Genomic DNA, 140606 nt, shown 5'->3' on the forward strand with positions numbered 1-140606 from the left:
CCCCCCAAAAAAATGCGCTATTTGAAAGTGTGTAATTCTGTAGCTTCTCATGCATTTACAGTGTTGTGATGATGAGCACTACATGATTGCAGAACATTTTCATCACCCCCAAACAACCCCCATGCCAATGAGGGGTTCGTATCTAAGTGCAGTGTGCTAGCACAGACAGTTTTTTGCATTCAGAGTACGGAGACACTTGTTCAGAATGTGATTCAGTCATCTCAATAGAACACTTACTTAGCAAGCCCACCTCTGCTCTTTATTAGCCCTCAGTTACTGAAGTGTAACTACTTGTTTCTAACATATCCAAAGTCATGATGTAGTACTTGATTGTAAAGTGATCAGCCACATGATCCAGAATATGCTATATTTCATAAAAATGGAAACAAATTGTCTTTAAATGCCCATAGAAAACTCAGGGAGCACTGAGACTATATGTCAGGATCACAGATTGAGAAACTATTACAAATAATTCTTCAGGTTTTGTATGTGTTTCTTAATAAGAATGAGGAACATAGGCATTTTAAATCTGATACTTTTTTTTGTTTTTTGTTTTGTTTCATTTTGTTTCTGTCAGTCGTGGGGCTTGAACTCTGGGCTTGGGCACTATCCTTCAGCTCTTCAGCTCAAGGTGAGCAGTCTATTGCTTGAGCTACAGCGCCACTTCCTAAATCTGATATATTTTTAATGTAATTTTTTTTGTTGTTGTTAGTTTTTGGGCTTGAACTCAGTCTGGGCATTGAGCTTTTTTGCTCAAGGCTAGCACTTTGAGCACTTTTTGTTGTTGTTGGTGGTGGTGGGGTTTGAACCTGAGCTGTTTTGTTTTTTGTTTTGGGGTTGTTTTTGTTTTTGTCAGTTGTGGGGCTTGAACTTTGGGCCTGGGCACTATCCTGAGTTCTTCAGCTCAAGACGAGCACTCTGCCATTTGAGCCACAGTGCCACTTCTGGTTTTCTGGTGGTTATTTGGAGATAAGAGTCTCACAGGTCTGGGGATGTGGCTAAGTGGGTAGAGTGCTTGCTTAGCATGCATGAAGCCCTGGGTTGGATTCCTCGGTACCACATGATGCAGAGAAACAGCCAGAAGTGGCACTGTGGCTCTAGTGGTAGAATACTAGCCTTGAGCAAAGGAAGCTCAGGGACAGTGCCCAAGCCCTGAGGTTAAGCCCCATGACTGCGGAAAAAGAAAAAGAAAAAAAAAAAAGAAGTCTTATGGACTTTCCTGCCCGGGCTGGCTTTGAACTGTGATCTTCAGATCTCAGCCTCCTCAGTAGCTAGGATTGCAGGCATGAGCCACTGGCACATGGCTTTGGGAAAGTTTTATTGTATCCATTTTGGTAAAAATAAATTCTTGCTTACATTTTTCCCCCTCTGGGAATATGAAAAATAATTCCCTTTTGAAAATTTCAATTGAAAATAAAATGGAATAATTTCTTACTTAGCCACTTGTGTTTTTTTTTCTTCCATACTTAATATAAATGAGGAAAGTCAAGATTTGTACTTTGTCTTTTATATATGAACTGAACTAGTAGATAACCAATAGTAGATGATGACAAAATAATTAATCTATATTAACTAATAAATGAAAAATAAATGAACCTGGCACTAATGGCTCACACTAGCCTATCTACTCAGATCTAGATAATTGAGGTTGAAGCCAGCCCAGACAGAGAAGTCATGAGATTTTGCTTCAAAATAACCAGCAGAAAGCCAAGCTAGAGATGTGGCTCAAGCAGTGAGTACAAAGCCCTTAGTTCAAACCTTAGTACCTGCAGTGCAAGAAGGGAGAGAAGAAAGAGTTACTGTTTAAGTGCATACAGTTTCAACACTAAAGTCCAGGGTAGCACACACAAAGTACTTACAACCATAAGAAGACAACCAAACCACAAGGAAGTGATTTCTTTAAAAACTAAATAAAAGGTGTTATGTTGTGTGGAACATGTGGAAAGGGTACCTGTGGTGGTGATATTGACTTAATAATCATTCAGTTAGTTATACATTGCAATATTGGAGATGAATTACCACAATAGTACTCCTATTCCTAAGTGTTTCTTTCTAAATGAAGTAAATTGGATTTTTTTTTTTGGGGGGGGGGGTCCGGTCGTGGGGCCTGAACTCTGGGCCTGGGCGCTGTCCCTCAGCTCTTCAGCTCAAGGCTAGCCCTCTACTACTTGAGCCACAGCGTCACTTCGGCTTTTTTTTAAAAAATTTTTTCTGCTTATGTGGTGCTGAGGAATCGAACCCAGGGCCTCATGCATGCAAGGCAAGTGCTCTACCACTGAGCCACCTTCCCAGCCCATAAATTGGATTTTTTTTAAAATTGTTTTTGCTCGTCCTGTGGCATGAAATAAAGGCTAGCCTGAGCTTTTATGCTCAAAGCTAGCACTCTACCACTTAAGCCACAGCTTCATTTCTAGTTTTTGTTTGTTTGTTTTTTGTTTTTGTAGTTTTTTAGGAGATAAGAGTCTCACGAGCTTTCCTCCTCGTGCTGGCTTTGAACCACAATCCTCAGATCTCAACCTCCTGAATAGCTAGGGTTATAGGTGTGAGTCACAGGTGCTCAACTTTTTTATACTTTTTAATAGTATGGAGGACCCCAAAGAGCTTTTATTTATGTGTGTTCCAACTAGCACATTTACCGTATTAAAAGTTAAAATAAAAATAAGGGTGGATATGGTCAAAGTACTTCATGTGCATATGGAACTAGAACAGTGAAACCTTTTCAAATTGTTTTAAGAAGAGGGGATGAAGGAGTGATAGAGGTGGAGTGGATCAGAGGAGTTGAGATGGATCAGAATACATTGTTTATATATATAGAAATGTCACAAACTGGGCTGGGAATGTAGCTTAGTGGTAGAGTGCTTGTCTAGCATGCATGAAGCCCTGGGTTTGATTGCTCAGTACCACATAAACAGAAAGCCAGAAGTGGCTCTGTAGCTCAAGTGATAGAGTGCTAGCCTTGAGCAAAAGAAGCTCAGGAACAGTGATGAGGTCCTGAGTTCAAGCCCCAGGACTGGCCAAAAAAAAGAAAGAAATGTCACAAACTTCCCTTGTACAGCTAATATGATAATGAGAAAGCTAATACCATAGGGCTGGGAAGGTGGCTCAGTGGTAGAGCACTTGCCTTGCATGCATGAGGCCCTGGGTTCGATTCCTCAGCACCACATAAGCAGAAAAAGCTGGAAGTGGCGCTGTGGCTCAAGTGGTAGAGCGTTAGCCTTGAGCTGAAGAGCTGAGGGACAGTGCCCAGGCCCACAGTTCAGGCCCACGTCCAGCAAAAAAAAATAATAATAATACCATAAACCCATTATGTTTACAAAAAATATAAAATTTAAGAAAGTAACATTGTTTTATGTGTGAGTTTTTATAATTTTGTTTTTGTCTGTATTATGAGGGTCTCACAATGAAGCCCAAGCTGGACTCAACATCCCCGTGCCTCAGTATCCCCAAATATACCTTTCTTGTGAGTTTCCTTAATATCTGGCTTCATAGTCTACTGCTAAATTCTCACCTTCTCTGTAGAATCTCTGATGTGTTGGGTTGAAATGTATGAACAAAACCCAACCTCCCAGCTTGTACAGTGGGAAAGAGAAGAGTATTTTCATAGCCTTTTCTGATAATCGTGGGGTTTTTCAATACTTAACCTACAAGTAGTAGTATTTTTTTGATCATGGGGCTTGAACGTTGGGCCTGGTGCTGTCCCTCAGCTCTTCACCTCAAGGCTAGTGCTCTATCACTTGAGCCACAGTGCCACTTCGGCTTTTTCTGTTTATGTGGTGCTGAGGAATCGAACCCAGGGCCTCATGCATGCGAGGCAAGCACTCTATCACTGAAGCCACCTATCCAGCCCAAGTAGTATTTTTAAAGTAGCATTTTAACATATTTTTAAAGGTCAGTAGGTGGAATCTGAAGCTGGATCGGAGTTTCCCTTACTTTGTTCCATGAAACCTCAATGGTATACAGCAGAAGTATTTATGCATATTTCCCATTTTGTCACAGAGAATATTTAAAAAGCTCATCAAGGACATTTTCTAGTAAAATGGGCTGAGTTTTTGTTTTGTTTAAAAGTGTGTGAAGCAGGGCTGGGAAGGTGGCTCAGTGGTAGAGCACTTGCCTTGCATGCATGAGGCCCTGGGTTCGATTCCTCAGCACCACATAAGCAAAAAGAAAAAAGCCGGAAGTGACGCTGTGGCTCAAGTGGTAGAGCGCTAGCCTTGAGCTGAAGAGCTGAGGGACAGTGCCCAGGCCCAGAGTTCAGGCCCCATGACCGGACCCCCCCGCCCAAAAAAAAAAGTGTGTGAAGCAGCAAAGAACACAAAGACTACCAATACACTTTGAAACTACTGCCTTGCTTTGCGCTAAGGCATGTGGGTTCTCTGTTGCCGCCTTTTGTGCCTTTGTTATACTTTGTATACAAGTGTCTTACAGCAGAGAAGGTGTAAGTAATGTCTTAGTGGTATGGTGGGATAACTTGGGTTTTTCCTGCTGGAATATTCTCAGGAATCCTTAGGGGTCCATGGACTGCATTTTTGAGAACCATAAACTAGAGAATTTTATATATCTATAATGGCTATATTCTGCACTCATTTTAAGTGTATTCTGAGAAAAACATGGGGGGAAAAATCTGTGTTTTTAAGGAATTGGCACATATGTCTTTCCCTGGCTTGTCAGGCATTAAGAACTTGGTATTTTATGGCACTTCCCTTAGGATGTCATCAGTTATATATAATGTTTAGGACTATAGTGTTAGGGTGCTATAGTGAATGACAGTATGTTTCCAAATACTACTTTTCACATCTAAGAAATGTATTAGGTTCCTTTTCTCTTTGGATTGCTGTAACCGAAGACATTTTTCTCACAAGTGTTTGTTGCCATAAATATGGGTAAAGAAATAAGATTGAGGGTATATAGAAACAGATGTTGATAGTATTATAGGGTAAGCAACTTGATTAAATACATGCAGCATTCCTAAAGTATAATCAAATACTCCACTAGTGAGTGTGGGCCAACGTAAAAATTCAAGGAGGCCCTGAATTCAACCCAGTCCTACAAAAAGAAAAGGAAGGAAGGAAGGAAGGAAGAAAGGACAGAGAAAAGACAGGCTGGCATCCTGGATGCCAAAAAAAAGAATTCATGGCAGCTTAAAGTTACAAATGGAAGTAAAATTATCTTTCAAGAAGGAAGGCACTACAGGCATCTCACTGTAATGACAAAGAAAGGTTTAAAACCTGTCCTCCCAAAGTTCCTGTGTTGGAAACAATCCCCAAATGTTTATTTGGATGATATTTGGAAATTGGGCCTTGGGGAGGTAACTAAGTTTAGATGACATGGAAGGTTGGGGCTCTAGTTTGGGATTAGTGGTATTAGGCAAAAGGATTCCAAAGTGTATGCACTCCTGATTCCTTACCATGTATGTTATGCAGCAAGAAGATACAACAGATGCTGCATCATACTCTTAGACTCCCAGGCTCTAGAACTCTAAGAAATAAATGTCTGGGTTTTGTTTGTTTGTGTTTGACTGGGACTGGGGGCTTGAACTCTGGGCCTGGGCACTGTCCCTCAGCTCTTCAGCTCAAGGCTAGCGTTCTACCACTTAAGCCACAGTCCACTTCCTGTTTTCTGTTGGTTAATTGGAGATGAGTTTAATGGACTTTCCTGCCCTGGTTGGCTTTGAACCGTGATTCTCAGATCTCAGCCTTCTGAGTAGCTGGGATTACAGGCGTGAGCCACTGGTGCCCGGTTAATGTCTGGTTTTTTGTTTTTTATTTTTGTTTTTGGGTTGCTTTTTTTTTTTTTTTTTTTATCGGTCGTGGGGCTTGAACTCTGGGCTTGGGCTCTGTCCCTGAACTCTTCACTCAAGGCGAGCGCTCTCCCGCTTGAGCCACAGTGCCAGTTCCGGTTTTCTAGTGGTTTATTGGAGATAAGCCTCTCACAGACTTTCCTGCCCAGGCTGGCTTTGAACAGTGATCCTCAGATCTCAGCCTCCTGAGTAGCTAGGATTACAGGCATGAGCCACCAGCGCCCAGCTGATGTCTGGTTTTTATACATCAAAAAAAGGGGGGGGGGTGCTGGGAAGGTGGCTCAGTGGTAGAGCGCTTGTATTGCATGCCTGAGGCCCTGGGTTCGATTCCTCAGCACCACATAAGCAAAAAGAAAAAAGCCGGAAGTGGCGCTATGGCTCAAGTGATAGAGCGCTAGCCTTGAGCAGAAGAGCTGAGGGACAGCGCCCAGGCCCAGAGTTCAGGCCCCACGACCGGGCCAAAAAAAAAAAGGGGGGGGTGGAGAAAGGCACAGTTGGTCATTCTTAGGTTACCAAAGATTGAGTTTACCACCAATACAATACATCTTCACTTCAAGAACTTCTTAAAGGATATACTTTAAAAAGGAGCAAAAGTACCAGGGAATGGGTTGGTTAAGTGAGAAGTAAAGATCACCAGAAAAATTGGTAAGCATAGGTAGATCTAGATAAACATGGTATGAAATAATTTGCACACATCATTTTCAGTAGTTCATTCTAGTTTGCTTTCAGATCTAAACACTGGGAATGAATGGAGCTTTTAAAGATAATCTAGGAGCATATATTCAGACTTCAAGGATAGGAAACAATTCCCAAAACAGTTTAAGTGTTGGTGATTAAAATATATAATGATATTAAAATATATAAAATATTAAAATTAATAACTTCTGTTTATCAAAAGACACTTCTGAGGGGCAGTACTAGGGATTGAACTCAGCACCTTAGGCTTGCTGTGCAGACACTCTACCACTTGAACCACATACCCAGTAAAAGACCCCGAGACTTGAATAAAAAAGCAATCCACAGAGGGACTAGGAAGTCAGTATATAAGTGACAAACACAGGGTTCAGGAGTTATTAAATATGGTAAGGGATGTGGCTTGGGTAGTAGAGAACCTATCGAGCAAGCATGAGACCCCGAGTCCAGACCCCAGAACCACCAAAAAAGAAAAAACTGCTATAGATTCAGATCTTAAATCCATGTGTTCTGCATGACATAGCTTCAGAATATGTAAAAACTGATAAAATTACAGAACTGTAAGTCTAACCTCATAGTAAAAGTTTCAGTCAGTTATTAGTAGGACAAGCAAAAAAAGTAGACACGGATTTGAATGCACATTGTCAAATTGGATTAATAGACGTTCTCAATGAAGAAGCACAAAACTATACTGATTAGGAAGCCCTAGAACCTAGAACAGATTTAAACCCCAGATCTGAAAACATAGACCAGAGGGTTCCTAGAAGTGAGGAGGAATGGGAATAGACTTGAAATGGGTCATTTAGAAGTCAGATTATTTACTGTTTATGGTGGAGATTGTTTTGAAAACTTGGACCTACAAGTGAATCCAGCTCTTAATTAGAAACAGAACTTAGATTTTAAAGGATTTTTTAAAGTTATTTTTGTAAATACTAGATTGAACTTTATAAATTTGCTGTTTTTACAGGTCAAGAATGGTTGGGTATTTGGTATTTTCATATGGTTCAGCCTAACAAAAGAAAGGGAATTGAGCTCTTCTGGGCTGATTTTGTTGGTGGTGGTGGTGGTGATGGTGGTCGTGATGGTGAACTCTGGACCTGGGTGCTGTCCTTGAGTTCTTCAGCTCAAAGCTAGCGCTCTACCACTTCAGCTACTGGCCACTTCCGGTTTTCTGAGTGGTTGTTGGAGATGAGAGTCTCATGGACTTTCCTGCTCAGCCTGGCTTGGAACTTCAATCCTCAGATCTCAGCCTCCTGAGTAGCTAAGATTACAGGTGTGAGCCACTGGCTCCCAGCTTTGGGCTGATTGTTTTTTATTCATCTTCCCGTAGAAAAACAAATGTTAGGCTAGAAATCAATGTCCTATCAAAGCATCTACTCCAGAATCTTCCTGAATGCATGCAGTATTTTACGTACCACAGATATCACAGGCTTTAGTAATGACACATTCTTAGGCTACAAGTAATGTTGAATTACTTCAATGAAACCATTGGTCTCTAATGATCCCTTACAAAACCAATTACTACCCTAGTGAGTTAGGTACTCAGAGTGTGGGCTCATCCATAGTTGGCATAGTTCTCACTAGGAAGCGGCTGGCCTAGACCTATGATCTCTGGCAACAGTAGCAAATGAGGGATTTTGAACTGAGAATGGGGATGTTTCCATAATTCAGAATAATTTTCTAAAAGTTTGCTAGTCCTACTAGGCAAAGGTGTAAATGAGATGCCTTGTTTCTAGTTGGTGTTTTACTACTGAATCACAATTTTTCAGAAAAATCTCATAGACACTAACAACATTAACTGTAGACAGAATTAATTTATTGTTTTCATGCTTTGAGTTTAATTTGCACATTTATAATAAAGTGATTTTTCCTAACTAGTGTAGTACAGATCTTATACCATTGCTCTTTGAGATTCATTTGTTGGTCTGGCAACTCTCAGAAACTGACCCAGGCATCCTTACTCATTGCCTGTCCAGAGAAGATTGCTAGCAAAGCTAATAGAACTCTCACATCCTTTCTGATAGATGCTTCTCTAACTTTGTTGCAACTCAAGTAGAAGTTGCTTTTATGCATTAATTGTGTCAGAGTAGTTATAGGAACGTTTAACATTTGAAAGTTCTAGCATTTGAAAAGTTGTTGGCTAAAAAGCATTGGGGGGTAGAGGAAGCCATGTGCCCAGAAGGTTCTTAATGTAGTGTCAGAGGTCAAGTGCTTCTTAACAGTCTTCCCCCAAATGACCACTAGGGTAAAGCAGCCCTTCCCTGACTTTGCCAGGAGTTAAATTAAACTCACTCAGGCCCATGGTAGTGTGCTTTTAAAAGGTGGCTCAGTGGTAGAGCCCTTGCCTTGCATGCTTGAGGCCCTGAATTAGATTCCTCAGCACCACATAAGCAGAAGAAAATAAAGCCGGAAGTGGCGCTGTGGCTCAAGTGGTAAAGCACTAGCCTTGAGCTGAAGAGCTGAGGGACAGCGCCCAGGCCCAGAGTTCAGTCCCCACGACTGGACCCCCCCCCCAAAAAAAAAAAAAAAACAACCACTCAACTTCAGAGACTTCAAGGCTCTTATTCTTACGTATTGTGCAAACCTAAAGTTTACAAAACACTTAATTTTTTTTTGTTGTTTTGGGTCTGGTCATGGGGCCTGAACTCTGGGCCTGGGCACTGTCCCTCAGCTCTTCAGCTCAAGGCTAGCACTCTACCACTTGAGCCAGAGTGCCACTTCTGGCTTTTTTCTTTTTGTTTATGTGGTGCTGAGGAATCGAACCCAGGGCCTCATGCATGCAAGGCAAGCGTTCTACCACTGAACCACCTTCCCAGCCCAAAACACTTAATTTTTTTTAAGTGAAAGTGATAAGTTGTTCTTACTGGGATCTAAGTTGTATTTGAAGTTTGTTTAAATAACATTCATGAGAGCTGGTGTTCAGTGGTATACACCTGTAATCTCTGTGTTCTGGAAGCTAAAGCAAAAGGATTGAGTTTGAGACCCGCTAGGCTATATAATAAGTTGGTCTTAAAAAAAAAAAAAGCTGGGCACTGGTGACTTACAGGTATAATGCTAGCTGCTCAGGAGGCTAAGATCTGAGGATCACAGTTAAAAGCCAATCTGGGAAGGAAAGCCCATGAGACTCTTATAAATAAAGTACTTTGAGGAAAAAAAAAAAAGTTGGGAGTAGAGCATGGCTCAAGTGATAGAACACTAACCTTGAGCAGAAAGAAGCTCAGACGCAGGCCCTTAGTTCAAGCCCTAGGACTGGCACCAAAAAAAAAAGAGAAAGAACTACATACTATAAAGTATGTTTATTTATTTATTTTTATTTATTTTTTTTTTTGTCGGTCATGGGGCTTGAACTCTGGGTCTAGGCGCTGTCCCTCAGCTCTTCAGCTCAAGGCGAGCGCTCTACCACTTGAGCTACAGCGCCACTTCCGGTTTTCTAGTGGTTTATTGGAGATAGGAGTCTCACGGTCTTTCCTGCCCGGGCTGGCTTTGAACCGCGATCCTCAGATCTCAGCCTCCTGAGTAGCTAAGATTACAGGCGTGAGCCACCAGCGCCCGGCTTGTTTATTTATTTTTACCTAACTTACACCATTCCCTAAAATATTTCAGTATCCAGTTGGGTTGAATCTAAAATTATCTCAATTATCTCATTTCTTTGCATGTAGTTTCTTTCATCTCATTTATTTCATAGGCTTTTAAGGACATATGTGGGTGCCTGGAGATTTAATTACTATTAGTACCATTTGGTAAAAAGAATATTTCTTGTTCATAAACTATCCAAGCTAATTTTTGCTTCTCTAATGAGGAGAGCAAATTGTTCTTCCCCTCAAATGAGTAAAATGTGCTCATGGAGTGGCATTGAGATGCTTAGGATACAAAATGACGGTCTGAGAACATTACTATTTTCCTTTCAGCTGCTAGAATATCTTGTTAGTTTCCAGTTGTCTTTCAGCCTGAAAGTGTTACATGGACTTTACTTTGATGAATTCAGGTTGAATGGAATCTCTTGCAACAAAGTGATAATCTTTCTCTTTGGAGGATACATAATTAGATGTACCTACTTCTTTGGTTCTTTTACTTTCTAAAAATTTGTGCTTTTTTTCCTTACTACCTCCCTGAAGCCTGACTTAACTACTCTAGTAAATACTGCAGCTTTTATCTCCATCTATCTCTATTTACCCACATACACTCTTACCCCTACTTACTCTGCTCTTATTTTTTCCTGTGGTGTTTATCATTTTTCTAAAATTTTTCTAAAAATTAAATTTAGTATTCTCACTGTGATGTCAGTGCCAAGCAGCCAGGGATCTTTGTTGTGTTCACTGCTGTATATCAAGTATTTACAAATAGTGCTTAATACATTGAATGAATCCTGTTTCCCATGTGATCAGAAAGTACTTTTAGAAGTTACTAGACTACTATATAGTCACTTATGTGCTGTAGAACAGAACTGTATATCAAACCACTAGGGAAAGTTCTTCTCTGACCCTGAAGTGTTTTCATTAGTCTACCTTGCTTGCCATCCATTCATTTAACTATTGACACAGCCATCTGAATAGCCATGTAGGTAGATTTGTGGTGGTCAACTGCTTTGTTACTGAGTTTCTCAGGTTCTTGGGAAAATTCCACAGGCTAAATTAGAAGGTTTTATGCTAATATGTACATTTAATTGAATAGTCAGATTCCCTAGAAGTGGTGAAGATGCAGCACTTAAGGATAGGATCGTGACAACCCAACCCTGTCAGCTTGAGTAACAGTCATCCAGTCCAGGGAAGTACTCCTGGTATTATTACCATTCTCTTCTAGAATGTCTGAAGCATTTGGTCTACCTACTTCCTTTGTGAGAACTTAGCTCAAAACACATATACCTGTTTGGGAGGTGAGAGATCATAACATACATATACTTGTTCGTAACAACTTTGTTTCATATATATATTAGAGAGCCAGGTGCAGTAGCTTAATTCCTGTAATACCAGCTGTGTAGGAATCATAGACTGATCACAGCTTGAGACAAGCCCATGCAAAAAGTGAGACCCTATCCAAAAATTAACTAAAGCCAAGTGTTTGGGAAATGGCTCAAGTGGTGGAGCACCACCTACCCAGCAAGTGCAGAGTCCTAAGTTCAAAGGGGCAGGGAGGCTGGAGATCTCCAGAAACTAGTATTGATATATTACACATCTACTGTTTTGTTTTTTGTACACTAGAGGCTCGCCCTAATACTACCAGAAGTAAATCTGTTTTGTTGCTCTATATTTTATTTTGTATATTTTGTTGTACTTGTGGCAACAAATCTATTAACATTTATTGTCAGTTCTGTAAAGTGTGTTGTGCTTTTTTTAATGCAAACAAGTGAATGAATAGGCTGCAGGGATTTAAAATATTTTTAATTGTAGAAGTGTGTCCAAATTTTATATAACTTTTTGAGAAGAGAGCAGAATACCAGAGGTAAATATGAAGTAGCAGACCCATAAGGCAAATCAATGTTTTGTTGCCCTGAAATATATTTCAATGGCTAGTAAGGGATAATTTAGAAAAGTAACTTATTTAATTTAAATGTAAACCTTATTATTAATAACTTTATTAATCTAAGGGTCTTTTCTTGGGTGGGTCCTCTATTACAGGATTTTTTTTTTTTTGTGGGTCCAGTTATGGGGCCTGAACTCTGGGCCTGGACACTGTTCCTCAGCTCTTCAGTTCAAGGCTAGCGCTCTACCACTTAAGCCACAGCGCCACTTCCGGCTTTTTTTCTTTTTGCTTATGTGGTGCTGGGGAATCAAACCCAGGGCCTCATGCATGCAAGGTGCAAGCGCTCTACCACTGAGCCACCTTCCCAGCCCTAGTACAGGATTTTTTTTTAATTTTATTTTATTTTATTTGTGAACATACTGTACAGAGGGGTTACAATTACATGGGCAGGATAATGCTTACATTTCTTACCAAGCATTGCACCCTCCTCCTTTGGTTTACCCTTCACATCCCTTCCCAGCCTCCCCCCTAATACAGGATTTTTATACCACAGGGCTGCAGTATGGATTCTAATTTAAAAGCCACTATAATCTCACCTCTGATTATGAATAGCAGTTACAATATCTTTGTAATACATTAAAGAATTGTAGCTGGGGGCTGGGAAGGTGTCTCAGTGGTAGAGCACTTGCCTTGCATTCATGAGGCCCTGAGTTTGATTCCTCAGCACCACATAAGCAAAAAAAAAAGCTGGAAGTGGCGCTGTGGCTCAAGTGGTAGAGCGCTAGCCTTGAGCTGAAGAGCTGAGGGACAGTGCCCAGGCCCAGGCCCATGACTGGACCCCAAAAAAAAAAAAAAAAGAATTGTAACTGTTCTGTAACAGGGGGAGAGAGAGAGTGTGTGTGTGTGTAAAACTAAGGTAGATATATACCAGTATTTTAAAATAGAACATTGGTTAATAAACCAGACAGTATTAAGACAAAAATCTGTGGAAAAAGAATAGGTCTTCTTAAAGTGCCAATTAGATTTGTTCTTACTAGACTTTATTTTTTAGAACTATTTTAAGTTTACAGGAGAATTGAACAAAAAATCTAGAGTTCTTACATACCTTCTCATCTGTCCCCCACAGTTTCCCTATTAACTGAATTTACCATATATACCCTGTGGGTTTGACAACATTATTCACCATTACACTTATCATACCAAGTAATTCTGCTCTAAATATCCCCTAGGCCACAACGCCATTTCTGGTTTTCTGAGTGATTTATTGCAGATAAGAATCTCAAGGACTTTCCTGCCAGGGCTGGCTTTGAACCGCACTCCCCAGATCTCAGCATCCTGAGTAGCTAGAATTACAGGTGTGAGCCACCGACACCCAGCCTAACTTTGCCCTTCTAGAATATAAATTATAAGTGGAATCACTCATTATGCAGCTTTTCACATTGCCTTTTTTCACTTAGCAACACACATTTAAGTTCTACTGGGCCTTTTTGTGGCCAAGTTTTGGCAATATAAATAAATCTACTGTAAACATTTCTGTACAGATTTTGGTGGAGACTTAAGTTTTCAAGTTGTTTGGGTAAATATCAAGGAGCTCAGATGCTAGATCATGTGGTAAGAGTATGTTTCATTTGTATAAAACTGCCTACTTGTCTTCTTAGTAGCTTTTGTTGTTCCATATCTTTGAAGTATCTGCTATTATCAGTGTTGGGGGTTTTAGACATTCTAGTAGGTAGGTAGTGTGGCTCATGGTTGTTTTAGAAGTGCCCTCATGATAAATGTTTAAGCTGCTTCTGGTTTTTGGTGTTTTTTGCCATTGGTGGGTTGTTTTTCTATGAGATGTCTATTCAGATCTTTTGCCTATTTTTTAATTGGGTTGTTTTCTTACTGAGTTTTAAGAATTGTATATTTTTAATGTCATCCCTATATCAGATTTTTGGGAAGATTTTCTCCCAGTCTGGCTAGTCTTTTTGTCCTCTTGAACAAACTAGATTTCCTTTGTATGAATGCATTTTCTATTAATCCTGGAGTTTGTAAGAACAGTAAAATAGAAAGAACAGTAACATAGAAATAAATTTCTTAAATATTTTCCAAGCCAGTTTGTACTTATTTGGCTACTCTTGCTTGTCTGATTGCTTCCTTTGCTGTATTATATATAAGTCAGTATTTAAATGTAGCTTTTAATATTTTAATAGAATCTCTGACAATACCCCCAATACTATGAAGTTCGAATAGTGTTAAGAAATTGATATTAAGAACATAAATTTAAAATAATGTGCTTCCACTCAACAGTATCCCTTTGCAGTATAGCTTACATAATACTGAGCTACAAAATAAATATCTCCTGAAAACCAGGACTAAACACTAACACAGCTGTCATATTTTGACCTGCCTTATTCCTAATGGCCAAGAGATCAACACTTTCTGCACTGGTGTGTGTATGTGTACACACATATACATACATATGTCTCTATATGCTGGTTCTGGGTCTTGAACTCAGGGCCTGGGTGCTAGCAGTCCCTGATCTATTTTGCTCAAGGCAAGCACTCTTACCATTTGAGCCACAGTTGTACTTTGGTGGTTAATTGAGATGAGAGTCTTAAAGTCTTTTCCTACCTGGAATAGCTTAGCACCTCCATCCTCAGATCTCAGCTTCCTGAGTAGATAGGATTATAGGCATGAACCACCAACCTGCCCACTTTCCACACTTTTTGATTATTTGATCATGCTTGCTACAGGGTAAAGATCACTATTAAATTTGTAAATTAAGCTTGCCTAACTTGCTAGTTTCAATCCCCATTAAGTGAGTGAGTGAATGAATGAATGAATGAATAGTAAGGTGGTGTTTTGTTTTGTTTTTGCACCAGTCCTGGGGCTTGAACTCAGGGCCTGGGTCTTCTCCCTGAGCTTTTTGCTCAAGGCTGGCATTCTACTACTTGAGCCACAGGCTCTATTTCTGGCTTTTTTTTTGGGGGGGGGGTAGTTTATTGGAAATTAAGTTGAACCATGATCCTCAAATCTCAGCCTCCTGAATAACTAGGATACAGATGTAAGCCACCGGCACATGGTGGTAAGTTTAAAAAACAATTTCAAACAGTATCACCAGTTTAAATTGTTGGGTTTGTGGGGTGATACCTGTAACAGGAGTATTAAATGCCTATCAGGAGAATTATTCTCATTTATTGGCCTGATTTGTAAAAATGTGGTTTTCAGGGAAATGATAAGGTAACAGTACATTTTATTTACATATGTGATTGTTTCAAACTTCAAATTTGGGTTGTAGGATAGCTGGGTGTTGGCTTTCATTCCTGGACTGATCTATTGACATACATAATCTATTTTCTTCCTCAGCTATTCTTACAGTAGAGTACATTGTTTTAGTCTTGTAATACTATAATCATGGCAAAATCAAGTTCCATAAAAGGCATTTGAGGCACAAATAGAGTGGAGGTGTCAAAAACCTATTTTATGTTCCCTTGTTCTTCTTTTGAACTTATTCTATTTTGTATATTAGAAAGTTCAAAATTTTTCATCCCAAAAACATTATAGAGTTTTTAAATACAGTAAGTAAACCATACAATGCAATATCAGTTTCAAAGCTAATTTTTTTTCTGGTGATGTTGTAGGTTGAACCCAAATCCTTATACATTAAGACTACATATACTTTGTCTATATGCATGCCAGTACTGTGGCCTAGACCCTGTTTCTGAGTATTTCCATTTAAGGCTAGTGCACTAACACACACAGCTCCACTTCCAACTTTATGGGGATTAATTGCCTGGGTTGGCTTCCACCTGCTATCCTAAGATCTCAGCTTCCTGAGTAGCTATGATTACAGGCATGACCCACTGGCACATGGTGTTATTTTTTAAATAGAGTCTCACATTTATGCCCAAGCTTGCCTGGACTTCCATTTTCCTTAGTGATGGTTCCTCGGTAGCTGGAATGATAGGCATGTGCCACCATACTCAGCTTTATTTGTTAAAGTGAGATCTCATAAGCTTCTTACCTGAACTGGCTTTGAACCACAAGTTTTCCTCCCAAGTAGCTAACAGTCTTCTTCACATTCCCACACAAGAAAAGACGCAAAACTACCAGAAGACATTCTATTAAGTAAATTACAAAAAATCTGTAGACAAGTTTACAGTGTGAGAATTGAGACAGAAATGGGTCTTGACATTTGTCCCCTCTTCAGGTTCATAAATGACTGCAAGGCCATAGTGAATATTGATTTGTATGTTTTATGTACATTTTATAATTAGATGAATTCACAAGATTAGAATCTGTGGTAGTGAGGACCAGTTGTATATCATATATCCAACTCCCTTCCTCTATAGGAAAACAGCATCTTTTAGAAGACCCATTACAGGGTTGGGGTTTTTTTCGGTCTTAGGGCTTGAACTCAGGGCTTGGGCACTGTCCCTGAACTTTTTTAAAGGCTAACACTCTACTACTTGAGCTACAGCTCCACTTATTTTTTGTTTTTTTGGTTTGGATTTTTTGTGTGTGTGCTTAATTAATTGGAGATAAGAATCTAATGTAGGGGCTGGGAAAGTGGCTCAGTGGTAGAGCGCTTGCCTTGCATGCATATGAGGCCCTGGGTTGGATTCCTCAGCACCACATAAACCGAAAAAGCCGGAAGTGGCGCTGTGGCTCAAGTGGTAGAGCGCTAGCCTTGAGCTGAAGAACTGAGGGACAGTGCCCAGGCCTAGAGTTCAAGCCCCATGACCAACAACAACAACAAAAAAGAACATTTGGTGGGGGAGAGGGGAGAAATGGGAAGGGATGGGAAGGAGAAACAAAGAGGAGGCAACAATGCTTGATAAGAAATGTTCTCGTTATCTTGCCCATGTAATTGTAACTCCTCTGTACACTATTCTCACAATAATAATAATAAAGAAGCTAATGGACTTTCCTGCCCAGGTTAGCTTTAATCTTTGATCCTCATAGCTTAGCCTCCTAAGTAGCTAGGATTACAAACATGAACCACTCACTCTCACCTGGCCAAGTATAATCTTTTTTTTAAAAAAATTATTGTTATTATAAAGGTGATGTACAGAGGGTGTAGAGAGGGTTTACATAAGTTATACAAGTGAGATAAGAGTACATTTCTTCTTATTTTTTTGGTGGGTCGTGGGGCTTGAACTCTGGGCATGGACACTGTCCTTGAGCTCCTCAGCTCAAGGTGAGCTCTCTACTGCTTGAGCCACAGCGCCACTTCCGGTTTTCTAGTGGTTTATTGGAGATAAGAGTCTCATGGACTTTCCTGCCCAGTTGGCTTTGAACCGAAATACTCAGATCTCAGCCTCCTGAGTAGCTAGGATTACAGGCGTGAGCCACCAGCACCCCACTAAGAGTTCCTTTCTTTGTGGACAGTGTTACTCTTTCCCTCGCTATCTCCTAGAATCTCCTCTTATTTTTTAAAAAAAAAAAGTTCTAACACTTGTCTTCATGATTATTTTAGTATTTGCTTACTTTTAATCTTTATTAATGTAAGTTTTTATATTTTTATTTTATTTTTTGGTCTGTCCCGGGGCCTGAACTCAGGGCCTGCATGCTGTCTCTCAGCTCCTCAGCTCAAGGCTAGTAGCGCTCTTGAGTCACAGCGCCACTTCCGGCTTTTTCTGCTTATGTGGTGTTGAGGAATTAAACCCAGGGCCTCATGCATGCAAGGCAAGTATTCTACCATTGACCCACCTTCCCAGCCCTGCAAGTTCTTGTAAAAGTTATGTAAAATCCACACATGAGAACTGAAAATGAACTTGCCTAGACTCAAAAGAATTGGTTAAGACCAGTATCCAAAATGCTTAACTCTCAGTTTCCCTGTGTTCTCTGCCTAAGATTTATGTAGCCCCTTGTTCTCAGAAGATTGTTTTAACCAAATTTGACAGTGACCAAAATTATTCCAAGATCTGTTTTACTGTCCTGCTCTCTAATTTTTACTTCTGACATCCTGAAGTGAACCACTAATGTGAAAGGGAATTGCAGGGGAATGGGAGCAGGGGGTAGGCGGGTTCCTTCAGGGGGACTGGGGGAGCTAGGCAGACTGCCCAAACACTTCTTCTGGAAGCCATCTGGCAAGTGACACTTTGAAATACAGGGCCAGAATTTTCATATCTTTTCGTTTTTCATGAGAAGCTAGAATATTAGGCATTGCTATGATATACTGGCACCTATGTCAAACTTCAAAATAAGAATTGTCTGTGGGCTGGCCAGTTTGTTTTAGTGGATTCCCCTTAATGCTTAAACTTCCTGTTCCTGGGCATCATTTTTTATTAAGAAAGAACCTAAACCAGTTCTAGGGCAGGTGAGTAAATGCTGCTGGGTTATATAGATCAGCCTGAAAACAACTAAACATATAGACAGGTCAGTCTAGCTGTTTGCTTTATGAATAATTTGCTTACATGTTTTTGACCCACATATTACCCATAATGCAAAGATCATATGTTTATTACAAGTTAGAATTGATTTGTGTTTTGAAGTTAAATGCAGAATTCTGCAGTCTCATATGTTAGCAGACGCCATCCTTATCTAATACATGCAAGACTCTGGCATAGCATTATCATATGCTGAAATGCATATTTATCTTGTTGTAAGGCAGTAGCCATTACTCAGCAGCTATAGCCCAAAAGTGTTACCCTCTCAGTACTCTCAAAAGTAGAATGTCTATCCAGAGCCTTAACTTAGTTTCCTAAAAAATAATGGGAGACATGGTTTTACAACATGGATTTTGGGGGTTGGACCTATGGTTCAAATGATAAAATATTTGCCTCACAAGCGTAAGACCCTTAGTTCAAACCCAGCCTCTATCAAAAAACAAATAAGAACTGATACACAACCAAGATATGGTAACAAAGGAGGAGGCTGCAATGCTCTATAATTGTAATTGTAACCCCTCTGTACAGTATGTTCACAAAAAAAAAAAAACAAAGCCAAGATATATGTCTAAAGTGTAATTTTATGTGATTGAGTAACTTCTTTTCCAGTAATACCAGAAAGTAGTCCATAGAATAAATAGCTAGGGAAACTCATTCATCCATACATTTTAAAAAGTGCAGAAATTATAAGTGTAGAATTCAATTAATATCCAGTAACCTGCCTCAGTAACCTCCCAAATGAAGAGGTGAAATATTTATCTGTACTACTGTTAATGAGCATTTGACTTTGTGTTTAGAAACTGTTATGGTCCGTGCTTTCGTGATCATTCCTGAACATTGTCTTGGAGGAATTAGTTCTCATCCCTGTTGACTGTATGTGGGAATGTAAAAACTGGGTTAGCTTTAATAGACACTACCATGTTTCCAACAGGTCTGAATCAATTCATACTTTACTAGCAGTGTGTGAGTTGCACTTCTACATCCTAACCACTGATGTTTAGTCCTAAATTGAATTTGATGTAAGATTACAGAGACTGTAGTCCTTTTCCTTTGTCTATTAGCTGTTTATATTTTGTATAGTTAGATCTTTTATACTTTGGCTTTAAGCTTTTTTCATAAGCTTACTTCTTTTTTTGGGGGGGGGGTTCTGGTTGTGGGACCTGAACTCTGGGCCTGGGCGCTGTCCCTCAGCTCTTCAGCTCAAGGCTAGCGCTCTACCACTTGAGCCATAGCGCCACTTCCGGCTTTTTTCTTTTTGCTTATGTGGTGCTGAGGAATCGAACCCAGGGCCTCATGCATGCAAGGCAAGCACTCTACCACTGAGCCACCTTCCCAGCCCTTCATAAGCTTACTTTTAAAAATAGAGTAACTTTTTCAGGTATGAACATTCTTTTTTTTTTTGCCGGTCATGGGGCTTGAACTCTGGGCCTGGGTGCTGTCCCTCAGCTCTTCAGCTCAAGCTAGCTTTACCACTTAAGCCACAGCGCCACTTCTGGTATTTTCTGCATATATGGTGCTGAGGAATCAAGTGTTTGCAAGGCAAACACTACCACTGAGCCACCTTCCCAGCCCAGTGTGTGAACATTCTTAATGAAAAGACTAGCTAGTTTTTCCCAGTGACTCCTTTGCAATAAACACGTTATTTTTCTTAAAAACAACTTCTGAGAGCTTTACCCCAAAAATGTGTCTTATATTAACTTAATAAACAAGAGGATACCTTGAGTAAAATATTCCTCCCAGGATATTTGATAAGAACAACAACAGAACTAATAATAAATAACAGTTAAAATAGCTTTGGAAGGGTTGGAGATTTAGCTCAGTGGAAGAGCACTTGTTGCCTGGCAAGTGCAAGGCCCTGAGTTCAGTCCTTAGTTCTAGTGGAGGTTGGTGGGGGGAGGAAGGAAACAGCTTTTGGAATCGATTTTTGCTTTTTTGGCTTTATGAATTCTGGTTGTTAATCAGAATCAGCTTTTAATTATTAAAACATTGCTAAAAATAGTAAGAGATAATTTAGAAGAAGAATGTGGCTTAAACCGAACTTGAAAATTTTTGGTCGGTCGTGGGGCTTGAACTCTGGGCTTGGGCTCTGTCCCTGCACTCTTCAGCTCAAGTCGAATGCTCTACCGCTTGAGCCACAGCGCCACTTCCAGTTTTCTAGTGGTTTTTATTGGAGATAAGAGTCTCCTGGACTTTCCTGCCCGAGCTGGCTTTGAACCACGATCCTCAATCTCAGCCTCTTGAGTAGCTAGGATTATAGGCGTTAACCACCGGTGCCCAGCTTTTGAAAATTTTTATCTGTGTAAGTATGGACAGTTTTTTCTTGGATATAGAATAATTTAAACTCAGGAGACTGAGATCTGAGGATCATGGTTCTAAGCCAGCCCAGGCAGGAAAGTCTATAAGATTCTTACCTCCTGTAAATCACCAAAAAGCTAGAAGTGGACATGTGGGTAAATGATAGCACTAGCACTAGCCTTAGGGCCCCAGGACCAGCACCTCTCAAAAAAAATTTTTTTTTCAAGTTAAAAAAGTATCACCTTACAGTTTTTTTTGTTTTTTTGTTTTTTGTTTTTGTCGGTCATGGGGCTTGAACTCTGGGCCTGGGCGTTGTCCCTTAGCTCTTCAGCTCAAGGCGAGCGCTCTACCACTTGAGCTACAGCGCCACTTCCAGTTTTCTGGTGGTTTTATTGGAGATAGGAGTCTCACGGTCTCTCCTGCCCGGGCTGGCTTTGAACCGAGATCCTCAGATCTCAGCCTCCTGAGTAGCTAGGATTACAGGCGTGAGCCACCAGCGCCCGGCTCACCTTACAGTTTTATAAATGTGCTTTGTAAAGTTTCAGTGGCATCAGATGGTACTGTAGGTGTGACAGTCCCAGGGAAAAAAGTAAACATTTTCCAGTCTATTTTGTAACTGAAGTGGCATCACAAAATAGATGTTCTTAATAAGAGCTGCAGGACAGTAAAAGTAAGGACCCCAGTGCCACCATGTGAAGAGGCGAATGCAGGCCCCACGACCAACCCAAAAAAAAAAAAAAATCCCAATCATTACATTTGCTTTGGAATCACTAAGAATCAAAAGATGATAAATGTAAACATCTCCTTCCTCTTTCTTGGTAGTGTGGGCAACCCAAAATAACTTACATTGCTGTGATTTTAGGTGTTTCACTAATTGTGAAAATGAAGTTGTTTTCTATTTGTTTTTCTGAAAACAAAGCCTAATTCTTCAAACTGTTCATGTAAGTGGTCAAATCACTTTTTAAAATTTTAAACAGTCGTGTTTCTTAAGCAGGGAACTCATTACCCTCACAGTACTTTGTCTGCTAAATTAGCAAATCAAAACTAAACAGCCATCACCAAAGTCCCCCACCACAACCTGCTTGTAGGATTTTAGCAGTTAGGAACTGCAGAGACAGATGCTTAGCCCGTGCCTGGTGAACAATTTGGCAGTAATAAAAACAAATGAGACCTACAGAGGGGGTGCTATGGGAACCTACTGATCAGACCTTAAGGAGAGTCATTATACCCTAAGTAGCAGGTCTATTGGGGGACTGTCTGTTCAGGATATTGGAAACCTGTGATGAGTTTACAGGGTTCATCTGTTCCCAAAGAGCAGATTTTATTGACAGCTTCTCTTTTGGTTACAATGTCCTTCTTGATGTCTGCTGTGTTACCTGTGTTTTAAATATTTTTTCTTTCTTTTAAGTGAATCATTTTATAGGTGGGAATAAAAAAATTGCTGATGACAAAATCTTGTAAAGGAGATCTAATCATTACTTAGGAATGTAGAGATTTATAATTAAATTTATTGAATTTTTCATTAAGGTCTCAAACCAAAACTGGCAAGCACAAGAAGGACATGCACATGGCAGGCGCTGATGTCTCATACCTGTAATCTTAGCTACTCAGGAGGCTGAGATCTGAGGGTCACACTTCTAAGTCAGCCCAGGCAGGAAAGTGTGTGAGACTTTTCTCTCTATTAAACTACCAAAAAAGCCAAAGTAGAGCTCTGGCAAATCTTATTAGAGTGCTGGCCTTGAATATAAAAAAAAATCAGGGACAGTACCCAAGCCCTGAGGGTAAGCCCCAGGACTGGCACACAAAGAAAAGTAAGTTTGTGGAATATATACAATTACCCTTCTGTTTCTTGGGTTTGGAAGCTGAAAATACTGGATACTTACTGCATATAGAACTTTATGCTTGAGATCTCACTTTTTAAGTGCTTTTCTCTGTGCTGTTGAAGTGAAGAAAGCCAAGTTGGCCTCCTAAAAATTAGATAGAAACAAGCATAAGGCTAAACATAGTACTAAATTATTTTGAAGGGCAATTTTCCTTCCCTCCCTCCCTCCCTCCCTCCCTCCCTCCCTCCCTCCCTCCCTCCCTCCCTCCCTTCCTCTCTTCCTCTCTTCCTCCCTCCCTCCCTTCCTTCTTTCCTTCTTTCCTTCCTTCCTTCCTTCCTTCCTTCCTTCCTTCCTTCCTTCCTTCCTTCCTTCCTTCCTTCCTTCCTTCCTTCCTTCCTTCCTTCCTTCCTTCCTTCCTTCCTTCCTTCCTTCCTTCCTTCTTCCTTCCGGTCCTGGGGCTTAATTAAACTCAGGGCCTGGGCTCTGTACCTGAGCCTCTCTGTGCTCAAGGCTAGCACTCTACCACTTGAGTCATAGCACCACTTCTGGCCTTTTCTGTTTAAGTGGTACTGAGGAATTGAACCCAGGGCTTCATGTATGCTAGGCAAGCACTCTACCATTAAGCCACTTTCCCAGCCCAATTTTATTTATTTCTTTAACTTTTTTCCTTTTTTTTTGTTTTTGTCGGTCATGGGGCTTGGACTCTGGGCCTGGGTGCTGCCCCTCAGTTCTTCAGCTCAAGGCTAGTGGTCTACCACTTGAACCACAGTACCACTTCCGGCTTTTTTCTGCTTATGTGGTGCTGAGGAATCAAACCCAGGGCCTCATGCATTCAAGGCAAGCACTCTACCACTGAGCCACCTTCCCAGCCCCCAATTTTATTTATTTCTTAATGTAGGTGGTGAATGTTCTTCCATGAACTTGTTCAAGTGACACTGATTATGAAGTATCAGTATTTGTCTTTCTTATTTCCCTTTGGTTAATGTTGGAAATTTATTGATTAGGTTGAATCCTGCCCTAAGGCTTTAGTGAAAAAGCTGTGATTTATAAAGTTACAGCATAATGAAAAAAGTGATAATGGAGAGCTTTGGGCAGACTGTGTAATTCATAATAGGCAATCTCCAAAGGTTGGCTTATTTTGTTGTTTTTATCAGAATAGTTACTTGTAAGAGTAGGATCCCTCGAACAACTCGGAGCAAATCTTGCTTCTGCTTTTGAAAATAAGCTCACATTTCTTCTTAAAGTCCAAACCATTCCTGTTTACTGTCCTCTTTAGTCAAGAAAAGGTGATAGTTAAATATGGTCTTACCTAGTTCCTTTCTACTTTTCCTTGAATACCATATTGGCTACCAAAGCACAGACCCATACCCTTCCTGCCACCTTGGAACCAGTTCAAGATTTGGAGAGAAGGGTTTGTTTGGGGGTGTTTCCCTTTTCTTATCTCTCAATGAGCAGATGTTAGGGTTGAATTTATTTTGACCCTTCCATTTAAATTGGAACTGAAGCAAGAGTTTAAAGTACATCAGAAGAAAGTACTGAACTTTAAACATGCGTGATCCGAGGAGGATGGTGCGTACTGCATTCTCAGCCATTCTAGAACTTTCTCAGAGGTGACATCATCTATAGGGAGACCTATAAGCTAACAGCCACTGCTTAAAAAGAAAATACTTTAAAACTATGTAAAGTTCTCTGGCATTTGAATTGTGTTTGTGTGTTTCACTGTACCAGTATTGCCTCTAGTATTCATGTTTTTGAAATTGGTGTCAGAATAAGATTAGAATTTTATTTGAAGACCTTAGAAGGGTGGGTATTTGCAAAGAAAAAGTATATCATTTGTGATTGATCTTCAAGGGAATTACAACATTGTAAGCTTTCTGTTGTTTTTGTCTTCTAAAGAATACAATTAAAGAGAGCTACAGATGGTTATTAGCTAAAAGCTATCTAGCTTCAATAAGAAGCAATTCTCTTCTTCATTGAGTATTGCTTATCTTTGCCCAGAGTGCCTTGGATAGATGGTAGGCTTGAACGACTTGTTTTTGACTGATCTTTTCCAGAGCCTGGCCCAACTAGAGAATCTGTGCAAACAGCTATATGAAACAACAGATACAACCACTCGACTTCAGGCAGAGAAAGCCTTGGTTGAATTCACCAACAGCCCGGATTGCCTGAGCAAGTGCCAGCTGCTCCTTGAGAGAGGAAGTGTACGTAAGATTTGACAAGTCCTGGAGAAAGGCCAAGGCTTAGGGGAAGTACTGTGTTTCTACACTTCAGGGATCAAACTGTACAGTCTTTTGATCCTTCTAGAAGTCACTGCTTTTACTATTTCACCTGTCAAGTTAGGAAGAAAGCCATGTGGTCCAATCAGGAAAATCTCTATACAATGTATGTCTGTCCTGGTAGTTTTTAAGCTTTCACCCAAGTTCAAAGTTTCACTCTCTGTTTTTAATTCTTAAGTGTCACCTCTGTCTGTTACAGAAGATAAAACTTCATGTAAATCACATTTCCTACCCAAAGTCTTTATCACTGTACAAATTCCCCCATCTTCTCTGCTTTTCCTACTCCACTTGCTATTCATTGCTTTAAAAGTCTAGGAGAAAATGACCTTGACAATGAAAATTATTGGTAGTTGAGGTTTTAGAATTCCTTACAGTTTAAAAATGGCATTGGAATAACCAAAGTTCTACTTCTAACAAAACGTAATTTAATGTAATTACTGTGTGGGGCAAGGTGCAGGTCTTAAAAGAACCTGTCAGTGCCATGAAAAGGCAAGGAGGGTCAGAATCCCACCTAGAAGTTAACAGGTAGTGCCAGCCTTCTTTCAAAAAGTCACAACAGAATTGAGTATCTCCTTTTTATGAATGTTCAGATGACTTTTTAGGCTTATCTACCTATATTACTTGTTTCACAGAAGAATTCAAGAAAAAGTACAGCTTACTATAATTATTACTGTGGTGAAGGTGAAAATAGAAATGATAATGAAGAATTGTGTCTTAAACAGCAATGTATACCCCTAAAGAATTCATACATAAAAATTTACTCTCCAGAGAATATCCTTTAGACTGATAGGAATTATGAAGAAGTAGAAGAGCTTAATTGGTTAAGAAAATAGAATTCTAAATTATTTTTTAGTTCTGTAGACAAGTTATAGTTGGTTAAAATTGCCCTTTGGTGGCTGGGAGATCTAAGTCTTTTTCCAACTATTTGAAGGCTACGAAGTCATGGGCAGACATTGAATAATAGTGTTTTGAGTTGAGTATTACGCACACGACCACTCCTCCCTCCCTCCTCCCCCCAGTTGTGGGGCCTGGGCACTGTCCCTCAGCTCTTCAGCTCAAGGCTAGTGCTCTACCACTTGAGCCACAGCACCACTTCGGGCTTTTTCTGCTTATGTGGTGCTGAGGAATCAAACACAGGGCCTCATGCATGAAAAGCAAGCACTCTACTACTGAGCCACCCTCCCAGCCCTACGTATTTCTTCTAGATCACTCAATAGATCAGCTCTTAGAGTTGATTCCTTCCTGCTTCTGGAGTGCACGTATAGGCTTGATTCCAAGTTTGTTTTATACCTGCTAGTATTCGGTAACATTAACATAAATGGATAGCCAATTGTCTTTAGGACTTTTAATTTTGTTGCTAATTATCCTTAACCTTTGATTAGATTATTTTCAGTGGTGCAAGTCTATTCCTGATATATAATTTATCTAATCCATGTAGGAATGTTTATGTGATTCCTTCTTATACATTATGGCCACATAGAACGTTATGGTGCTCTATGAAACTAAAAAGAATTTTTTTGAGACTTTTTAAAGTTTTTAAATCTACACTTGAGAATAAGATAATGTTGTTCCATTGCTCAGGATATTAATTTTCTTTTCCACAAATAATTGTTTTGAAATTTACTACAAAACTGTCATATATTTCCCAGATCTAGAGCTGATAACTGTGCCTTTGGAAAGATAAAATTTGGAGATTAACTGTGCAGCATAATGTGGTAATTCCTCTAATATTTCCTTTTTTCTTCCTTTCTAATACCATATTACAGGAATATTTTAAAGTGAAAGTTTTTGAGACATCATTGTTAGATGTGAGTGACAGACCTTGTGACTGACTGAGTCCTTTTTACCCTTTTCACAGTCATCTTACTCCCAGTTACTAGCAGCTACATGCCTTACCAAGCTTGTATCACGCACAAACAACCCCCTACCATTGGAACAGCGAATAGATATTCGTAAGTACAGAATCTTCTGTTCTATCTTGAAGAAATTATATTGTTTAGTGCTCTGGTAGTGTTAGTTAAGTGTATGTGGTAATGTATTTAAAATTGCTGAGCTTACAGACTATCTAATACATAGTTTTTTCCACAGTGTTGGACATAGAAATTTAGCCAGTTAGGGATGTACTTTAGATTCTCTGTTATAACAGTTTAAAATTCTGAACTTGAAAGTCTACCAATAATCTTAAATTTGGTATCCCATTTCTCAATAGCATATAGAAAATAATTTAAAGGGTTAAGAGGAGGTAGTTGACATTTGTCATTCTTTTGCTGATTATTATATTTAAATACATACACTCTTTATCTGCAGGGTTCTCCATCATGTGAACTATTTTTGTCTTTCAGGGAACTATGTGCTCAACTATCTTGCCACGCGGCCAAAGTTGGCTACTTTTGTGACACAAGCTCTTATTCAGTTATATGCCAGAATCACAAAACTAGGATGGTTTGATTGTCAGAAGGATGACTATGTCTTCAGAAATGCAATCACAGATGTCACAAGGTTTTTACAGGTATGCATGGTTGATATACTAGTAGTGGGAGAAGCAACATAAATTTGTACGGTGATTATCTTTTTTTTTAAGTTACATAAAATGGAATTATTTGTTATATTCTCTTCTGCATTTTTTAACCTTGCCCATTCTTTTGAAAATGTTTTCATACTATTCCAAGCTAAAATATCTTTTTGGATTTTAGTTTTCAATTTTTATTTTAGTACTGGAGATTGAACTCAGAGTCTTGCACTTAAAATACCTTAATTTAGGTGGTCATGCCTTAATATCTTAATAAATAATACCTTAATAATATAAAAATACCTTAATTTAGTAGCTCCCCTATAATCCTAGCTATTCAGGAGGCTGAGATCTGAGGATCAGGGTTCAAAGCCAGCCTGGGCAGGAACATCTGTGAGACTCTTATCTCCAAAAAACCTGAAGTTGAGCTGTGACTGAAGTGGTAAAATGTTTGCCTTGAGCAAAAAAAACTTAGGGACCGACTAGACACTGAGTTATAGCCCAAGGACCAGCCAGGAAAAAAATAACTTTAATTGACTGGTAACCTATAGATGAACGCTTTTTTTTTGGTCTGTTAAATGCTTCAATAAAAATCTTGTCAAACTTTGAATAATTGTATTTGTAGGGTAGAGTCCTAGCCTTGGAATTATTCAGTCATTTTTATTTTCTCAGGTCAATAGGCAAAAAAAAAAAAAAAAAATGGTATCTGGTTTGAGGTATGAATGAAACAGGACAAAAAAATTTTTTTGAGACAGGACAAGTTTTTATCTGTTAATTTACTACTTGTATTTATTTTTCAGTGAACTTCCTTATATCTTATGCATATTTTCCCCATAAATCTTGGCCTTTTCTTATTGTTGTGTGTAGTCTCTGTAAAATATACAACTGTATCTTGCAATTTATCTTTTAATGATAATAAAAAATACTATAAAAACACTTATAGAAACTTTCAGAATATGAAATTTTTACTTGTTGATGAGGTAAGCTTTAGCAGTCACTCTGTGGCAGTTGACTTTTGTGTCCTTCAAAACAGAAGGTAAAATTCGTTGCTGCCTTATCAAGGCAGTTTTATTAATGACACAGGAGTTTTTTTATAGGACTAGGTGTCTTCAAGTGTTGAAATAAGCACACATCAGTTCTTTCCTCTGTACATTTTTCCTTTCAGGACAGTGTTGAATACTGCATCATTGGCGTCACAATTTTATCTCAGCTGACCAATGAAATTAATCAAGTAAGTGCTACAGCCTTCCTCATTGAAGTAAGTGACATAATTTTTCTTAAGTCTTGGTGTTTCTGCTATGTGTGGGATGATCTTTTTTGGCAGTTGTGTGCTTTTGCGGTAAGTGATTGATGCCCTTTTGAAACTAGTTCCATTGAGTTTTCCTCTGTAAGTGCAACCCTCCTTCTCTTTGTCCTGGTCCTTTGGGAAATATTTACCCTCCCATCTCAGCTTTCCTTATTGGTGTTAATGTTCATTATAGAGATGAGAGTGGCTATAAGTGAAAATCATAATGAAATATTGTCTTGCTGATAAAAGAACAATTCCAAAACAATCATAAAAGTGGAACCAGCATCATTTCTGTACCCTTTCTGTTCCTATACACATTAATGTATATTAGTCATTTAAAAATCAGTTCCTATATACTACTAGTAAATATTTTGTTAGTAATCTTTTCAAAGTACATGAAACATTCTGCTAAATACCACCTAATTTTTTAAATAATCAGTACTGTGACACTGCACTGCAGAGGAAACACCAGTGGCATTTTGTTTTGGTGTAATTTTTGCTTGTGCTATTATATTTTCAATGATTTACTTTTATATCCATCTAAAATTCTATAATTATTGTGCAAGCCATTACTAGTTGTAACATCTCACCCTCAAGTTACCAGCATTAATAATATTTGCTTTAATGTTGCTATTGCTTATAATTATGCAAGCATTTTATTAACATAGTATTCTTTTAATGCAGTAGCTTACAGCTTATTAAAATCTGGAGTTCTTGCTGTATTCTCTGTTTATGCAATCTCCATTGTGATCAATCATTATCAAAATAATAGGTTGAACTTTTGAATTATCACAGGCTCCCTTATATAAGCACTTTACTTTTTCTTTTTTTGGTGGTCATGGGCTTGAACTCTGGGCCTGAACGCTGTCCCTCAGCTCAAGGCTAGCACTCTACCACTTGAGCCACTGCACCATGTCCATCCAGTTTTCTGAGTGGTTTATTGGAGATCAGAGTCTCATGGACTTTCCTGCCTGGGCTGGCTTGGAACCAGGATCCTCAGATATCAGCCTTCTGAGTGGCTAGTATTACAGGCAGGAGCCACTGGAGCCCGCTTTACTTTTATCACTGATTTTATTCTCACAATTATCCTGTGAGGTCAGTATTGTGGTTATCCCTTTTTCTGGATGAGGAAACTTAGATAGAATGGAATGAGTGGTAGCTAAATAATTTGCTTACAGCTTCACCATTAGTAAAACAGTGTCTGAATTCAAACACAGTCTTATTTCACAGCCTGTTCTCCTAGCATGAAACCACTAGTACTTGTGTAGTAGGAAAGAGTGCATTAACTAAGTACAGAAACTGTGAGCTTACTGTTCTCTTCTTGAAAGCTTGTCTCTCCCAAAATGCATGGATATTGATAGGAAAAGAAAACCTTTTCAGGATTTTATTTCTCTTTCTTGAGGAAGTGGTGAAAATGTCTGTCATACATAGTTATTGTATAAATTATTATCAGTATTATAATGATACCTAATATATAATCTTCATTATTTTTGGTTGTCAAATTCAAATCAGAAAGTATATTTCTACCACTGTTACTATTGAACTTAGAAACAAAATCAAGGAAGACTTGATTTGATCTCAAAAATCTTACTCAGGGCTGGGAAGGTGGCTCAGTGGTAGAGCGCTTGCCTTGCATGCATGGGGCCCTGGGTTCAATTCCTCAGCACCACATAAGCAAAAAGAAAAAAGCCGGAAGTGGTGCTGTGGCTCAAGTGGCAGAACACTAGCCTTGAGCTGAAGAGCTGAGGGACAGTGCCCAGGCCCCAAGTTCAGGCCCCATGACCGGACCCCCCCCCCAAAAAAAAAAAAATCTTGCTCATATTCTTTAATATGGAAAAAGTAAAATTAGCATTCCTTTGGATGAACTGATCATTAAATAGAAGACATGTAGTTTTCAGTGAATGGTTAAAAAATACACTGGATAATTTTGAAATTCTTGTTTTTAAAAAAAGCGTTTTACAAACTTTACAACTTGGCGGGGGGATAGTTGTGTAGGAGGGAGAAAAGGGATGGTAAGGGAAAAACAAAGGAGTAGGCAACAATGCTCCATAAGAAATGTACTCATTACCTTGCTCGTGTAACTGTAACCTCTCTCTACAGTATTTTTAAAATAAAAACATACAAATAAAGGGGGGGGAGGTTATTTTATTTATTTATGCCAGTCCTGGGCACTGTCCCTGAGCTGGTCAAGGCTAGCACTCTGGCTTTTTATGTTTGTTTATGTGGTACTGAGGAATTGAACCCACGGCTTCATGCATGCAAGGCCACATTCCCAACCCTTGAAATTCTTTTATTCCATTTCTTGGTGCCTACTATATGTTAAAAATAGATAGCATACTAATGACAAACAATTTCATCCTTAATCACAAAAATAAAAAAAAGACTCCATTAAAAGACAAAATAAGGAATGAATTAGATATTATAGACCATTTAAACTTATGTTCTTACTTCCACTGTGTATAGAGAATATGTTAAAATAGCTAAGAAAAAGAGAGTATTACAGACTGTTGTCATTTAACTGCCATGAACTTACATGGCTTACTATTTTGGAAAATCTATAACAACTTCATTCCTGAGTGGTTTGTTTACCAAAATCCAACCTTTGTAACTATGTCTGGTTTTGTGACTAAGTCACAATGTGACATAACAATAATTACTAGCAGTATCTTCTAGTAATTTAAATTTTACCTCCCTAAGTACAGAAAATTTTTTTTTTTTTTTTTTTTTTGTCGGTCGTGGGGCTTGAACTCTGGGCCTGGGCGCTGTCCCTCAGCTCTTCAGCTCAAGGCGAGTGCTCTACCACTTGAGCTATAGCGCCACTTCCGGTTTTCTGGTGGTTTATTGGAGATAGGAGTCTCACGGTCTTTCTTGCCCGGGCTGGCTTTGAACCGTGATCCTCAGATCTCAGCCTCCTGTGTAGCTAGGATTACAGGCGTGAGCCACCAGCGCCCGGCTCAGAAAAAAATTTAAATGTGAATCAAAAATATTCATCCCTCCTTTTGTTTGTCCTCTGTAAACTAGAGAAAACTGAGATCCTGGCCAGCTGGGAGCTGCATCTTCTTACTAGATATGATTTAGCAGTAAATTTAAGCTTTAAAAATATGCTTTGTATTTATCTCGCATTTATTGAAGTCTTTTCTGGTTTATTTGAAGACTACATGAAGAATTCTTGCCTTGCTGTCAATGCTTGTCTTGCTGTAACTTGGATTGGCCTCTTCTTTTTTATACAGGCAGACACCACCCATCCTCTAACCAAGCACAGAAAAATAGCCTCTTCTTTCCGTGATTCATCATTATTTGATATCTTCACACTTTCCTGCAATTTACTAAAACAGGTAGGATTGTATGTTGGATCATGATTCCCAGTTCCTTTTGAAGCCTGAAATGGTTAGGAATTCATTAGGGGTTATGCCGTGAACACTAATTAGTCATCCTTATTTCTAAAAATAAATATCTAAAAGTATAAAGTCAGCCAGGTTAACTATTGAGTTAGGAAAAGGATTGTGATTTCTTCACTTCAAAAATGTTCCTCCAGGTAAAGAACAGTAAATGAACACTCAGCTCATCCTCCTGTCTTAAGGAACCTAGTTTACCACAAAGTTAGAAATCTGCTGTCGTATTTTATAACCACATAAAATCTCTATTCAGAATGAAAGCATGTTAGCTTAATGGTATTTGGATTCTTAGCGTTTAGAAACAGGTTCAGAGTACTACATTGTTATACAAAACTAGGTTGACTCCTCTATTTCCTGCTGAGTTAAAAGTAGCAAATAAACAAGTAACATCTGTAAGAAAGTAGATTTTGAGTTTTTAACATCCATTTAGATTTAATAACCTGAAGGGGTAGACAGAATCACATCAGGAAATTGCCGGTTTTGAAGTAGACAGTTGTTTTCAGTTCATTTATTGATAGTATTGAAGCAGTCAACAAATACAATCTAAGAGTCCTATGCATTTATACCTATGTTTTAATGCTTTGTCCCTTTTGAAAGTTAAATGGGATTAGTCTGGCTTTCTGTGTACTTCTATGGGGGCTTTTTCGTTTTTCTTATTTTCTAACATTTCCCAATTTTAATTTCAGAAGCAAGTTTGCTCCCATTAATGATTCCCATCATTTATCCAATTATTTAGTTTTACTTCGGAATCTCTATATATGGTCTTTGGATTGGTCCAGGGTACCTAGCAAAGCTGTATCACCCCCTTGGGAGAATAGCTTTTGAGAAAACAAATCAAGTCCTCCTCACTGATGCTGTCAGAAATAGATGATGAGCAGTCACTGAGGCAGTCTCTGAGAACTGCCTGGTAGATTCTTGAAATGTACAGTCCAAGTTGATATAGGCTAGTTTTCAGCTGTAATCTGCAGATACATTGCAGGAGAATACATTCAATGATAATCAATTCTAGCTATAAAATTCTTTTATAATGTATTAAAAAGCTCAGGGACAGGGCTGGGAAGGTGGCTCAGTGGTAGAGTGCTTGCTTTGCATGCATGAGGCCCTGGGTTTGATTCCTCAGCACCACATAAGCAAAAAGAAAAAAAGCCCAAAGTGGTGCTGTTGCTCAAGTGGTAGAGTGCTAGCCTTGAGCTGAAGAGCTGAGGGACAGTGCCCAGGCCCAGAGTTCAGGCCCCACGACTGACAAAAAAAAAAAGCTCAAGGACAGCACCCACACCCTGAGTTCAAGCTCCATGACCAACAGAGAGAAAGAGAGAAAAAAGGAAAGGAAGGAAGAATTGTGTGCCCGTGCCTCATGCCTATAATCCTAACTACTTAAAAGGCTAAGATCTGGAGGATCATGATTTGAACCTGGGACAGACTAGTCTATGAAACTTATCTCCAAAACAACCAGCAGCAAAAAAGCAGGGCCAGAGCCTTAGCTCAAGTGGTAGAGTGCCAGCCTAGCAAACAGGCAGGAGGAGGCTCTGGGTGGGTTCAGATCCCTTAAGTGCCCCTCCTCAAATAAGGAGTAGGGTTGAACTTCCTTAGAAGTCCCTCCAGAGTTTCGTCTTAACCTTATACAAAAACTATACATACAATCTCCCACCAATTCTGGTTTTTTGTTTTTGCCTAATCAATTGTGGGGCTTGAACTCAGGGTGTGGGCACTCAAGGCTAGCATTTTACCAGTTTGAGCCACAGTGCCATGTCCGATTTTTCTGTGGGCTAATTGGAGATAAGTCTCACAGGCTTTGCTACCCAGGCTGGCTTTGAAGTGTGATCTTCAGATCTCAGCCTCATGAGTAGCTAGGATTACAGGTGTGAGCCACCAGCACCCAGCATCTTCCACCTTCTTAAACTCATATTGCTTTAGAATTCTCTATGGCCATTATGTCTATAACATGTAAAGAAATAAGTGTCAAAAGGATAAATTTGTTTTTCATAGTAAATGTGCGTTAATAGTAAAAAGGAGGATAGGTATATTCATCGTAATACTGAGGTTCTTTTTCAAAGGGTGACAAAAAACATTTTAATGTGCTAAAATGTAGCCCTCCTTTTCTGGCTTAACAGCCTGCTCGTGAATCTGGGAATAATCTGGGAAGAGAAGAACCAATTGTTTGGTATTTACTGTGGCAATTTTTCAGGCTTCAGGAAAGAATCTGAACTTGAATGACGAAAGTCAGCATGGCTTGCTCATGCAGCTGCTCAAACTTACCCACAATTGCCTGAACTTTGATTTCATCGGCACATCTACTGACGAGTCCTCCGATGACCTGTGTACAGTACAGATACCCACCAGCTGGAGATCAGGTAACAGAGAGCCTACAAACTTAAATCTGCCTGCTGCATGTCCATAAGAAGAACCCCGGTGATCACTTATTTACCTTGGGAGAGAGCTTAGAATTTTAATACCTGTCTTCCTAATTGGAGAGGTTGTTAGAGAAATCTTACAGATCCCCCAACCAGGGAGAACTCTTTAATTACTGAGTAATAAGTATATCTTGTTTCTTTGTATGAGTTGCACAAGAATCTGTTATCTATTTGTTTAGGATAGTATCTGTTCTTGAAAATCACAGCCCATAGAAGACACCCATGACTCACATCTGTGATTCTTGGCATTCCGGAGGCTAAGATCTGGATAATCATAGTTAAAAGATAGAGTTAGTTGGGCAGGAAAATTCACTAGGCTCCCATCTCTCAAGTAGGTAACAAAACATCTGGGGTGCAGGCATAGCAAGCCTAGTAAGTTGGAGCCCTGTGTTCATCTAGGCAACTTAAACCTTATGTCAAAACATATATATTGGAGATGTAGCTCAGAGAACACTGGCAAGGCCCTGGATTCAATCCTCAGTACTGGGAGAAAAAAAGTATGTATGTGTACGCATGCCTCTCTCTCTCTCTCTCTCTCTCTCTCTCTCTCTCTCTCTCTCTCTCTCTCTCTCTCTCTCTCTCTCTCTCTCTCTCTCTCTCTCTCTCTGTGTGTGTGTGTGTGTGTGTAAATAACTTGAACTTACGTTTATGTGTGTGTGTGTGTGTGTGTGTGTGTGTGTAAATAACTTGAACTTACGTTTATGTTCCTGTTCCAAATGACAGAAGTGTAAAATTAAAGTTCTGAATATCTGAAGGATGAATCTCTTTCTTAGAAAAGCTAAAATTAGCACTTTAAAAATTAAAAAAGGAGGGGCTGGGAATGTGGTTCAGTGGTAGAGTGCTTGCCTTGCATGCATGAGGCCCTGGGTTCAATTCCTCAGCACCACATAAGCAGAAAAAGCCAGAAGTGGCACTGTGGCTCAAGTGGTAGAGCAGTAGCCTTGAGCTGAAGAGCTGAGGGACAGCGCCCAGGCCCAGAGTTCAGGACCAACAACAACAACAAAAAAAGCTCAGGGACAGTGCCCAGGACCTGAGTTCAAGCCCCAGGACTAGCAAAAAAAAAAAAGTAGAAAAGGAAAACAAAATCCTCCACTAATTTATTGTTTTCCAAGGAAACAGACACAGATAAGCACAAAATGAAGTTTTCTAATGTAAAATGAAGGAAGAATGCTAGCAGCTCTCTAGACTGAAAAAACTTATTTTTGTTTGTTTTCCTAGCATTTTTAGATTCTTCAACTCTACAGCTGTTTTTCGACCTGTATCATTCCATCCCTCCTTCATTTTCACCTCTGGTAAGTCAGAACCACAGCTTCTGAAGTAAAGGTATTTCTAGAAAATAGCAATAGTGGATGAGCTTTATATGCACTTTGTTTTATAAATCATAGAAATAGCACATAGACATATACTTGAGGTTAGTCACCTGGCCAGTAAGGTTAAGTTTACAACCTAAAAGGTTGTAGCAATAAAGTCTTCATTCTTTTTCAGTGATTGCTTTCTGGGGATTTCTGCAGATGGCCCAGCTCTCCCATCTTTTGTCTCCAAATCACAGTGATTACTATAGGCTGAGGTGGGGGTTGCCTTATACTGTCTAACTGAACCACCCAGATTTTCCAGATTGAGGAAAATTTTTAAATTCTTTAGGCATATGATACAAAGAGCTAATGGACGATGTTAGGGGAAGGCTAAGTTGCATATTTACCCTGAATAATTGAAAGCAGTAATTAAACTCTAATCTCAAAATCATTCAGGTTCTAAAACCATTGTGGTCCAATATTAGATTGTTGGATTAAAATAACTGCCATACACAAAATATCTCCTCCCCTTCCAAGAAAAAAGATGCAGTGAAGTATTGGGGTATGCTACCTGATGTCCCTGCAGTGGGCTACATTTCCAAACTGGTTATTTCCAAACTAATACTTACCCTTGCTTTACCAAAAATGTGAATTCAGTGTTATATTTTTCTAGAAGGTCAACGCAGGAGAAAGATAACACAGTTAAGAGAGGTAATAAAAGGATTGTCTGCAAAGGTATTAGCAAAATTAAGAGACTCCAACCAATGGATGGTGAAGTGTACCTCTGTGGGGCTGGCAGGAATAGGGACCTTTAGGGAAAAGGGAAGGAAACCCTTGAGAGCTAAAGCCATGGACTAAGGGAGAGCCATAGAGCAAGAACTTCAGCCATCTGTAGAGAAACTGCAGACATATAGTCCAGCCAGAATAGGAGTGAGGAACCTCTTTCTTTCCTGTCCTCTGACCCAGTTATTAATAGAGAGCCACAGAGTTTTGCTATTGCTAATACTTAAGGTAATTTTCAGACTGAATCCAACCATAGGTGGTTGGCTATGATCTTTTTGGATCTGATGCTTTTTCTTTCATAAAACTGCTTAAATATAGCCTTATGAATATAGCGGGAGGAGACAAGGTCTGGTGGTGAAAATAGCTGTCCTTGTCTTAATAACTGTGTTTGTGGGTTGTGTCTGGCTTCCAGGTATTATCCTGCTTAGTACAGATCGCTTCAGTCAGAAGATCCCTGTTTAACAATGCTGAGAGGGCCAAGTTTCTCTCTCATCTTGTTGATGGTGTTAAACGAATACTAGAAAATCCACAGGTAAGATTTTGGAAACTTTGCATATGTGTCTTTATTAGCATATGAAAAGTTGTAGGAATCTGAAGGAAATCTGTCTAAAGGTCCACTTAGCAGAAACCCAGAAAACAGTTTTATCTTGTTCTTCAAAGACATATGTGTATCAGACAGCTATTGAGGATATTTGCCCAAAGCTTCAAAAATGCAGGGATAGTGGAAAAAGGTTGGTCAAGTTGGTACAGAAAAAATGAGTGGAATTGGTCACTTTTCCCCCAAGAAATTAAGACCTAAAGTTTGATCTTAGTTTTTAATTCACCTTTTATTAATAGATATTAATATTCTAAGTATATAGAGCTATCTTCATAGGAAGACAATGTTTCTCTTGTAAATATTTGTTCTATATTGATTGCCATTTTTGTTTCTTGTGTTTTTTTTTGGGGGGGGTCCCTAAACTTCAAACTATTACTGCTCTATAATAGAAAAAAAAATCATAAAAGCAATGTGTTTTTTTGTTTTGTTTTGGGGTCAGGTCATGGGGCATGGGCGCTGTCCCTCAGCTCTTCAACTCAAGGCTAGCACTCTGCCACTTAAGCCATAGCACCACTTCCGGCTTTTTTTTTCTGCTTATGTGGTGCTGAGAATCGAACCCAGGGCCTCATGCATGCAAGGCAAGCGCTCCACCACTGAGCCACCTTCCCAGCCCCAGCAATGTGTTTTTAAATATACTTAGTCCTCACCCAATCTAAAAATTTTATGTGGGCAAAGTATGATATCTGTAATCAGCTAGCTACTCTACCAAAATGGTAGAGTTTTTGACTTGTAAGCACAAGGCCCTGAATTTTCTTTTTAGTTTCTTTTTTATGCAGCAAATTATACCAAGTTCTACTGTGTGCCAGTATTATAGTGAACAAAATAAAATCTCATAAAGAAACCTAATAAAGTACATTGTTGTATAAGCAAGTCTATAATATGCATAAATTTATTATAGTAATCATGCTGTAAATATAGGAGCCATTTGTGTGTGACTAACTTTTAGTAAACTACAGGAATGTGTTTAGTGGTCAGTTTGACAGATGTGAAAACCAAACAGGCCAGTCTTAGCATCTTCAGTTAATCAGCTTTAGCAAGTTGTAAGATCCCCTCTGTTGCTCCTGTTGCACACACTGCCAAATGAGGCCAATCCATCTCATGGCAATTATTATGAACACATGAGATAATAATGTGATCATACCTTTTAAATAAAAGTAATTTTTGTTTTTTGTTTTGTTTTTGTTAGTCATGCTTGAACTCTTGGCCTGGGCACTATCCATGAGCTCTTCAGCTCAAGGCAAGCACTCTATCACTTGAGCCACAGCACCTCTTGTGGGTTTTGGGTTTTTTTGTTTGTTTTGTCAGTCATAGGGCTTGAACTCTGGGCCTGGGCACTGTCCCTCAGCTCTTCAGCTCAAGGCAAGGACTCTACCACTTGAACCATTGAGCCACTTAGGGTTTTCTGGTGTTTTATTGGAGATGAGTCTCAATGGATTTTCCTGCCTGGGTTGGCTTTGAACTGAGATCCTCAGGTCTCAGCCTCCTGAGTAGCTAGTATTATAGGCATGAGCCACTGGCACCCTGCTCTACATCTGCTTTTCTGGTGGTTAATTGGAGATAAAGAGTCTCATGGGCTTTCCTGCATGGGCTGGCTTTGAACCACAGTCCTCAAATCTCAGCCTCCTAAGTAGCTAAGATTACAGGTGTGAGCCACCAGCACCCGGCTTTTACTTTTTTTTTTTTTTTAACATTGTACAGATACATCATTCTGAATCATAACCTATAACTTAGAATTAAAAGATTCCTACCCTTCCCCCATGCCAGCCCTAATACATGTCATTCTTGAAATATAAGGGTGAATCACATTTTCCATTTTATTTTTCTCCTGTGTTGTTGCCAGAGTTTATCAGACCCAAACAATTACCATGAGTTTTGTAGATTACTGGCCCGACTGAAGAGTAACTACCAACTGGGAGAATTGGTTAAGGTAGAAAACTACCCTGAGGTCATCCGATTGATAGCCAACTTCACAGTGACCAGCCTACAGGTTTGTATTTGGTTGCTTTTGTCCTTGTTTTTAAACTTTAGAGTCTCTTCTCCTGCGTATTTATTTTAGCTTCATATGAACAGTCTTCCAGTTGACCCCCTTGGCAGAGATGATATGAAGTATAAGCTGTCCTGCAGAGCAATTACTGTTGTAGCTTATTCATATAAATTGATAAAAGGGCAAGGAACAGGTTGGGGATGTTGTAACTCAGTAGTAGAATGCTAGGCTAGTGTATGTAAGACCTTGAATACCTGGGATGGGGAATATAAGGAGTGTGGTTAGAGCAACATATGGGAATTATAATACTTAGATTCAAGGGTAAGGCCTGCTGCCAGTAGCCTACCCCTGCAATCAGGAGGTTGAGATCTGGAAGATTGCAGTTCCATTCTAGCCCTCGCAGGAAAGTTGGCATTGGGTCTCAAACAGTATTCTTTGCTTCAGAATTATCTGGATGCTTTTCTGGTTCATTAGGCCAAAGGTGGAACTTTGGCATCTGTATTTCTAACTAGAGTTCTTCAGACAGTTCACGTGTAAGCTAATAATCTGAAAACTGATGTACAGCTTTCTTTGTGAGGTTAAGACATCCAGCAGAGAGCTACCTTCTTATTTTCTGAAATAATGACCACTTCAAACTAGTTACCATATAAATAATGAATGAAGCCCCTGAGAGTTTTTTTAATTTTTTTTATTTTTGTCTTTCTCTTTCATGTCAATGCGTTGAGATTTTGTATATAGAAATGAACATTTTGCCTTCTGCTCTTTTTGTTGTCCTTAGCACTGGGAATTTGCTCCTAATAGCGTACACTATCTCCTGAGCCTGTGGCAGCGGCTTGCAGCTTCTGTGCCATACGTTAAGGCCACAGAGCCCCACATGTTAGAAACATATACTCCAGAAGTCACCAAAGCCTACATCACGTCCCGTTTGGAATCTGTACACATTATACTGAGGTAAAGAAATTTGGATATTTCCTTATCAGAAGCCTGGTGTCAAACATACTAGAGATAAGGTAACCAGCTGATGAGCTGGCAAGGTGGCTCACTGGTAGAGCGCTTGCCTTGCATGCTGAGGCCCTGGGTTCGATTCCTCAGCACCACATAAGCAAAAAGAAAAAAGCCCGAAGTGGCTCTGTAGCTCAAGTGGTAGAGCGCTAGCCTTGAGCTGAAGAGCTGAGGGCCAGCACCCAGGCCCAGAGTTCAGGCCCCACGACTGGACCCCCCCCCAAAAAAAAAAAAAAAAGAGATAGCCAGCTGACAAAAGAGGACTTGACATAATTCCCATCAGTAGTAATATTGTTTATGGCAAACCTTCTTTGTCAGTGTAGTAGAATATATGAGAGCCTTAAAAGTATGACAGAACAGTCTTTCTCTTTAACATTCTGTTCGTGTCCCCCATCCATAGTACAAAGCATACGCTTATATATGTTCTTTTCACTGATTTTCTTTTTTTTTTTTTTTTTTTTTTGTCGGTTGTGGGGCTTGAACTCTGGGCCTGGGCGCTGTCCCTCAGCTCTTCAGCTCAAGGCGAACGCTCTACCACTTGAGCTACAGCGCCACTTCTGGTTTTCTGGTGGTTTATTGGAGATAGGAGTCTCATGGTCTCTCCTGCCCGGGCTGGCTTTGAACCGTAATCCTCAGATCTCAGCCTCCTGAGTAGCTAGGATTACAGGCGTGAGCCACCGGCGCCCGGCTTTCACTGATTTTCTTTAAGCATGAGAAATATTTGAGGATAGTCAGAGGTGAGGAACCTCTGGCCTTCAAGTGCTCAAAATTATTTGGTAGGACAGTCTCCTTGTATGTTTCTCATCCGCTGCCCATAGCTATCTGCCCATATAGATAATATATTCTGTCTGTAACAATGTTATAAATACCCAAGTGAGCCAGGCGCTGGTGGCTCACGCCTGTAATCCTAGCTACGCAGGAGGCTAAAATCTGAGGATCACAGTTCAAAGCCAGCTTGGACAGGAAAGTCTGTGAAACTCTTATCTCTGATAAAGCACCAGAAAACCAGAAGTGGCTCTGTAGCTCAAGAGGTAGAGCACTCGCCTTGAGCTGAAGAGCTAAGGGACAGCGCTCAGGCCCAGAGTTCAGGCCCCACAACTGGCAGGAAAAAAAAGTACCAAGTGGCCCTTGTCAAGAAAATGAGGGTTCCTACCCTAAAGTTGATAAGAATTATGATGTGTAAGTTATGGCACTTAATGTGAACTCCTATAAGTAAATGAATAAATAAGGTTGTATAGTTACCAACTCCTAATTTCAGAACTTGCTAGAATATATAAGAATTTTAGGCAACAGATCATTGTGTTATGTTACATTAATGCAATTTCTATATATCTTAACAATTGACTGGACCAGAAACGTAGCTAAGAAATATCAAATTCTTGCAAAAGGGACCTATTTCCTTAGGGACCTTTCCTGTGTATTTTTTCATTGGCTGTTCTTAGGAGAATTTGTTTAGTCTCAGGGTCTGATTTTTTTTTTTTCCCTCGGTCCTGGTACCCGAACACTGGGCCTGGGTGCTGTCCCTCAGCTCTTCAGCTCAATGCTAGCTCTACCACTTGAGCCACAGCACCACTTCTGGCTTTTTCTGCTTATGTGGTGCTGAGGAATCGAACCCAGGGCCTCATGCATGCAAGGCAAGCACTGTACCACTGAGCCAACTTCCCAGCCCCCAGGGTCTGATTTTTTTTTAATTCATATTCTTAATTTACTCAAAGTCAATTGTAGTTAATTGTCTTTAGTCTTAACTGTTGATGATTTTAGTCATTTCAATATTTGTGAAGTTCACTAGATAATCTTGTCTAGTTCATGTGGCTTCCCAGAAACAGTGCTGGGGAATGAAGAAGTATATAGAAACTCTGTGATCAAGAAGTTGGGCAAGTTTCTCCACTTCCTTATTTGTACAATAACAATAAACAAATAATAGACATACCTCATGGTTCTTGCAAGGATTAAATGAATTCTGCCTGGCTTTATATGTGTTACATGGTAAGCATATATCAGGCAACTATTTATGTGCTACTGTTGCCACCATTGCCTACTGAAATAGAACAGTAGTGAACTTAGGGTGTTAAAAACTAAGAACCAGTAATTGAGACAAGGCTCAATATAGTCATAAATCCTCACCTGCAATTTTGAAATCCAACATGTGAAACTAAATTTTCCCATCCATTTGGTACCAAAATTCGCTTGACTAAACTTGGTCTTAAATCATTTACAGATTTAAAAAAAAATTCCTATTTAGACTGGGTACCAGAGGCTCATGCCTGTAATCCTAGCTACTTAGGAGGCTGAGGTCTGAGGATTACAATTCAAAGCCAGCCCAAGCAGGAAAACCCATGAGCCACTTTGCTCCAATTAACTACCAAAATGCTGAAAGCAGAGCTGTGGCTCAAGTGGTTGAGTGTTAGCCTTGAGCACAAAAGCTCAGGTTCAATGCCAAGGCCCTGAGTTCAAGCCCCAGGACTATAAAAAATAAAAATAAAAAATCCTACTTAATATGTGAGTTTATGATACTCATACATTTGCTTCAGGCTTACAAGGCTGGTCAGAAGCATCATACGCTTTCCTAAATATGAAAGTACCTGAGTTCCTAAAACCATCTGGCCACAGTAGAGTCACATGTAAAGGACTATGCACTTATTTGCTATACTTGGGTTATGGGAGTGGCCCAAGTGGTAGAGACTTCCTAACAATTATGAGGCTCTGAGTTCAAGCCCCAGTACAATTTACTGTAGCCAAAAATGCAAAGACATTTGTCTTCCAACTTATCCTTTCTTGGGAAAAACTAATAATTGGGATGTGGACCTCTACAATCGGAAATAGTGGCTCAACTAAGAAGAAAGAGCTGCTGTATCCAGGAAATTAGTAACCATTCTTTTAAGACGGCTGCCTTCCTTTTTCCCTTGGGAATAGAGATGGTTTGGAAGATCCCCTGGAAGATACAGGTCTGGTCCAACAGCAGTTGGACCAGCTGTCCACTATTGGGCGTTGTGAGTACGAGAAGACTTGTGCACTCCTTGTGCAGTTGTTTGACCAGTCAGCCCAGTCCTACCAGGAGTTACTGCAGAGCGCCAGTGCCAGCCCAATGGACATTGCAGTACAGGAAGGTGAGTGCAGTGTTTGGGAAGCTCCAGTCCTGCAAAGACATGCTGTAGGAACTTTTCACTGCTTGTTAATGCACACAAAGTATTTGTGAATGAGTCAGTACCACAGAGAATTAGGAAAGAGTAACTGAAGCATTTGTAGTGGGTGTTTTGCTACAGAAGTACTGCACTCTAAAAATAATGATTTTTGTCTGATAGAGGAACATTGATTATCTGATAAATTTCCCCCTCGCCATCACAGAGCAGAGGATAGCCTAACTCTGTAAGAGAAGTAAAACGCCATGGCCTTACCCGAGTGTTCTTGATTAAGGGAGCTCCTAGTTAGAAATGTCTTTGTGAGATCTTCCCTAGAGGGAACATGATGAGTCTTCCTCCTGCTATAGGACGGCTGACATGGCTGGTTTACATCATTGGAGCTGTGATTGGTGGCCGGGTTTCTTTTGCCAGCACTGATGAGCAAGATGCTATGGATGGTGAGCTTGTCTGTCGGTAAGTTTATTCCATGGAAGCCTTCCATTTCCACTTCACTTCTGACCACTGCCCATTCCCTGATGGGGCCCTGTTCGTGCTTTGCTCCCTATTTGCAGAATGTAGACTGAGGGTACTGAATGCCCATGGAAATAAAGTCCAACTTTAACCCTTTGAGGAGTACAGTAGGAATTCTGCCTGTGAGCCACACTGAAAAACATCTTAGCAGTAATTCACATAGAAATGGTGGGTAAAGCATTAGGAAGTTGTTGGGACATGTGCTTCTTTTGTAATGCCAATACAGTTCTAAAAAGTAGAGATATAGAACTTGTAGTCTCAGGTTTCTTTGCCATAAGTTCGCCCACCTATAGACTTGTAAGTTATTTTGTCTGTATAATTCTCCTTTTATTAAAAATCTTTAAATGAATGGTAAACTTAGTGAAAACATACAAATTGAAGAAAGGAAATATGCACCATAATTAGTGATTTCTAAAACTTTAAATAATAGAGAAATACAAAGTCATTGAACTCTGGGCCTCATGCTCATTTGGCATGTGCTATTTGAACCAATCCTCCACCACTAAAAGGTGATTTTTTTTTTAAGACCCTAATCATATGTTTCATTTTTATCTCAACACTTTCTTACCCTGTATTGAGGACCTCAAAGAGCATTTGAAGGGTTTTACTTAATTTATGAATTTCCTTTTTTTTATTTTTTATTTTATTTTTTATTGTAAAGATACTATACAGAGGGTTACAATTTCATGAGTGAGGTAATGAGTCCACTTCCTATTGAACATTGTTACCCCCTCCATTGTTTTCACCCTACCATCCCTTCCCTCCCTACCTTCCCCAAGGTTCTTTTTTTTTTTTTTTGATTGTGATTAAGTGATTACATAATTTCCCGAATTTCACAGTATTGTGGAATAATGATGCTCATTTAAAGTCACAAGTTCATTCTAACTTTCCTAGAGCAAATTGTCTATCACAGTCTATAACATATAACGGTGTTCACATGTTATACACCATACATGTGATTAGCAGTATGGGGATATTTAGTAGTGGTTCGACCAGATGAGTGGGAGTTCTTTGTTTCTTAAGTCCTGTTAGTCTTGTCGTATCACCTAACATTTTGGATTTAGCATCCACTTATCAGGGAGACCATGTACCGTTTGTCTCTTTGCTCTTGGCTTACCTCGCTCAACATGATTCCTTCTAGCTCCATCCATTTCCCTGCAAATGCCATTATTTTGTCATTTCTAATGGCTGCATAATAGTCCATTGTGTATAGATACCACAATTTTTGGATCCATTCATCTGTGGTGGGGCATCTGGGTTGTTTCCTTATCCTAGCTATTGTGAACAGTGCTGCAATAAACATGGAGGTACACGTGTCCTTGTATATTGGTTCCTGTTGTTCAGGGTAGATGCCTAGAAGTGGTATGACTGGGTCATAAGGGAGGTCAATACTTAACTTTCTAAGGATCCTCCAGACTGCTTTCCAAAGTGGTTGTATAAGTGTACATTCCCACCAGCAGTGTAATAGGGTTCCTCTTCACATCCCCTCCAGCATTTGTCGTTGGCTGATTTGTGGATGTGGAACATATGAATTTCCTTTAAAATGATACTAAGCCCATTATTGCTAACAATCCATTTTTGTGAATAATATCAATATTTTCCAAAAATTGAGAACAGGGCTGTTTTACAATTCAGAAATGTTCACAAATCTTTTTCATGTCTGACATGTAGAAGTTGGCTACTTTCTCCTATCTGCTTCTGCCTTGTCTGTGGTGACATCACACATTCTGTAGACTCTGGGAAAGCTAGCGCAACAATGCTTTAGTGTAGTGCAAAATGATCCATTGACCCTGCAGAGAGCCTCTACCCTTCAGGACACACAGAAGCCTGCTGTCTTAGAGTTTATTGGTTTCCAGACATCTTAATCCATAGTTCTTCCAGAAGTTCCTTTTGTCTCTTGTTACCATTTTGTTTATCACATGCCCCTTTGCCTTGGGTACCTTAATCCCAACTAAGATATCTGGCTGGCTGAAGACTTGTAGAGTTGAGCAAACATTTTAAAAGATTTAAATCTAAGACTTTCTGATTCTACATTTCAACATGATACTGTTGTTTGTCATAATATAAATTTAGTTTAGCCAGTGTCTTGTAGACTCACCATTATTGAGTCTAATATACTAATGATGTGTTACAAAATAGTTGCTGCCTGTTCTCGTACTATTAGAATGTAAAATGACTCTCAATAACATCATTCAATTCAGTACAGAGAAAGGAATGAAGTCTCAGGCAGTATATCTGCTGTTTGTCCTTGGACATATTCCCTGCCTGTGACATTCATTGTCCTTCATGTGTCTCTCTTCTTTTTTCATGGCTCTCTGAGAAAAAAGATTGAGAACCATTGGATTAGTGTAGCCTTCCTCATCTGCATAGATAAACTAGAGTGCAAGAAACTACTGCATGCAAGGTCTCACAGGAGTTTTAGGAAAAGATATCATTTATACCAGCATTTCCCCATGTTTTTAAGCTGATTATGAGTTTTGCTCCTATCTACAGCTTCAGTAAACAAACATCTGTTGTTCCTGTGGAGCAAAAATGGAAATGTTCACTCCCTCACCAGAGCTTACAGCCTGCAGAGAATGCCTGTCCCGTAGGGTGGGAGATGAGGATGAGAAGGAGGCATGTGTGACTATTTTGGGGTAGCTTGGATTGTCTAAAATGACCAGGATATCCTGCTGTTGAGACAGAATCATTGCTCCTCTTCCTCTAGGGTGCTCCAGCTAATGAACCTAACAGATTCTCGATTGGCTCAGGCGGGTAATGAGAAGCTTGAATTGGCCATGCTGAGTTTTTTTGAGCAGTTTCGTAAGATCTACATTGGGGACCAGGTGCAGAAATCCTCGAAGGTAACAGATTCGTAATTGGCTTCATTTAAGTTCTCACTTCTTAGATGTACAGTAACTGATTGAGGGAAACAGTGGATAACTGTTGAGAAACAGCCTCCACATTTTGGGTACTGGGATAGTCCAAATGTTTTTCCTACTCTATAGAATTCTAGGAGACTCATCAAAGAATTGAGTCCATTGCTGTAGTGCTCCATATGTTTAACAAATGGCCAGTCATCAAAACATCTGTTGCTCTTCCCCCAGAATTGGCAGCTCTTAGTCTCTCTACATGAATTAATATTCAGAACAGCAGGAGATTTTGGCAGTGATTTTGCAATTTCAAGACTGAAGGGAGCTGGGTGCCACTAGCTCATACCTACAGTCCTAACTACTGAGGTCTAATGAATGTGCTTCCAAACCAGCCCAGACATAAAAGCCCATGAGACTCTAATCTATAGTTAACAGTAAAACCTGGGAAGTGTGGCTGTTGCTTAAGTGGTAGAGCACCAGCTTTGAGCAAAAAAACCTGAGGGAAAAATCCCAGACCCTGAATTCACGCCCTAGTATCAGAACACACACCCCTTTAAAAAAAAAAAAATTGCAGACCAGTAAACTAGCTCAGCTTCTATCTGTTATTTAGTAGTATTTGAAGTTGGCCCACCACTTTAGCAAGTATTCTCCAGGATTGTCTATTTTTCCATGTCTTAACCAGACAGTCCGTGGATATGATTGTTCTAATCCATGTTTCTCCCTTTCTCTTCCTTTGACATTACACCAGCTGTACCGCCGACTCTCAGAAGTCCTGGGCTTGAATGATGAGACCATGGTTCTAAGCGTCTTCATAGGAAAAATGTAAGTGTTTTGGCTCACCCTCAGCAAGAGGCAGTTGCTGTCCTGTTGCAACTATAAAATGTTATTTTGGCATTGTGCTGCCACTGCCTTGGTATTCAAGCATTGATCGTTTGCGTCAGAAAATTGTGCATTTGAGTGTGTGACAAGCTGTGCTTAGAGATATGGCCCGGCCCCAGAGCATTCCAGGCTTGTACAGAATCTTGCAGCATCTCCTCTTTAGTCTCTGGAATCATGGGTAAAACCCCGTCATGGCATTCACCAAATGAAGCTCCTTCCCCAGTGATTGCTCAGCCTCTCACTTGATCGAGCACTGAGCTGCCTGGGGTGCCCAGAGTAGGCATTTGCTTTCTGGTGCTGATTTCCACTAGCTAAATCTGTTCCCCATGGGAGAGCCCACTTTCAGGTGGACTTACTCCTCTCAGGAAGCATCACACCCTGTGAGAATCTTCAAAATCTAGTTCTGTTGTTTGAAAGGTCTTCACAGTTGAAGCTCCTAATTGGCCCTATTTATGGTTTTTTGTTTTTCTTTTTAAGTTATGCCCCTTTGGTTACATTTTCCTCTTTTTAGGCGCTCAATTGATCAGAGCACACAGTAGAAGCCAAATATATTTTCCAGGGCTGTGTGCAAAGTGACAGTTTGCTTTCTCATAACTATACTCGCCCTAAGCCCTCACATCCATGAGCTGGTTAATAATTTAAAATGGAAAAAACAAAGGGGGTCTAAAGGACTCTGCCAGCCAAGAATCCATAAGCAAGGGCTACTAGAATTCTGCAGCTGACAGTGGATGGTGCAGGTGCAGAATTGCATACGTCTGCATGTTATCACTGCCGCAGAAATCTCTTACCCTTGCTGCAGAAATCAGCCCTGGAGTGCCCCAGAATTCCAAGGGCCTGGGTATGGGCCAGTGTAGCTTTGGAACCAAGTAGTGAAGATTATCTGAAGGATAATTTTTCTAGTCAACTAAATGTAAGTACAGAGATTTTATACCCACTTTTTGTTTTTTTTTGTGGTTGTGATGTCTGTGAATTGGTGATGCAGATGTGTGGTGACTTGATGGATGGCTTTTCTTCTCTCAGCCCTCAAAGAAACCAGACAAATCAAAAGTGTATCCTGCTCTTTTTTCTTGTTGTCCTCCAGCATCACCAACTTGAAGTACTGGGGCCGCTGTGAACCAATCACCTCCAAGACACTACAGCTTCTCAACGATCTTTCCATTGGATATCCTTTTTAACCTAGGTCCTATGCAGAAAACTGCAACATGCCCACCTAAGAAGTCATGACCTCTTGCTGTTGCTGCTTTGATTTAGCGCTAGTGTATACTTAGGTATGCTTACACAGAATCCAGAATTCCAGACCCACAAAATGAGCCAAAACACAACCTGTTTAGTTCTAAGGTGGCCTGGAAATATCCAGGAACCTCGCTCTCAGGTATGTCCAAGGTTTTATCATCCTTAATAAATACTAAGTCCCTCAACTAACTTGTAGAAACATCCCTATGCCAAGCTTTTACACTAACGTAAGCTATGCTACCTCTTGACTTGGACACTATTGGCTATAAAAAGTTTAAGTTATTCTAAGACAGCTTTTCACAGTCAGGCCAGAAAGAGCAGGAAATTTTGTAAAATGGTTTGAGTGACTTTGTTCATAACTAGTGCCATTCTGAATAGGATAGAATCTCATTCACAGTATAAAGTGGATGTTGAAGACAGGGTTTTAGGATTTAAATTCCCTCTTAGAACCCCTACCAAGAAAAGCTCTTCTAAGATATTCATAACTTCAAGGACAAACATCTGGGTGGTTTTATTTTCTTGCAGACAGGAGTTTGGTATGGGTATTCTCTTACTCAGCAGTTAAATACTGCCAAGAAAATACCTTTTTTTTTTCCTACTTGGCAGTTGTATATACTCAAGAGTTTTAAAAAAGATACTTAGGTTACTACCATTGTTTTCATTGGCTAGGTTCTGGTGGCTCATGCCTGTAATCCTACCTTCTCAGGAGACAGATCTGAGGATTATGGTTCAAAGCCAGCCCAAGCAGGAAAGTCCGTGAGACTCCAATAAACCACTCAGAAAACCAGAAGTGGTGCTTTGGTTCAAGTGGTATTGCCGCTAGCCTTGAGCTGAAGAGCTGAGGGACAATGCCAAGGCCCAGAGTTCAAGCCCCACCACCAGCCCCTGCCCCCCCCCCCCAAGAAATGTTTTTATGTGCCTTACAGATTTGTAGTTTGCTCTACACTTTCCTTGACCTTCTCCCTCTGTATTTACGTACAGTAGTGTAAGGAAGCTAGTGAAGCTTAGTGCGGTACAGTTCATGCTGAACAATCACACGGTGAGTGATTTTAGCCCTTCTTCCTGTCCACTCTAGCTACCCATACACATTTCCTTGACACATTTAAAAAAATGTTTATAATGAGGTCTTGGTTTTTGCTAAACCAAAGACTAGTCCCTGACTCCCTTCATACTTCCATATTATACTTCCTGCCATCAGAACTTTTCTTTGGCATCAGAATGAACTGAGCTATGATGAAGCCACCTACTACAGTTTATACTCCAGATAAATTTGTAGTGGGTAACAGTCACAATAATTTTTTAAATATTTAAAAAATACTCCTAGATCCTTAAGGCATGACCATGGAGCACTAGTTTAAAAAGGCTCAGTAATTCTAAAATTACTGGCTTGCATTCTGCCTCTAACCCATGTTTTTGCCTTTTTAACTTGTTTTCTTTTTTTCAATAGAGCGAGCACTTTTCATTTTTGGGTATTAACAATCAGTCCAACCTGACAGACATGCGGTGTCGGACTACCTTCTACACAGCACTTGGGCGTCTCCTCATGGTGGATTTAGGTACTGCAATAAATCCTAGAGGCTCATGTAGTAATCTGGCACTGTTCTAAATTTTTATTTGAAGACAGAAGACTAGATATGGGGGAAATCTCTGTTGTTTCAACAGTAACAAAACCATCTAAAATAACAGTCAGATTACACAAAGAACACATCATGCTGTCATGCGCTGTATAATTAGAAGAGAATAATAATATGCTCCCAAAGTTTTCATTTTGATATACAGTAGCTTTAAAATTCTCTTTACGATGGGTGCAGTGGCACATACCTATAATTCCAGCTACTTGGGAGGCTAAGACAGAAGGAATGTGAATTTGAGGCTAGCCTGGACAAGATTGGCTAGAACCTGTTTAAAATTTTAAAAGCCTGAAAAATTCTCTCTTCATTTATGAACTGAGATTCCTAAATGAGTCTTGTTGGCCAGAAATTTCTCCCATGCCACACTGAGGGCTAAAGCTACCTGAGGTAGTCTATAAAGGTTTTCTTATCCGGGTCTCTAGAACCTGTAAACCAGCATGATTTAATCACTGCTTCATTTATAGCACTGGTGGTGATGGTAGCAGGTATGGCTTAATTAATAATTCACACTCGATGGCCTTCCATTTTTGAGCTGTTTAAATTTCATTCTACTAAAATGATATTATGAAATTTAGGGTATCAAAGATAGTGTTAAGAAGAGTAAGTGTAAATAAAGCCTCCATAAGCATCTATTTCAAGTTTGACTCTCATCTAGTTCTCACACACACCAACATCTGTCCTTTTTTGGCTATCTGTTGTCCTCAGTGAAGGTAGAATAGACACATAGCACCCTTTTTATACATGTGAATCTCTGGTGACTGGCTCAGCCTTAGGAACTTAGGATATCCCTGCACTGGACAGTATATCTGTTCTTTCCTAGTCTAAGATGTCTGCGTCTGTATATACATTTTCTTAGATTACTACTAACACCTGTTGGGGTAATAAAGGGACCCTCAACTTATCTAGGTCCCGCTCAGCTTTCGTCCAGCCTGTTTCTCAAGTCTACACAGCTTGGACTTACTGGTATCAGGGTCACACCTGGGGTTGTTTCCCTTGCAGGGGAGGATGAAGATCAGTACGAGCAGTTCATGCTGCCACTCACAGCAGCGTTTGAGGCTGTGGCTCAGATGTTTAGCACTAACAGTTTCAACGAGCAAGAGGCAAAGGTGAGTCTGTCACCCACAAACTGACCAGCTTCCAGTAGAATTCAGCCTAGCAATAGCTAGTACTATCACAAATTGTGATTGTCCATAAACCACTGGGTAGCTTTGAACTCCATCTCTTGGGCTCTTGGGATTTTTATATTAAAGAACCAATAGAGATTTATAGGCACATTTTAAGTTAAAGTATATTCTTAAGTAACTTTCAGGAATTCTTTATGTATGTTCACAAACACATTAACTTAAAGTTACTTACAGTTTTCTTACTGTCTTTTTGTTGTTAAAGGACAAAATTCAGAAATTTATTTTGGGTACAAAAGACAAAGTATAAGAAATGTATTTTGCTCTTAGGGAACGTTTTGGGGGAATGGGTCATTTCTACAGTGACCTGCCTTTTTAATCACTACTATGTCTTTATGTCCCCTTTCCATTTCTGTTTCTGCTTTATTAGTGCTTTCATTGTTTTCCTAATCATTTCCTGCCACTGATTTGTCAATTTTGTTATCTTTTGCAAAACAAAAAAAAGTTGTTTTGTTTTAGTTACATTTGTATTATCTTTGTTTTTGTGTTTTCCATGAAGTTGCTGCTCTGTTGCTACTTCTACATCATAGCTTTTCCTCTCTCCCAGTATAATCTGTCTTGTAAGACTATTAGTCCTCTAACCATACAGGGTTCTTTGAAAATTGTGGTTTTAAAAAAAAATCAGGGGAGCCGGGCGCTGGTGGCTTATGCCTGTAATCCTAGCTACTCAGGAGGCTGAGATCTGAGGATCAAGGTTCAAAGCCAGCCCAGGCATGAAAGTCCATAAGACTCATCTGCAATAATCAGAAAACTGGAAGTGGCTCTGTGGCCCACGTGGTAGAATGGTAGCCTTGAGCTGAAGAGCTGAGGGACAGTGCCCAGGCCCAGAGTTCAAGCCCCATGACTGACAAAAAAAAAAAATGGGGTTGGGGCTGAGAAGGTGGCTCAGTGGTACAGTGCTTGACTTGCATGCATAAGGCCCTGGGTTCGACTCCTCAGCACCACATAAGCAGAAAAAGCCGGAAGTGGGGATGAGGCTCAAGTGGTTAGAGCGTTAGCCTTGAGCTGAAGAGCTGAGGGACAGTGCTCAGGCTGTCAGAGTTCAGACCCCACAACCAACCCCCCCCCCCAAAAAAAAAATTAGGTTGGAGGCATGGCTCATTTTGAAGAGCTCTAGAAATTATCAAGTACTGAACTTGAGTCCTGGTCTCAGACAAAAAGAGAAAAAATAAAATCATATAGGGGCATGTCTCAAATAATTGCATTCCTACCTAGTTTGTTTTTGTTTTGTTTTTGTTTTTTGTCGGTCATGGGGCCTTGAACTCTGGACCTGGGCGCTGTCCCTTAGCTCTTCAGCTCAAGGCCAGCACTCTACCACCTGGGCCACAGCACCATGCCCACCCTTTTCTGCTTGTGTGATGCTGAGGAATCGAACCCAGGGAGTCATGCATTCAAGGCAAACACTGTACCACTGAGCCACCTTCCTACCCCCTGCATTCCTATATAATAAGCAAAAGATCCTGAGTTCACACCAGAAATTCAGACTTTACCATCTGAACTATTTTAACTGTATAATTAATAATGTTGAGCATTTCAACATTGTCATGAAATAGAGCCTTTAATATGTAACCTTTTCATTATCACTTGGTTCTCTGTAATTTCTCATTTCAACTAAGATTTCTCTTTGAATTTTCCATGTGTAGAATTTTATGTTGTTTTAGTTCTTGGTGTCTGATTCTCAGAATTCTCATCTCTTGCTTCATACACACTTGCTCTCCTGACCTATAGATAGTTGTGGCAAAAAAAATAAAAAACCAGGATTATGTTAATTAATACTAGAATACCATGTCACCAAGGCTGACTGGTGGAACACCAAACGGCCAGGATATTGTAGGAAACATTGCCAGCTTTTATCTGACATTTGTCTTAGCCTCTTAGTTTTCCATCTTCATATCAGCAAAGTAGTCACAGTGACACTACTGATTGTAGGTCTGTTTCCTTTATACTTGTATTGTCAGATCTGAAATGGGCACCATTCAAAGAGGAGAGGATTATTATGAAACACCCCTAACTTAAACAATAGTATCAATGACTAACAGGGTGTCATAAATACCAGCTCTTTTCCCATCATATTAGTTTCACACAAAGTAAATAAAATTACCCAAAAGAACCATCTGGACCATGAACTGCCAGGGTCACCCACATCTTTCTCATGTCCCATGTAACAATTTTTTACATCAACCATGTGAAAAGTTGAGCTCATGATACCAACTGTTTACTTAAAGCAAACTTCACAGAAATCTGGAAGTTTTTTGACAACTCAGTCAAGATGCCCAGATGTTCTACTTTCTCAGGCTGCTAGACTCTAAAAGCAATCTTATTGCTGTAATTTAGGAACCCTCATGTAAAAGTTCTATTGAAAAAAAGGATTCAATTTAAGTCTGTCCTTTTAACTCAAGACCTTGCACTTGTAGGCAGGCAGTCTAACACTTGAGCTTTGTATCCAGCCCTTTTGGGTACAAAAGAGGGTTCTAATTTTGTAGAGCCTTCTTCAGACCAATGCCTCTCTAGCTTGTATCTTAGTTGTGTACTATCACATCTGTCTTTTTTTTTTTTTTTTTGCCGGTCATGGGGCCTGAACTCTGGGCCTGGGCGCTGTCCCTCAGCTTTTCAGCTCAAGGCTAGTGCTCTACCACTGGAGCCACAGTGCCACTTCCGGCTTTTTCTGTTTATGAGGTGCTGAGGAATCGAACCCAGGGCCTCATGCTTGCAAGGCATGCACTCTACCACTGAGCTATCTTCCCAGCCCTGTCTTTTTTTTTTTATTTAGGGTCCGGTCGTGGGGCCTGAACTCTGGGCCTGGGCGCTATCCCTCAGCTCTTCAGCTCAAGGCTAGCACTCTACCACTTGAGCCACAGCACCACTTCCGGCTTTTTTCTTTTTGCTTATGTGGTGCTGAGGAATCAAACCCAGGGCCTCAAGCATGCAAGGCAAGCCTCTACCACTGAGCCACCTTCCCAGCCTCTGTCTTTTTTTTTATTAAGATGAGGTGTCACTAACATCTTGCTGCAGCTGGCTTCAAACTACAATTCTCCTTATCATCACTTTCTGTAACTGAGATTATAGACGTGAACCACCACACCTGGCAAAAATGGAGTCTTAATCCTAGGCCCTCCTCCCACCAAGCAACATGACCTTAGGCACATTTTATGGCTGATCCATGCCTCGGTCACTTTAGTAAAGAGAGCAAGTTCTTGACAGCTCCAAGGTTCAACAATCTTTAGGGATTATCCCCCTTCTGCTTTTTCTTATCTAGGCCTTTCTATCAATCTTTTTGAATGAGCTATTTTGTTTTCCCACTTGTCACTTTACTATCTAAAAAAGTTATTCTGGGGCTGGAGGTGTAGCTCAGTAGGAGAACACTTCTAGTGTGCCTGGCTATGGGGCTGGTGGGGGTTGTGGGGGACACAACTTAGCACCATTTTTGCTATAATGAGCCACAAACCACACTGTTTTGTAGTATAAATTATCTGAAAGCTAAGGCCTGAGTATTTTGAATTTTAGAGTTGAATGATGCAGATTTCATAATATTTGGGGAACACAACCCAAGTCCACATAAAATTCATTTGTATTCCATATATTCCTTATATACATACTTTAATAGTATTTTTTATATATCCTTTCAGACATTTTGTGAGGTTCATTCTGTTTCACAGTGCTGAGGATCAGACCCAGGCCTTGTATATGGTGGTGCTAGGCAAGTTTTCCAACACTGCTGGCTCTCCAAGCAGTAATTCTGTACATGAAACAAGGGTTCATGATTTGGGGTTTTCCACTTGTTAGTGGCATGTTGGCACTTAAAATGTTTTGGATTTTGGTGAGACTTGGAGTGTACTTACAGTGCTTGCTTATCTAGCATGTATGAGGCCTGGGGTTCTTCCCCAATATTCCCCTGCCACAAATAAGTTATGGATTTTGGAGATTTCAGATTTTTCTGATGAGAGATGTTCAACCAGTATAACAAGCTTTCTAAAACCAATTTTCCAAGTGAAAAGATCCCATTCTAGCATGAAAGATTGATTCAGGATATTGGGGAGGAGTGTTTATTAAACTGAGATGAAGAAGGTGATACAGATATGTGAATTCCCATCAGATCAGCTTTGGTTTTTCTTCTCTTTTAACATATTTTTACATTCTACTACAGCGAACTCTAGTTGGCCTAGTGAGAGACCTGAGAGGGATAGCTTTCGCCTTCAATGCCAAGACCAGCTTCATGATGCTATTTGAATGGATGTATCCTAACTCAAACTAGGAGCATACTATATAAGCCTTAACTGGAGTGTGGCTGGGTGATGGAGTCACAGGGGTTGGGGTGGGTAAATGGTAAGGCAAAAAGAAATACCCAACAAGTATGCTGTGTGTCCTGTAAGCTCCATGACATGGTGATCTAATGACAGTGTTGCCTGGAATTGGGAGGTAAAAGAAGTGGCTTCCCAGTTTGTCTTTGGGGTCCAAGATAAATGTCTGGAACTCAGTGCCACTGGGGAACTGTTGCAATGTGAATTTTGCTACTTAAGACATTTCAATCTACTTTTTAAAAAAATTGCAGTTATTAGGATATCTTAACTGTAATGAAATTATAACCTTAAGCAGGTCATCTTAACTCAGTACCTCTTTCCAATCATATGTAAAGGAAATAGCTAGGGCTGGGAAGGTGGGTTAGTGATAGAGTGCTTGCTTTGCGTGCATGAGGCCCTGGGTTCAATTCTTCAGCACCACACGAGCAGAAAAAGCCAGAAGTGGCACTGTGGCGCAAGTGGTAGAGTGCTAGCCTTGAGCTGAAAGCTGAGGGACAGCGCCCAGGCCCAGAGTTCAGACCCCATGACCAACCAAAAAAGGGGGGTGGGGGGAATAACTAAGCCCTTATAGAAGTGGTAATGTGTACATAATATGAAGTGCATTGTGTTCTTCAGAAGAAATTCATTTCCTGTATAGATTCCAAGATTAGCAGGCAAGACACAGGAAAGGACAGAGCTGTAGTTTTGAGTATCTTTCTGGATTCAGAACTTCTTCCTTAGCTCCTCATTTACAGATATCCATCCTACATGCCAATTCTCCAGCGGGCAATAGAGCTCTGGTACCATGATCCCGCCTGTACCACACCTGTGCTCAAGCTGATGGCTGAATTAGTTCATAATAGGTAAGCAAGAAGATGTTCAGAGGGCACAGCTGTTCTTTATTTGAGAAAGGCTTGAAAGAATTTCCTTGATCTCATGCTAACATCCAATTTAGAGAGCTGTATGTCTATTTGTGTCTGTGTGTTTGGAAAAAGGATATCCCCAGCCATGTAAGCTGCCTGTAGGAAATAAGTCACCTTGTAAAATAACAAAAAAAAACCACACAAAAAATACTTAGATTAATTATACAAATAGAGGCCACTGGGGCACTGCCACATACATACATTTATAGTATTCCATCTTACTCCCTTTTTCCCTTCGGCAAATGGTTCTACTTTCATACACAAAATCTACTTTGGCCATATTCATCCTTGTTCACCCTCCTTTTTGCCCAACGCCTTGCCACTAGTACTCTTTAACAGAGTCTGTTTCTCTTTGCCCACCTCCCACTGGTCAACAGCTTTCATGGAGGTTTTTGGTGTATTTTAATGTATAGTTGAAATGTATTTGAAAATTATCCACTCTCTTTCTTGATCAGAATATCTATTCTTAATAAGAAGTAACTTTGGCAACCAAGGTTCTCATTTCTCTAACCACAGAATGTTAACCATTTGGTGGTAATGCCCTCTCCACATTTCAGAGTGGAAACAATTGAGAAAGAAGTGATATGCTTGAAAATACTTTTGTTTTTGTTTTTGCCAGTCCTGGGACTTGAACTCAGGGCCTGGTACTGTCCCGAGCTCCTTTTTTTTTTTTTTTTGCTCAAGGCTAGCACCCTACCACTTGAGCCACAGAGCCACTTCCAGCTTTTTTTGTTTATATAGTACTGAGGAATTAAACCCAGGGCTTCATGCATGCTAGGCAAGCACTCTACCACTAAGCCACTTTCCCAGCCCCTGAAAATACTTTTAAGAAAGTTGTTTGCTAGGTAGATTTCAACTGGACAAGTAAATGTTTACTCCTCTCCACCCTCGACTCCCCAGTTGTGGGACTTTAACTCAGGGCCTGATTTTCTTTGTGCTCAAGGCTAGTGCTCTATTACTTGAGTCACAGCCCACTTCTGGCCTATTCTGAGTAGTTTATTAGAGATGAGAGTCTCACAGACTTTCCTGCCCAGATTGGCTTTGAACTGTGATGCTCAGATCTTATTCTCCTGAATAGCTAGGATTACAGGCATGAGCCACAGGCAACTGGCTTAAGATTTACTTTGTTTTTAAAAAAAAGATCTCTGAAACGGGAGGCAAATGGAAAAGATAAGTACAGAAGATAATTTCAGGCAGTAATTAAGCGCTATAAAAATAATAAAACAAGGCAATAAAATAGAAAATAGAAGGGTCTCTTAGAGAAAATGATTTAAGTTGGGATCTGAATGAAAGATGTGCTTGTGACCCAGCAAAATAAGGGGTGTGGTAAATAGCACCACTGCAAGCATCTTCCTGGAAGCACATAAGGTGAGTTTGAATGCACATATGGCTAGAGCTTAGAGAGTAAGCAAAGTCTATGGTGGAGGAAGTCAAACTAGTAGGCACAGGACAGGCCATCCTGTGCCTTGCTTGGCACAACAGTAGTGAGAAACAGGCATTTTCCCTTCAGTGCCAGGTCATTTTACCAAGGGGCAAAGTAATCTGGGTTCCATTCCCACTACCTGCTGTGTTGACTCCTAATAAGGCAATATTGAAAACAGAGAGACTACAGGAAATCCATGAAATCAGGCACAGTTCAGAACAAGGTCAAGATGGATTTGATTGATGGTGGAGTCAAGAGGGGTCAATAAAGCTCAAGGCAGAACAGATAGAAGTGATGTTCTAGTCTTAGGGGGTGTGCAGAATGAACTGTGATTGCTAAAGCTTTGTTCATTCCTGCTGATTTCATCTTTTTAGGTTTCTCTGTAGCCTGGTAGCAATGCTCTTTCCCTCTCGCAGTTGCTAAGGAAGCCATCCAGGGAGGCATTTGAAGTTAGTGTTAGAGCCTGGTGTTGGTTACTCACACCTGTAATCCTAGCTACCCAGGAGGCTGAGATCTGAGGACTGCAGTTCAAAGCCATCCTGGGTAGAAAAGTCCATGAGACTCTTTTCTCCAGTTAACCACCAGAAAACTGGAAGTGGCACTGTGGCTTGTGGTAAAGCACTAGCTTTGACCAAGTTAGAGAAAGTGGGTTATGAGTTAGTACCAAAGAGACTGAAAGAAATGTGCACATGCACGTACACATACCAGTACTAAGGCTTTTTCACTGTAGACTGATGCCCTAACACTTGAGCAACTCTTCCACTTCTGGCTTTTTGGTGGTTTAATTGGAAATAAGAGTCTTTCAGACTTCCCTACCTAAGCTGGCTTCAAACCATAATCCTTGTATCTTAGCCTCCTAAGTAGCTACAATTACAGGTCTGTTGCCTTGGGGGTGTTGTTGTTGGCTGGTCTTTAAAAAAAAAAAATTCTATTATTTGAGCAGCAAAACTTGAATCCCATATGTTGGGCTTTAATATATAATAACACTATCATTGGCCAGGCACCTGTGGCTCATGCCTGTAATCCTACTTACTCAGGAGGCTGAGATCTGAGAATCACAGTTCAAAGCCAGCCCAGGCAGGAAAGTCCGTGAGACTCTTATCTCCAATAAACCACTAGAAAACCAGAAGTGGAGCTCAAGTGGTAGAGTGCTCACCTTGAGCTGAAGAGCTGAGGGACGGCTCCCAGGAGCCTCTACCCCACGACCGCCAAAAAAATAAAAATAAATAAACTGTCATTGGTTAATATTTTTGGCTTTTGTCTCATTAGGGTAGACAGTCTGCAGTCGTAGTATAGGGTCATCACCCAGGATACTCTTGAGATCCCAAAGTACCCCACTCTTCCAAAGAAAACACTTTTGGTCTTACAAAGCTTCCAGAATGAACTACAATTGGTAAAGCTGCTAAAATCCTTATGTATTTTCTGCTTAGATCTCAGCGGCTCCAGTTTGATGTCTCTTCCCCCAATGGCATCTTACTCTTCCGAGAAACCAGCAAGATGATAACGATGTACGGTAGGTGCTCATGAGGAGCATGCTCCATAATTGAATGCAGCAGTGTAGTCTCGGGCTGTCCTTGCAGTGGCCAGAACAGCATTCCTATGAGTGTTGTATTTCTCATACATGTATATTGATGCCAGCTGCCTCTGAGGGCCTGGTGGAGTCTTTGTGCCTTTGGAGTTGAGGTAGGGGGTTGAAATGGCAGAAAAACTGTCCATTGGTCAAGTATGGTGGTGGCACATACCTATAATCGTAGCACTCACAGCAAGCTCAATAGTTCAAGCCCAGACTTGTCTATTACAGTAAGACCTGCTCTCAAATTAAAAAAAAAAAAAGAGCTGGGTGCTGGTGGCTCATGCTTATAATCCTAGCTACTCAGTCAGCTGATATCTGAGGGTCATAGTTTGAAGGCAGCCCAGGCAAGAAAGTCTGATTTTTTTTTTTTTCTTTGTCACTCATGGGGCTTGAACACAGGGCCTGGCTGCTGTTCCTGAGCTTTTTTGCTCAAGCCCAAGCTCTACCACTTTGAGCCACAGACCCACTTCTGGTTTTCTTGGGGTTAATTTGAAATAGAAGGCTCACCAATTTTTCTGCCTGGCTTTGAACTGAGATCCTCAGATCTCAGCCTCCTGAGTAGCTGAAGATCACAGGTGTGCCAGGCTCTGTGAGACTCTTATCTCCAGTTAACCCCAAAAAGCTGGAAGTAGAGCTAGTGGTTGAAGTGATAATAATATACCAGCCTTGAGGGAACAAGATAAGAGACAGCACCCAGGCCCTGAGTTTAACCAAGTACTAGCATAAACAAAAAATAAATTAATAAAATGGTTGAGTATTGGGGGGGGGGGAGATGCGTGCGCACACTACTCCTGTAGCTTAAACTCCAAGCCTGGGCACTGTCCCTGAGCTTCTTTTGCTCATGGCTAGTTCTCTACTGCTTGAGCTACAGTTCCACTTCTAGCTTTTTGGTTACTAAATAGATAAGAGTCTCATGGACTTTTCTGCCAAGCCTAGCTTCGAGCCCTCCTGAGTAGCTGGGATAACAGGTGTGAGCCACCTGTATTTTTTTGTTTTTTTGAAAAGTTTTTTATATGTTTACTCAGGCAATCGCATCCTGACACTTGGAGAAGTGCCAAAGGATCAGGTCTATGCCCTAAAGTTGAAGGGCATATCCATCTGCTTCTCCATGCTGAAGGCTGCTCTCAGTGGGAGTTACGTCAATTTTGGAGTCTTCCGTCTCTATGGAGATGATGCCCTGGATAACGCTCTACAGACCTTCATCAAGCTGCTCCTCTCTATCCCCCACAGTGACCTACTGGTGAGCCCTAAGCCTTGATGGCAGCATTTCGCCCCTCATCGTATTTGTTCACCTGAGACTATGATTAAAGATTTTAAGAAACTACAACCTGGCCAGCACCAGTAGCTCACACCTTAGAGGCCTAGCTACTTAGGAGGTTGAGATCTGAGGTTCACAATTCAAAGCTAGCTTCAGGCAGACAAAAAATCCATTTATCTCCAGTTAACCAGCAAAAAGCTCAAAGTGGATTTGTATTTCAAGTGATAGCACATCAGCTGTGAACAAAAAAGCTGAGTGAGAGCATGAAGTCTAGAGTTCAAGCCCCAGTGCTGGTGCATGACTCGGGTGGTAGAGTGCCCACCTAAGCAAGCAAGCAAGCATGATAGTAAATGCAAGGCCTTGAGGTCAAATCACAGTACCACCACCAAATAAGAAGCTACAAGCTAACTTCTTTCTACTACAACTAAGTCATTTGTATTTGTAACTGAAAAGATTTTTTTTTTTGCACAGTGTTGGGGTTTGAACTCGGAGCCTCATACATGCTAGGCACGTGGTCTACCACTTAGGCCGTACCTCCAGCCCTAAAAGAAATATTATACTGTTTATGGCCTTCCTCTTCTGCTGAAGCATGAAATGGCTAGGCTGACTTTCTTCTTCTGCTACAGGATTACCCCAAGCTCAGCCAGTCTTACTATTCACTACTGGAAGTCCTGACTCAGGACCATATGAACTTTATTGCAAGCCTGGAACCTCATGTCATCATGTATATTCTCTCTTCCATTTCTGAAGGACTTACTGCACTTGGTAAGCACCTAGCTTTGTACCACTTACCAGTGTCCAGAAGGATTACTGTTTGGGAGAATTGACCCTAACAACAGGATACAATATTCATGGTATTCTCATCCAGCAAGTACTGATCCTCTCCTGAGTACCAAGTACTGAAGATGTGGAAACTAACACACATAATTCCTACCCTTACAGTTTACATCTGGACAATGAAACATACGAATATTAACCTTTTATATGCCCTGATGGGGTAAAAACAGTACCACAGGAACCCTCAGGAAAATTATCTAAACTGGTTTTAGGGAGGTGGCATCAGGGAAAACTTGTCATCAAAGTGTGAGTGTAAAAACTGGACCGTTGTTCCAGTAAGCAGCAGCATCTTACAGGTGCTTGCCTACAGCAAGGAAGAACCAGGAAATCCAGATGGATGGTGCACTCATGTAGGAGAGAAAGGAGTGAAGTAAAGCTGAAGAGAGAAGCAGGAGTGAGTGTGAAAATCAGGCAGGGGGACCTGATTTTTCACTGTGATAGGGTGTTGGAACTCTACCCCTGAGGGTGTGAAGTTATGGGAAGGTTTTATACACTGGCCACCTAAGTGTTCCCATAGCAGCCCATTTTGTTCTTTTCAACCATTTTCACTTAAAGCTGCCTTCCAGAAATTTTAATATGTGTTTAGTAAGTATGATTTGTATTAAGCTGAGCAAAACAAAAATAAGATTAAGTCAGCTGCAGAATATTTGGGATATGTTACAAATGCACACAGAATGAGTTTTAGATTATCATGAATTATCCATACCTCTGTGTTACTTCCATGACACCATATTTAACTTCTATCTGGGGCTCAGCCGTGTAAAGTAGAATGCAATCAGGGTATGGAACTTTGCTTCAGGAGGCTGTTTTTATCTTCTAGAAAAACTCAGTCCTTTGGCCTTGCCTCTTCAGCATTCAGTACAAGCATAAGTGAGACTGTCCACACCCTCACCCCTAAGATGCTTTGGAGACAATACAATACACACTCATCCTAACAAACAAACCCAGTCATATTAAACTGGGTTTGTCGGAATTCCCAGTAACTGAGAGCATAGGCTTATACCTCACAGACTCCTAGTCTCTAATCACACTCCTGTTTATAGCAGTGATCTTAGATGAATGTTCTCTCCAAACTGGTTTTCCTATTTGTCAAGTGAAAGACATACCTCCTGGAGTTTTCAGGAAGATAAATAAAGAGACAATATCTAGAAAGTATTTAGCACAGAATCTGGCACAAATCAAACACTTGCTGAGTGCAAATGACTTACTATTCTTTTATAAAGCAGAAGAGACACATCCAAAGCACATTGAGCTGACAATTTAAGTATTTATTTGTATTAATTATTACCACACTCTTAGTTTCAAAGTTAGAAATTGGCCTTGCTGTGTAGTGAGTATCAGGTTAGCAGGTAACATTTTGAGCAGTGGCTGGGCTATATCCCGAGGTAACTAACGCTGGGTTCTCAGCCAAGGACAATCCCTGTTCTCCCAAAGTGGCCATCAGCACCTCAATATACCTGCTTTCCTACCTGCCTCTTGCCTCCAGACACCATGGTATGCACAGGCTGCTGCTCCTGCCTGGACCACATTGTGACATACCTCTTCAAGCAGCTGTCACGCAGCACCAAGAAGAGGACGACACCCTTGAACCAGGAGAGTGACCGTTTTCTGCATATCATGCAGCAGCATCCAGAGATGATCCAACAGGTAAGGAAGCTGACATTAAGAGGCAACACTAGTGTAATGGGGATTTTGAGGGGTTTTTTTGTTTTCTTGTAGTACTGAAGACGGCCTTGCAAATGCTAGAAGTGCCCGTGCCCTACCACTGAGTTACATCCCCAGCCCTATGATGGGTTTTTATTTTTCTGAATAATTACATGTAAAAACCTTTTTTCTTTTTTTCAATAGCAAACACTGAATTCATAGCCTTGATTTTGCTAGATAAGCACTCTACAATTTGAACCATTCCTCCGTATATATTTTGTTTGTGTGTAATGAAATTTTTTAAGTAGTTTGCAGAAATATAGTTCTAAAATATATACTTTTTAATGGGTAGATTTATATTATCAGCCAGTCCTAAGGTAGCAGTGAAGTACTTCACAAGTTCACCACATTGACAAATGTCCAAAAACTGTTTGCCGAAGCCAGTGTGTGGAAGTGATAGTGCAGGGTGGCTTTGCCTCCTGTAATTTTGTCTGCTTCACCCCATCCCATTTGTAAATGTATCAAACTAAATGAAAGAATAATAAAGAAAATAGCCTAAAAGAAAAAACTTACCTTGAAATCAAAGACTAAAACAAAGCTTCTCAAAGTCTGTGACTTACTGCATGCAGAAAACCCTTCAGCTTGAGGTGCTCCTTCATTTGGTATCTGTTATCTCACTTCAACCACACACTGTTGATCACTGCCTCCTATTCTGTAATTTTTTTTTCAGATGCTGTCCACGGTGCTGAATATCATCATCTTTGAAGACTGTAGGAATCAATGGTCTATGTCCCGACCCCTACTTGGCTTAATACTACTTAATGAAAAGGTAAGAGAGCCAGCTCCCTGGTGTCAAGCCAGAGGCAACAATAGGCCCCCATGTGGCTGACACTTCCCAGACATTGTGAAGATGAAATACTTTGCAAATCAGGGAACAGGGTCCATTTACTGAGCAGTAGCATAAAGGCGACTTGTCATACAAGTGCTTGTCTGAATTAAGTATACATGCATACACTATTCCATCCCTCCTTGAAGAACATTCTTCCATTCATAAATAACAGGCTAATTCACCTTCCTCTGCCTTAACTTACCTACTCTTTCATTCTTTGTCCCACAGTATTTTTCAGACCTAAGGAACAGTATCGTTAACAGCCAGCCACCAGAGAAGCAGCAGGCCATGCATCTGTGTTTTGAAAATCTGATGGAGGGCATTGAGCGGAATCTTCTAACAAAAAACAGAGACAGGTAAGTGTGTGGGGTAGCCGGCTAAGAAATCCTGGCCACAGGTGATTTTTCAAATCATTGAAGCAGGTGTGCCCCTTAATCTTTGTGCTCCCCTATTTTGAGGCCACCTAAAGCAGTGCTTTGCGATGGAAAAGCAAACCATATGTGTAATTACAAATTCCTTAGTAGTCACAAGCAAAAATCATTTTAGTATTTTACATAGCACAGTTTATCTAAAATACTGTCAGTGTATAATTGATATTTAAAATGCAACTGTTTCACTAAAGGTTTTACTTTCTGCCCTCAGCTTGTAAGGGTTACTTCCTACCTTGATCGGTAAGATTCCTTTTGTGATGGTGTTAAGACCAACAGGGTCCTCAGAACCCCAGATCTGACGCATCTCTAGCCTGCTGGGAAAATGCCTGGTAGAATAGGGACAAAAGAAAGCCAGCTTTCTCTTAGAGTCTTAAGACTGAGATTAAGTGAAACAAGCTTACATTCCTATATTCTACTTCTCTACTACTTAAAAAAAAAAATTAGGCAAAGCCCTTTCACTTCTTCCTCCCCAACCCAAAATGAATTCTTTCTGCAGGTTCACCCAGAACCTGTCAGCATTCCGTCGAGAAGTCAACGACTCAATGAAGAATTCCACTTATGGCGTGAATAGCAATGACATGATGAGCTGACACCTCCTCGGACTCTACCTGTACAGAGCAGCATCCCTTTGGTCTGGCCCAGAGGGGCGAACAATTGCAAGGGGGATGGCCTGGCTAATCCTGGCTCCTTCCTCCAGGGATGTGGGGAAAATGGCAATGGTCAACTAGTTGCTTCCCCAGGGAATAGGGGTGTGTGTGCACTCACTAGGGGGCAGGGTGCTGCTGGTTCCTGGGGGCTGGGTGGGAAGGGTGGTGGGAGGAGGTAATTGAGACACCTGAGACTCCAGCTCCCTTCTCCTGGGGCCACCCAAGGGGGGAGAGCCCCCAGTGTCCTGCCACAACCTGCCTTGTATAAACATGTACATTTTTTCATAACATTTTGAACAGGTTTATATTGACTCAAGTTTAAAAACAAAGTGTGACTGAAAAAATTTTTACAGAGTCTAGTGCACCAATGCTGATGTGAGGGATTATGTATGGCGAGTGAAGAAAATGTGTATTCTGGTGGCCTGAAGCTTTACTGGACAAGGATGTGTGAAAGTGCAGAGATATATTTAGTGACACAGTGTAGACAGGCAAAAAGAAAAGTTCCAAATGTATATTTTTTCTTAATGCCCTTTCCTTGGCCCCCTCCAGCCCCCAAACAATCACTTCCTGTTTCTGTATTAACCCTTGTTATTAGGAACTCTAAGCCATGCCAGATCAGCTGTCCCTCCCTGATAACCGTGGAAGTTGCCCTAGGTCCCCTGGCCTCTTGCCGTGACAACTCCAGCTGAAAGTGTTTGGTATTCTTATCTCCATCCTTTCTCCCACTTACCTATCATCATCCTCAGACAAATGCCTCTTGTTGTTAAAAATTGGATTTTAATGTTTTAGGGGTCTTGGTCTCTATAGAAGACCAGAGAGAAGCATTGAGCCAGTTGCTCTTGTTGAGCAATTTGGATGAGTCCACCCACCAGAGGCCCAACTGCCTGTGGCCGTAACTGTGTCTTCCCTGGCCCTCGAGGCAGTGTGTATGGATGTGTGTGTGTGGATATTTATGTATGTACCCTGCACTCATGAATGTATGATCTGGAGGACGTTACCAAGGGGAGCAGTTCTTAATAACAAGGCCTATCTAGCATGAAGTATTTAACATTCTCCCTTGGAAAATATACATTTTTATAAAATGAAAACCATAAATGTTTTGAATATTAAAAAATTAACCTACAGAGGAAAATTAATGGAGAAAGCTATTTGCCTTGTACTTTTTCCACAACTGTTGCTGCTAGTTGTACACATCTCTAGTTCAGCTCTTGCCCGTGGAACACTCATCAATTAGGTTTTATTTTTTATTTCTCTCCCCTACCCCCAGAAACAAGCCTGTTAATTATTTTTTTCTCCTCTGGCGACTGTGTGGTGAATCCTTTCTTGCGTGATCTGGTTGCGGATAGACTTGTAAGGGTGTTTGCTGCATACAGTGTAAGCATTGTGACCGCCAATAAACTTCAATGGTTTCTACTGACTTGTTTTCAGCAATCATGCGTAGTATGTCCAGGGACGTGTATCATGTTAAACATAATGTTTGAAACATGCATTCTTAAAAGCCAGTGCATAACAAGGGCCCCTGAACCTTATAAAATTAATTTGCTTCTTATTGGATAGAGTCTGGCTCAACTTGTTTTAAATATAAGAAAGAGTACAACTGGTTCAGTTGATTTACAGATAGCATAATATATATTATCCTCAGCTAAAAAGGTCCTTACTTGTTTCCAGAAATAACATGGCCACCTGCAGACAAGTAATACTTGAAGAAAGCGTTTTTGTTAATGTTCTGATGTCTGCTCCTCTAATGTGGGCTAGGCTTCATAGCTTAGAACATGGCAAATTCAAGGGTAATTGAAGTATCCCCTTGATATTTAATAGGCCAAATAGTTAACAGGGACTCCTGTAATCCCTGTACTGTGTAGTGCTAAAATGCACTTAGCTACAGTAATATGTGCCTTACTACAGACTGATAGCTAGTGACCAGCCCAAGAGTGCCAGTCTAGTCTGCCTTACTTAAAAAGCACTTTTCTATGCTATTAAACATTCTGGGAACTGACAGGATTTTCTCAATCTTGAGCTGTTTCATAGGCTGAACGGCAGTTTGAATTGATCTCAGCCAAACTATGTCTAAACCTACCAAAGTACAAAATGCGAAAGTTTCACTGTGAAAAATAGTTCTGGCAGTGCTCCAGAATTTTAATTCGCAAATGAATAAAACTAAAAACTTTCTCAGAGGTACTTGAAGGTCCTCTCTGCTCCAGCCATCTTGAGGTGCCAGTCAACTGGGCACAACCTCAGAACTCCCCTTCTGCAAAAATTTCAGAAGCAAGAAACTAAACAGAGATGGTGGTCTCCTTGGTGCAACCTGACTGTCCAGTCATGGCAAGGTGCATGTTGCAGTTAAGGTATTCCAAAACTCATTGAACTTTATAAAATTTCTTATTTTTACTCCTCCCTAGGTTGGAATTTTAAAAGTGTCCCCTAGAAAAGCTTTTGATCAAAAAAACAATTACTAATTTCATGAACTATTCTAATAAATGTGAATAACAAAGCCAGATATCTTTGTTTCATCAGAAATCCTGGTGAGGGGGCTGGAGGGGTGGCTCAGGAGGTGGAATAACAGCCAATACAAAGCCCCAGTCTCAGACAAAAAGAATCCTGGTGGTCTTAAGCAGCCAAAACAAGTTTATTTAGGAGAGGCTAGGGTAGGGTATTTGCCAGGCACTGGGTTGAATCCAGTGATTACTGGACCTTACACTGAAACATCTAGAGTTTTTACTGCTGATTAAAATTTCACAAAAAAAATTATACAAAATGTGGGTAAAGTTTGAAATATAAAATTTTAAATGTTTAAAAAACATTTTTTCTCACTACAGTATAAATCAGTGGAAGAAAAGATCTGGCCCAGGGTGAAAATGTCAGGTTTTTAAGCTTCAAGAATTAAGCCGGGCGCCGGTGGCTCACGCCTGTAATCCTAGCTACTGAGGAGGCTGAGATCTGAGGATCACGGTTCAAAGCCAGACCAGGCAGGAAAGTCTGTGAAACTCTTATCTCCAATAAACCACCAGCAGTAGAGCACTCACCTTGAGCTGAAGAGCGCAGGGACAGCACCCAAGCCCAGAGTTCAAGCCCCACGACTAACAAAAAAACAACAGAAGTAATTAATTTGGGCAGAAATGTCATTTTAATGGCAAGTGGCAACCTAGAAATAACAGAGTGGGCATCAGTGCCATGGCTCATGACTGTAATCCTAGCTACTCAGGAGGCTTAGATCTGAACGTTGAGGTTCGAAGCCAGTCCTGGCAGGAAAATCCATGAAATGCTTACCTACCAGCAAAAAGCCAAAATTAAGTGCAAGAATATACAGAGGTATAGGAGTATTTCTCAAGTGATAGAATGCCTACCTAGCAAGCTTGATACATCCAAATGCTATCAAAACACAAGAATAAAGATGTGTTTAACAGCCATGATTTATTGGTTAAGTTGCTATAGTGTCTATAAGGGGTTTCTTCCCTTTGAATTGTCTTCTATATTAATGATTTATGGGTGACTTAGATAACGCTAAACGCTATCTGGACTGTGACGGATATGTCTCAGAAACTGGGTCAAAGCAGCATCTCACAAAAAGCAGAAAAAGGCTGTTTATTTCCACTGTTCTGTATAACAGGACAAACAATACAAACTGAAAACTTAGTGAACTCGAGGCCCTTTTATCCAAGCCCTAGTACCACCAAAATAAATAAAAAGTATGCCAGTAGTTCCCACCTTCAATCCCAGCTGCTCAGGAGGCTGAGATCCAGAGGATCAGAGTTAAGGCTAACTCAGGACAGAAAAATCAGCCTGACTCCATCTCCAAGTGGTAGTGTCAGCCTAGCTACCGTGAAACCCTGAATCCAAACCCACCACCAAAAGAAAAATAAGCAGTCACAGAGCATTTAGTATGCACCAGGATGTGAGTTCATCTCCAATGTTCCCCTTCTCCGCCAAAAGTTTTAAAAAGCTCAGTGACTGAGCAGTTGGTATACACTAGGCCTTGCTTTTATCGCCAGTTTTCCCTTTACCCACCAGAAGAAAAAGAAAAGCTGTAGAGAGTACTTATAAAAGTACACAGCATACTATTTATTGTTTCATAGCTGTGAGGACAATTAATTCATTTAAGTCCCACAGTATGTTCTAACTTGCCTCCTTACTAACTTAAGTACTGGGTCATAAGGCACGTCAGGCATCAAGTGTAAATACTACCTACTGCTACTAAAAGGTGGAGGAATGTAGTCTTGAAGTCACAAAACCCAAGGCACCGGTCGGGGCTATTCAGGAACTATTCAGGAGGCTGAGATCTGAGGGCCGCGGTTCAAAGCCTACCCAGGCAGGAAAGTCCACGAGCCTCCTGCGCTCGGCTCGCCCGCCTCTTTCCAGATCCTCCCTCCAGTGCCCCTCTTCTGGCCCCGGCCCCAGGGGTCTCAGGGCCCCTTCCTATCCAACAACAGGAATGCGGCGCCTCTGCAGAAGAGGGCGCCCTTGTCCCGGCTGCAGACACCATCACCGGGCCACGCCATGGGGGGCCACGCCATGGGGGTCGTCGTGCCCAGAAGACCGCAGCTCCCGCCCCGGAAATGGCTCCGCGTGGCCCACGTGCGTCTGAAGAAAGAGCCGTGCCTGCGCACCGAGGTCTGCCACAAGGTGTGATGCCGCCCCGCGCAGGCGCAGTCAGGGCGCGTTCCTGAGGCGCAGGCGTTCTCGAACCCCTGCTGTTGTCCGCTCGCTCATAGGCAATTTGAGGCTGTCCGCCCCGGGGCGGGCGGTGGCAGACGGAAAGGATGTTCCTGGAGGCCCCGGCGACGTCCCGCAGCGCTGCCGGTGGAGGGCGCGCTGGCCCGGGCACCGGCCGCGGGGCCGCGGAGAAGCGGCCTGGGCAAGTGGAGCGCTCGAGACCAGGACCCGGGCCTGACGCTTCCAGCAAGTCCCGGACGTTCCCTTGGCCGCGCAGCGCGGTGACCGACCTTTGCCTAACCCATCTGCCCAAGGGTCTGTGACCGCGGCCAGGGCTGTGGAGAGAAAATGGGCAGTGGCCGGCGGGGGGAGGAGGGGAGCACCGGGAGAGGCCGAGTAGGTCGGACTTTGCGACCCGCTGGATGTGGAGAGATGGTTTTCCTGGGAGCCCCGCGGTACGGAGCTGCAGGTGCCATTCAGGCCGCAGGCGCCGGGCAGGCCGCAGGCGCCGGGCAGGCCACGCGCTGGGCAGGCCGCAGGCGCCGGGCAGGCCACGCGCTGGGCAGGCCGCAGGCGCCGGGCAGGCCGCAGGCGCTGGGCAGGCCACGCGCCGGGCAGGCCGCGCGCTGGGCAGGCCGCAGGCGCTGGGCAGGCCACGCGCCGGGCAGGCCGCGCGCTGGGCAGGCCGCAGGCGCTGGGCAGGCCGCAGGCGCTGGGCAGGCCGCAGGCGCTGGGCAGGCTGCGCGCTGGGCAGGCCGCGCGCAGGGCAGGCCTGAGTACAAGAACCCTGATGCAAGAGAATTGTGTGCAGCTCGGGAAGGTGTCGACCTTCCTGCAGGAAAAAACTACCAGTCACACAAACTGGATATAGAGGAGGCAGTACCACATCCTTTTGCTAAAACGGCGTTTCCCAAATATCAAAACCAAAGACATGGAACTGAAAAAAAAAATACTTTTAGACTAAGCGCCTTTATGAATTTAGATGCAACAAGTCCTTGGGAAATATGAGCACATGTAATTCAACAATATCAAAAAGGAGTAACAAAAGCATGATCAAGGAGGATTACTGCTAGGAATGCAAGGGTGTTTTCGTATAAATAAATAAATAAATAAATTAGCTGGGCGCTGGCGCTGGCGGCTCCTGCTTGGATTATTGTTCAAAACCAGCCCGAGCAGAAAAGTTCCTGTGAGATTCTTTTTTTTGGGTCCCGTCGTGGGGCCTGAACCCTGGGCATGGGCGCTGTCCCTCAGCTCTTCAGCTCAAAGCCTAGCACTCTACCACTTGAGCCAGAGTGCCACTTCCGGCTTTTTTCTTTTTGCTTATGTGGTGCTGAGGAATCAAACCCAGTGCCTCAGGCATGCAAGGAAAGCGCTCTACCACTGAGCCACCTTCCCAGCCCCCCTGTGGGATTCTTTTTTTTTGGGGGGGGGGTCCGGTCGTTGGCCTGAACTCTGGGCCTGGGCACTGTCCCTCAGCTCTTCAGCTCAAGGCTAGCACTCTACCACTTGAGCCACAGCGCCACTTCTGGCTTTTTTCTTTTTGCTTATGTGGCGCTGAGGAATCGAACCGAGGGCCTCAGGCATGAAAGGCAAGCGCTCTACCACTGAGCCACCTTCCCAGCTCCCCCTGTGGGATTCTTATCTCCGGTTAACCACTCAAAAACTGGTAGTGGAGCTGTGGCTCAAAGTGGTAGAGCACCCACCTTGAGCAAAAAAAGGTCAGGGACAGTGTCCAGGCCCTAAGTTCAAGCCCCACGACCAACACACACACACACACACACACACAGAAAGTAAAATATAAACAGAAATAATAGATCATCTCAATATATAAAGAAAAAAATATTTTAAAAGTCGCTATCTAGTGGTGCCAGAGTATCTCACATATAATCCTAGCTACTCAGGAGGCAGAGATCTAAGGATTGCAGTTTGAAACTAGCCAGGGCAGGAAGGTCTGTGAAACTCTCATTTCCAATTAACCACTAAAAAGCTGAAAGTGGAGTTATGGCTCAGCTGATAAGAGTGATAACCCGGGGGGGGGGGGGGGGGGGGGACAGAGATGGGTGCCCAGCCCCAGGATCGGCACCAAAAAAACAGCACAGGAAGAATGGGCAAAAACTTTTTTTCTTTCAGTAGTGAGAAGATTACATCCAAGGTCTCATGCTTGTCATCAAATCCCAAACATTCTTACCCAGGCAATGGACATCAAACAAGCCTGTAGGTAGTACCAGTTACTCAAGAGGCTGAGAAAGGAGGATTATAATTTCAAGGCCAACAACATACTTACAAGTAAAAACTTGGATCTTTACTTTAAATCAAGAAAAAGGCAAAATGCCAGCAGAGTAGCCCCCCATCTATATTTCCAGTTCTGAGGCTGAGAAAGAGGATCAAGTGCTGGAAGAGGAAAGGGGCACAAAAGAAAAAGATGAGAAGTGAGACTCCAAAAAGGATGAAGTATTATTACTGTGTTTACTTACAGGTGTCATGATTTAGAGTGCAAACCAACTAATAAGCTACATTTTGCAAAATCATAGGATATAAGACCAATATATAAAAACCAATTGTATAAGTGTTTACCTAGCATATGCAAGACCCTGGGTTTAATCTGCACTGCTGGAGTGGGTGGGGATTATTTGTATATACTAGCAACAAACTGGTAGAAGATGAGAATCGGAGGGGGCTGGGAGAGTAGTGTAAATGGGGAAAGGGATTTGATCCAAGTACATTACAAGCATGTATATAAATATCTGAGTGAAACCCCTTTGTACAATGTTTCATGATTTCACAGAAGAAATTTTAAATACCATTTGCCATTGCACCCAAAACCACGAAACTCATGGGAATAAATTTAACAAGATGGTGCCAGAATTGTACTAAAATCTACAAAAAAGCCATGGAGAAGATCTAAACAGACTATAAGTTTATGGTTTAGACGATTCAAAACTGATGTCAGCTATCTCCGTATTGAACTTCACAGTTGACAAATAAAAATCTCAGAAGCTTTCTGTAGAAACCAATAAGCTGATTATAAATTTTATATGAAGAAACAAGGAATAAGGAGTAGCTAAAGGAATTTTTTGTGTAGTGCTATAACTTGAACCCAGTGCTTCTTGGACACTAGTTATACCCCCAACATTAAAATTGATTTTTCTCTTTTGGTTTTTTTGGTGTATGTTTGGTTTTGGTTTTTTGGTGTTTTGTGTGTTTGCCAGTCCTGAAGCTTGAATTCTGGGCCTAGGCACTATCCCTGAGCTTTTGTGCTTAAAGTTAGCACTTTACCATGTGTGTCACAGCTCCATTTTTGGCTTTTTGTGCTTAATTGGAGATAGGAGTCTCACGGACTTTCCTGCCCTGGCTGGTTTTGAACCTCAATCCTCAGATCTTGGTTTCGTGAGCAGCTAAGATTACAGGCGTGAGTCACCAGCACCCAGCTTCCTAAAATAGTTTTTTGTTTTTTGTTTTTGTCGGTCCTGGGGCTTGAACTCTGGGCCTGAGTGCTGTCTCTCAGCTCTTCAACTCAAGGCTAGTGCTCTATCACTTGAGACACAGCACCACTTCCAGCATTCTGGTGGTTTATTAGAGATCTTAGTTTCATGAATAGCTAGGATTACAGGCGTGAGCCACCAGCGCCCAGCTCCTAAAATAGTTTTTGAATTAAAAGCCAGAGTTAGAGCCAGGGATCAGTAGCTCACACCTGTAACCCTAGTTACTCAGGCTAAAATCTGAGGATCAGTTCACAGTCAGCCTGGGCAAGAAATTGCCAAAAAAATGGAGTTGTGGCTCAAGTGGTAGAGTTCTAGCCTTGAGCAGAAAAGCTTAGGGACAGCGCTCAGTCCCTGAGTTTAAGCTCCAGGACTGGCACAAATGAAAAAAAGCCAGCATTGAAGGATTCACACTACCTGATTTCAAGAAACTGAACTAAATACATGGCTCAGGTGGTATAGTGCCAGCTGAACCAGCTGAGAGCATGAGGCCCTGAATTCAGCCCTGGTCCCAGGACAAAAAAATTACTTTATACAGCTATAATAATCAAGATAGTAAAGTTATTTTTGTTTCTTGTTGTTTGCATGTTTCTTGTTGTTTGCCTAGGCACTGAGTGACCAATAATTTCTTTAAAAGATACTCAACATTACTTGTCATCAAGAGAAAACAAAAATCACAATGGAATGCCACTAAAAAATAAAATACATCCACTAGAATGGCTAAAATTCAGACTGACAATGCCTAATGTTGACAAAGATGCAGAACAATTAGAATTCTTGTACAAGAACTGCACAATAGAAGTCAATGCTTGCTGCTTCCTTATGAACACATCTCTAAGCTTTGGGGTGCTAAGGGCCTCGGTAAACTTGGCCCTCACAGTAATTCTCACTCCGTGGCTCTGGACCAGCAGCAGCAAGTTCACCTGGGAGCTTGTAAGAAATTTTAATTCTCTTGACCCCACCTTTTTCCAACTCAATGGGAAACAGCGGAAAGGCTGACAATTGTTTGTTAACAAATGCACAGGTGATTCTGCAGCACAGAGGAGGAAAGGACAGAAGAATGAACGAGGAGGATGTTCTTGAAGGCTGATTGGATACCTCCCCCTTCCCAGGCTTCTTAACAGCCTGGTAGGGCAGAGAGCTTTGGCTCCAATAAAGGTGATGAGGCTGCCGTGAACGGGAGGACACATGGCTTGACCGGCAGCGCGGTAAGACTGAGCGGGGGCTGAGAAGGCCAGGACCCAGGGGGGGAGTAGAACTGGGCCCAAAATGGACACACACCCAAGGGCAGACAGGCAGCCTCACCGCCAGTTTCAGGCCTGGGCTGTGGGAATCGTTCTCTCCGTAAGCTCTTCTGTCTGGGAGTGTTCGAGGCTTGCCTTTGAGCTGTTGTGAACAGTGGGACAGTTGATTCTTGTCTTCTGAGAGGTTTTAAATGTCCCTTGACCTTGGCAGGCCCCCCAAAGCCTTGCCACCTACTGCTTCTCTGCTGGCACCAGAATGAGTGCTGCTGAGCTCCAAGCAGGGGCCTAGGGCCTCACCTCAACGCAGGCCCCCTTCTTACAGCTGCCCGGCCACCCCATTGCTACCTGGGACCAAGTTAGGACAGCACCAGCAGCATGGCTGACAAGGAAACCAGGACCATGCTCTGGGGTGAGTGAGGGCCGAGGCTCTGCCCAGCTCAGCCTGCCACGTCCCACTGTCCCCGAGCTGAGACAAGATGGAGGTGCTGCTGCTGAGCTGGTCCTCCTGGGGTTGAGGGAAGCAAAGGAGCTTGTACGGCCTCCCCTGGGCCTTTTGTGCTCCCAGTGTCATTCCTCCCTTCCTGGGCAGGTGCTGAGCTAAATCAGGAGAAGCGGTCTTGCACCTTCAAGCCCCAGCTGGAGAAGAAAGAGAGCTGTAGGCTGGTGATCAGTACGGTGGGTGTTCCTCCAAGGATGGGAGGGAGGATGAGCAAGAGCAATGATGGGTCTCAACAAGTGACAGTGATGAGGTGCCCCTGTGCTTTTGATCCCTCTCAGATCTGCCTGAGTGAGAAAGCCAAAGAAGAGGTGAACCGGGTGGAGGTCCTGGCCCCAGCAAACATGGAGGACAGGAAGTTACAGCCCATCACTATTGCCTCGCTGAAGCCCTCTGTCCTGCCCATGGTGAGCCTCTTCCCTCAGCTGCCCAACCTTACCCCCAGAGTGGGCCTGCATGCAAAGGAAGGTACTGCCATGCTGCGCAGGTCCAGCCAGGTCAGACAACGTGAGAGAAGCAATAGCAGCCCTGTGCACAGCCTGCTCCTCTCCTCACTCATCCTTGCCGCATACCCCGGGCAAACCAAGGAGCTCTCCTTAACGGTAACGCTGTTAAGTTGTTCACTGCCAGTGACTGAGACACTGGTGACTTAGCTATCACTAATGTATCCAGAAGCTCTCATTTCTGCCAGTTTATCTTGGGCTTTCTGTGCAATTAACCATGGTTTGTGCATAATGATAGGGATTTTCTTTTCTTTTGGGGGGAAGGGGGGTCCGGTCGTGGGGCCTGAACTCTGGGCCTGGGCGCTGTCCCTCAGCTCTTCAGCTCAAGGCTAGCGCTCTACCACTTGAGCCATGGCACCACTTCCGGCTTTTTTTCTTTTTGCTTATGTGGTGCTGAGGAATCGAACCCAGGGCCTCATGCATGCAAGGCAAGTGTTCTACCACTGAGCCACCTTCCCAGTCCCCTTTTCTTTTTTTATTTAGTCAGTTGTGGAACTTGAACTCAGGACCTGGTACTGTCCCTGAGCTTTTTTGTTCAAGGTTAGCACTCTACCACTTTGAGCCACTTCCAGTTTTTGGGTAGTTAATTGAAGATAAGAGTCTCATGGAAATCCAGGTACTAGTGGCTCAACACCTGTAATCCTAGCTACTGTGATCTGAGGATCACAATTCAAAGCCAGCCTGGGCAGGAAAGTCCATGAGACTCATCTCCAAAAAAACCACCAGAAAACCGGAAGTGGTACTTTGGCTCAAGTGGTTGAGTGTTGGCCTTGAGCTGAATTGCTAAGGGACAGCACCCAGGCCGAGTTCAAGCCCCAGTACTGACAAAAAAAAAAAAAAAAGTCTCATGGACTTTCCTGCCTGGTCTGGCTTTGAACTGCAATCTTCATAGCTCAGCTCCCTGAGTAGCTAGGATTACAAACTTGAGCCAAGGGTGCCCTGCTCTTTTATATTTTTTTCTTCCTAACTTTTTAGATTGGTCTTATTATGTAACCCCAGGCCAGACTTCATTTTGAGATCTTCCTGCCTCAGCCTTCTGAGTGCTGGGATTACAGACTTGTGCCACCAAGTCTGCCTGCTTTTTCTGTGTATATAATTCTGTTGCACTGCTGCATGGACTAGGACCCCAATATCATACAGCTGCTCCTCAACTCATAACGGGTTTGTATTCAAATAGATGCATGATGCATTGGAAGTATCATAAATGGAGAATGCATTTACAAAGATATGATCTAGTTTGGATATACTGTGGCAACAGAGCCAACAGGATTTGCTGACATATCAGACATAGAATGTAAGGAAAAACTCCTGTGCCTGACTCTATAGAATAACAGCTTGTCCTGATTGAATAGAAAAACAACTATCTATTGGGACAGGATGGTGGATATAGATTATAATTTTCTTTTTTTTGGGGGGGGGTCCAGTTGTGGGGCCTGAACTCTGGGCGTAGGCGCTGTCCCTCAGCGCTTCAGCCCAAGGCTAGCACTCTACCACTTGAGCCACAGCACCACTTCCGGCTTTTTTTCTTTTTGCTTATGTGGTGCTGGGGAATCGAATTCAGGGCCTCATGCATGCAAGGCAAGTGCTCTACCAACTGAGCCACCTTCCCAGCCTGGATTATAATTTTCTAAAGATCTGTGTTAAATGTGGGATATCTAACAGCTACCCAGTTGATTATAGGACTGGAAATTCAAGTGAGAGGGTCATAAGAACCGGGGGAATATGTACGGATAGAAAAGGAAGTAGAAATGAAAAACTGAGTGCTGGTGTGTCACGCCAGTAATCCTAGCTACTCAGGAGGTTGAGATCTGAGAATGACAGTTTAAAAGTCCAAAAGAATCTTATTTCCAATTAACCACCAAAAGCCAGAAGTGGAGCTGTGACTCAAGTAGGAGAGCACTTGAAAAAGCTAAGGGACAGTGCCCAGGCACTGTAGAGAATGAGAGGCTCAGTTACCCAGTTTAGGATAGAGACCACCTCAGCAGGAGGGTGGAGGGTTGAGAACTGAGACTTACAGGACCCATGAACCTAGGCAGTAAGGGAGAGTCTGCTTGTGATAGCCCCTGTCAGGTGCCAAGATCTGAGTTACCCTGTCTTTCCCTGACCTTTCCCACTGCAGGTCACCATGTCAAGAGTAGAGCTTTCTCCTCCAGTCACTTTTCATCTTCGGGCTGGCTCAGGACCTGTGTTCCTCAGTGGGCAGGAGTGCTACGGTAAGTCAGAGCTTGGATATGGGCAAGGGGTGGGGGTGCAGTACTGAGCTCAGGGCATGACTCAAACACTTGAAGAATTCCTGATTTTTTTTTCTGGATAAACTCCCCAAAGGCAACATGATTGCCCCTGGCCTGCACTGGAAGGCCATAGGGAAGGATCAGGATCCAGTACTTCTTCAGCTCCCAGCAGTGTCCTCTGTGGGCTGCAGCCCTCACTTGTAACATAAGAAGCTGTCTTTTATTTTTTTAATTGGTCATGTGGTTTGAACTCTAGGCCTGGGCACTATCCCTGAGCTCCTCAGCTCAAAGCTATACCCCTTGAGCCATAGCACCACTTCTGGTTTTCTAGTGGTTTATTGGAGATAAGGGTCTCATGGACTTTTTCTTGCCTGGGATGGCTTTGAGCCTCCTGAGTAGCTAGGATTACAGGCATGAGTACTGGCACCCAGCCCAGAGTGTCTTTTTTGATATTATTATTGGTCATGGCATTGAACTGAGGTCCTGAGCACTGTCCCTAAGCTTTTGTGCTCAAGGCTAGTGCTCTACTACTTTGAGCCATACCTCCACTTCCACATTTCTGGTGGTTAATTTGAGATAAAAGTCCTATGGACTTTTCCTGCCTGGGCTGGCTTTGAACTGTGATCCTCAGATCTTTGCCTCCTGAATAGCTAGGATTACAGGTGTTAGCCATACGTGCCCAGTTTTCAGTCTTTATAGAAATAAATTGGGTATTCGAAAGAAGCTCAGAATACGCTAGATAGTATAAAGCCATAATTAGGGTCTTCTTCCTGCCTCCAAGCCCTTGGCATGTTTCACTTTCCTTAACTGCCTGTTTCAGGTTCTGCCTGTTTCTTGTCTTTTCCATCTTACGTTGTTATAAAATACCCAGCCTTGGGTATTTATTATAAAGAAAAGGATTTGTCAGCCTGATGGAACATGCCTATAATCCCAGCACTTGGAGGCTGAATGGAGGATCATGAGTTTGAGGCCAATGTGGATTACATAGTGAGACACTGTCTTTAAAAAAAAAAAATCATCCAGGCACCAGTGGCTCACCACACCTGCAATCCTAGCTACTCAGAAGACTTGATCTGAGGACCAAACAGACTAGGGAGGAAAGTCTGAGACTCTTACCTCCAATTAAACACCAAAAAACTGGGAAATGGAGCTGTGGTTCAAGCAGTAGAGTGCTAGCCTTGAGCAAAAGAAGCTCAGGGACAGTGCCCAGGGCCCTGAGTTCAAGCCCCAGGACTGGCAAAATAAATAAAGACCTAGTCCCTTAAGACAGAATTAGTGTATTCACGAGAGTGGATCCTCATGACCAATCGTCTAGGCCCCAGCTCTTGTAGTTGTCAGCAGGGCAGTATTGCCACGCTGGGGGTCAAGCTGGGGGCACATGAACCACGGCAGGGAGCAGGCACAGGCCGGCCTGCCGTGGTCATGCTCTTTCCTTCCCTACGTACCCACTTCCCAGTACATGTCTTCCCTCATACCCTTACCTTTCTGTTGCTTGCCTTGGGCTGGGGTCTTTCTCTATTCCCTGACTCACCCTGGCCCCTGTTTTGGGGTACAGAAAAATAGGTGTACATATTCAGCCCCAGGGTTCCCCCAAAACCACACATGGAGTGAAACGGGCCCTAAAGTAAGAAGCAGATATCACCTAGACCCCAAAACTCTGCCTTTCCTTCCCTACCTTGCATCCACCTCGCCCACAACTTCGCAGAGCTTTCAGACTTATCCTGGATTGACGAAGAAGGGGAGGAAGAAATTGAGGAAGAGGAGGAGGAAGACTTTGAGGACGAAGATGTAGATGTGTCTCTAGAGGACACCCCTGTCCGGCATGGGAAGAGGCTGGTACCCCACAAGCATATAAGCGTGACTAAGGTGGGAAAAAGAACAATGCGGCCTTCAGTGTGGTTGGGACCCTGTAGAGGCAGCTGGGAGGAACTGGGATCCCAGGTTTGGGGTGGAAGATGTCTCTGAGTCCTGCCAGCTGCTCTGCCAGGATGGCTTGGGCCTGGAGAGTCGGTTCTGGCCCTGCGTTTCAGCTGAACTCTCTAATAATGCTTGTCTTTGATTCCCAGAAAAAAAAGCTGGAAAAAGAAGAAGAGGCAGCAAGGTAACTCTGTCTATTCAATTTCCCTAGATTCTGTGCGTAAGATACGTAGTACTAGAAAGCACGATACCACTGGCATGTATACAGACTCACATCTGCACACACATGGACTGGGGTCAGCACAGCCATCTTGGAAAGCATGCACATGTTCTATTTTTGGACCTCGTTTCACTTAGGCAATCCTTCCAGAGAATGGGGGAGTATGGAGGAAATTGTATGAGCAAGGAAACTTACCATGGCTTTGTCCAAATACTAATGAAAAATGGAAGCCCTCTAAATGTCTACCACATCATAATTAACTAAAACATTGTATCTTTTCTCTGTGGCTGGGCAAAGGGAATGTCACACGATGCTTTTAAATTGCACAGCAGCCTGGAAAGTGTTGACAAGAGTTAAAAGGACAAGATGCATATAATTTTATTTTTATATACATTAAACATAATTTATAAGAACATTAATATTGGTAGGAAGTAAGGAAAATTATCAGTAACATCCTCATATTTGCTATGTTATATGCAATGTGGTTAAGATTTTACAAAGAAAAAAGTATTTTTGATAACTGAAAGAAAGCAGATGGAAAGCCGGGCGCTGATGGCTCACGCCTGTAATCCTAGCTACTCAGGAGGCTGAGATCTGAGGATCGCGGTTCAAAGCCAGCCCGGGCAGGAGAGACCGTGAGACTCCTATCTCCAATAAACCACCAGAAAACCGGAAGTGGCGCTGTAGCTCAAGTGGTAGAGCGCTCGCCTTGAGCTGAAGAGCTGAGGGACAGCGCCCAGGCCCAGAGTTCAAGCCCCACGACCAACAAAAAAAAAAAAAAAAAGAAAGCAGATGGAAGCCTAAAAAGAGAAAGACAAATGTTTAAAAAGGAGGAGAAGGGCTGGGCTGGGTGGTAGAGGGATATCGCTCAGTGGTAGGGCACTTGCCTAGCATTTCATGGTCCTGAATTCAATCTCTAGCACCCATCACAAAAATAATAATAATAAAATGAAGAGAGGCAGAGTGCCCTGAGGGAGAGGGTGGAGGGAGGAGCCCCATAGCTTCCAGGCTAGGTCCTTGGCCTCTCTGAACTGTCCAGGCCCAGTTCACTCCCTACGCAGATTAGGAGAGCCAAAGCGATGGCCTTCACTGATTCTTCTGTCTTGCCCACCTGCATCTCTGTTCCTTGCCAACTCCACACTATTCCAGGTCCACTTCAGGTCTAGACAAGAGCCCTGGGAAAAAGGTGAGTAGGAAGCCAGAAGGGTAGGCCTCAGGTGAGCGGGTATTGGGGGGCAGGGGGCAGTAGAGACTGAAGCTCCCTTGCCTCCACAGGCCAAAATCACAATGAAAATTAAGAAACTGGCAGTCAAGAAATGAGGAGCCTGCAATGGCCTTGGCTGTGACAGTGAGAGTCATGCTCTGGTATTCCCCACTGGCCCCTCCGCCTGAGTCAGACTATGACAGCACATGGTGGGGGCCACACAAGAATCCTACACCCTCCCCCGCCCCCAAAAATAACCCTCCAGTTCTAGGAGGTCTTAGAAGAGCCCAACAAGCAAGTGCAGGGCCACAATAAAGTTTACTTGGTCAGTACTGTTCTCTCCTTTCCTGGATGGACCATGTGCCCAGCAGAGGGCGCCTTTAAACTGGCACACCCATCTTCCTTCCTCTCCTCCTCTAAGCCCCTGACTTGGGCTGAGCCAGTCCCTCAAACCCTTTGACAGGACGACGGGACCCCTCTGTACCTCTTACCAGGAAGGACCTGGACCTAGAGGCCCCATGTCCAGAGCCTGCTCCCCTCTTGTGAGACACTTGTCAAAAGTGGGAACTCTTCCAGGCTTCTGTGAGGGTGCTGAGCCCTACATTCACTTGAACAGGGTCCATCCAGCTAAGTGATAATGGCTGGAGGGTAACTGCCTTCCTGGCCAGACCTGGAGTGATGGCCCTGTCTTCATCTCTTGTTGCATAATAGCATGGCTAATAGCAAGGAAACCTCTCCCCCATCCTGCCCCTCCCCCCCATGCTGGGGACTTAGCCTCTGCTAAGCTTCTCTGCATCTCCCCCATGGGCCTGGAGTGGACAAACAAGCAAACCAGTAGATTGTTCTCAATCAGTCCCCCAGCTTGGGAGGTGGATTCAACCCAGAGCCTTGGCAAGCATCCTACCACTTGGACCACATCTACAATTCTTGTTTTCATTTTGTCAGGGCTTCCCTAACTCTGCCTGAGCTAAACTCAAAACTTCCAATCCTCTTGCCCTCTACCTCGAGTATCTGGGATTATAGGTATACATCATCATGCCCAGCTGAGGTCAGAGATCTCTAGGCACCTTCATGGGATGGTCAGCAACCAGAATTTGGACTCCTTTTCAGCTCCTTGGTGTTCACTGAGCCTGGTTTTGGCCACAGCCGCACACCATAGGCAAAACCCAGCTCTTTGCATTCAAGTTGCCTATAATCTAGAGGAAGCATACAAGTATTTCAATGACTAGAAATGCTCTGAAGGAAGCAGCAGCGTTTAGTTAGGTCTAGAGAGGCCTTGGGAGCAAGGCTGCCCAGGGAACAGGGATTCCAGGCGGACCTGGCAGAAAGGTGTTCCTAGGAACAGGAAAGTGTGTGCAAAGTAAGTGCTGGCGGCTGGAGTGAGCATGCAAGTCTATGGAGAAGGAAGGTGGATGGGTGTCATAGCCCTGACAGGCACACTGCGAGCTGTCTATAGATTTGCTTCCTTAGTTCTCACAAATCCCATGAGGTGGGATTTATTAGTCCCACTTCTCAAATGAAGCACAGAGAGGTGACACCAATTTGCATCATCAAGGTCACACAGCAAGGGAGGAAGGAGCCAAGTAATCCTAGCCCCAGGACCCTTGCATTTGGCCACTCTCCTGTTTCACGGGAGAGATGGACGAGGGGCAGGCATTAGAATGATTTCCGTTAAGAGGAGCCCTGGGCACAGACTTCTTCCCAGCCTCCCAAGTCCCAGGCAAGGGCCTGGGTTCTGGATCCACACCAGAGGGCGCTCCTCAGACCCCTGTGGTCACTTGATCGTGGTTTGCTGGTAGGCAGTAGGCATCAGCTAGCAGATAGGAGTCAGTCCAGGTTGCTAGGGTGCCCTTTGCCCTTCTCATGCCCTAATCCTGCTGTGATTCAACAGGAAAGGGGCGCTGGGCTGAGGCAGGTGTGACAGTGGCAGTCGTGCAGCGGGGGGCTCCGTTTGCCACAGCTGGGCTGTGAGGAGGCTCGAGGCAGCCCCAGCTGGAGGGTGTTGAACTTGGCACTAGGGGGTGGATTAACTACAGCAGCGGCTGCTTCTCCCCTCATCACCCCTCACCCCACCCGCCAGGGATGGTCATGAGCCCTCCCTTCTCCCTCCTCTTGCCCCAAGCTCACTCTATTAGGAGAAAGTGCCAACGTTAGGCAAACTGAGGCTCAATCACATAGGTCCAGGCCCTCTTCTTCCATTGTGGCAATGTATCGTCGTTTTCAGTGAGTTCCTAGCTCTGTTGACATGAGAGTAGCCATTTCCTTTGTACAATCTGGGTGCCTGGGACCAGAGAAGTGAAGGGACTTGCGATAGGTCTCACAGCCTATGAGGCCCCAGTCTCTCCATGCTGCCTCTGGGCCCAGCCCTGGCTCTCCTTTGTGGGTAAAGGAGCCAGGAAGCCAGGCATGCAGGTGCAGAATGGGAGAGGTGAGGAACCAGAGATACCTATGCAGGAAGTTTACTGCCCCGTCACGCTGCCGAGTCCCCTGGCATCCACCTCTGCCATCTGTTACTATGGAAACCCAGGCTGGGGCTGAGTGTAGCCAGTGAAATCACCAGGTGTTCAGGCCCAGAGGTCTTGAGCAGCTCCCAATATCTCCCTAACAAATGAACCCCCAACACCCGCCTTCTATTGCCCAGATGACCCCTGCTATCGAACCCTAAGGTCTAAGCTATCCCTGAAGCATCTGTACCCTTTTATCTGTGACCTGGCTTGACCCTGGAACTGAGGTCAAGGGGAGGTGGCCTTTAATACTGCCTGGAAGCTAGTGGGGGTGTCCAAAGATTTCTTGGGGAGTCACGGTCAGACCTGGATGAGATCCGAGACACGGGGAGAAGCATGGAAGGAGCAGAATCTGAAGAATCAAGCTTGAAATGGTGAGAAGACTGTGGATGATGGAAATGGCCAGGAGGCCCAGCAGAGCTGAGAGGTAGGACCAGCCGGCTTGGAGAGGGGTGAGCACTGTTCTTGGAGCCTTCACCCAGCAGGAGCACTTACTGAGCAGTGTGGAGCTCAGCGGTAAGCCAGGTAAGGAGCTCGCTCTAAAACCCCTGGAAGCTTGACATTATTTGACTTTAAATCCCAAAATGCTGGACTCCCAGGGGTGACTTAGAACAGGGCTCACACCAGCACAGGCCAGGCATCCGGGACCCCTGCAGTGGCACTTAGAGTTTGGGCTGGGCCAGACTGAGCGTTCCCAGCTGGAGCTGGTCAGTGCTCCAAAGGTATCTGCTTGGCTTGTTTGTGTGGGGGAAGGTGGCAGACCACTTTGTGGATTGATGGAGCTCAGGAAGGTGAGAAGGAACCCAGGGGTGAGAATTTGACCATCACAGTCAGCTCTCTAGGAAAATAAGTCAACAGCCACAACATATAGGAACAGCCCTCAGTAGAGGGCTGAGCACCTTAAATGGGGTCTTACTCCAAGCGCCCCCCCCCCCGCACTCCCTTTCCACCCAATCACCATCCACCTTTGATCACCAGCTTCCAGGACCCTGGCTGTCACTGTGCCCCTCCAATGAAGCATTCTGGAGGGCATTGCCACAGTCCATGCAGAGAGAGCCCAATAAGATACAGAGCCAGCCATATGTCCAGACCACTGGCAAGCATGTCTTCTTTTTTGTCAAGGGGGTGGGCTGGGCCTTGAACTCAGGGCCTGGGTGCTAAGCTTGTATGCTCAAGGCTGGAGGTCTAACCACTGGGACCACAGCTCTACTTCCAGCTATTTGGGGAGTTCATTGGAAATAAGTGAAACAGACTTTCCTGCCCAGGCTGGCTTTGAACCATGATCCTCAGACCTCATGAGGATCATGTAATCCTACTTCCCGAGTAGCTAGGATTACAGGCGTGAACCCCTGGAGTGGGGGGGGGGGGTCTGCAGCGTGACTTGGGCCTCCCAAGGAAAGGTCCGTGAAGGTCCCCATTTCTCAGAGACCACAGGGGCCCAATGTGGTCTGCTAGGCTCTGTCTGTCTCAAGCCAACTTTGTGCCTCTCTTGGGATCCTCTCAAGAACTCTTCTCCCTCACCTCTCACCTCAACCTGTTGCACCCACTCTTTGCTGCCAGCCAGCCATAGCCCCTCCTCCCTGGTGGCCAGGCCCACCCCTGCCCCCCTGGAGGGAGGCTCCTCCTTTTAATTCTGCCCCAAGCCAGGACCTCTGCCCCCACCCCAGCTCAGTACCTGCTGGCTTACCCTGAGGGGAAGATGGGGCTCCAAACCTGAGGGGGAGCCACTGCCCCAAGACTGGAAGACAAGGGACCCCCTACTCCCACACACACACACTGAGCCTGGGCCAGCAGGTTCTGTGCTTGTGAGCGGGCTGGTCAAGAACAGAGCAGGAGGGCTCAGGGGCCAGCCTCCCGAGAGCTCCAGCGAGCTCCCGCGGCCCCCATCCCCTGTGCCTGGCAGCCCTGGCCCCGCTGCTGCTTCTTCGCAGCCTCACTGGCCAGGAAGGTGGCCACCTCACACCTCAGCTCCCAATTACGCCCCCGCCCTCCTCCCCTTTCCCCCCTCCTCCCCTCTCCCTGCTCCTCTCCCCCCTGAAAACCTGTGGCTCAGAGACCTTCGCTTCTCTGGGACTCTACCCCTGGGACCTGCCCACATCTGCTCCTGAGTTTGGGGGCAGAGGAGGGCAGCAGCCCTGCGAAGTCTGTCCAGCGATGGGAGCTACACGCCTGCTGCCTAACCTGACTCTGTAAGTGCCGCCGGGGACTGGAGCTCTTTTACCCTGTCCAGCCCCACCGCAGACCTGGCTCCCCTGGATTCCCATTTGGGTTGGCTGGGTGGGGCAGGGTAGGGGGCAGGAGTGCACTGGGCTGGCCACTGGCACCTACAGCTGGGTGCACCTTGTCTCTCTACACAGGTGCTTGCAGCTCTTGATTCTCTGCTGTCAAACTCAGGTAGGCACCCCTACCTAGTGTTTGCCCCCCCCCCCCACCTAAGAGGAGGGAAGGTAGTTCTGTCCCCCAGGGAAGTCCACGAAGGACTTAGGTTTGAAGGGCGAACTTAGGGAGCCTGTTGGGGGAGAGGATGTGGCAGACTTGGGGATCACTGAGCTCATCATCTCAGTACTCTGACAGCCCTTTTGGCCCCCCTGGGTCACTGTTGCCCTCTGTACCCCTCTGCCTTGGGCTCCAAGAGGACTGAGCGCTCAGACCCTCCAGATGTGGGGGTGGACGCTCCCAAAGCAGGGAGCAGCTGGAAGTGCGCAGAGGCCATGGCTGCGATGAGACTGGTACCTGAAAGGACAGGTTTTGGTACAAAACTATTTGCATGGCCCACTCCCTCCCCGGCCACTCCCCCTCACACAGGTGTCTGGGCATGGGCGACTCGGGCTTCCTGGGCACACAGTACCCGGCAGGGTGAGGTGACTGCTAACCTACAGAGCATTAGGTCAAGCCGGCAGAGATGCATTTGGGATGGGATTCAGGGTTTTCCTCTCAAGTGTGCCTTCTGCTTCTCCTCGTGCACACCTCCCGCTCCCCCAAGCCTCAGCCCCCCCATACAAGGCTGGCCTCCATCCCCTTTTTCTGTGTGATCCTCCATAAAAGTGCAGCTATTAAAATGCACTGGTCCAGAACCGCTCTGGGGAGCCATGCCTGGCTTTCCCAGGCTGCAGGATTGCTTCTCTTCCCATCCAGTGGGAAGGTAAATGCCTTAAAAAGGGGGGGGGGAGAGGGAAAGGGGCTGCCTTTGAAGCAGTGGGGGGGTGGGAGAGCGACAACACCCCCTTCTTTTCCTTCCCCCTTTTGCTCTAGCCCCGTTCCAGGCCTTTTGCTTCACACGTCCAGGGAGAGCAAGAAGAAAGCCCTCAGCCTGGCCCGGAGGGGGCTGGGGGTGGGCCCAACCTGTTCTGGAAGGGGAATTAGCACAATGGTGCGGCTGGCCGGGCGTTTATGGCCTGGATGAGGCCCCATTCAGGACTCAGGAAGGTGGCAAGGCTGTCCTTTCCCCTTGAAGTGCCCCCTCACCCCCTGGAGGGGGGGCCAGCAGGCTGAGCCACAGCCATGCTTGAGGGGCCGGCTGACAAGCAGCTGTCTCAGGCAGTGGAAGGGGAGGTCCCCCTGCAGCGGGAACATGAAAGGAACAGGCAAGGTCCCGCGGGGAGAGGGCCTTGTGGGCTGTGGGCTGTGGGGCGGGCGTGGGCTGCTTTTGTGAAAGGCTTGAAGGGGGACAAGGAGAGGAGGGGGCTTCTGGGGGCCCTTTCTGCCTCTGACCTGAAACAGACTGCCAGGAGGAGGCTGCCCGCCAAGAGGGGCGGATGGTCTGAACCTGGGCCAGGAGGCTCGGGCTGGGGCAAGCAGGACCCCATCCCTGGCAGAGAGGCCAGCGAGGGCCAAGCCAAGAGAGCTTTCATCCCAAACGCTGGTCCCAGGCCTTTCCAGGCGGGGATGGGGGATAGGGTGCGGGACAGAGATGCTGCTGTCCCAGCATCTCCCGGCCTTGGAGGTGCTGTCAAAGGAATGGACGGTGACATGTCGGAAGGGTCAGCCCTGTGCAGGTCAAACCTCCTGCCCCAGGGGGAGAGTGGCCCCTGACATGCTGAGCTACACCCAGCTCCATCCAGATGGCTGAGATCAGGCCTGGGGATCAAGATGGAATTAAGCCTTTGAGGTGGGGGCAGGAAAGGGCTGTCCCCACACAGGGCAGCAGGATCCAGATGGAGAAAAGTGAACTGAAGCTAGCTGCAGCAGCTGCTGGGGACTGTCACCCTTGCAGGCACCTTGCAGGACACAGAGGGCAGGAAGTAATGTTTCTCCACCGCTGGGTATTGCAGCCGGGGGGGGGGGGGGGCGCAGGGAACTTAGCCCGCTTTCCTATGTTGCCTGCACAGAAATGGCTCCTCCCCCAGCCCTGGCCAGCCCAAGGACAGCAGCTTCTTCAACTGGCCACAAGCCCTGCTCTTGGTGACATTGTGATGTTAGCAGACAGGGGACCCACCGAATAGCAACTCCCACGCTGTCTCCATCTCCCTTCGTGTTTAAGGGGTGATGGTGGAGACTGAATGCAGGGCCTCATGCTTGCTACCACTCAAGCAACATCCTAATCCAACAAACCATACTATCCTAGCATTGAGACTTGGAGATTTATAGATTGGGACTGGGAGGTGTATGTGGAAGAACCCCACACTGCACAGCCCATCCAAGAGAATACTGGAAAAGGTCCTGTTTCTCCAAGGGCCCTAGGCATCTGAAACAAGGTAGGGGAGGACTATAAAGAAATGTATACTGGCCAGGCAGCAGTTGCTCATGCCTGAAATCTTAGCTACTCAGGAGGCTGAGATCTGAGGATGGAGGTTTGAAGTCAACCCTGGCAAGAAAGTCTGTGAGACTCTTATCTCCAATTAACCACCAAAAAGCTGGAAGTGGAGTGTGATTTAAGTGGTAGAGCACTAGCCTTGAGCAAAAAAGTTCAGGGACAGCACCCAGGCTCTGAGTTCAAGCCCCAGGACCTGCACCAGATCGATAGATCGATAGATCGATAGATCGATCGATCGATCGATAGATAGATAGATAGATAGATAGATAGATAGATAGATAGATAGATAGATAGATAGATCGGTAGATAGATAGATCGGTAGATAGATAGATAGATAGATAGATAGGTAGATAGGTAGATAGGTAGATAGGTAGATAGGTAGATAGGTAGATAGGTAGATAGGTAGATAGATAGATAGATAGATAGATAGATAGATAGATAGATAGATAGATGATAGATAGATAGGTAGATAGGTAGATAGGTAGATAGGTAGGTAGATAGATAGATGATAGATAGGTAGATAGATAGGTAGATAGATAGATAGATAGATAGATAGATAGATAGACAGACAGACTATATATGGATCTATCTCTAGTGGCTCAAGCCTGTATGAAGCTAAGCCCTGAAGGTTCTAGATTTAGATCTGGATTTGAAGCCAGTCTGAAGCCAGCCTGATTCCAATTAATCAGCAAAATTCTGGACTGGAGGCATGGCTCAAAGCCTTGTCCTTGACAAGAAAGTCAAGTGAGAGTACAAGGTCTTGTATTCAAACCTCAGTAGCAGCACACACACAAAAAAAAGAAAGAAAGAAAAAGAAAGGGAGGAGGGAGAGGGAGAGAGAGAAAGAGAGATGCTTACAGGGGCTCTACTGGACATTAAAAATAGACACCTAAGAGATGCCAAAATGTCCTCTAGAGACCCTCCTTCAAAGCATCTAACAGACCATCTGCTCCCTGCACATGCACTGCCTTTCCCGGCCAGTGGGAAGGACCAAGGAGCGATGTGGTTATCCTGGCTAATGAGGCCAAGACCCCAGAGAAGAGCAAAGAAGTTTTGTCTAGTGAGTTGTGTGCACTGTGCACTGGCTCCAGGGGACATATGCCTAGGACGCCATGACCTTGAAGGTCCATGGCTCCCGACTTAGGACTGCAGCTCTGTGCTGTTATCACTGTGCTCTCAAAGCCTGGGCATGCCACGAGTTCCTTAGCTCCGGGTAGGCACACAGCCCACCCAGCAGCTTGGGAAAGACATGGCCATACCACATGTGGCTTCTACCTTTCACCCTCTACTCTGCAGGGCAGGTGGCCTGCCCACCACACTCCTCTCCTCATCCCTGTCCCCGACGGATCAGTGGTGGTGTCACCCAAAGCAAATTGACGCTATTTTTCCCTTGGTAACCGCAAAGGGGGAGAATCACCCGTCTCCTAATTTTAACCAGTACGTGAGAGACCAGGGTGCCATGACCGACCAGCTGAGCAGGCGGCAGATCCGTGAGTACCAGCTCTACAGTCGGACCAGCGGCAAGCATGTGCAGGTCACCGGTCGTCGCATCTCCGCCACTGCTGAGGACGGCAACAAGTTTGGTGAGACCTGGTCCTGGCTCCCGGGCCACCTGTACCATTGTGCTGGGCCTGTCCTCCTGGTCCATCCCCAGGTCCTGGGTAAGAGCTGAGGTGCAGTAGGAGAACAGGAAGAAGCCCATGGTAGAGCTCCCCACCCCCAAAGGGCCTACAGGCGGCGTACCTGACAGTCCCCACCCTCTGGCCTGAGTTTGCAGGCCAGTCTGGGCGCTGATGAACAGAGGTCTCTCTCCCCTCCCCGCCTTGTCCACAGCCAAGCTCATTGTGGAGACTGACACATTCGGCAGCCGCGTGCGCATCAAGGGGGCAGAGAGTGAGAAGTACATCTGTATGAACAAGAGGGGCAAGCTCATCGGGAAGGTGAGAACTGTGAGATAGGGTCTGGTGGGCTCCCAGCGGTGGGAGCAGGCAGGGCCCCAGTGGCACAGCGCACTCCCTCTGCCAAGCCCCACCCGCCTGGGGAAAGACCGAGCCCTACACTGTGACAGTCCCTCAGAACACCCAATCAATCACTCCCCTGCCTCTCTATTAAATGACACCCTGGGAAGGGACGAAGGGATCCATGAGAGTCCCTCGCTCTGGAATGGGGAGTATTTATTTCCCCTAGCAGCCATCAAGGTGAATTTTAGCACCTATAGGATATCACACGTAAGGTGGCAGCCACAGCCCATGTGGAGGGCTATGGACTGACAAGGGTTAAAAGTTAGGGTACCCATATAAGGCAGAAGCTCTCCCCAAGTTCAGCAAGGTCCACAGGCTCCAACTAGCAAAATGCACACTAAGAACCTACTTGTACTGGTACTGATGAAACCTTCCTTAGTGTTGGGCCTAATACTCTATGTGTGTATGTACATGTACATGGGTGCCTACAGGCCAATCGTGGAGCCTGAATTCAGAGCCTGAGCTTTTGTGCTTGTGGCTAGCACTCTTACCACTTGAACCACAGCTGCACTTCCAACTTTTTGGTGTTTAGCTGGAGATAAGACTCTCATGTAATTTCCTGCCCAGGCTGGCTTCAAATCATGATCTTGAGATCTCAGCTTCCTGAGTAGCTAGGATTATGGGCATGAGCCACCCTGCACCTGGTTCACTTTTGGGGTTTTGTAGGGTTGTTTTGGCTGCACTAGAGTTTGAACTCTAGGTGCTAGGAAAAACACTCATCACTTAAGCCACACCCCGGGACCCAGCAGTTTTGGTAAGAATTGTGTTTCTGTTGGAATCAGGCAATTCTGGCTGTGCTTAGTGAGCTCAGGCTTCTCTCTGTGAGAAGGGGCGTAGGGTCAAGTGAGCGGCTGTGTCTGACACCTCTTTCCTTTCATCAGAGACCATGGCCTCCACCTGGCAAGCAGGCCTCACTGGGCCTGCCTGACAGTTCTCAGGTGCCAAGTTCCCCCACCCCCAAGTGCTCAGCTGAGCAGATTATTACTTGATCTTTACCGGGCCGCTCAGTTTCTCCGTGGTTCAACCTTGCTTAGGGAACACAACTGCCAGGTGACTCCAGGCCAAGCCTGTGCATTTCCCCCACGTTGCCTAATAGATGCCCGCCTCACCTGGAGCTGCTTGGGCTCACTGACTCGGTGGTTCCATAAAACGGGCTCAAGGACAGCTACCGCCGATGGTGGGTGGACACTTCCCCTCCTCTCCTCCCTTCTGTAGCCCAGCGGGAAGAGCAAAGACTGCGTGTTCACCGAGATCGTGCTGGAGAACAACTACACGGCCTTCCAGAACGCCCGGCACGAGGGCTGGTTCATGGCCTTCACCAGGCAGGGCCGGCCCCGCCAGGCCTCCCGCAGCCGCCAGAACCAGCGAGAAGCGCACTTCATCAAGCGCCTCTACCAGGGCCAGCTGCCCTTCCCCAACCACGCCGAGAGGCAGAAGCAGTTCGAGTTTGTGGGCTCGGCCCCCACCCGCAGGACCAAGCGCACGCGGAGGCCCCAGCCCCTCACGTAGTCGGGGGTGCCGCAGCCTTCCCCCCCATCCTTCCCCATCCAGAGAGGGGGCTGGGTGGAGGGGGGGGAGGTAGACCCCAGGAAGCAGCGGAGCCCCGGCGGGGAAGGCCACGGCACTTCCGGCCCCCGGGGGCGGGCTCAGCACGCTGGCTCGGCCCGCCAGGCCTGGGGCACCTCCCCCGGCTCCAGGGCCAGCCTCTGCCTGACAAGTGGACAGGACAGTAGATTAGACCTAGCCCACTGGGACCTGGACCTGGCTGTCCTCCAATCGTGTTCCCCTGAACCCCCTTAGTCCGCCCCCAGATCCCTCCTGGCCTGACAGAGGGGCTTGTGGTTTAGCGTCCGTGCCTCCTCCTCCCCGGCCCCGGAATAAAACCATTTTCCAGCAAACGGGTGATCTGCAGCAGTGGGGCGGGCTGTTCACCTGGAGACGACCCCGGTAGTCCGGGGTCACCGCGGCCGGGGCGGCAGGTGCGGGGCGCGGGGGCCTCGGCGGCGGGGCGGCCCCGGGATGGCCCCTCCCTCCCTCCCTCCGCCGGCCCCGGTGTCCCGGCTCCCCAAGCGCGGCCCGTGCTACCTGTTGGGGCGAGGAAAACCCAACCCCTAGGCGCGGCCGGGGCGGCGGAGGGCCGAGCCCAGGCCTCGGGGTTCGGGCCAGGGGCGGCGGGCGGGCGGGCCGGCGGGACTGCGGCCCCAGGACGCCCGGAGACGCCGCTCGCGGAGCAAGGTCGGCGGGGCGGAGGGTGGGACGGCGGGAAGGGGGTGGGGGCGAGAACGCGTCCCCCCCACCCCGCCCTCGTCCTCCGGGACCCCCGCGGGGGGACCCAGGCGGGGCCCACACCTGAGCGCAAGCCTCAATTAGCGGCGGCGGGGGCGGGCAGGGCCCCGATTGTCCCCGGAGCGGAGCGCGGCGCGGCGCGGGGGCGGGGAGGCCCTGCCCCCACCCGGCTCCCGGGTGGGTGGGCTTTCCCAGAGGCCTCCAGGTGTGCCCACACCATAAAAGCCACCCTTCCCCTTCCAGCGCTGGCTTTTCATCTGGTCAAGGGGGGGGGGGGCCTTTCGGAGGGGGGCCGCCCCTCCCTCCTCTGGGCGCTCCCCCGCCTCAGTTTCCCTTCCCCTCCTTTCTAAGAAAATGCTGGGGGGCGGGGAGGATGGTGACCGAGAGAAGAAACAGGATGAAAGCCATCCCTTCTCCCCACTTCTCCCCAGAATGGGCTGAACGGAAAGAGGTGGGGGCGGCGGCGGCGGCCGGGGTGGGGGGGACCCCGCGGGCCGGGGCCGTTTGGAAGGTGGAAATCTTGCAGCCCAAGAGGGAGGTCCGCCCTCCAGCTCGTCATAATTACTTGCCCCCCCCCCCCAAGCGCTTAATCCCGGTGAGGAGCGCGGCAGTGTCGGGGTCGTTTTGTTTTTCTGGGGTGTGTGTGGGGCGGGTGGTCTGGGGCTGCAGCTGATAACTTGCCGGTTCAATGGGACTCTAAAACTGGGGTAACACCCAGCAATTACTTGAGGACAAAGGGTTGGGGCCCCCCAGGTGTGGAGGACTGGAGGTGGAGGGGGCGTGGAGGGGGGAGGGCCGTTGGGCAGGGGGGGACCCTGATCCCTCAGATTTCCGCAGGAATTTGAGACATTTCTTTGAGACTCTAGACTGCCTCTCCCCCCCCTCCCCACTCCTGCTCGAGTTAGAGACAGCTTCAAAGGTGGACGGGGGCCTTTGTCTGGCCTGGGCTTTCTTCTTGGCCTCCCTCCGGCCCCTCCCTCCCTCTTTGACCTCCCCAGCACAGTCAGGCCCCTGGGGGCCCGGGCTCCAGAAAGCCTTCACTGTTTCCTTTCTTGCTATTCGAGGTGAGGCCTGGCAGACAGAGACCGGGACCTGGAAAGGGCTAGCGAGGGCAGCGTTCCAGGCGAAGGCCGGCTCAGGAAGTGCCTGTACCCAACCTGCGGCCCTGCGCTTAGTGTCCGATTTCTCATCTGACTTTAGGTCCCTTGGCCAGGGGTGAAACCCCGTGGAGGCCCCCTACCCCAGGTAACTCTTCCCATCCTGGGAAAGTCTGCTGGGCTTGTCCCATCCGAGACGGTACAAAGAAGAAGCCAGAGCCAAGGATGGTGGCACATGACTGTAATATCACCTCTGGGGAGGCTGAGGCAGGAGAAATGAGAGTTGGAGAGGTCAGCTTGGGCTATATAGTGAAACTCGAGCTTAAAAAAAAGAAAAAGTAAACCAGAGGCCTAGGGCATGTGTTTGTGGTGGGAAGGATGGCCTACACCTGCCGTGAGCCCTGGTTGTTTTCAAGTGCTTAAAACTTCTAAGCAGGTGTGAGCATTGTAGGCCTTGCTACTGGGGCAAGGTGAATATCCCATCAAGAAGAGAGATTCAGGTGGAGGGAGGTGGCTGGCAGGCGCCTTGCTTGTTGAAGGTGACTGTAGAGCTGCTTAAGATTAGTCTGTATATTGATCTCCACCTTCTCCCTCCTGTCCCCGAACAGGGAGCCAGGGAAGAAGTCCACTCACTTTTTTTAAATGTCAGTCATGAGACTTGAACTCAGGGCCTGAGCACTGTCCCTGAGCTTTTGTGCTCAAGGCTAACTACCACTTTGCACCATAGCCCTACTTCCAGTTTTCCCGTAGTTAATTGGAGATAAGAGTCTCCCAGGCTTTCCTGCCCCTGCTGGCTTCAAACCACGATCCTCAGATCTCAGCCTCCTGAGTAACTAGGGTCACAGGCATGAGCCACCGGCACCCAGCCGCCACTCACTTCTTAAGCAATGAGAACCACTTCTCCGTATGTCACACTTCTCCACGATGTCCTTCAGATGCCAGTGGCCTCCCAGTTACCAAGCCAGAACTCAAACCCCACTCCCCAGCCTTGCCCTAGATCCTAAATGCTTGACTCTGAGGACCATCCCTTCTGTACTTCTCTCCCCCACCCCCGCCTGCAGGAGGTGTCCCCTGCAGGCTTCTGTCCTGGCTTTTCCACTGGAAACCATGCCTCAGGTCCTCCATGGTCTTCCCCCAGTGCTCTCCCTCACCATCTCCACACCACAGCCATCACTCTCGCACACAGCTGCTTGCTCTCCCAGCCCCTGCCACTCAATGCATAGCACACTTTCCTGCGATCTGCCTAGAGTCTTTGCCCACCCTCCAATGCCCTGCACCCCTCTGATGCCTCACATAGTTGCTCTCCCTCCTTCTTCTACAACCCTTCCCCTCTCCTGCCTTACCACACACCACATCTTGCCCAGGCCTGTCATGTCACTATGATTTTCTTTTTCTCTGTGTGTGGCAGTTGGTGGGGGGAGAGGGATCCTAGAGATTGAACCCAAGGCCTCAATCTTCCTAGGCAAGCATTCTGTCATGTGAGCTGTACCCCCACTGTTTTTGTTTTTATTCTGGTTTTGAGACAAGGCCTCTGCTCATTTCAAACTCTCAATGTTACTGCCTCTAACCTTCCCAAATTGCTGGGATTGCAGGTGTGCCTCACCACACCCAACTGCTAACATGGTTATTCAGGCCTTCCCGTTCAGTCGCTGTCCAGACCACTCCTGTACTACAGCTCTCCTTCCAGGCCCTGGAAAGCCAGAATGCTTGCCCACTGCCAGGCATTTTTAAAGTTCCCATAGACCACATTGTATTTGTATGCGTGCTCTCCCAGACCACAACCCTCGCCCCTGCTCCAGCCCCATCTCTACAGTGGCTGGGCCTTGCCATCATTCACATACCCTTGCATCCTAACCTGTATCAGTTTGTCCATCATGCATGTCACCAACAAGTCTCAAAGATAGCCATCCCCCATTGTGCCCAAGACAGTACAGCACGGAGGGGAAGTTTGTGTGGAAGGCAGACAGCAAGCTGGTCCTCAGGGTTCAGGCTGGGCAGGAAGCTAGCGTCCCAGGTGTGCTCAGGAAGGAGAGGTCTTTGGGAGTTACTCTATATATTCTATATAATATATAAATACATGTACATACATACTGTGCTGATCCTTCTGTTAACTAAAGAAGACGGAGCTCTCGGGGCAATTGAGATTTAATTGGAGAGATATGCCCATAAGCACTTAGTTCCTTCATCGGGCTTCTGGAAATCAGCCTTTGGTACATCCCAAAAGAGTGAAAGAGGAAATAAGTACTAGAAATAAAGAACTGAAACGTGCTGAGGTCCAGAGACATGGCGGCAACCCGAGGCGGTCTCACCCAGATCCCATACGTAGGACTGGAAGATTATTCCCACATGTCATGGCTGACCATGGGTATGTGAGTCCCATTCTGTCTAGGTTCTTATTGTCCACATGGCCTCCAAAGAAATGCGCTCTGCTCCTCTACCCAAGCCCAGTGGCTGCACAAAAGGGGAGACACAGAGGGAAAAGGGCATGAGAAAGCAGGCTTCCAGGCAGGAATGCGTGAGGTGTGCTCCGGGGAAAGTGAGCCACAGCTCCATTTGGCAGGAAGTGAAAGTTTGCATAAAGAGTTGGGTCACTTTAGGAAGTTTGGGACTGAACACTAATGGCTCAGTCCTGTAATCCTAACTACGCAGGGGGCTGAGATCTGAGGATCTTGGCAGACAAATTCGACTCCCATCTCCAGCAAAACACTGGAGGCAGAGGCATGACTCGAGCTGTAGAGTGGTAGCCTTGAGCAAAACAGTTAAGCAAGAGTGTGAGGCCCTGGGTTCAAGCCCCAATACCAGCACGCGTGTACACACACACACACTATGAATTCACGTGTGGATGCTGTGACACGGAGGAGAATGCACAGAGCTGTGAGAAGAGGAGCCCCAGACACGGTGGTGTGGTGGCAGCTCCCTGAGGGCCGAGGCTCAAGGGCCCGGGAGGCCGGAGTGCAGCAGTGTCTACAGGGAGGAGGGAAGGGTTTGTCCTGCGTCCTTCCCTTTCTTCCTCTGGCCTGAGTCTTTGTCATCTCTCCCTTGTCCCTGACTGTGTTTGGTTGTCCAGGCACCCTGGCACAACCTGTCTGGGGGTTAATATTTATACAGCGTGAGGGGTGCCCTTGGTACTACCCCTCCTCAGCAGGTCAGTGCGTGGGGCGGGGCCTGGGCACTGAAGTGAGACAGAGGCATAGACTATTTCACAGGCCTGGGGGCGGGGCAGGTACAAGGTCACCATCCGCTCAGGACATCTGGCACCAGTGACCTTGCTGGGGAAAGGAGTCAAGAAGTGGGGTGTCTGGGACCTGGCACCCCTGCCTGAGAGGAGAAGATGTCCCTGCCCTCTGTTGGGGATGCAAGGCCTGAGAATTCCTGAGCTTCTGAAGGTACATGGGTCCTGTCTGCTCTTTGCCTGGGTGGGGAGGAGATTTTACGCCCAGCAGAAGGAATAGGTGATCTCTAGATGAGTCTTCAGCCCAGCTGGCATTAAGGGAGTCTGGGGTCTTCTCAGGGGGAAGGGGTGGGAGGCAGAGCCGGTCCTCCATAGGATCATGACAGATGAGAGCAGACTGCAGACACTGACATTGGCAGGGGAGAGGAGGGTCTCTGGGTTTGGCCAACTTATACCACCAACATTCGCACCACACAGGACTCTGCCCAGCCGGGAATGACCTTGGCAGCAACCATACCTCATCAGGTCGACAGAGGGAGCTCTAACTCTGTGTCCTCTTGGGTCCACAGCTGGCTGGGCGTAAGACTGACTGTCTCTGGCCAAGGAGGCTGGCCATTGGAGAGACATTCCCCGGGACTGGGCATGGGGGTGGTGAGGTGGTGTCCTGCGTGATTAGAAAACAGCTGTCGTGCTCTGATCTTTCTCTGGGTCTAGGAGAGTGGCCAGGGGATTGGGACTAAATTGAGGCACCCCACTAGATGGTATAAGTAAGGAGCCCACAGTGCCAGGCCCCACCTACTGCCCTCAACACCCAAGCTACCCATCCCTAGTCTCTGCCTCCGTTACGCCACTGGGGCAGTCTGCACAGCCACATGCCCCTTCCAGACCTGCCATGCTAATGCTGTCTGCCCTCAAAGTATTGAGGTCACCTCTGGAGCCAATCCCGGAGCTTTAGGAGAAAGTAGGGGGCAGACATGATGGGGTGCAGCTGGGGGAGCCGCCCCAGCACTAAGATGCTTCTGCAGGTCCCCTCCCTCCACCCAAGGCTGAGGCCCTAGGAGCTTCAGCTTCCTCCTCCTTCCCCCTCCCACCTCGCCTAGACAGGCTGGGCTGCCGGCAGGTTGTCTTGGCAACGGGAGGCGGAGAGGAGATGCGCCGAGGGATGGAGGTGTATGTCACCGCCGAGGCTGCGGTGCTCCTGCCCCACGCCCCAGGCCCTTAAAGGTACCGGGAACCCTCCCCTCCACCTCCCCTCCTCTCCGCCCTTCTCCTGGTCCCCCCCCCTACACACCTCTGTCCTACATCACAAGCCGGAGGCAATCGGAGGAGACTCCCCTCCCAGCCCTGCTTCCCACCCGGGGCTCAGACCCACCTTATTCCAGGCCCCTGTTCACAGCTGTCCTTCCTTTGGCACCCTCTCCTTCTAGCCCTGCTTCTGGGAACCCCTGTACCGGAAGACGTCTCTTGGGGTGGGGTCCGGGGTGGGGGTGGGGGAGCAGTAAAAGCCAGGGGAATGTCAGGAATCCTAACGGGCTGAGTGGCGGAGCCCAGAGCTCCCCGGGTGGAGCCCAGAGCTCCCCGGGAGGGCTGGGAGAGAGGGCTTGGGGACTGGGGTGGGGTTGGGATCGCTCCACGTCTCTCAGACCCTGATTTGGAAAAATAAGGGTGGGGTGGAAAGGCTCTAAAGCCTTGGGCTAGCCCAGGCCAAGCTGGCTGTGGGGATGGAGGTAGCTCCTCCCCCAAGGCCGGGCCCCCTCCGGCAGTTAAAGGTATACCCCTCCCTCCATGGCCCTGTAGATGGGATGTTTCTCCCTCTCCCCCCACCCCCCGGCTTTCTCCATACCTTCCACCCAACCCTCGCAGGACCCCACCCCACTGGGCAGCCAAGCCTAGACCCTTTCCCCATCCCAGCCACCTGCCATCATTCTTTCCCCTGTCTGGAACCACTCCCCTGGTTACCACTAAGATACACCCCTCCCTTCTCTCCCAGAGGAAGATCCTGGGGTACATTCCCACCTGACCCCCATCAGACCCTTCCCCATATGGTTTTTCCCTTTGGGTATCCAGAGCCCCCTCCTCGGATTCTAGATTTCCTAACAGCCGGCTGATAGGATCAGCTGACCGGCTGTGGGCAGCAGTTACCAGGGCAACGGCAAGGCTGCTAGGTAGGCAAGTCTGCAGCGGACGTGAAGGCCGAGAGGAAGCTGGCCAGCACCTGTGTGTGTGTGGGGGGGCTCTAGCTCCCCTCCCAGGGGCCATCCCAGAGTCCTAAGGTGGTTGAGGTTCTGCCAGATCTGGAGGAAGGCATGCCTCTGTGGATTCTGTGGAATTCTGTGGAATTGGGAACTGGCCCGCCTCTCGGGAAGCTCCCTTTGCACAAAGCTGCCCTCCCCAAAAGACGTGGGGTCCTCCGCGCGCTCTCGGGGTGGTGCCTTATGGCGGATTCCAGGGGATCCCATGCTTTCTTGCATCTATTTGCCTCTCCTAGGGGCGGGTTTAATCTTTTGCTGATCAAATGTGGTACCTCTGTCTTCATACCTGCCCTGAGAAGTGGGGTTCCCCCACCACCCCCCAAAGACTTTTGTGGTGGTTTCTGCAAGAGGATAGGGGGGCCGGGGAGGGGAGGGGAGGCATAGGTTCCTGGAGAGCCGTCGTCTCCCCTTCCTCCCGTGACTTGAAGGCGAGTGCGCTGCAGACAGAGCTGGGTGTGGGAAAGGGGAAAAGGACAGCGCCGCGGATTCTGCTTCGTCATGATGCCGGTTAATGCCTCCCTTGTCTGTAATGGATTGAGCTGCCGGCTGCAGTGGACTGTGGAACCACAGCCCATCCAAACACACACACACACACACACACACTCACACCCTGGGCCCAGCCGGCCACTATCAGCTCACCGGAGGTGGGGAGGGCGAGGAGGGCGTGGGGGAGCCTGCGGCCCGCCCACCCACCAGACACCGGCTCCCCAGCACCCGGGACCCAAGCAGCAGGGGCTCGTGGAGCAGCAGGGTGGGGGTGAAAGGGGGTGGGGGCCCAAGAGGGGAGATCAGACCGCTCCGTGCGACCAGCTCCCCTCCTTCGCCAGCTCCCACCCCACCCACCCCAAGCCGGCTTTCTTCCTGTTATTTGTGCTTCGGGAAAGCTCGGCTGGGTGCCTGGAAGAGGAGCCTCTTACCTAGGCTCCTGAGAAACCGCCGCCGGTGGACGGGGCCTGTACCTCTTGGGGGGCTCGGAGCAGCTGGCCACACTGTCAGGGAAGAGGTAGGTGACAGGGTGTCCCACCTCTTTCCCCCCCTCTCCCGGAGCGGAGTGCCTTTTGAGCTACAGCCCCTACCAGGGTTCCAGGCTTTGGTCGGGAGCAGGTTGCTGACAGCTCTGGTGTCTTGTTCAGAGGGGAGCTGGGCCTGGGGTGGGGGGCAGGCCTGGGACTAGCTGGGTTTGGTCTGATCAAACCTCTTTCTGATTTGCGGAAGAAAGGCTGGGGTGTTCCAAGTCCATGGAAGTCACGCTGCCATCCCCAGCACCCCAGGACCCAAGCACCGTGGGGAACGGGCAGGGGAGCTGTTTGCTCCGTACTGAACCATGGAAGAGGAGCTTGCAGGGGGCGAGGGGGGTTCCCCTTTCCAGGGTGGGAGCGATCCTCTTGGGGTCCAGTGCTATTGGTGTGGAGTCTGCTCTGGGCCCCTCCTAGCTGTGGCTCGAGGCTGGGGTAGAAGCCTAGGGAGGAATGTGGGGTGTCTGGGTGCGGCCGCAGGCAAAGCCTGCCTGTCCCCACCCTGGCGGCTGGTGTTTGGGAAGGTCTGGACAGTGAACTTCATCCCCTCTCCCTCCCCTCCCCCCTCCCCCGTGCCCCGGCGGCGTTTCCCTCCCAGGAGACAGGTTGCCTGGTTGTGAGAGCCAGGGGAACAGAGAAAGGAAGGCACGGGAGTCCTGGGGATGGAGGAGCCCCCAAGGGCAGGGCCGCGGTGGGACTGTTGGTCTACATGTGCACAGCCCGGGCAGGGTGCCAGCACGTGGCGTGGGGGCTGTGCGCGTGGAGAAGTATGCACCAAGGGGAGGATCGGTGGGTGGGTACAAGTGGGTGTCCTCAGCACCATGTGTCATCCTGTGGGGGCCCTGCTGCGAGAGTGGGAGTGTGAACTGGCAAGCCGGCTGTGGAGTCCCCGTGTGCACCCGTGTGCAACTGTGTATGGTACGGGTTCTTCTGCGTGTGTCGCCTTGGGGTCTGTCTCAGCACTACTGGGCTTGCTGTGGACAGACCCCAGCCGGGTCTCCAGCATTCGTTCAGAGACCATGTAGAAGAGAACAGAGAGACTGCCAGGGTTGATCTGAAAGCCAAATTTAGGGGGCCAGGCCTCCTGCCTCCCCCAGCTTGTTTGTTCAGCACAAACCTAAGGGCCTAGAAGCGGCATTCTCTGCAGGCACGCACCTAGAGACAGGGTCTGCAAACCCAGCAAGGGAAACCTCAAGAAGAAAAAATGAATGAGGAGCTGCACGTTTGTGGGGTCGTGGGGAGAAAGAGGCTCGGTGGAAAGGCACAACCTAAAACAGACAGACTCTGTACACAGCGCCCCATTGCTCGGGGTGACAGGCCTTGTAGAGTGTCCGTATTAGAGAAAGCCTGGTGCTAGCAGGCAGAATAAGAATAGACATGATTGCACTGCTGGGTACTGGTGGCTCATGTCTGTAATCTTAGCCACACAGGAGATGTGAGGATTAAAGTTCAAAGCCAGCCAGGGCAGGAAAGTCCATGGGGTTCTTGTCTCCGATTAAACCCCCCCCCCCACACACACAAGCCAGAAGTGGAGCTATGTCTCAAGTGATAGAGCACTACTAGCCTTGAGCCTGGGCAGTGCCCAGGCCCTGAGTCCAAGACTGGCATGTGCACATGCACACACACACACAACATTGCATAAGGGAGAAGGGTGAAAGAAGAGAGCGGTAACAGGGCTGTGCCGGCCTGAGAAAGGCCGGGGAGTTCCTCTTGGCCTAAGCAAGGGATGTGTGTCTGGTGAGCCAAGGGTCTGTCCCACCCCGCCCTGCCCCACACACAGAGCCGCTCTGTGGTTGGCCTGGTCCTTGCCCTGTTGGTCTGCCCCGCAGCCCTCTCCTCCCCTCCCTGGGATGCTGTTTTGGGAACTGGTGACCTAGCTGGATCCTGCTTTTATTTCTGGCATTGAGTTGTTGCCATAGCAATTTTGGAGGTGGGGCTGGGAGGGGGAGAGGGTGAAAGGGAAAGAGAGATGGGGGAGGAGTGGGGGGGGGAGCAGGAGAGGGAGGGCCAAGGCAGTCCTGAATGACACCAAATCCTAGAGGGGCAGAGTGCCCCCTACCTGGCACAGCCCACTTGGACAGCCTCCAGCCTGGCCTGACGCAGCCTGGACGACAGAGCCAGCCCCTCCTCCACCCCCCCCCCCCCAGCCCCCGCTTCCCAGCTCCCACTCCACAGGTGAGGACTGATCCCAGTGATCTTTGGACACAGCATCCCATGCCTTTGGCCTGAGTGGGGTGTCTGGGTAGCAACCCCAACTTGGCTGCACCCTTCTAGCAAGTTCATTTCTCAGCCTCTTTTGTCCTTCCAAGTGAGCACAGGTTGGTTGGGGTGAAGTGCACAGCCCAGGTTATGGCTGGCTCAGGATGGCGTCGAGTGCCAGAGGCTGCAGGCTCCCTGGTGCTTGCTTTGTTTCTGCAAGTCCAGGGCACGCGGTCTGGGCTCCGTCCCCTGCCTGGACTGGGTGGCTGCACCCACGGAGGTCCCATGGGCTCCTCTTATCGCCTGCATCCCTGGAGCTGCGGGGCTCGGTTGCCTTGGCGATGAGGGTGGGTGGTGTGAGGTGGGGCTGGGCTGGTGGCTCAGATAAGCCCAGACTCGCTGCTGGGGGTGGGTGGGGCTGAGATGGAAGGATGGGAAACTTGCTGGTGGCTGACCCAAGCCAAGAGAGCTGCTCAGGCCTTCCTTCCGCCACCTGGGCTGCCTTCCTCCTGGGGGGGGGGGGGCTTCCCCTGGGCTCACTCTCTCCCTCCCTGCCTTCCTGCTGCAGCCTGCCCTTTTGGTCTCTGTCCACAGAGCTGCTGGGACCTCCTAGACTGCACAAATGTAGGAAAGGGTATAACATAGATAGGAAAAGGGGCAGACTATCTCCTGGAGAGAGAAATAAAGTATGGAGAGATGAAGTAGGCAGATTGCCTGGAGGGTATGATCATTTAAGCCCCTACCCCTTTTGCTTTAATAGTTAATTTTCAGATAGGGGCTCCAGATTTTTGTGATCCTCTTACCTATGCTTCCTGTGTCGCTGGGATTATAGGCATGACCACAACACTCAGCTGGTTTGGTGAGATGTAGTCTCAACTAGCTTCTTGTCTCCTATCTCTGCCTTCCGGATAGCAGAAAATACTGGAGAGAGCCAGGCTCTAAGAACTTTTTATTTCTTAAGGGGCTCCAAATGAAAAATGCAAATGTCCCAAGAAGAAGGTTGTGTTTCTACTCTCAGGCCTCCAGGGAAATAACTGTCTCACACCCAGGCTGAGCTGTAGGACCCTCAAGAAGCAAGGGAGAGCCCCAGAAGCTATAGAGCAAAGCCTGGCAGTAGGGGGCAGTATAGCTCAGGAGGACAGGGGCAAATGGACAGATGGGCTCAGGGACCTGCTCTGCGCGAGGTGGGATCTTGGCTAGAGGTGAGACTCAGATCAGTGTCCTTGACCAGAGATTTGACGTGTCGTGGTCTGAGGAAATAGTTGATTCTCCGGACAGGGAGAACACTCTGAAGGGCAGCACAGAGCCAGCTGTGACATGGGGGTCTACACGCACCAACTGTGAACGTGACCCCTCACTTCCCAGCACGCACTCGGCCCATAGCCACGGACCAAGTCTGCACCCCACGCTAGGTGCTCTGGCTGGAGCTGCAGGGCCACCCTGGGCAGCTATGTCTGGAAGTCTACAGCCAGCAGTGTCTGGACGCCATGCTGTGCCTCGGTCACACCTGTCTCTCTGGGAAATGGAAGCTTCTGAGCTGCTCCCTCTAAATGTCCTTCTGACCCAATGTGTTGCCCTTTCCTCTCCTTTCTAGAAGCATGTGGTTGGTTCCAAAGCCAAGCCCCCACTTGGTACTTCTTGGCAGAGAACAGCTCAGACCAGTTCTCCTTGCTGACACCTTGCTCTTCCCAGCCTCTCTCCCTTCCTGCGTCTCTGCCCTGAGTGAGCGCCTATGCCCTATGAACGTGGGCTGGGCCCTGCCTCTGCCCTTCCCACCAGGAGGCCACGGGACCTCCAAAGAGGAGCAAAGCTCTTCTCCCAGTTCCTCTCCTCACAGCCTCCCCAGGGCTCCATGCTGTTCCAGTTTCTGGGTCCTCCTTCCTTCCCATTCTCAAATATCACACTTACTGTGTACAGGGCCCTTTGCTGAAGACACAAGTGCCCCAGTGTTGGCCTCCTGTGTGTGTGTGTGTGTGTGTGTGTGTGTGTGTGTGTGTGTGTGTGTGTGTGTGTGTATTGGTACTAGTGCTTAGCTTTTTCGCTTGGGCTGGTGCTCTACCACTTGAACCACAATTCTAATGCCACCTTTTTAGTGGCTCATTGGAGATAGTCTCATGGACTTTCCTGCCCAGGCTGGCTTTAAATTAGGATCCACAGATCTCAGGAGATCCTCAGATCTTCAGATCCCAGATTCTCAGAACTCCTGAGTAGCCAGGATTACAGGTGTGAGCCACGTCTTTTCTGACTCTTTCTGATCATGCCATCTCTGCTATTCTTTCTTCCGGTACCTGGATGTTGGTTGTTTTGCTGTTGGTGGAAGTGTGTTTTATTTTTGTTGTTTATTGTCATACCCAGGACTCTGCCACTTAACCTACAGTCTTAGCTCTCTAGGATGCTGGTTGATCATTTTACTTCCCCCCTCTAGTTTGTGTGTGTGTGTGTGTGTGTGTGTGTGTGTGTGTGTGTGTGTGTGTGTGTGTGTGTGTGTGTGTGTGTGTGTGTGTGTATGTGTGTGTGTGTGTGTGTGTGTTCAGAGTCCCCCTCTAAGCGAATGGTTCCCAAATGCAAATCCCTATTTCCAGCTCCTTTCCTGGGGACAGTTCTTCCTGCTGGTCAGCCTAGCAAAAGTAAACTCATTCCTTCCTCCCCCTCCTCCTCATGCTCCTTCTCCTCCCTCTTTCTTCTCTTCCCTCCTCTCACCAGCCCTGCCCTAGGATCCAGTCCTGCTTTGTACAGGCTGCCTCTAGGATCTCTCCGATTAGCTGCTTCCTGGGCTTGGCGCATGCCCAAGGCTGGCCCTTCACAGTCCCATGCCTGAATGCTGTCTCATCTCTCCCAGCTTGCAGGCTGTGGGCCACCTCTGCCTGCCCAACCCAGCTCCCAGGCTGCTAGGGGGTTCATTTGGCCCAAGCGTGTCCTGGATCCCAGCCCTTTAATGCTTAAAACGAGTCCTCCCCTCCTCACACACGTCTTGCTCTGAGAACCTCTTCATTCCCCGGCTGGGACCTCTCCAGCCCTTGGACTCCCCTTCACCCCCTGCAGCCTTATCTGGCACAAGCACCTCTATGCTGGCACAGCAGTTATCTGTGGGCAGCATGCCTTCTTCTTGGAGGGGCCGCCTCTCACTCTCCACTCACCTTTCTGCTCCCTGTGACACTCTTCACAGGATTAGGCTGTGCTCCTACAGAATCCATGCTAGAAAGTGTGCATGCACTGGATAGAGCAATATGTGATTGGGTGAGTGGATGGATGGAGGGCTAGATGAGTAGATAGGCAGGTGGATGGGTAGATGGAAGGATGGATGGAGGGTGGATGGATAGGTGAGTGGGTGGATGGTTGGGTAGATGGGAAGATGGATGAGAGGATGGATGGACAGATAGGAGGATGAATGGATGATGGGTGGATAGGATAGATGGATGAACAGGTAGAAGGATGAATGATAGATGGGAGGACAGACGAGTGGGTGGACAGATGAGTAGATAGGAAGATGGATGGATGGATGGATGAGCAGATGGACAGAATAAAAAGCATTTCCAAGTGAGCACCAAGGAAGTTTGAGAGGCATTGAACCTCTAGATTGGAATCTTCCCATGCAAGGGTGTGTGTGATAGTTGGAGCCTTGTCTTAGAGATGCCTTGGTTCTAGAACTCCAAAGGGACTTGAAAAATCTGGAAGGTCCTGGACTCTCCCCATACATGTGGTTGAGCTTTGGTCAGTCCTAGAGAATCTCACCATGCTGGAGAGCGCCATCCTCAGCTCCTCAGCCTTGGCCAGCTTCAGTGTTCTCATCTTTAAAATGGGCTTACCCTTGCAGGATCACACCAAATCATGCTTTCTGGTGTTTGTCCAAGTACCTAACAGACTGTGTGTCTAGTGAGGGTTCTCGAGGTACTATGGCTGCTGGCTCTAGAAGTCCACAGTGAGCCCCTCCCATGCCTCAGCCTATGATGAAGTGCTTGCTTACATACCCCTTGCTTTGAATCTCCAGAGTAGAGACTAGCCGTGGAGGGGCAGGGGCTTTGAGGACCCTGGAAGGATGAATGGCCTGGGAACAGAGGGGTGGGGAGGGGGAGTGAACTCTGTGCTGCCGGTGGAGAATTTGGTGATTGGGTGAGCCGCAGACTGGCTGATACTACAAATAGATAAAGCTGGACAAGATGGCCCATGCCTGTTCCCCAGCTATGGAGGGAAGCATCCATAGGACTGCTGTGCCGCCTGACCCAGGAAGAAAAAGCCAGACCCTAGCTCAAAATTAAAGCAACAAGTGCTGGAGGCGTTGATTCCATGTCAGAGAGCCTGCCTAGCGAGGGCAACGTTCTGGGGCCAAACCCCAGTGTCATACCTGTTTTTTTAAGTATAGATAAAAAGATTGAGAAGCTGGGCATCCCAGCTACGAAGGAGATTGAGATCTGAGGATCACAGTTCTGCCTGGCCTAGGCAGAAAAATCCATGAAATGCTTATCTTTCACCAAAAAGCTGGAAGTGCAACTATGGCCCAAGTGGTAGAGCATTAGCCTTGAGTGAAAAAGCTGAGGAACAGCGCCCAGGCCCTGAGTTCAAGCTCCAGGATTAGCACCAAAAAAAAAAGAAAAAAGAAAAAAACAGACTGGGAGACCAGTGGTCTTTTATGTATAACTCTGTTGCTAGGAATGAACTCTAGAAAAGCCTCCCAGTCCCTGGGAGGTAGGAATATTGCAGCGAACCTTCTTCATGGAATACATGGCGCTTTATACACTTCTCATGCTGCAGCTTAGCTAGTGGTCTCCAGCAGCCCTGTGAAGCCGGGACAGTACTACTCTCCTGCGATTTTTCTTTTTAAGGTTTCTTTAATATCAACCTCGAGGCTTAATTATCATTGCACAATTCAGCTCTCAGCCTCTGGAGCATAGCTAGGATGACAGGCCTGAGCCACCAGCACCAGGGACTTTGTGGCTTCTTGCTGGGGGGGGGGGGCAGATGGCAGCCCCTGCTTCTCTTGGGTGCAGAGAGGAGGGAGAGGGAGCGGCCGAGGGAGCCGCCCAGGAAGACCTGGCCCTTCCACTGTCTACTGTGCAGACAGAGCTCACGTCCCCACTTACAAAGCGCGCAGGGCTGGCCAGGCGGGGCGGTGGGCCTTGGGGGGCATTCTCAATACCACCAGGCCGGAGACTTTGTGGGGTGCAGGGACATAGCCCAGGCCTGCCTGGGGGTGCTTTGCCGAGTGGCTGCCATTGGGAGCAGCTGGTCCAGGGCGCTGGCCCCATACCCAGAGGGACACGTCCCCGTCCCTCTGTCCCTCTGTCCCTCTGTCCCTCTGCTCCCCGTGTGTCGTGCGTCCACGGCTCCGGTATGACTCAGTCCCTCCGAGTGTGCCAAGCCTTCCCAGGGCGGAGAAGGAAGAAGCGGGCCCGGTGGATGGAGGGGAGGGGGGGCGGCCGGGGCGCAGAGCCCGGGAGGGGACCTGACTGCGGGGACCCCGCCCCGGGCGGGGCAGAGGTGGCACCGGCTGGGGATGCGGAGGCCACAGCCCGGGCAGGCCGGCTGACCCCTGCCGTCATTTCCTCCGGAGAACAATGGCTCGCCAACGCAGCGCGCGGGGCCGCGTGCGGGGCGCGCGCTCCCCGGGGCTGAGCGCACGGCCCGCCGCGCGGGGAGCCCCCCGCCCCCGAGCCTGACGCCCCTTCCGCCCCGCAGAGCCCCCCTCCGCCCTAGCCGCGCATCCGCCGAGGGATGAGGACCCTACGGCGCGGTGGGACGCCTGCATCGTGGGAGCCGGGCCGCGCCTGACGCCTGTCCTCACCCCGCGCGTACCGGCCTCGGCCTCCGCATGGAGCGGCTGCAGAAGGTGCGGTGCCCCGGGCGCCCCGCGGGCCGGGTGCGGGGTCGGGGTGGACCGCGGGCCGCTGGGGTCAGCCCGGGAGTGCGACGGCGCCACCTGGTGGCCTCCTCCACGCACCGCACCGGGCCCTCCCCCGCCTAGGGCAGACCCACCCCCCCCCCCCCCCCCCCGCCTAGGGCAGCCCCCCCCCCCCCGCCTCCCTCCCCGCCCTCGCAACCACGCACACGCCCACCCGGCCCCCCTTCTCGCTCTCCCCAGCAACCTCTTACCTCCCCCGGGAGCGTCAGCTCCTCCCGAGACTCCAGTGTGCCCGGCTCTCCCTCCAGCATCGTGGTGAGTACCCCGGTAGGCCACCCACTCCTCATTTGGGGCGGAGGGAGGGCCCGGACCCCAGCTCCCCCCACCCCCGCCAGAGCACCCCCACGCTCCTATGGTGATCCTGGCAGGTGGGCAGAAGCTGGAGGTCCCTCCAAGCTTCCCGCCGCCCCCTTCGCTGTCATGTCTGGTTGTACACGAGGTGCCGGGCAAAGGACTGTCATTTCTCAGGTGACACCCCAAATGTTTAGGCTGAACACAGCTGGAGTTAGTAACTTGTGAACGCCTAGAATGACTGCTTTCTTGGTAAGAAAGTAAGTTTCAACCGGTGAGGCCAGTGTGCCAAGCGAGGCCTTCCCAGGACCTGTTCCATCTGTGCCCATTTTCCCTTAGGCCAAGATGGACAACCAGGTGCTGGGCTACAAGGACTTGGCTGCCATCCCCAAAGACAAGGCCATTCTGGACATCGAGCGGCCCGACCTCATGATCTACGAGCCCCACTTCACCTACTCCCTTCTGGAACACGTGGAGCTGCCCAGAAGCCGGGAGGTGGGCGTATTTCCAGTTCCAGGAGTGAGGGTTGGGCCTGGGGGAGGCTGGTGAATGGAATCTCTCTGGGTTAGTCTCCCTGGAGGTGCAGTCAACTCCATGTGGGAGAGAGAGAGAGGGGGGAGTGGACAGCAAGACTCAAGGCTGGGGTATGGCTGGGAAGTAGAAAGCAAGGGCAGCCCTAGTTCAATAGCAACAGCATGAAGTGTGTGTGTGGGAGGGGTTCCCCTGTAGGAAAAGGATGGAGTGTGCAGAGAGATCTCAGAAATGCTCAACTTAAAAAGTGCTGGTGTGTGGTTGCCTCGGTTTCCCCTCCTATCCATTCACCCCCATACATTGTCAGAGTACATGGTGCAGTGTCTGAGCGGGTATTGAAGTAAGAGGTGGGGTGCAGCCTGGCTGCGGAGCGGTAGGTACCTAGATTGGAGTCTATGCTTTATCCCTGGCTGCTTGTGGCCTTGTTCCTGAGCTTCATTGTCAGGCTCGCGGCACAGGGTCATGGCTGGCCCTCAGTGTGCTGGGCACACTGCCCCAAGATCCTATGCTTCTTTATGCTCCATACAGAAAGAGTTAGGATCTTGTCAGGAGCATGCTGGGGATAGGAAGGACAGAAGGCTGGGCTGAGAATTGGCAAGGCCCTGAGAGAGAAGGGTGGCTAGGGAAGTGTGTGGAGTTGGGGGGGGTTAATCCTGTGACTGACCACTCTCCTCTCCATTCACAGCGCTCGCTGTCCCCTAAATCCACATCCCCCCCACCCTCCCCAGAGGTGAGTGTGCTCCAACACTGAGACTTCCTCAACCCTGTAGGGATGGGGTCCCAGATCTCCCTGTGTCCAGAAAGGGCTCTGCAGAGTCCAGAGCACAGCAGAATAAGCAGATCCTGCCCCGTCACTGGCCGGCTCTGTCTGATTCAGGGCCTTGCTTAAGCCTTTGTCTCTGGACAGGCACCATGAGCGGGCTGAGGCCTTGGGAGTCTTTGCCCTGGGCTCAGAGGTGTTGGCGTAAGGTGGGAGCCCTCGGATGGTAGGAGTGAAGAGTGTGCCTGTGGGCTGTTCGGAGCTGTGGGGGCAGGGGACGTAGGAGAAACATGCTTCTGCTCTGCAGGTGTGGGCAGACAGCCGGACCCCTGGAATCATCTCCCAGGTGTCAACCCCGAGAACCACAGGAACCCCCAGGACCAGTCTGCCCCATTTCCACCATCCCGGTAGGTTTGGTTGTCGGCCTGACTCCACCTATTCCCTGTGACTTCACATCTCCTTCAGCACCCCGATTCTCTTACTCTCCATCTCTCCCATTCCCTGAGGGACCAGCGCACCATTGCACTCCAGAATGCTAGGACCCCAGTGCCAGTGTGCCCATCACTGTCTTCCCCAGTGCTTTGAAGCACAGTGCCAGGGCCTCCAGTTCTGTCTTGCCTCTTGACCCACCCCACTTGGCCCATCCTCTTCTCTTCCCAGCGTCCCCTGCCATCAGTATATGCTCCTTCTCATCTGCCTTTATTTCCCCTCCCAGAGACTACCCGCCCAGACTCCAACATCTACAAGAAGCCACCCATCTATAAGCAGAGAGGTAAGGGCTCCGCCAGCTTCCCAGGGCTCCTGTCTTGTACCTGCCGGCGGGGCTGCCTGGCAGGGAGACAGATGGATACCTGTGTGTGACAGCACGGAATGTTGGCCTTGTGCTCTTTGCTGCGTGTTGCTTTTTATATCTGTGATTTCACAGGCGTGAGGGGACCAGTGATAGAGCTGGGGACCCTGGGTGGTCCAGGTTAGCCCGAGGCAAGGGGGGGGTGCTGTGTGAGGACTGACTCTCACCTCTGTCTTCAGAGTCCATGGGCGGCAGCCCGCAAAGCAAGCACCTCATCGAGGACCTCATCATCGAGTCGTCCAAGTTCCCCGCAGCACAGCCCCCGGATCCCAACCAGCCGGCCAAGATCGAAACCGACTACTGGCCATGTCCCCCTTCGCTGGCTGTAGTGGGTAGGGAAACTGGGGAGGGGGGAGGCAAGGGCCCCCTCCCCACTGCTCCTTCTCCACCCCACTCCACAGCCCAGGGTTCCTCTTAGGGTTTGGTGGTGTTGTTGTTTTCACCTTCATCAGCACCCAGGCTTGTTGCTCTACCTCCTGCCATGATGCTCTGGAGGCCTGCCTGCCAGTTACTCCTTGCCTTGTTCATGGATCTGGTCAGCAGACACTTCTCAGATCTCCAGAGGAAAATAAATAAGAGAAGGTCTCAGTCCCCAGTGAATTTAAGTCATGTGTATGTGTTTCCTACCAGCTTCATAGGAAGGCTAGGAAATGTTACTCTTATGAATTAATCAATTGTTGGTGCCAAGGATTGAACCTAGGGACTCACATGTGCCAAGGATACAATCTGCCACTGCGTTTCACTCCCAAACCCCTACTTTATTTATTCATTCGTTTGTTTGCTTACCAGTTCTAGGACTTGAACTCAGAGCCTGGTGTGTTTGGCTTTTTTGCTTAGGGCTGGCACTCTATCACTTGAGCCATACCTCCATTTTTAGCTTTTTGCTAGTTAACTTCAGATAAGAGTCTCTTGGAGCAAGGCACCAGTGGCTCAAACCTGTAACCCTAACTACTCAGCAGGCTGAAATCTGAGGCTCACAGTTTGAAGCTAGCCCAGGCAGGAAAGTTTGTGAGACTCTTTTTAAAAAACAAGTTTTAATGTTTAGGGGCTGGGAAGGTGGCTCAGTGGTAGAATGCTTGCCTTGCATGCATGAGGCCCTGGGTTCGATTCCTCAGCACCACAAAAGCAGAGAAAGCAAGAAGTGGGGCTGAGGCTCAAGTAGTAGAGCGCTAGTCTACAGCTGAAGAGCTGAGGGACAGTGCCCAGGCCCAGAGTTCAGGCCCCATGACCGACAAAAAAAAAAAAAAAAAAAAAGTTTTAATGTTTATTGTAAAGGTGATGTACAGAGGGGTTAAAGTTACGTAAGTCAGGTATTGAGTACATTTCTTTGTGAACAGTGGTTTGTGAGACTCTTACCTCCATTGAAAATCTAGAAGTGAAGCTGTGAGTCAAATGGTAGAGCTAGAGCTCCAGCCTTGAGCAGAAAAAGCTAATGGACAGTGTCCAGACCCTGAGGTCAAGCCCTAGTTACCAACACACACCGAGTCTCACCACAGCCTATTTAATAGCTAGGATTATAGGCATGAACCACAAGCAGGTTTTTGTTGTGTTTTTTTTTTTAATAATTTGTTCTGCTGGGCATAATGGTTCACCCCTGAAGTCCCAGATACATGGGAGGCTGAGGCATGAGGATCACCAGTCCAGGAGGTGCAAGTTGGCCTTTGCAACAGATCTGTTTAGACTCCGTGATAACAGGATTGCCCAGCAGAGCTCCCAGGGACAGTGAAGAGAGACAGCAAAACCTCATCTCCAAAACAATGTTTTCAATTGAAAATAAAAAGAAATAGGGTTGTGCTTGAGGTCCAGCCCCGCACCTGCAAAGAGCGATGATTGGCTGAGCTGCCTCTCTTGCCTATGTCTCCTAGAGACCGAATGGAGGAAGCGGAAAGCATCTCGCAAGGGGGCAGAAGAAGAGGAGGAGGAGGAAGATGATGACTCAGAAGAGGAGATTAAGGCGATCAGGGAGCGTCAGAAGGAAGAACTCAGTAAGGTAGCATCTCAGAACCCCAGCCTGGTATCTTTGGGGACCAATGTTCTAGTCCTGTGGCTAGTCTAAACTGTGCATGTCAAAAAAAAAATCTGAATCAGAACAGGGAAGAATTTCCTCTCCTCCCTCAGGAATCTGAGAGACTGCTTCCCAAGGGCCACTTGGCTTCTGGCCTGCTTTGATAGCGACACCACTTGATATTAGGATTTAAAGCCCAGGGAAGGGTGGGCCAGGTCTTGGAAGAAGGGGAGTGTGGGTTACTGGTCCAGGGGAGGGGAGAGAGGTTGGGAAGCGTGGGAAGGCCGTAGCTGGTGACGTGGTGCAGGGTTCTACAGTGAAAGCTGAGGAGCTCCATGGGCCCCAGGGCTTGGGAATCCACCTGGAAGCGCCATCTCTAGTCCTGAAGTCTAGCAACGCTGGGCAGTTTGTAGCTGACAGTCCAGTACCTAGGCTTTGGCCTTATCCTCCTTTCTCCTATCTCAGGTTACTTCCAACTTGGGAAAGATGATCTTAAAAGAAGAGATGGAGAAGTCATTGCCCATCCGGAGGAAAACCCGCTCCCTGCCTGACAGAACACCCTTCCACACCTGTGAGTACCCTGGAGAGGGCTGGGGACCTGGGGGACTGCATGCCCCCCCTTAGGGTGGGAATGCCAGCCCCTGGCAGCAGTGGATGGAAGGAGAGACCAGCATAAGTAGGGCTGGCAGAGTTAGATGTTGTTTTTGGTTTGCTTGTTTGCTTGCTTGCTTTTTTTTGTACTCAGGACCCGGGTACTGTCCCTTAGCTTTTTTTCTGCACAAAATGAGTGCTCCTACCACTTGAGCCACAGCAATACTTCCAGCTTTTTGGTGTTTAATTAGAGAGAAGAGTCTCACAGACTTTCCCACCCAGGCTGGCTTTGTACCATGATCCTCAGATCTCAGCCTCCAGAATAGCTAAGCTAACAGGTATGAGGCACCCACACCTGACTTGGGTTGGCAGGTTTTTTACATTTAACTGGTAGTTATGGAGGGTCTGCCAGGTGCCAGGCACTGGGGACATTCCCAGTGAAGACTGCATCCTCATTGGTGTCCTCTGGTAGCTTGTAGTCAGCAGAGGAGACTGACATGGGACCTGGGGTTTGGAGCAGTGTGGCAGGCGTGGGTACAGAGAGCACAGTGGGTGTCTGGAAAGAACAGCAACAAAGCCTGAGGTTAAACTGAGTCTCAGAGGAAGATAAAGCCAACTGAAGGAATGGAAGCGAAGGCCATGGCAGATGACCAGAACAGCATGGGGGCAAAGGCAGGGAGCATGAAACACCGAATGGCCAGAGGACAGCTGGAGACAGAATAAGAGAGCATCCCCCAGTGAGGCCGAGATGAATACAGTGGGCCAGCCCTTTGAGTCTGTTCACAGTTTCAACAGATTTCCTTGTTCAGTTTCAGACATGAAAATAAACTACCTCAGCCATATTCATTCCCATTTACCCTCTTCTTCAGTCCTCCCTGCTCCCAGGACCGGCCCTCCCAGCTGAGCCAGTTTTACTCTCATGTCTCTTCTCCTTTTCCTTTTCCTTCTCCTTCTCCTCCTTCTCCTTCTCCTTCTTCTCCTTCTCCTTTTCTTCCCCCACCCCCCTCTCTGCCCGTCCTGAGGCTTGAACTCTGGGCCTGGGTGCTGTCCCTGAGTTCCTTTTGCTAAAAAAAAAAACAAAAAACAAAAAACCCTTTGAGTAAAAGGCCACTTTTGGCCTTTTCTGTGATTTAATTGTAGATAGGAGTCTCACAGACTTTCCTGTCTGGGTTGGCTTCAATCCTCAGTCCTCAGAGCTCAGACTCCTGAGTAGCTAGGATTATAGGTGTGAGCCACTGGGCTCATTCTTTTCTTTTCTTTTCTTTTCTCTTTTTCTTCCTTTTTTTTTTTTTTTGTTGTTGTTGTTGGTTGTGGGGCTTGAACTCTGGGCCTGGGCTCTGTCCCTCAGCTCTTCAGCTCAAGGTGAGCGCTCTACCACTTGAGCCACAGTGCCACTTCTGGTTTTCTGGTGGTTTATTGGAGATAAGAGTCTCACGGTCTTTCCTGCCCAGGGCTGGCTTTGAACTGAATCTCAGCCTCCTGAGTAGCTAGGATTACAGGCCTGAGCCACCAGAACCAGGCTTCATTCTTTTCTTTTTTTAGTGTGTATTAATTGGACAAAGAGATTTCACTGTTTCAGATATGCATGTACATGTTTTGCTTAGAACACCCCTCTATTGCTTTCTCTTCCCCTTCCCTTCCCTTCAATCTCCTATTGATCAACAGCTTCCATTGAGTTTCCCACTGTGTTTCTTTATGCCATCTTCATACATAGTTGCACTATATTTCTTTTTTCTTTTCTTTTTTTTTTTTTGTCAGTCCTGGGGCTTGGACACAGGACCTGGGCACTGTCCCTAAGTTGTTGTTGTTGTTGTTGTTGTTCATTTGTTTTTTGCTCAAGATAGCACTCTACTGCTTGAGCCACAGCACCACTTCTGCTTTTTCTGTTTATGTGGTACTGAGGAATTGAATCCAGGACTTCATCATGCTAGGCAAGAACTCTACCATTGAGCCACATTCCCAGCCCATGCACTATATTGCAAAGTTATTCTCGCTCCATATTTCTTTTTTCCCTCTCTCCTTCTCCTTCTCCCCCTACATAGTCCCATAGTTAGAATCACCTCTCTCTCTCTCTCTCTCTCTCTCTCTCTCTCTCTCTCTCTCTATGTATGTATGTATATATCTATTTATCTATGAGATGATATATATCAGGAGACTAAGGTGGGATGATCTTTTTTTTGTACATTTTTTATTGTAAAAATGCTGTACAGAGGGGTTACAGTTACATGAGCAAGGTAATGAGTACATTTCCAACTGAGCATTGTTGCCTCCTCCTTTGTTTTCCCCCTACCATCCCTTCCCTCCCACCTCCACAACTACCCTTCCCCCCCTACCTGCCCATCCCCCCTACTCCCGCAGCCACCGAAGTTGTAAAGTTCATTTTCAGCATAGTGTTTTGTACATTTCATTATTACAATGAGTCAACCTGTATCCTTATTTAAGCATTTTGGTTTTTTTCCCTTCCCCTCCCTGAATTAGACAAATGTATATACAAGATGCAGGGCACCAACATCAAATACAGTAAAAGCAGGGGTTATACCATGGGGGAGGAACATACAAAGCAACAACAACAAAAAAAACACATGGTACATTATAAATACGTTAGAAACAATAGCAAGAAAGAAAAAAGATATTTGTGTCCCTATCTTGGGGTTCATTTTGCTTAACACTATCTTATATGGTCATATGTACATAGCTTTTGGCCTTTTCTGCTTGTCCTACACATATACTAGTTATTACAAATAAGGGAAACCATGAGGCACTCTGCACAATCAGTGAGATTTCTCTAGTAACAAACTATAGAAATAATCCCTGAAAGTATAGTTTTAGCAGGATGATCTTGAATTTAAGGACAACTACTTACTAGCCCAAACAGAGAGTTCAGGGATAATTTGAAGTCTGGTATTGTGATATATTCAGTGTTACTCCTTTTATTTAGAATTGATCTTGCCATTCAGGATCTTTTATGAATTTTCTATTGGTCAATGGTTGGACTTGAACTCAGGAACTGGGTGCTGTCCTTTGAACTCCAGGCTAGCACTCTACTACTTTGAGCCACAGCTCCACTTCTAGTTTTCTGGTGGTTAATTGGAGAAAGAGTCTCACAGATTTTCCTGCCTAGGATGGCTTCAAACCTTGATCCTCAGATCTAGCCCCCTGAGTACCTAGGATTACAGGTGTGAGCCACTGACACCAGGCTCATTATGAAATTTTTTGATTGATTTTTCTATTCCTATCAAGAATAACAGGACTTTGTGTATTTCATCAAATCTATAGATTGCTTTTGGTAGTCTAGATATATTGATTCTACAAATCCATGAACATGTGAATATCTCCATCTTCTGGTGTCTTCTTTAGTTTCTTTCTTCCAAGGTTTTATAGTTTTTATTGTAGAGACCTTTACTTCCTTAGTTAATAACTCAAGTGTTTGATTGTTTTTAGGCAGTTATGAATGGAATTATTTTCCTGACTTCTTTGACTAGTCATTGTTGGAATATAGAAAAACTATTGATTTTTTGAGTGTTGATTTTATATCCTGCTATATTTCCAAAAGTGTTATCAGATCTATAAGTTTTTTGGTGGAGTCTGTAGAGTCTGTTAAATATAGGATCAGATGATCTGCAAATTGTGACAATTTGAATTCCTTTCATTTCTCCTGCCTTAATTGCTTTAGCAGGATTTCTATTATCATATTGCATAAAAGTAGGGCAGGTGTTTTTGTATTCATTCTTTTTTTGTTTTTTCAATCAGGGGGCTTGAACTCTGGGCCTGAGCACTGTCCATTATCTCCTCAGGTCAAGGCTAGCACTCTGCCACTTGAGACACAGCGCCACTTCCAGTTTTCTGGTGGTTTATTGGAGATAAAGAGTTTCACAGACTTTCCTGCCCAAGCTGGCTTTGAACTGTGATCCTCAGATCTCAGCCTCCTAAGTAGCTAGAATTATAAGTGTGAGCCACCAGCACGTGGCTTGTGTTCATTCTTGACTTTAGAGAAAATACTTTGTTCTACTCAATATGATGTTGACTATAGATTTAGCACATAAAGACTATTAAATGCAGGCACAGTTCTTCTAGCCCTAGTTTCTTTAGAGGTTTCACCATTAAAAAATGTTGAATTTATTTATTTATTTATTTATTTATATTTTATTTTATTTAGCCGTGGGGCCTGAAATCTGGGCCTGGGCACTATCCCTCAGCTCTTCAGCTCAAGGCTAGTGCTCTACCACTTGAGCCACAGCACCACATCCAGCCTTTTCTGCTTATATGGTGCTGAGGAATGGAACCCAGGGCCTCATGCATGCAAGACAAGCACTCTACCACTGAGCCACCTTCCCAGCTCTTATTTATTTATTTATTTATTTTTATTTTTTTGCGATCATGGGGCTTGACTCTAGAGGGGCCTGGGCGCTGTCCCTCAGCTCTTCAGCTCAAGGCAAGCTCTCTACCACTTGAGCCACAGTGCTACTTCTGGTTTTCTGATGGCTTATTGGAAATAAGATTCTCACGGACTTTCTTGCCCGGGCTGGCTTTGAACCACAATCCTCAGATCTTGGCTTCCTGAGTATCAAGGATTATAGACGTGAGCCACCAGCACCCAGCAAATGTTGCATGTTTTGTCAAAGGTGTTTTTCTGTATCAGTTGACATGATCATGTGATTTTTGTTCTTGGTCCTGTTTATTTGATGTATTATATTTATTGATTTACATATAGTGAACCATCCTTGCATTCTTGGATTAAACCAACTTCATCATGGTGTATAATTTTTTTAATGTATTTTAATTCAGTTTATAAGAATTTTATTGAAAATTTTTGTGTGTATTCATCAAAGAGATTGATCTTGAATTCTCTCTTTTTTCTGTGTGTATGTATCTGATTTTGGAATGAGTGGGATACTTGTGTTTAGTAGTGTTCTTTACCTTTCTGTTTCATGGAAGAGTTTGAGGACTATTGGTTTCAGTTATTCTCTAAAGGTCTGAGAATTACTGCTTCAATTTCATCACTTGTTATAGATTTGTTTAAGTGATTTATCCTGTTCAATTTTGGTAAGTCAAATATATCTAGAAATTTATCCATTTCTTCTAGATTTTCAGTTTGAGTATAGGGTTTTCAATGTATTCCTTCATGATTCTTTGGATTTGTTATGATACTCCCTTTTTCATCTCTTAATTTTAGCCATTTGGGTCTTTTCTTTAGTCAAGTTGACTAGGGGTTTACCAATCTTATTTTTTTCTTTTTTGTCAGTTGTGGGGCTTGAACTCTGTGCCTGGGCACTGTCCCTCAGCTCTTCAGCTCAAGGCAAGCGTTCTACCACTTGAGCTACAGCACCACTTCCAGTCTTATTTTTTTCATAGAACCAATTTGTTTCTTTGTATAGTTGTTTTTGTTTATTTATTTATTTTTTGGTTGGTCGTGGGGCTTGAACTCTGGGCCTGGGCTCTGTCCCTCAGCTTTCAGCTCAAGGCTAGCACTCTACCACTTGAACCACAGTGCCACTTCCGGTTTTCTGATGGTTAATTGGAGATAAGAGTCTCACAGACTTTCCTTGCCCAGGCTGGCTTTGAACCATGATCCTCAGATCTCAGCCTCCCAAGTAGCTAGGATTACAGGCGTGGGCTACCAGTGCCTGGCCTGGTATAGTTTTTCTTTTAAGTTTCCATTTTATTAACTTTTTTCTCTGATCTTTACTGTTGCTTCCTATTGTTAATTTTGAGTTTAACTTGCTCCTGTTTTTCTAGAAGTTTAAGGTGCAACACTTAGACTATTTGAATGCTCTCTTTTTACTTTTCTTTTTGTGGAGGTGGTAATGGTAATAGGGTTGCACTTGCTAGACAAGCAATGAACTCCTTGAGCCCCCTGCCGTCTTCTTGTAAAGACACCAGGGTTCAATCATGGGGCTGCTGCCATGATGACCTTACCTAATCTGAATCACCTCCAAAGGCCTCACCACCTGGATTACATTTCCATCTTCTTAATACCTCATGATGGGGTTAAATTTGAACAGTGGAAAACTTAGGGGGAGTAAAATAATATTCCAGCAATAGCACTGTGTAATGTCTAACCACTTCCATGGATCTAGAGAAAAGGAAATGGGGCTGAGAAATATCTAAGAGATTGATCAAATCCATTGGATTGAATCCAGTGGCAGATTGGATGTGGGGATGTGGGTGAAACATGTTGGAACTTGATTTTGGGGTGCTGGAGAATGACATCCTGGAACTGAGATAACAAAAAAGGCAAGTTTCCCTGGAAAGGGGCAGAGGTTGAGTTTGAATGTCCTACCTAAGTTATGAGAGTGGGAGCTGAGTTTGGCTGAGCTAGGCACTGGAGTCTCTACTTATACATAATGGTCATGTGGAGAAGAAAATGAGACTAGATATAGGAAGGAAGGGCAGGGCACCTAGGTGTCCCTGGAGAACACGTCTAATAAAGATGTAGCAGGAGGATTGTTAGAGTGGGAAGTGTTGGTGTGTGGAAGGAGACGGACCCTTTGAATGTGTGTGGTTAGCTTGAAGGACCTTCTTACTGTTCAAGGTCTCCATCAAGAGCAGGCCAGGTTAGAAGCTGTGGCTCTCTACTGAGAAAACGTAATATGGTTTGGTAAAATTAGTAGAAGTTTAGACTAGTTACTGATGGGAAGTGGCACAAGGCCTTACCTTTGTAGCGATGTTAATCTACAAGGCTTGAGTTCTGCCAAATCCTTCGGGCTAGATGGGAGAACTTGGGCTGATCCAGGATTCGTGTTTGGTAAGGGAGGAGCTGAGGGACTGAGTGCCAGACTGGCTAGTGGAGGCGCTGGTGAAGTTGTTCGTGCACCCCTCCACTGGTGGAAGCTGAGAAGGCTCTGACAGAAAATGAGGACGATGCAGAGATAAGAAACAAGAGATCTGTACTAGGCGTGGTGGTGTATGACTGTAACCCCTGCATTCTGGGTCGGGGGAGAGGGGACTGAAGCAAAGGATCTCAAGTTTGAAGCCAGCCTGGGGCCAAGTAGTGAATTCCAGATCAACATGGGCTAATAACCCGATGCTGTTTCAAAAACCAAACAGAACAGAACAATAACAACAAACAACAAAATAAAGAACCTGGTGGTCTCTACAGGACTAAAGAGCCAGATAGTGGTAGTGGGCCTGAGTAGGCAAAGCAGTTCTGGCCAGGATGTGGTACTTGGAAAGGGTTGTCTGCTATGGACCGCAAAGAAAAGCTGCTTGTTGGCTTGATTGTGTGGCTGAGCCACACCAAGAGGACCCAACTGACAGGTCCTGAGTGGGTGAGAAGAGTTGCAAAAGCAGTTTTTTAGAATGCAGAGCCAATTATTGAGGCCTGGAGAATGAAGCTGATAGATTTGTGCCTTGAGGCATGGGTTCAGCTCTGAGTTCCACGAGATTCTTCCAGCTCTTCTATTTATCCAGAAATGAGCTCTACGACTTCTATTATTTATTTAGCCAGTCCTGTGGCTTTGAACTCAGGGCCTGGGCACTGTCCTTGAGCTGCTTTTGCTCAAAGCTAGCACTCTACCACTTGAGCCACAGCACCACTTCCGGCCTTTTCTGTGTATGTGGTACTGAGGAATCAAACCCAGGGCTCCATGCCTGCTAGGCAAGCACTCTACCACTGAGTCACATTCCCAGCTCCAAGATTTCCATTTTTGCCTTAGAATTTCACATGTGTATGTCAGTGTCACTTGGAATCAAACCCAGGGCTTCATGCCTGCTAGGCAAGCAGTCTACCACTGAGCCACATTCCCAGCCCCAAGATTTCCATTTTTACCTTAGAATTTCACATGTGTATGTCAGTGTCACTTGTGACACCCCTGGAGTTATACGTTATACTGTCACATGACTGTACAGGTGACAGTGACAATCTAATCACCATTTCACGACATTGAATCTCAGCTCCAGCTGTAGATTTTAGTACTCAGGCCTTTGGCCCAATTGTGTACTTACTTGGTACAATTCTAGTTAGAGAGAGGAGGAAAAGTATTGTAGACACTGCAGAAGCCCCTGCCCGGCTCCTTTCAGTCTCTCCCCTTTCCTGCCATGTTCTGGGTGGGAAAACCAGTCTTCTTGGGAAGGACTGTCTGGGCCAAGGGACTGAGTCCAGGCCCTCTTGCTGTCTTCCAGCTTTGCACCCAGGAACGTCGAAGTCATCTTCTCTTCCCTCCTATGGCAGGACCACCCTGAGCCGGGTAAGGCCTCCTGACAGAGGACCGGGAGACCGGGGCCAGCTTCCGAATGGCCAAGTGCTTGAGTATCCGGGGGGGTGCTGGGAGGCAAAAGGGACCCCTTAAGAATATCCCAACGTCTCTCTTCATGGCCTTTCCTAGCTACAGTCCACAGACTTCAGCCCATCCGGGAGTGAGGCAGGAAGCCCAGGTGAGTAGCCTGGCGGCTTGTTTCCAAGGCTCCTTGGACAGCCTGTGTGTTGGGGGAGGGGGCATGTGTGGAGTCCCCCCTGGCCCTGGAGCTGCCTCTGAACAATGGCTCTCTCTCTGCAGGCCTGCAGGTGAGTGCCCCCTGGAGGGGAGCAGGCGGAGGAGCATCATCGGAGGCCAGGGGCAGTGTGGGGACAGGGGGAGGGGTGTGTGTGGGGCCACAGAGTTGCCTGGTGGTGAAGCCGCAAGAAGCCGGGGTAAGACTGGGAAGGTCCCCCACCCCGCTCTGGCTCACTTCGGCTTTGGTCTCCCCAGAACGGAGAGGGCCAGAGGGGGAGGATGGACCGGGGGAACTCCCTGCCCTGTGTGCTGGAGCAGAAGGTGAGGGCAGGGGACCTGGCTGCCACGGTGGGGGCGGGCAGCGGGGGCGGGGCCGAGGCAGGCAAGCAGAACGCGCGAGCTCATTTGCTAGGGGTCCTCCTGGAGACGGTGAGGTGGGGTGGGTGGCATCACGGAGAAGCTGGGGAAATGGATGGCAATGAATGGCATGAACCCCGATGCCTCCTCCGCAGGTCGACGTGGGGGGGGGCTTGGGCATGGATTGAAGGGTTGGCATGGACAGAAGACTCTCAAGAGCCTAAGAGCCCCTCCCCCTTCCTCCCCAGATCTATCCCTATGAAATGCTGGTGGTGACCAACAAGGGACGAACCAAGTTGCCCCCAGGGGTGGATAGGATGAGGCTTGAGGTATGCAGGGCAGGCGCTCCGTCTGCCTAATACAAGGTTATGCTTGGGGTTCTTTCTGTCTGCTCTGCCTGGAGCTCCCCTCTGCCCGCTTCGGGAGGACCTGGGTCTTGGTGCCATCAGAGATGAGCCTCAAGTCTCACCTGCCTATGCCCCCCTCCCCCGCCCCGGCCCCATAGAGACACCTGTCTGCTGAGGACTTCTCCAGGGTCTTCGCCATGTCTCCAGAAGAGTTCAGCAAGCTGGCCCTGTGGAAGCGGAACGAGCTCAAGAAGAAGGCCGCGCTCTTCTGACTGTCCCCACCACCCTCTTGATGACAGTCCCTCCTGTCGCTCCGGGGATCTGGGCATCCTCTTCCCCAGGGGGCTGGGAGCGGTGGGCGGTAGGAGCAGTGAGAAGTAGGGCAGAGCTCCCTGCTGAGGGAGAAGGGGAGCCAAGACCCCTGGAACCCCCCCACAATGGCCAGGGGCTCCCTCCTCTCCTCCCAGGTCCCCACTGCCTCACTCAACCCAGCCTGGACTCCGACACACACCGAGTTAATGTCTGCCCCCTCTCCCTGCCTGTACTCCTCCACGTGACGAGGGTGAGGGGCACGAAGGGGACACTTCGTGGTCAGGCTGTCAGCTGTCCTGTACACAGGTGGACCGGCTGTGGGACCCTGTGTCTCCCTGCCATGTGGACCCCCCCTCCACTCCTTTCCGGAAGCCCCTGTACCTGAGCTTCCTGTTCCTCTGACTGGCAGGGGCGGGTTCCAGCTGGGCCTCCATTAGGAGGCCATCCTCCCTCCAGCTTGCCCTGTCCTCTACTTGTGACCCCAAGCTTCAACGCCACCCTTGCTCTACCTCCAGGGCTCCCCCAAAAGCCTTGGCTAAGAGTGAAGATGCTGCCTATACAATGTCTAGCTACCACCAGCCTCCTGCCAAAGCCGGCTAGGATGCCTCCGTCTAGCGCCTGCCCAGGGACCACAGAGCCCAAGCCACGAGCCTCCCTTGGATGGGGTGAAGAGGCCAGGCTTGGGACATCTCTGAGAGGCCTGGCTCCCAGGGCTCCACCTTTTCCCATGCACCCCCCCCCCCATCTAAGCTGTCTACAGAATGTAATTTATTGGGGCACCCCCCCCTGCAGCTTTCCTCGCCCAATCCTAACCTACCTACTCACTCCCAGCTCTCCTCTTCACATACGTATGTTTATATAATTATATATATATTTTTTGCCCAGCTCTGGGTTTTGCTCCTGCCCAGACCTTGGCATTCCCTTTCCACTGTGTGTGTGAGATCATGTTGAGAGGACTCTGCTTGGAATTAAAAGGTTGCATTGGGTCCCTAAATCAATTTGGTTTTCTTTTAGTGGTTTTTTATTTTTTGGGGGGTGGGGTGGGGTGGAGTGGGGATAGTACTGGGAGGCTGTGGGATGCAGATATGATTGGGGGCTCAAAGACTATGAGGGGAGCTGATGGGCAGGGGGAACACACTGGTTATTACCTGATTAGAACAGGCTGAGTGGGTGCATGAAGAGGTGTGTCACTGACGGACCAGTGAGCTGGTGTGATGTCCAAGACAGGACCCTAGCACAGGAGCTGAGGTCAGACCAAGGCTCCAGGGGATCTTCCTGTCATTTTGCTAAAATGAGTACAAGGTGTATAATAATCATTCAAACTTGAGCAAGTATTTTAGAAGAGTTCTGTTGCATATTTTAAATTATGTAAGAGTTCTTTATCATTACAACAAATCTGTGAGTCACACGGAACTTTAGCCCATCCCCCCCCCTCATTCTTTCTCTCTCTCCCTGCTCCTCCCTAGTCCTGGGACTTGAACTCTGGGCCTGGGCACTGTTCCTAAGCATTTGTGCTCAAGGCTAGCACTCTACCATTTGAGCCACAGATGTACTTCCCACTCTTTTGAGGTTAATTGGAGATAAGAGGCTCAGAGACTTTCTTGCCTTGGTTGGCTTCTTAAACCGTGATCCTCAATCTCAGCCTCTTGAATAGTAGCTAGGATTATAGGACTAGTGCCCATTAACCCCCCCCCCCTCGCACTCTCTCTCCTCTCTCTCTCAAGACAGGACCATGGGATTCTGGACTACTGTTGGACTTCTGGATTCTTCTGTCTCAGCCTCCTAAGTGCTGGGATTACAGGCATGCACCACCATATCCTGTAGGACAGGTCATTTTCATCCTTTCAACAAATGAGAAAATTGTGTAACAGAGATAATTCACATACGACTCATAAGCTGGGACTGGAGACCAACCCTCCAGGTTGCTGATTTTGTTGTTGTTGCTAGAGGTTGAACTCAATACATTGATCATGTTGGGCAAATGCTCTAACATCGAACTCTCTAGACCTTTCCCAATGTGTAGAGCTGGTTTTTGAAGGGAAGCAGGACAGGACAGGCAAGGAGGAGCAAAACTGGGCTTTACTTATTACCATGCTAGGCACTAGGGACACAGCAATGACCTGGCCAGGGAGACCCCTGTCTTATCAAAGCTCCGGGCTGACAGGGGAAATGTCAGCATTGCGAGCTCCAGTGGATACTGTGTAATTTGATCATTTGATACCAAGTCCCAGAGGATTTTAAGTTCCTGGGAATTTAGAGCTACTCAAGGCAGGACTCTAGGTCCTTAAACCAAAACCTTAGGAAATATCCCCCAGGCTCCTCAGACAAAACCTGCTATATTCCCTCCAATTATTTACAAACTTTTTTTTTTTAAAGCAAAGCTTTGTTTTTTTAAAAGTTAGATCTTGGGCTAGGAATGTAGTTTAGTGGTAGAGTGCTTGCCTAGCATGCATGAAGCCCTGGGTTCCATTCCTCAGTACCACACAAACAGATAAAGTCACAAGTGGTGCTGTGGCTCAAGTGATTAAGAGTGCTAGCCGTGAGCAAAAGAAGCTCAGGGTCAGTGTCCAGGCCCTGAGTTCAAGCCCCAGACTGTCAAAAACTGAAAACAAATCTATTACTGTTTTTTAGATTGAATTGTGTAGTTAATTATGTAATCAGTGTGGAACAAAGAAACTGATGTATAAAAAAGATTCTTCCAAGCCAAGCACTCCTAGCTCATGTCTGTAATCCATCCTAGCTGAGATCTGAGGATCCCAGTGTAAAGCCAGCCCAGGTAGGAAAGTCTGTGAGATTCTTTTATCTCCAACTAATCCATCAAAAAGCCAGAAGTGGAGCTGTGGCTCAAGTGGTAGAGTGCCAGCCTTGAGTGAAGAGCTAAAGGAGTGTCCAGACCCTGAGTTCAAGCCACACAGTACAGGCACAAAATAAAAAAGGAAGGAAGGAAGGAAGGAAGGAAGGAAGGAAGGGAGGGAGGAAGGAAAAAGCAAGGCAGTGCTAGGGTCCTCTCCTTGTCTGTGGGCTTAGCACCTTTGCATTTGAAAGAGCCAGCTGTCAGTGACCTTCATTCTCCCTGGAGTGACAGAATAAGCTTTCTGCAAAGGTCATCCCCAAATGAACTAACAGTGGCAGCAAAATCCAATACATCAGAAAAGACACTAACAGGTTGAGAACATAGTTCAAATGGTTAGAACATCTGAGCAGAAAGTAGCTAAGGCCTGAATTCAAATCCCACTATATTTTTTTTAAAGGAAATCACCAACACTTTTTTTTGTCATAACATATACAGTGTGAATATTAATCTGTTTTGGTTTTGCCCTGATACCTGGGTGTGAACTACGGGTTTTCTTGCTCATGGCTGGCACTCTACCACTTAAGCCATGCCTCCAATCTGGCATTTTACTGGCTAATTGGATACCTTGCTGCTCCAGCTGGCTTCAAACTATTATTTGGATGGATGTTTCCTGAGTAGTAGCTAGCACTACTACTTTTCAGTTGATTTTTTGTTTGTTTTGAGGCAAGGTCTCTATCGCGTAGGCTGGCCTTGAATTAGTAATCTTCCTGCATTTGCCTCAAAAGCACTGGGACTAGAGTCATGCACCATCACTCCCAGCTCTTTGGCTTGTGTGTGTGTGTGTGTGTGTGTGTGTGTGTGTGTGTGTGTGTGTGTGTGTGTGTGTGTGTGTGTATTATTATTATTGGCAGTACTGGGTTTTGTGCTTGTTAGGCAGCACTTTCTCAACCACTTGAGCCACATCTCCGTTCCAGTCAATAAACACTAATGCATTGTGTCTCATTTCCCCTAGGCAGCCTGGGACCCTAACCACAACTCTCTAGACCAGGCCCCTTATTAACATTTAAAAAGTCAAATCAAAAGTCATGAACTCGTAGTGCACACCCATGATTCCCTGGAGTTACCTGAAACACTGGGAAGGAGAAAAGCAGGAAGTAGACCTAAGGACCTGAAGAGTGTGAGGCTGGATTGGAACTCAGGTCTCTTGCCTACCTTTCAAAGGCTTTGTCTCTACGGTGCTTACACACACACACACACACACACACACACACACACACACACACACACACACACACACACACACACACACACACACACACACACACACACGCTTCCGAGCTGCACCTTGCACAGAGACCAGAGTTCTGTTTGGGTTTTGTCATCGTTGTTAAATAGGCTAGAAAGGTACGAGGGACCCCTAGAGCAGGCTGGGCAACCGAAACACAATGAAGCCGAACACATTGCTGATTGTTTTCTAGTAGTCACTTAGAAAAACGAAGCAACAAGTGAAATTAATTTTACAAATACGCTCATATGCTCAGTCTTTCTAGTGTCTTATATTTCAGCATGACACAATAGGATCCATGACCAGGGAGGGAACTGCTGGCATCTTTCCCCAGCAGGTGCGGCAGGCGGCGGGGGAGGGGGTACCCTGGACCCTGGGCCTCAGTGAGGAGCCCCTTGCAAGCCCTCCGTGGCCCGGGGGAGCAGAGACTTAAGAATCCACACCTTTAATTCAAAAGAAATTCTTAGTCCTCACTGAAGACCGATCGGGGTGTCCGCCCGCTCCCCCAGCACCCCGCGCTCCGCGGCTCCCGCAGGCGCCTCGGGGACAAGTGTCTGTGCGGTCTGGGGGTGCGTGGCCCAGCGACCCTCGCCCACCGGCCGGGGGGCGGGGCTCCGGCTCCGGCCCCGCCCGCAAGCCCCGCCCCTTCCAAGGCTCCGCCCCCACCGGGTCGCCTCCTCCGCCGGCCCAGCGTCGCCACCGCCGCCGCCGCCGCCGCCGCCGCCGCCCGGAGTCGGGCCAGGATCCGAGCCCGGCCGCCATCATGCTGAGCCGGCTCGGGGCGCTGCTGCAGGAGGCCGTGGGGGCGGTGAGCCCGGGGTTGGCCGGGCCGGAAGGGCGGGCGCGGGGGCCGAGGGCGGGCGGGCGCACACCCCTCGGGCGGGGACCCTTCCCGGGCCCGGGCGCCGCTTCCGGGCCTCCGGTCGCCAGGTCGCGCTCCTCCCGCCCCGCGCGCCCCGCTGGGATCGCGGGTCCCCGGGGCGCGCCTCACCCCGGATCCTCCTCGGACCGCCCCACTTCCTCGCTCCCGCTTCCGCTTCCACACCGCTTCCTGTTTATGTTTCCTGCGCCCCGGAGCCTCCGCGGGCTCCCTGACTCTTCTCCCCCCGAGCGATCCCCGACCTCAGCCGTCGCAGCCGGTCCCCCGCGAGCCCCCGCGGGCGCTCCGGCCCGCCCTCCTCCCTGGTGCCCCGCTCGCGTCACTCCTCTCCGCCGAGCTCCGGGGCGACTCCACCAGGCCCCGCCCCGCGGGGTCCGGAAAGCATCTCCCTCCGCACAAACCAAACTGACCTTGAGTTCGGGAGAGGCCAGCCCGCCCCACGGCCCGGTGTGCGGGACACGATTGACTTTCACGTGGTCAGTGTGTGTTTGGGCCGTGGTAGGGGTGGGGGAGGCCATGCGGGCAGGCCCAGCAGCCCACTGTGGTTCGCCCCATTCGGCATGATCACAGTGCAGTCTAGACGGGAACAGACCCCTCTCTTTAAAGCAGCCTCTGGAAGAATCCGGCTGTAAGGTTATTTTGTCTGAGTTTTAAATCCACCCTCTAATTGATGAGTTTAGCTTATCAGTTGTCTCTGGAGAAAGGACCTTGGTTTCACTCCTTTCCTCTTCAACACCTCCTCCCCCCACCCCCCCAATCAAGGCTCTTAATGATATCAGCCTCTGCCTTAGGCAAACTTGTGAAGGAAGAGAAATACTCTGCTTGACCAGCCCTGAGCTGGGAAAGGAGTGGAGAGGCTTAGGCATCCCATGGAGGTGAGGTTCTCAAATCAGCTTTCCTTCCTTCCTCCTTACCCCCATCAAAACATGTAGAATGTGTTTTGATCATCTAATATATTCATACCTCTGGGGACCACTTCACTTACTTGGAGGGTAGAGAGATGGACAGCACCCATGTAATGCCCTAAGCCTAGGGACTAATTTCTTATGCTTCCAATGCAGGAAGCTCAGGCATCCATGGCCCGAGGAGATGTTGAGAGTGCAAATGCTTTTAAGCCAAGGTTTTCCACTCTCCATGGCAGAGTATAGAAGATGTTCTAGAAGTTTGACTGGCTGTGTGTGACTTCTTCCGGACTGGAATCCCCCTTTTCAGCTCCCCTCCCTTGTCTGGGGTCTAGATCTTTCTCCAGATCTTTCTCCACTCGCACCAGTTGCATGTGACTCAAGAAGAGGGATCCTTTTACTTGGTGCAGGGGGCTCATACCTATAATCTACTAAGAAGACTGAGATTTGAGGACCTAGGTTCAAAGCCAGCTTGGGCAGACAAATCCTTATCTCCAACTAATAAGCAAAAAGCCAGAAGTAGAGGTGTGGCTCACATGGTGGAGCACCAGCCTTGAGAGAAAAAAATCTAAAAAGTCCTCAGTTTAAATCCCAGCACTAGTGCACGTGTGTGTGCACGCATACAGAGAGAGAGAGAGAGAAAGAGAGAGAGAGAGAGAGGAAGAAGAAGCTGCAGCTGCAGCTTGCCTTCTCTGTCCAGACAGAGTAGAAATCTTTATGGCTATTTCTTTTTTTATCCTGTTGTTGGTTATGGGGCTTGAACTCAGGGCTTGGGCACTGTCCCTGATTTTTTTTTTCAAGGCTAGTGCCTTACCACCTTGAGCCACATCTTCACTTCTAGTTTTTGGTGGGTAATTGGTGATGAGTCTCATGGACTTTCATGCTGGGGCTGGCTTCAAACCTCCATCATCAGGTCTCAGGCTCCTGAGTAGCTAGAATTACAGGTGTAAGCCACCAGCAGCGCCTGGCTCTCCTCTCTCTCTCTCTCTCTCTCTCTCTCTCTCTCTCTCTCTCTCTCTCTCTCTCGTTATTATAAGAGTGATGTACAGAGGGGTTACAGTGTCATAAGTCGGGTGAAGCAGTACATTTCTTTTTGGACAGTGTCACTCCTTCCTTCACTCCCAGTTTTCTATATTGTCCCCACCTGCAAGTTCTATCGTTCATTTTCAATGGAGTGTCTAGTGAGTACCATTTTGCTTTTATGGCTATTTAAAAACTAATAATTATCTTTAAAAAGAAATCATTTGGTACCGTTTCTTTGGTCTGGCGTTAAAGTAGCTGGTTGTAGATTCAGGTAGAGATTTCAGCCCTCTCTGGGAGGCACTGGCTGACCTTTCTCTTGGGCCTCCCAGCCTTATTTGAACATTCCCTTTGATGGAAGCCCAGCTGAAGGTCTTCGGATGCTGTAACTGAAATCTGAGACTACATGAGACCTTCATCCCAGAAACAGACACTGGTGCTAGTGAAGGGTCCTCAGTCTTCCTCAGAAAAGGCAATATGGGTACAGTGTATCCACAGTTTGCTGAGATACTTGGCAAAAATCTGTGCACAGTCCTGTTTAGCAACAGGTAGGAAGCAGAACTGTGATCCTCAAGGAGGTCTTCCTCCTGGAGGAATGTCACAAGGCAGGACTGTCGGGAAGAGCCATGGATGCAGCCATTGAAGAAGGGGTCACTGCACCTACAACTATCTTTGAAAGAAGTCAAGATTGCCAGCAACTAACGTGGGAATGCCTCCCTCACCTCTCTCTGATGCAGTGCTGTCTCATACTCCCTGTTACCATGGCCTTCTAAACATTCTCCCTCCCTTTATCTCCTCTTTTTCATGACATTACCAGATGGATCTTTCCCCAACACTGCTCAGAAGGTGGCATTGACCTGCTTCTTGTAGAAAATATCTGGGCTTTGTGGCTTGGCCTTGGAGACCCACAAGGGCATTGCTGGCTTTTCCTCAGATGCCCTTTGCCCAGGTTCTTCTTCCCCAGGGAATGAATGACCTCCTACACTGTTGAAATGTGACCCAGTTCAGCTTTGAGTTCAGGTGGGACCTCAGTAAAGCTTTCTTGGTTGTAGTCTGTTAGAAATGATCTCTCTTTTTTCTGAGAGATCCCTTCTGCCTCTCCTGGGAATGCACACTGCTTTGTAAGTGATTCAGTGTCATTTCACATTCTTGGCTTGGCACAATTTTCTGAGGACTGAGGCTTACTCTTCCTTAGATTTGCTTGCAGTATCTAGCAAGGCATCCTGCACCTAGTAGGTGCTCACAAGGTATTTCTGGAATGCATAATTTGAACAGACGGCTAGCTGTGTTGCACTAGAAAGCACATTGCTGGAGAGAGAAACGTGCAGGCTGGGAGGGTTCCATGGAGCAGCTGGTCCTTGGCTGGAGCCCACTAGGAGTTCTCAGGAACTAGACAAATGTAGAGGTCCATGGGCTCCCCATAAGTGTCCTGAGAAAAGACCTACAGGTAGAAATGAATACCTCTGGGATAGGAATCGTGTATGGTATATTCTTTTTCTCCTGCAAACATTTACTTTGTCAGGAAAGAGATTGACCTTGTTTGGGAAAGTTTTCAGGGAAAATGGTGGTTATCAGTTCAAGGCCACTTCCAGCCAAAGTGTGGAGATGGAGTGTTTGTGGAAAATTTTGGGGGGAGGGATGTCAGCATTAGAACTCCCCAGGGCAACAGAAGAGAAAGTAGGGGGCTGGGGGGCAGGGCATTGCCAGCTAAGGAAAGGTGTTAGAGGTAAAGCTAGACGCCTGCGACACAAGAATAAAGCACTTTATAAGTAAGGCATTTCTTTTATAGTTTGCTAGTGTTACTTCTTGGCTGAAGAGAGCCTGCCTTGGCCTTGATGACTGATTTTTGTAGAGCAACTGAAATTGAGAGAAACCAGAAAGCTGTATCTTTGCCATATTTTCCATCTCTATCATTTCAGCAGTTTTCCTGTGGGGAGTGTCCTGCGCATTCCTGTCTCCTGCAGCTGCAGCGTGATGGGGTCACATGGGAATGTGTGGTGTCTGTTTCCCCTCCAGTTGTGCTTAGCTCCTCTGGGTCAGGAGCTAAGGAATAAGGAGGGGTGGCTGGGGAGTGTGCCAAGAGACTTTGGGTAAGATGTGAGGGCTAGGCCAGCCTCTGGTGGCCTGTAATCCTAGCTACTCAGGAGGCTGAGATCTGAGGATCGAGGTTCAAAGCCAGCCCAGGCAGGAAAGTCCCTGAGACTCTTATCTCCAATAAACCACCCCAAAACCGGAAGTGGCGCTGTGGCTCAAGTGGTAGAGCGCTGGCCTTCAGCTAAAGAGCTCAGGGACGGTGCCCAGGCCCAGACCAAAAAAAAAAAAAGATGTGAGGACTGGGCTTTTGTGTCCTGGAGTGATGACTTGTTACTATTCCCTGTGAAAAACTAGGAGTGGAGCTCATCCTCCGAGGCCTAGTGCCCACCTGACGTGACACAGAGCAAGCTCAAGAGAGCACCCAGGCTGCCGGTGGCAGCAGCGGTGCTCGCTCCAGGCCTCACTGAGGCGGTGTCTCTGCTCTCTCTGCAGCGGGAACCCAGCATCGACCTGCTGCAGGCCTTCGTGGAACACTGGAAGGGTATCACACACTATTACATCGAGAGCACAGGTAGGGCCTGCTCCGCCCCAGTCCTCAACTCCAGGAGAGAGACCAGAATCCCAGGACAGAGCTGGGAGGAAAGTCTGGGCAGAGGGTCACCAGGTATCCGCTGCCTAGGGTTGGGGCTGACCAATGAAGATAGGGGGACAGATAGATGGATGGAAGGAAGGTGAAGAACTCTGGTCACTTTAGTCCTCATGGATTAGTTGTTGGCCCCACCCTGACCTTTCTGGGAGAGGAAGGATGTGGGGAGACAAGGAGTTTGAGGATCTTGCTGTAAGGCAGAAGTGGCGCCGTTTGCCCTCAGCTTCTCTCCCTCCCCCCCCCCCCCCCCGCCCCCAGGCCTTCAGGCCCCAAGAGGAACAAATTTCCCCCTTCCCTAAACCAACTGAAGGACATTTGCCTTAAAGAAATCTGAGGTCATAGGAGAATGAAAACCAAGGTATAGAGCATGTCTGGTTCCTTCTTTCTAGGCTGACATCTGAGTGCCAAAGCCTTGAGTCATCTGTCTGGCCCACTATAACCACTTACTAAGGAACAGGCTCTCATTGGATACTCTGTAGTCAATTCACCCTTATTGGTGGATATAAACTGGTTGCTAGGAATGGAGATTCTGCATCCCTAGCTTTCCATCTCTACCAGTTGAGTATGGGTTTGATTACAGCCTATCCCTTTCTTAAAGGCCTCCTTTTGAAAGTGTTAGCCCCCCGACAAAGTGGTTGTCTTTGGACATGATAAAGAACCCTTCAAGGGGTCTGTCACTTGAGATTTCTCAGGTTTGGCACAGTAGACATTTGAACGTCACTCGCTAAGGGAGGAATATCCTGTGCATCCTCATTGAGGGACAGCAAATGTGGCCTCTACCTACGAGATACTAGTATCACCTCCCCCAGCGACAACCAATGTCTCCAGACTTTGCTAAAAGTTCCCTAGTGTATAAAATTGCTCCACAGTTGGGAGCCACCCCTTTAGGCTAAAGATCTGTTACCGAAGAGCTCCAGTCCACAAGAGAGTAGGACAAGGGCCAGCACTAAGGCTCTGACTAAGGTGGGGCTTTGGCTCTTTAGCTTCCAGAATGGTTGCTAGACTAGAGGCATTGGGAGAGGATGAGGCAAGCTGCCTTGCTCAAGAGCCTATGCCGTAAAGAAAAGCTAGGGGGTGCTCCAAGGCCAGGCCCAAGCTTGGTGGAGCTTTTTCTAGCACTACACCCTGTGAGACTGCTTCCTTACACCCCACCAGCAGCTCCTCCTCCTCCTCATGGTGCTGGAATAGGAATGGCTGGTGTGCAGTCTGCCCTCTGCTTTGTGAATAACACTGCACTGCCTTCTATGAATAGAAAGAGGGTATACACAGGCCCTAGAAGTGTCACTCAGGAAGGGGCTAGAATACAGCCACTAATTCCTATTGACAGATCCTTTTGCCCGTAGTTGCCAGCCTGGGCCTACGTCTGACAGGCAGCTCTCAAGACTTTCCATTCTTTGTGCTCACCATGTATCCCTGCCCACAGTGTGGAAGAAAATGATGCTGGTGCCTTCTGGGACAAGCAGAGGGCCACGTCCTGAGCCTTGTCCACAGGGACTTCTGTATTTTCAAACGCATTAGTATCAATTGTAAACTTTCACTTCTTGGGGACCCTCAGCCCCTCCCCGCAACTGCCAGGCATGATTTCTCCCTTCTGTACTTGGCAGGAAGAAGGTGCTGTTTGCTTGTTGTGGGTGGGTTTTTTGGTTTGTTTGTTTTTGTCCGTATCGGGCCTGGGTGCCATCCCTGAGTTTTTGTGATCAGGGCTGGTGCTCTGTCACTTGAGCCACAGCACTACTTCAGGTTTTTGAGTGGTTAATTGGAGACAAGAGTCTCACAGGAACTTTTCTGCCTGGGCTGGCTTTGAACCGTGATCTGCAGATCTCAGCCTCCTGAGTAGCTAGAATTACAGATCTGAGCCACTGGCACCCAACAAAAAGGTGGGTTTGTTTTGTTTTGTTTTGTTTTTGTTGGACATGGGCTTGAACCCTGGGCTTGTCCCTTAGCTCTTCAGCTCAAGGCTTGAGCCACAGCGCCACTTCCGGTTTTCTAGTGGTTTACTGGAGTCTTATGGGCTTTCCTGCCCAGACTGGCTTTGAACTGTGATCCTCAGATCTCAGTCTCCTGAATAGCTAGGATTACAGGTGTGAGCCACTGATGCCCAGCTAAAAAGGTAATGTTTTTAACTCTTTCACCACCCATTCTTGTATCGTGAATCTCATCTAGATGAGAACACCCCAGCCAAGAAAACAGATATTCCCTGGCGGTTGAAGCAGATGCTGGACATCCTGGTGTATGAAGAGAAGCAGCAGGCGGCCGCAGGCGAGGCGGGGCCCTGTTTGGAATACCTGCTGCAGCACAAGATCCTAGAGACCCTGTGCACCCTGGGCAAGGCTGAGGTACGCACGCCCTGAAGACCCCAGCCAGCCTCCTAGGCCAAGCTTTCTACCATCCAGTGTTCTGACTTGAGGGTGCGAAGCCAGGCCGGGGGATGGGTACTGTGGCTCTCCTCTCTTAGCAGAGATGGATTGAACACCTAGAACATGTGTGGCATGGTGGGCTGTGTTCTAGATCTAGACATTAAGGGGCAGGATCATTGTAGACAGGATAATCCCCTTGTTACTCATGGGGGATTGGTTCCAGCACCCATTACCCCATTTCTCAGATAGCAAAATCAATAGAGTCCTGGAACCCAGCCCCATGGATACTGAGGGATGCCCTCAGCATTGTGTGTGTATGTGTGGTGCTGAGGATGGAACCCAGGGCTTTGCATATGTGAGGCAAATACTCTTATCACCAAGCTACCTCCCAGCCCTTCCTCCTCCTATACCTTTAAATAATGTCTAGATGACTTACATTACCTAGTATTGTGTAATTGCTATGAAAATAGTTGTCACACTGCATTACTTAGGAAATACCAATAAGAAAAGTCTGTACATATTCAGTGCAGATTTGACATTTTTGGTTCAAAAATACTTTCCTTTTCTTCTGGTCCTAGGGCTTGAACTTAGGGCCTAGGTACTGTCTCTGAAATTCTTGTTGCTCAACGCTCGTACTCTACAACTTGAGCTACAGCTCCACTTCTTTTTTGGTAGTTTCGGTAGTTTATTGGAGATAAGAGTCTCACAGACTTTCCTGTCTGGCCTGGTTTTGAACCTTGATCCTCAGATTTTAGCCTTCTGAGTAGCTAGGATTGCAGATGTGACCCACCACGTGCCCAGCTTGGTTCAAATACTTTTATCTGAGGTTGGTTGAATACACTGAAGCAGAATCTGCAGATAAGGAAAGCCAGTTATCATCAGGAGTGGGGGCCGGACCCAAGGAAGGCCCATTTCAAACATGGTGGCAAGCAAAGGAGGCCTCTGAGCTGTGACTGAGGAAGTTCTGAGCCCTGTAGCTCTCTGAGGAAGAGTTCTGGGAGATGATAGTGACCTGGCCTCTGACGGGTGCTCCCTTCCCGACCCAGTACCCCCCAGGCATGCGGCAGCAGGTGTTCCAGTTCTTCAGCAAGGTCCTGGCCCAGGTGCAGCACCCCCTGCTGCATTACCTCAGCGTCCACAGGCCTGTGCAGGTGAGGCTCAGGAGCCCAAGGGGTGTCTGGGCATAGGATCCCCCTTCCCTCCATCCTGCTCCCCTGTTTCTGTCCTGCTTCCCTAACAGAAACTTCTCCGGCTTGGTGGGACAGTCCCCGGGTCCCTCACAGAAAAGGAGGAGGTCCAGTTCACCAGTGTCCTCTGCTCCAAGATCCAGCAAGACCCAGAGCTGCTCACTTACATCCTAGAAGTAAGCGCATCTGCAGAGCACGGGAGTGGGAGGGCCCAGCACCCAGGGGGAGCTCCTGAGTCCCTGCGGCAGAGGAAGATGGGTTCCCAGGAGGCACTCCAGGCCCAGGCCCTGTCTGTTGTTCACCTTGCATTTGTCTTTTTAGTTGCTGTAAACACACATAACAATGTTTACCATCCTTTTTAGTTTATGTACTGGTACTGGGGCTTGAACTCAGGGCCTCACACTCTTTTTTTTTGTCAGTCGTGGGGCTTGAACTTTGGGCCTGGGTGCTGTCTCTCAGCTCTTCAGCTCAAGGCAAGCGCTCTACCACTTGCATTACAGCGCCACTTCTGGTTTTCTGGTGGTTAATTGGAGATAGGAGTCTCACAGACTTTCCTGCCCGGCTGGTTTTGAACCAAGATCCTCAGATCTCAGCCTCCTGAGTAGCTGGGATGACAGGCGTGAGCCACTGGGGCCTGGCTGGGCCTCACACTCTTGGTTGGCTTTTTTTACTCAAGGCTGGCTTGTTACTATTTGAGCCACAACTCCACTTCTGGAGATAAGAGTCCCACAGACTTTCCTGCACTGTCTGTGGCCTTGAGCCACAAACCTTAGATCTCAGCCTCCCGAATAGCTAGGGTTACAGATGTGAGCCACCAGCGCCTAGCCATCTTAATGTCACCTTGCACTCTTAAGGAAAGACCCCAAGCAATGGAATGATGTTTGCTGCAACCTGTTCTCCTTTTACCTTCTTTTCAGGGTAAGAAGATCATAAGCAAGAAGAAAGCTGGGCCCCCAGACCCAAGCAGCCACAGGGACAAGGACTATTCCCACAGCAGCTTTCCTGACGGACGTCCCCAAATGGATGGGGTGCCCCATGGAGCCCGGTCCTTGAACAGCCACCTGCCTGCTGAGATGGAAGGGCCAGATGGTGGCCCTGGGGACAGCAACCTAATCACCTCCCTCCTCGGGCTGTGTAAGAGCAAGGTGTGCTGCAGAGAGGGCAAGGGCGGGCATGGCAAGGGCGGGGGAAACTGGAGGGAGGTGATATGGGGGAGGCTCCATGCCAGTCCCTCAAGTTGTCTTCCCATCCCTTAGAAGAGTCGCGTGGCCCTGAAGGCCCAGGAGAACCTGCTGCTTCTCCTGAGCGTGGCTTCCCCAGCGGCTGCCGCCTACCTGGCCCAGAGCACCCCCTGTTGCATCGCAGTCGCAGAGCACCTGTGCCAACTGTACCGGTCCCTGCCTGCCTTCCTGGACCCCGCAGACATCGCCACTTTAGAAGGCATTAGCTGGAGGTGGGTCATTGGCCTGAGCAGTCTGGGCCACATCCAGGGCTGGTTGCTGTCTGGGATGGGGGCTCCTATTGGCCACCTTCTTTCTGAGTTCCAGCCAGTCCCCGAGGACTCTCTTTGCCCCCTGAAAGCATTATTTTTGTGTCTGACCACAAAGCCCAACTAACTGACCCCTGCCACCAAAGGTTCCAGAAGTAAGATATCCTTGAGGAGGACCTTGAGCTTCTGACAGCCTGCTTCTTCTCCTGCAGGCTGCCCAGTGCACCGTCGGATGAGGCATCCTTCCCTGGCAGGGAGGCTCTGGCTGCCGTCTTGGGCTGGTTTGATTACTGCGACCACCTTATCACAGAGGCACAGTCGGTAAGCAAGGGCGGGCTTGGGCCAGGGCTCTCCTGGGGCTCTGCCTTGCTGTCTTGTCTTGAAGACAGACTACTGCAGCAGATGCATGGTAACCTGGGAGTTACCAGGACTCACCAGGCCCCTCCGGCGTGTTTGGTGCTTTGTGAGAACGTAGTGGGTCTTTAGGTTGATTGTGAGAGGTGTAAACTCACTGCAGTCTGGCTCTGGCTCCCAGGTGGTTGCAGCTGCTTTAGCCAAAGCCGTGGTTGAGAAGCTGTTTGTGGGGATTCTGCAGCCCCAGCTCCTGCACGTGTAAGTGTCTGTCTAGTTCCCTGTCCATAACCTTGGTCTGCACCAGGCTCACCCACTCCACCACTACCTCGAGTCCCTTTCCAGCCCAAAGGCTGGGGAGCAGCTTGATCAGAGTTACATCTGTGGACTCCACTGGCCGGTGTTAACCAGGCCTTTCCCCCACGTGCACGATGTGGCTCTGAGCCACTTGGGCTAAATGATGTTCTCAGTAGGAGTGGGAGGCAACCAGAGACTTGGTAGCCAAAGATGAAAGGACAGCCGTGAAGGGTTCCGCACCCCTACATCGGTTTGCTCTGTGTTCCTCTTCACTCTCTCTCCTTGGCTTGGCACATTGCTAGCCTGGCTAAGGTGCCTTCTCTCTCCACAGATCTGAGCAGAGCATCCTGACCTCCACTGCCCTGCTCACGGCCATGCTGCGCCAGCTCTGCTCCCCTGGGCTGCTTCAGGAGGCGGTGGTCTTCCTCCTGGGCACCGACTGTCAGCCTGCAGATACGGAAGATAGCCCTCGTACCCTGTGTGCCCACCTCATTGCACACTGTGACCATCTCTCTGATGAGGTGAGGCAGGAGGACCCTCACCTCTGCTTGCCTACCTCCCCCAGACATCTGAGCACTTCTTCACACTTTTGCTAGCTTGCCCAGCTGTTTCCACCTCTGAGACCTTGGGCCTCTCAAAGCAAGTGGCCAGACTGTTCTGGTCATAGTAATGCTCTATGATCACATGCGCTTTGTGGCCCTGTGTATTTTGCAAACTGCTTTCTCACTATTTGTCTTAGAGACTGCAGCGTTCAGAGACCTAGAGGAAGCAGTCGAGTTTTGTTTTGTTTTTAATGCGGAAATGGAATCACAGAGAAGCCAGTAGGACTATCCAGACTTCCTGCTACCTGCCCCCTTCCCCCCACTTTCCCACCCCTTGAAAGTCCCTGGCCAAGAGAGCTGACTCTTAGACTCACAGGATCCGTAGTTCCTAGGCACCCGGGAGCTGGGAGGGGAACTGCTAGCCCAGATCCTGCTGACCCCTCTCGCCCCAGATCAGCATCGCTACGCTGCGGCTCTTTGAAGAGCTACTCCAGAAGCCCCACGAGCAGATTGTCCGTGGTTTGGTCCTGTGCAACCTCGAGGGCCGCCTGTATGTGGCTCGGAGCTCACCCGAGCCTGAGAGCTATGAGGACACCTTGTAAGTATAACTGAGAGAGGAGCCTGGGGCTGCCCTGGGCCCACACCTGTGCACATCCATCCATTCATTCATGCATGCTGGTCCCCGGGCTCCAGGGACCTGGAGGAAGACCCCTACTTCACAGATGGCTTCCTCGATTCTGGCCTTCAGCCCTCCGCAAAGCCTCGCCCAGCTCCCACCACCAGCTCTGATGGTAAAACAGCCGTTACAGAGATTGTCAACAGGTGAGGAGGTCAGGCAGGCGTGTGCTGTCTCTGGGGTCCGGGGATTGGGGGGAGTGGGGGGAGCCTAGGAGGCAACTCTACACTGAGGCTCCTGTCTCTCAGCTTCCTCTGCCTGGTCCCCGAGGAAGCCAAGACCTCAGCCTTCCTAGAGGAGACTGGGTATGACACATACGTCCATGATGCCTATGGACTGGTAAGTGGCGACTCCTATGTTCCTCTCCTTGTTCTTGCAAGCTCTGGGAGTGAAAACCCTTCAGTCTGCCTACGTGGCCCTGAACCCATGTCCCGGAGAGTCACCCTGCCTTCCCCCAACTCTGCTTCAGTTCCAGGAATGTAGCTCCCGCGTTGCCCCTTGGGGCTGGCCCCTGGGCCCTGCACCCTTGGACCCCCATGAGCCGGAACGGCCTTTCTTTGAGGGTCACTTCCTCCAAGTGCTGTTTGACCGCATGTCCCGGATTTTGGATCAGGTAGCCTGCAGGACTGGGCCCCAGGAAGATTCCAGGTTGGGTCTTCTCAGAGTCACCCCTCGTAGGCTCCCCAGCACCCCAGCCTTCTCCCCTAGCCCCCACCCTTCACCTTTCCCCGGGCAGGAAGCCCCGTCTCGCCTCTGCTCCACACGCCCTAACACGCTCTGGCCCTCAGCCCCAGGGAATCCATGACACATACACACATCACGTGAATCTCCCACCCCCGCACACATTCACACCAGCCAGGCGCCTGGCTGGGGGAGTGCAGAAATGCACCACCCCCTGCCAACCACCCCTCACCATGGTCCATCTTGTTCCCTACAGCCATACAGCCTGAACCTGCAAGTGACCTCCGTCCTGTCCCGGCTCGCCCTCTTCCCCCACCCCCATATCCACGAGTACCTCCTGGATCCCTACATCAACCTGGCCCCTGGCTGCAGGAGCTTGTTCTCTGTGCTGGTCAGGGTGAGGATCTGGTGGGCCAAGGAGGGGAGGGGTCAAGGCTGGGGGGAGTGGGCATACTTGCCAGTGCCAGGGAAAGCACAGGTCTCCCGCCCCCACCTCCCAAGGCATGACAGAGCCAGGAAAGTCCCGAGCTGGTCTTCATCT

The 140606-nt window shown here is 46.7% G+C and overlaps 5 protein-coding genes across 8 annotated transcripts in view; all 5 read left to right on the forward strand.

Annotated features, from left to right (window-relative positions):
• The first annotated feature begins 23936 nt into the window (after positions 1–23936).
• Xpo7 (exportin 7) lies at positions 23937–66725 on the forward strand. Of its 2 annotated transcripts, none has more exons than XM_070016586.1 (28): positions 23937–24011; positions 24497–24643; positions 26577–26670; positions 27061–27227; positions 28393–28485; positions 31746–31850; positions 34096–34261; positions 35540–35613; positions 36809–36928; positions 38835–38981; positions 39757–39929; positions 42894–43087; positions 43468–43573; positions 46338–46473; positions 47231–47304; positions 48443–48523; positions 49570–49633; positions 50042–50150; positions 51225–51331; positions 55551–55639; positions 56439–56546; positions 59460–59542; positions 60628–60842; positions 61487–61625; positions 63184–63344; positions 64072–64170; positions 64459–64586; positions 65158–66725. In XM_070016586.1, exons 1-28 carry the CDS (start codon positions 23991–23993, stop codon positions 65249–65251), a joined length of 3294 nt encoding a protein of 1097 aa, XP_069872687.1. In that variant the 5' UTR covers positions 23937–23990; the 3' UTR covers positions 65252–66725. The 2 variants fall into 2 exon arrangements, with proteins under 2 accessions (XP_069872687.1, XP_069872688.1); XM_070016587.1 differs by having other exon boundaries at positions 28393–28458.
• An 8331-nt stretch (positions 66726–75056) lies between these two features.
• On the forward strand, positions 75057–81368 carry Npm2 (nucleophosmin/nucleoplasmin 2). The gene is made up of 8 exons (XM_070015922.1): positions 75057–75090; positions 75271–75356; positions 75459–75584; positions 77800–77893; positions 79617–79777; positions 79978–80012; positions 81198–81234; positions 81324–81368. The coding sequence occupies exons 1-8, from the start codon at positions 75057–75059 to the stop codon at positions 81366–81368; spliced, it is 618 nt and encodes a 205-aa protein (XP_069872023.1).
• Positions 81369–85901: 4533 nt separating this feature from the next.
• Positions 85902–92045, forward strand: Fgf17 (fibroblast growth factor 17). 2 transcript variants are annotated; one of them, XM_070016003.1, is made up of 5 exons: positions 85902–85945; positions 86114–86150; positions 89915–90092; positions 90343–90449; positions 91746–92045. In XM_070016003.1, the coding sequence occupies exons 1-5, from the start codon at positions 85911–85913 to the stop codon at positions 92037–92039; spliced, it is 651 nt and encodes a 216-aa protein (XP_069872104.1). In that variant the 5' UTR covers positions 85902–85910; the 3' UTR covers positions 92040–92045. The 2 variants fall into 2 exon arrangements, with proteins under 2 accessions (XP_069872104.1, XP_069872105.1); XM_070016004.1 differs by having other exon boundaries at positions 85911–85945; positions 89948–90092; positions 91746–92039.
• An 8059-nt stretch (positions 92046–100104) lies between these two features.
• Dmtn (dematin actin binding protein) lies at positions 100105–123918 on the forward strand. Its single transcript, XM_070016588.1, has 16 exons — positions 100105–100340; positions 108226–108376; positions 108629–108703; positions 109079–109234; positions 109956–110000; positions 110338–110437; positions 110746–110802; positions 111060–111212; positions 112746–112870; positions 113351–113456; positions 121598–121662; positions 121801–121849; positions 121972–121979; positions 122164–122229; positions 122514–122594; positions 122771–123918. The coding sequence occupies exons 2-16, from the start codon at positions 108359–108361 to the stop codon at positions 122882–122884; spliced, it is 1218 nt and encodes a 405-aa protein (XP_069872689.1). The 5' UTR covers positions 100105–100340; positions 108226–108358; the 3' UTR covers positions 122885–123918.
• Positions 123919–127703: 3785 nt separating this feature from the next.
• Positions 127704–140606, forward strand: part of Fhip2b (FHF complex subunit HOOK interacting protein 2B) — a 14696-nt gene continuing 1793 nt past the window's right edge. The window contains exons 1-15 of one of the 2 annotated variants that reach the window (XM_070016590.1): positions 127704–127811; positions 132332–132410; positions 134649–134821; positions 135889–135993; positions 136083–136205; positions 136947–137174; positions 137286–137482; positions 137731–137839; positions 138054–138130; positions 138498–138687; positions 139161–139306; positions 139402–139530; positions 139633–139723; positions 139854–139997; positions 140322–140462. In XM_070016590.1, coding sequence (XP_069872691.1) covers positions 127767–127811; positions 132332–132410; positions 134649–134821; positions 135889–135993; positions 136083–136205; positions 136947–137174; positions 137286–137482; positions 137731–137839; positions 138054–138130; positions 138498–138687; positions 139161–139306; positions 139402–139530; positions 139633–139723; positions 139854–139997; positions 140322–140462 — 1977 coding nt within the window. In that variant the 5' untranslated portion in view covers positions 127704–127766. Of the gene's footprint in view, positions 127812–128115; positions 128360–132331; positions 132411–134648; positions 134822–135888; positions 135994–136082; positions 136206–136946; positions 137175–137285; positions 137483–137730; positions 137840–138053; positions 138131–138497; positions 138688–139160; positions 139307–139401; positions 139531–139632; positions 139724–139853; positions 139998–140321; positions 140463–140606 lie in introns of those variants that run through there. The other variant, XM_070016591.1, reaches the window with a different exon arrangement.

This window comes from Dipodomys merriami, unplaced genomic scaffold, assembly GCF_024711535.1.
Source record: "Dipodomys merriami isolate MVZ:Mamm:240054 unplaced genomic scaffold, mDipMer1.0.p SCAF_12, whole genome shotgun sequence".
NCBI classification, from domain to species: domain Eukaryota; kingdom Metazoa; phylum Chordata; class Mammalia; order Rodentia; family Heteromyidae; genus Dipodomys; species Dipodomys merriami.

Coding starts and splice junctions, on each gene's coding strand:
- Fgf17 (XM_070016003.1), top strand. CDS start 85,911: ATGGGAGCTACACGCCTGCTGCCTAACCTGACTCT. Junction 90,093..90,342: donor TGAGGACGGCAACAAGTTTG/GTGAGACCTGGT, acceptor CCTTGTCCACAG/CCAAGCTCATTGTGGAGACT. Junction 90,450..91,745: donor GGGGCAAGCTCATCGGGAAG/GTGAGAACTGTG, acceptor TCCCTTCTGTAG/CCCAGCGGGAAGAGCAAAGA.
- Xpo7 (XM_070016586.1), top strand. CDS start 23,991: ATGCGTGATCCGAGGAGGATG. Junction 38,982..39,756: donor TCACAGTGACCAGCCTACAG/GTTTGTATTTGG, acceptor TGTTGTCCTTAG/CACTGGGAATTTGCTCCTAA. Junction 64,587..65,157: donor CTAACAAAAAACAGAGACAG/GTAAGTGTGTGG, acceptor TTCTTTCTGCAG/GTTCACCCAGAACCTGTCAG.
- Npm2 (XM_070015922.1), top strand. CDS start 75,057: ATGGCTGACAAGGAAACCAGGACCATGCTCTGGG. Junction 75,357..75,458: donor GTAGGCTGGTGATCAGTACG/GTGGGTGTTCCT, acceptor GATCCCTCTCAG/ATCTGCCTGAGTGAGAAAGC. Junction 75,585..77,799: donor AGCCCTCTGTCCTGCCCATG/GTGAGCCTCTTC, acceptor TTCCCACTGCAG/GTCACCATGTCAAGAGTAGA.
- Dmtn (XM_070016588.1), top strand. Junction 112,871..113,350: donor AGAAGGAAGAACTCAGTAAG/GTAGCATCTCAG, acceptor CTCCTATCTCAG/GTTACTTCCAACTTGGGAAA. Junction 122,595..122,770: donor TGGATAGGATGAGGCTTGAG/GTATGCAGGGCA, acceptor CCGGCCCCATAG/AGACACCTGTCTGCTGAGGA.